General features: G+C 42.9%; 2 protein-coding genes across 3 annotated transcripts; one reads left to right on the forward strand and one right to left on the reverse strand.

Annotated features, from left to right (window-relative positions):
- Positions 1 to 3,494: 3,494 nt before the first annotated feature.
- LOC144604684 (aurora kinase C-like) lies at positions 3,495 to 25,828 on the forward strand. The gene is made up of 8 exons (XM_078419329.1): positions 3,495 to 3,618; positions 10,695 to 11,007; positions 14,022 to 14,076; positions 18,070 to 18,261; positions 20,459 to 20,597; positions 22,356 to 22,504; positions 23,582 to 23,756; positions 25,023 to 25,828. Exons 1-8 carry the CDS (start codon positions 3,595 to 3,597, stop codon positions 25,209 to 25,211), a joined length of 1,236 nt encoding a protein of 411 aa, XP_078275455.1. The 5' UTR covers positions 3,495 to 3,594; the 3' UTR covers positions 25,212 to 25,828.
- A 1,917-nt stretch (positions 25,829 to 27,745) lies between these two features.
- On the reverse strand, positions 27,746 to 75,536 carry fam210b (family with sequence similarity 210 member B). Of its 2 annotated transcripts, XM_078418980.1 has the most exons (3): positions 74,811 to 75,536; positions 37,525 to 37,706; positions 27,746 to 30,899 (listed from the first exon to the last, which is right to left on the reverse strand). In XM_078418980.1, exons 1-3 carry the CDS (start codon positions 75,216 to 75,218, stop codon positions 30,683 to 30,685), a joined length of 807 nt encoding a protein of 268 aa, XP_078275106.1. In that variant the 5' UTR covers positions 75,219 to 75,536; the 3' UTR covers positions 27,746 to 30,682. The 2 variants fall into 2 exon arrangements, with proteins under 2 accessions (XP_078275106.1, XP_078275105.1); XM_078418979.1 differs by lacking the exons at positions 27,746 to 30,899; positions 37,525 to 37,706 and adding an exon at positions 65,935 to 66,887.
- Positions 75,537 to 144,179: the final 68,643 nt, after the last annotated feature.

Genomic DNA, 144,179 nt, shown 5'->3' on the forward strand with positions numbered 1-144,179 from the left:
TTTAAGAAATTCTCCCTTGAATTTTACTCAAAGGAACGCGGTGTCATTAATACATGGTCAAAACACAATTACATTTACTGAGGAATGTGGATCGATGTATTGATGACACATTGTATAACTACTACCTGTTAACTACTGGCTGTTAACAAGTGCTAACAGTGGCAGTTAACAAATCGTTTTCGTCTGAGTTGAATAAAGTGATAAACGACTCAAATCTTTCTGCAGTACTCATTAAACCCGAGCTGGAAATTGAAAACTAGGGGTACGCCATCCCCCTGCAAACCCCCCCCCCCCCCCCCGTTTCCTTCACTGCCTTCCAAACAAAAATAAATGCAGCAAAATCCATTATTGTATTAAAAGAGAAAAAGAGAAATACAACGATTGAGGAAAGTGCGATAACACAAAAGATAGACCCACAATGCTGGAGTAACTCAGCGGGACAGGCAGCAGCTCATTAAGTGGACACACAAACAAAAAATGCTGAAAACCTCCAGCACTTTGGGCAACATCAGCCGAAAGAGAATCAGCTAACGTTCAAGGTCATGAAATGCTGTGAGTTACCAGTATTTCTCATCTCATTTCTCACCTCCATCACAGTGAGGGGGTGTTTGGAGTCACTGATGGACGTTTGTGTTGTGGTCATGTGTCTTGTGTTCTTTTTTTGTGTGTGACTGCTATCTAGTTAAAGCTCTGTTGAACTGTTGTTGAACTAAGAGTACAGCTCATTCAAACTTAAGCAGAGGCAGGTTGGCCTTTAACGAGAGTTGATTTACAGCCTCTTCGCTTCAACTGTCTGTACTTCCTGCCGACATTTTAGTTTCCTTTCCGTGAAAAGTGCCCATCGTTTGAAACTTGGACAGTGCACTAACAGGAAAACTAGTGGGGCAGCTTTAAAACCTAGTGCCATCTTGACTGGCATCTTGACTGGCACATGCTCCAATTTTTTGTGCAGGAAACAAAATAACAATATTTTGCTATATTCTATTTTGTTTTTTTCTTTTTATTTATTGCTATTTGTAATGGCAGTTTCTATACCATCTCGAAATCCCACTTCGATAGCCATTACTTCTCGGAGATGATATGTAGTTATAGCTTACGCACACGTCGCACCCTGATATGACAAAACAAATCTTCCAAACTCCTTTTCTTCATTAATTGGTTTTATTAAAGTAGCACAAATCATAGAGTAACTCATCAGTTTCCGTACTTTATCAACTGTTTCTTCTTCAAACAATATCTAGAAATTCTTGCAGTTATTACCGTATGGTTCTTACAAATATAGCTGGTACGAGCGTGTGGTAAAGAACTGTATGCTCACCATCCTCCGAGTCTAAACTGACCCACAACCTCTGTCGACACACTAGCCTCCTCCCATCTAGACACTCCCCATTACGCATTAAGTCACACCTACAAGCAGGCAAAAAAGACATAAACTAGAAATATTAAAACATAGCCATAACACAATGACAATAACTGAATTAAGCATAAATGGCTCCTACAGCTATTATTTTACATTTTTGTTATTTTCTATTCCTTCACTGGTGCAAGAAGGAAATGCAGCCGCAGGTTTACAAGGAAAATAGACACAAAAAGCAGGGATAACTCAGCAGGACAGACAGCACTCCTGGAGATGAATATTAATTTCTCTAACATCAAGTAACCTTTGCATCCCCCCTCTCTCTCTATCTCTCTCTCTCTATCTCTCTCTCTCTTTCTCTCTCTCTGTAAGTCCCCCAACCAAGTCGTTGTACGAGTTTCACTGTCGTCCTGGTGAGTTTCATTGTCTAACTCGTTTTCATCTAGCCCACAGCCAACAATGGCCTGTTTCCTCTATCATCGTTACTTTTTTCCATATATTTCATTCATTTATTCTGCATATCTCTCTATATCAGATATCTCTTGTTTCCTTTTCCCCTGACTCTCAGTCTGAAGAAGGGTCACAGCCCAAAATGTCACCTATTATTTCTCTCCAGAGATGCTGCCTGACCCACTGGGCTACTCGAGCATTTTGTGTCTATCTAGGATTCCAATGTCTCCAAGTCTGCAGATGACACAAAACTGGCTGGCAGTGTGAGCTGCGAGGAGGATGCTATGAGGTTGCAGGGTGACTTGGATAGGTTGGGTGAGTGGACAGATGCATGGCAGATGCAGTATAATATGGATGAATGTGATGTTATCCACTTTGGTGGCAAGAACAAGAAGGCAATTATCTGAATGGTGTCAGATTAGGAAAAGGGGAGATGTAGCGAGACCTGAATGTCCTTGTACATCAGTCACTGAAAGTAACCATGCAGGTACAGCAGGCAGTGAAGAAAGCTAATGGCATGTTGGCTTTCATAACGAGAGGATTTGAGTATTGGAACAAGGAGGTCTTCCTGCAGATAGACACAAAAGCTGAAGTAACTCAGCGGGACAGGCAGCATCTCTGGAGAGAAGGAATGGGTGACGTTTCGGGTCGAGGCCCTTCTTCAGTAGTACAGGGCCCTGGTGAGACCGCACTTGGAGTATCGAGTACAATTTTGGACTCCTAATTTGAGGAAGAACATTCTTGCTATTGAGGGAGTGCAGCATCGGTTCACCAGGTTAATTCCTAGGATGGCGGAACTGACATATGATGAGAGAATCGATCTACTGGCTTTATATTCACTGGAATTTAGAAGTTTGAATGGGGATCTTATAGAAACATATAAAATTCTTAAAAGGATTGGACAGGCTAGATGCAGGAAAAATGTTTCTGATATTGGGGGAGTCCAGAACTAGGGGGTCACAGTTTAAGAATAAGGGGTAGGCCATTTAGGAATAAGATGAGAAAAAACATTTTCACCCAGAGAGTTGCGAATCTGTGGAATTCTCTGCCACACAAGGCAGTGGAGGTCAATTCACTGGATGTTTTCAAGAGAGTTAGATGAGAGCTCTTAGGCCTAACGGAATCAAGGGATATGGGGGTAAATAAGCAGGGACTGCATACTGATTCTGGATGATTTAGCCATGATCAGATCGAATGGCCTACTCCTGCACCTATTTTCTGATGCAACCACTGGGCTTGTTGCTTTGTTCCTTGTTCCTTTGCCCCGCCCCCCTGACAAAAAATATGAACATTGACTTCTCCAACTTTAGATAGTTCCTCTGTCCCTCCCTTCCCCTCCCCCTCCCCCTTCCCAGTTCTCCCTCTGTCTTCCTGCCTCCACCTATAATCCTTCCTTTGTCCCGCCCCCCTGACCTCAGTCTGAAGAAGGGGGTTTCGACTCGAAACGTCACCCATTCCTTCTCTCCTGAGATGCTGCCCGACCCGCTGAGTTACTCCAGCATTTTTGTGAATAAATACCTTCGATTTGTACCAGCATCTGCAGTTATTGTCTTACCCTGGGGCTTGTTGCAGTGGGAGAGCTACACGCGTCACGTGTGTGGGGGGGGGGGACCCTCATTTACATACGGCGCTGCGTGCTTGCGTATGTACGCTCATTGCAGCTCAGCCAATAGCGGCCGGGCCCGGCCCGGCGGCGGCACCCGTCCAATGGGAGCGCGAGGCGGGTTAAAGAGCGGCGGATTTGAAATTAAACGGCAGACGGAGGGCGTCGCAGGAACGGACGGTTGATGCTGGTCGGGCTTGGTTTGTCGGTGAGTTGGGCTGCCGGCTGCACCAGGCCCCAGTGCGAGGGCTTCTCCCTCTGCACAATGTGTGCTGCTGGGCCTGCGGGTGTCTCCCGTCTGCAGTTTCGTCCCGTGTGGGCCGCCACTGCTCTTTCCCCGGAGCAGGGGGCGGCTGGCCTGAGTTTGGCCCAGGCCTCTAGTCTAGTGACATGGGCCGCACTCAGCCGGACCGCAGCAACCAACGCACCGGGACCATCACCCCCCCACCCCCCCCCCCCCCCCACCCATCTGAGCCGGCCCCTGCCCCAACCCCGACTCCCCGGGCCGCCCCGACCTCCAGTCCCATAGATGGGGCCCCACAGCAGGGCGGCGACCGACGCTCCTCTTTCTCTCTCCCCTGAGTGGACCACTCCTCTTGCCCCGACCCCCATCATGTACTGTCCCTGGCCTGAGACGCCACCTTCACGCTTCACCGCTGTCGAAGCCGGTTGAGGGTTTTAAACGTTCAAAGCCAGACCCTGTCCAGGCCTCGTCTCGTCGTGCAATTGCTCGTCATTCTCCGGGGTGCTCGACTTTACTCTGACACAGGATGAAGCGCGCACCTTGCTGACCGGTGGATCCTCCTGGGCGGCACAATTCTTTACATACAATGGCTATTCTTCCGCCTCCCCCCCCCCCAGTGTTTGTTTCTCACCTTCTACAGCCATCATTGCCCATGCATGTTACATAGAAAATAGGTGCAGGACTAGACCGTCCGGCCCAGCGAGCCAGCACCGCCATTCAATATGACCATGGCTGGTCATCCAAATTCAGTACCCCGTTCCTGCTCTCTCACCGTATCCCTTGATTCCGTTAGCCCTAAGGGCTAGATCTAACGCTTGGAAACATCCAGTGAATTGCCCTCCATTGCCTTCTGTGGCAGAGAATTTCACAGATTCACAATTCTCTGGGTGAAAAGGGTTTTCCTCATCTCAGTTTGAAATGCCCTACTGACCCCTGGTTCTGGACTCCCCCAACACGGGGAACATTTCTCCTGCATTGAGCTTATCCAATTTTATATGTTTCTATAAGATCCCCTCTCATCCTTCTAAATTCCAGTGAATATAAGACATTATAGAGACATTTTGTGTTTATTTTTGGTTTAAACCAGCATCTGCAGTTCCTTCCTATACATGGATGGGTGGTTCTGGTTGATTACTGTGCAAACACCTCATGTGGTTATCTTGTGCAGGTCGGAGTGAGTAGAGTAGTGATTAAATTTTGAAGTGGGCCTTTTTGACCAAGTTGAGGAGACTAGTTACTCAATGCCCTTTTTAAATGACTGAACATTGGGAGAGACATGTGTGTTGGGTGGTAACATATTCCATTCCCTTATTGTCCTAGGGTAAAGGGAATATTGGTAGCAACGTTTATTGAAATTCAGTGAGTTTCGTGCTCTGGGATGACGGAAGATTGGATGGTGTGAATTGTGTGTTTTGGGCTGGGACTCTTCCTCTGTTGCCTTTGATGGCCCGAGTTGGGTAGAGAGCGAGTGAAACCAGAACAACCTATTTCCTCATTCTCAAGGTTCACATGCATTTTGCCAGATAGAATCTGAATAGCATCCAGGGACCTATATCTTTATATAAGATTGTGCCTTGAGGAGAAAGCTGGTGGACAAAATTAGTGCAGGATTTGTAGCTGAAAACTAAGTACACAGCTGTGATTATTCAATAGCGTGTGCTCGGAAGCCAAAAATAAAAACCATTTGAATGATCCCAACCCAATTAAAAACCCCAAATGATCCCAACCTCTTTGTTATATTACTCAACCAAAAATAAACAACAATTTCCCCTTTAAGACAAAACACACACTAAATCTGCTGGAGCAAAATGGGAAATTATTAAATGGCTTAAGTATTTCCACATCCCAGTTGGGGGAATGTACTATAAGGCCAACAAATCCTTAGACATTTATGTTGTTAATGCATTTCAATTAAATATTCATTATTGCTTGTAATTTCAATTGAGTGTAAGAATGCCCATGATTTTTTCTTGTTAATAGCTTTCTCCTTTCTATATCAGAAAGCTCCGTTTAGAATTTTTGTTTTGAGATATAGCATGGAAATTAGCCCTTCAGGCCAACCGAGTCCACGCCAACCATCAATCACTCATGCACACTAGTTCTATGTCATCCCACTTTTGCATCTGACACACTATTTATTGTAGAGAGGAATGAAATGTATCCTATTCCAATATTTATGGCAATAGTTCCGATCCCTCCTCAGATGCTGCCTGATATGCTGCGTTCCTTCAGCATTTTGTGCTTTGCTAAAAAAATCCAGCATCTGCAGTTTATTCTAATGTAAAAGCCATGAATGTCAAATCTTTAGCTTTATTAAATCCAGTTCCATTTCATAACACTCCTGTTCAAATAACCTGAGCCATTTTGTTTATTCCAACTCCAGGGGATTGCTCATACGTTCTAGGGGCTGAATATGGCCATTCGGCCCATTGTCTACTTCTCCATTCAATCATGGCTGATCTATTGATCCTTCTCAACCCCATTCTCCTGCCTTTGCCCCATATCCTCTGACATCCTTTCTAATCAAGAATCTATCAATCTCTCAATCTCTGCCTTGAAAATATCCATTGACGGCTTCCACAACCGGATTGGATTCAATAGAACCATGTCAGCAGTTATTCCAAAGTATAACCAAATGTTTTTTTTAAACTAATAAACTGTTGGAAGAACTTGTTGGGGCAGGCAGCATCTATGGAGGGAATGGACAGATACAGTTGGAGGTTGGGAGCCTTGTGGAGATATTTAATTCCCCTTCTTTCCTTATCTGACACCCTTTTGCCTTTTCACTTAGTCTTTGTCATGTACTCCACCCATCTATTAAGTCAAGCAGTTTCCAGGGTTTGTCCATCCTGACCTCTTTTCCAGCTTTCTCCTTCCACTCCCATCACTTTTAAATAATATCTACACGTGAAATATTGTCTGCCATTCCACCCTCAGATGTTGCCTGACCACTGTTCCTCCAGCAATTTGTTTTTTTTTGCTCAAGATTTTCAATTGCCTATTGAAAAGACAGTCGGGTGGCAAAGGGAGTGGGTTGGCTCTGTTGACAAAGAATGATATCCAATCCTTGGCAAGAAACAACATGGGATCAGAAGATGTAAATCCTTGTGGGTAAAGTTATGAATTTGCACGTGTAAAAACTTCCTAATCGGAATTATATGCAGGCCTCTGAATAGCAGACAGGATGTAGGGTACAAATTACATCAGGAGGTAGAAAAGGCATGCAAGGAAGGCAGTGTTACAGTGGTCATGGAGGATTTCAATATGCAGTACACTGGGGAAATTAGGGTGGTACTGGAGAAGGAATTTGTAGAATGCCTGCACAATTGGTTTTGGGAGTAGTTTGTGGTTGACCCAGCAGTTTAAAGGCAATTCTGGATTTGGTGTGTAATTAACCTGATTTGATTAGGGAGCTTAAGATGAAAGTACTCCAGGAAGCAGTGATCTTTAAATGGCAGAACCGAGAAGTTTGCGAGAGAAGCTAAAAACAGATATCAGCATTAGTGTTGAGTAAAGGTAAATACAAAGGCATGAAAGAGTAGCAGGCTAAAGTTGGCCACATTTGGAATCTTGTGCGCAGTTTTGGACTCTATATCTGAGGCTTAATGGGCTGGCATTCAACAGAGTCCAGAGGAGGTTCACTAGAATGATCCCAGGGATGATTTTGGTTAATATTTGTTGAGTCTTTGACGGCACTGGGCCTGTACTTGCTGGAGTTTAGAAGGATGAGGGCGGATTTCATTGAAACCTACTGAATAATGAAAGGACTAGACAGATTGGATGTTGAGGATGTCTACAGTAGTGGGAGAGTCTAGGACCAGATGGCACAGTCTCAGAATAAAGGGACATATCTTTAGACAGGATATGAGGAGGAATATCTTTAGCCAGAGCATGGTGAATATGTGCAATTCATTGCTTTAGATAACAATGGAGGCACAGTCATTGTGTATTTTTAAAGCAGAGGTGAATAGGTTCTTGATTAGTTAGGACATCAATAGTTTTGGGAAGAAGACAGGAGAATCGGGTTGAGGGGAAAAACAGGTCAGTCATGATTGAATGGTGGAGCAGATTCGATGGGCTGAATGGCCTAATTCTGTTCCTATGGCTTATGGTCTGACATTTGTTTTGATCTGTCATAAATCTACAGAATTGCACTCATCCAATGGAAATTGCATTCTTATTTATTTTATGATCTTTAAATTCAATCATATTCGTGAGCAAAATGCACTGCACTTTGGAAAAGTGCATAGCACAAAAAGTAAGGAAATTTGTGTTTGGTAGATTATTTCTTTGTTGTAACAATGCTTCTTGGCAATAAACCTTGTACCGTTGGAAAGTCTGTTTATTCCCCTTTTAAATGGTGCCACATTAGTAAGGAACATGCATTTGTGGGATGAGCAGCAGAGCTGAGTATATGGGTTGCGCCCATGAAAAAATTGCCAAATCTCTGCCAATGCCAAACAGCTTATTCTGCTGTTGCTATTGACTCTTGTTTTGAGCTTCTGGTACCACCAGGTGCTGACAATCAGGTGCCTGATTGGCACCTGATTGGCAGCATCTGTGAGCATGGGCCCTGCTACAGTGGTCAGTAGGTGTCTGCTCCAAGAATCGGCATGCCAAGTTTGACTGATCTGGATAGAGCCCGTGCGATAGGGCAACTTCAAGCTGGTGTTCCGCAAAACCAAGTTGCGGCATTATTTGGAGTGAGCCCTAGTACCATCTCCAAAGTGAAGGCCAAGTTCCATATAACGGGGGATGTCAGAGACAGGCCGCGAAGTGGGCATCCCAAGAAGACGACACCCGAACAAGACCGTTTCCTCACCCTGTCAGCACTTGGAAACCGTAGGCTGTCTTCTACAGATATGCAGTCAAGGTTTGCAGGACGATATGGCCGACGGCTCTCTGCCCAGACAATTCGGAACAGACTGCACGCAGCCGATCTCCGGTCTCATAGGGCTGCCAGGAGGCCTGCCATGACTGCCCTTCACCATCAGGCCCGTTTGCGCTGGTGTCGGCAACACGTGCACTAGAATTTGAACATGTGGAGGAACGTTATGTTAAGCGATGAGTCCAGATTCTGCCTACGGCAGTTGGATCATAGGGTCAAAGTGTGGAGAAGACGCGGAGAACGCTATGCTGATTTCTGCACCAATAGAGTAACATCTTTTGGTGGAGGCAGTGTGATGGTGTGGGGCAGCATCTCCCTCACTGGAAAAACGAGGTGTATCATCATTGGAGGCAATCTCAATGCAGAGAGATATCGAGATGAGATTCTGCAACCAGTGGCAATCCCATATCTCCACAGTCTGGGACCGAACTCTATCCTCCAAGATGACAATGCTCGCCCCCACAGAGCAGGGTTTCTCAGAGACTACCTCCAGAATTTGGGAGTTGAGAGGATGGAATGGCCTGCCAGCAGTCCTGACCTCAACCCCATTGAACACTTGTGGGATCAGCTTGGGCATGCTGTTCGTGCCAGAGTGACCAACACAACCACGTTGGCTGACTTGCGACAAATGCTGGTTGAAGAATGGGATGCCATCCCACAACAGTGTGTGACCAGGCTGGTGACCAGCATGAGGAGGAGGTGCCAGGCTATTATGGCTGTGTATGGTTCTTCCACACGCTACTGAGGCTCCTGTTTATTAAATGAATAAATTGTTAAATTGCCAATATGTCTTGTTTCTTCAGACTTCAATCATCCAATCCACCAAACAACACCGAACAAGAGTCAATGGCAGAATAAGCTGTTTGGCATTGGCAGAGAAGATGTGGCAGATTTTTCATGGGTGCAACCCACATACTCAGCTCTGCTGCTCATCCCACAAATGCATGTTCCTTACAAATGTGGCACCATTTAAAAGGGAAATAAACAGGCTTTCCAACGGTATAAGATTTATTGTCAAGAAGCATTGTTACAACAAAGAAATAATCTACCTAACACAAATTTCCTTACTTTTTGTGCTATGTTTAGATGGCCTGCATTGCAATCTGTATGTTTCACATTGTTGCATGAACACTCCTTGTTCTTGCTGCATGTTGGAGGAGTTTAATAGCAAATACTTCAATTTGCTAGTGTATTCTTGTTTTGTCTCTTTCCAATTGTTTTTGCAAGTTCCATATTTCAGTGTTTCTATTGCTGAGAACCTGGCATATTTGGGAAACTAAATCTGTGTCTTGGGCTTGCAATTGGTTACACCAATAGAAACAGATGTACATGTTGGGGAAAGCTGCATGAAGGTTTTCCACCTGAGATAGACACACAAAAAATCTTGAGTAACTCAGCGGGACAGGCAGCATCTCTGGAGAGAAGGAATGGTTGACGTTTCAGGTCGAGACCCTTTTTCAACCTGAGACGATGGCTGCCCATTTCCCTCCAGAGATGCTGCTTGACCTCTTGAGTTCCTCTAGCAGATCAGGCAACTGTTCTCTTTACAACCTTAATGCATGATCTGTTAATGATTTGCTTTTCAAGAATTTTCTAATTTGCCTTTTGGGGTGCATTATTGGTCGTTTTTGTGTGTCTCGCATCTGCATTGGTGTTGGCTGACATCTGCATTGTGGGATGCTGAATGCCAATTTTGTACACAAATTTGGGCTGAAATTTGAAGTCCCCGATTGAACTAATAATTGAGTAAAAGCAGATCTGTGGAAAATCTAATTTTGGGGGATTTTCAGAACATTGTGACATAAATGAGGACACAAATTGCTGGAGTAACTCATTAGGTCTTATGGCATTTTTGGAGAACATGGATAGGTGATGTTTCGAGTCAGGAACCTTCTTACTCTGAATCTGATTCTGAAGAAGGGTCCTGACATAAAATGACACCTATCCATGTTCTCCAGAGATGCTGCTGACCTGCTGAATTACTCCAGCAATTTGTCTTATTGTTAGCCAGCATCTGCAGCGTCATTTATTTTTGGCCAGCGCATTTGGGTCACTTAAGTAGAGGGAGAGAATAATAATTGGTGAGTAAAGCTTGTTGCATTTGCTTGTGCATAAAAGTACTTCTGTTGCCTTAAAATTATTATTTTGAAAGGTGGCAGCCTTGGATCGTGGAAATTGTGTTATGGAATCTCAGCGAAATTTGCAGAATCACCCACCTCCAAGAAGAATGCCAGCTCTGCGAATGGCAACTACTTGTAATGTAGGCCAGCAACGTCCACCTCTTCAAGTGCGGGTTCTGTCTGATAATTCAGTTCCATCCATGAGTCAAGTGCCATCTGGTCAAGTAAAACAGGCAATGCAAGTGCCTCCACTTTCAAAGCAGGCTTGCCAAAAAGATGCCCAGCAAATTGGTGAACCTGCTAGAAATCCAACTACCCCACAGCCTGCTGAAGTGCCAAATAATGGTAAGTATTCTTGTGCAATATTCAGTTCAATGTAGCATAAGATGCTCAACATTTAATCATAAACTATTATAAATGATCCTCTTGGATATTAATCAAGCTGAGCATTTTACAATCTTTACAGCTAATTAATTATCTGTGCTCTAACATTTTCTTCATTCTGTTCTGTGATGTTCTCTCAATTGATGTATGTGACCATTTTTTAGCATGAGTAAGTGTGTAGCAAATTTGTCGAATTATTTGAATTAAATGAATGCATTTTCAGTAGGTCTAGCAATAAAAATTCTGTACTATTTTTTAAAGTCTGGTTCAAAATTTTCCTGCTCTTTAACTGGTGGACAAAAGATACAAAGAATTATAGAATTAGTAGATGAGACAGAATGGTCTCCTTTGTGCGTTGCCATTTTTGCTGCCATGTCTTTGCCAAGTCACCTGCATTAGTGAATCTGCTGGATAATTTAATACTACAGATAGTAAAAATCAGTAGTCCTACATTTTTTAAAATCAGATATTAAATTGTTTTTTTTAAACCAGAATTTAAAATAAAATGCCACTCTATGGTATCTAACGTATCTGGATAGAATTACCTAGATTAACTGCTAAATTGGACAAGTATCATTGTCTATATCTCTCATTTTCCTTTCCCCTGACTCACTGTCTGAAGAAAGATCTCTACCCGAAACGTCTATTTATTTTCCCCAGAGATGCTGTATGACCTGCTGAGTTTTTGTCTATCAGATTACAAATATTTGGAGGGCTTTGGGAGGTTGACTAGTGAGTGATTTATTTTTTGCTTTTTGTCAGTCTGGGACAAGATCAGAAAGGATAAGGGAGGGAAAAGGTACTGGTATTAAATAATATTTTGCTGGAGAGAATGATGCAACTGGCCAGACTGAATTGGCTATAGAACAGTAAAGAGAACTTTACATTGTGTATTCCATCAGCCACCAACAAGTGGGAGAGATATAGAGGATTAACACTTCAGGAGAAAGTATGGTATTTATAATTTGGGAGAGTGGAGGGAGAAATGCTGGGGAATTAGCTATCCTAGTTTACATTAAAATATAAGTCACTGAGTGTAAAGAGCTTCTAAAATGTACTGACGATAATCTAGGGCAGTATGCTTCTGGTCAAACAAGGAAAGACTCTTTGCCTGATCTGTTTGTGAAGAATGAGGTGGGTCAAGGCCACTGACTTTCAGCAGGGGGTGGTTATCATAAATGAGAATTAGATTCTCTATTAAAATGCAATCCAGTGCAAACATGAACTGGAGAAATGCCAATTTCAATGGGATGAGAGTAAGTTTGAACCAAACAATGACAGACATGACTGCAGCAAAACATTGGGCGGCCTTTATCGATGGTTCAGGCTCAGTTGTGGCATATTCTCATGATTAGTAAAAGAAAAACAGAACTCCCTGGACGATAACCGATGTCAACAAAGGAAAATAAAATCCTCCACATCAAGCGCAACATGCCTGTGAGTGAAGCAATTGCAAAAGTCAGGAGAATGAAAAAAATGAAGCGAGGGGTTAAGTGCCAATTTAAATGTGAATCCAAAGGAGGAAGGGTGTAGAATATGTGGAATCCAATCCATTAGAATAATAATGTGAATTTGTAAAATAATGTTTATAGTGGTGTGAAGGAGTTGGTGTACATCTGTCTTCATTGGGGAAGCTGTTTCGAAAGGTGGCAGTCAAGATGCTGGATGCATGGAGATATATTTTTTTTAAATGGTTGAACGAAGTCATTTAAAACTTGTGAAAGTTACAAACCGACATCAAAGTAGTGCTGTGAAGTCTTGAGTTTTTAAATACCCCAAGTACTGATAGACTAACCTATGTTTGATGTGCCAAGTACCAAAATTAGTCTGGTCTGGACATTTCCTTCATCACTCTCTCAATGGTATGAAATAACTTAAGATGAAGATTTCTGGTGTGACATAGGCTGATTAACATAATCCATTGTCTTGTGTTCGGATGATGCATACGGAAAGTCTCATGATCATGTTGGTAGATGACAGTTGGTTTGCACAGCTGTCTTTTTAAATATCAAATTGATTACTGCTTCCAATATGCTTTAGTAAATGTATTCTGAAGACTCATTCTTGTTTGAATTAATGCGTGCTATAGCCACAATGTTAGAACTCCTAAATGATCATAGAAACATAGAAAATAGGTGCAGGAGTAGGCCATTCAGCCCTTCGAGGCAGCACCACCATTCAATATGATCATGGCTGATCATCCAAAATCAGTACCCCGTTCTGGCTTTTGCCCCATATCCCTTGATTCCCTGAGCCCAAAGAGCTAAATCTCATTCATAAATGGCCTACCCCTAGTTCTTAAATTGTGACCCCTGGTTCTGGACTCCCCCAAATCGGGAACATTTTTCTAGCCTGTCCAATCCTTTAAGAATTTTATATGTTTCTATAAGATCCCCTCTCATCCTTCTAAATTCCAGCAAATGCAAACCAGTTGACCCATTCATACATCAGTCCAGCGATCCTGGGAATGAATTTGGTGAACCTATGCTGCACTCCCTCAATAGCAATAATGTCCTTCCTCAAATTAGGAGACCAAAATTGCTTAACAATCTTGATATGTACTTATGAAAGGAGAGCAAAGTGTCTACATGCTGTGTCCCTGAGGAATTTTAGATTTAGAGATACAGTGCAGAAACAGGCCCTTCGGCCCACCGGGTCTGAGCCGCCCAGCGATCCCCGCACACTAACACTATCTTACATCCACTAGGGACAATTTTTATTAACATTTTCCCAGCCAATTAACCTACGTCTTTGGAGTGTGGGAGGAAACCGAAGATCTCGGAGAAAATCCTCGCAGGTCACGGGGAGATCGTACAAACTCCGTATAGACGGCGCCCGTAGTCAGGATCGAACCTGTCTCCAGCGTTGCATTCGCTGTAAGGCAGCAACTCTACCGCTGCGCCACCGTGCTGCCATGTTTGTGAGTTACTTGTATGAACAACAACCTCTCATTGGCATATTTTCTCTTTAATTAGGAAAAACTGCAGAAAATAAAACTGTCGATTGCCAGAACACACATGAAAAGAAAAAGTGAGTTATAAATGCAATGTTTCAATAGACTATGCCTTCTATTGATTATTTTTCTGCAAATAAACTCTTCTACTTTAATTCATGGCTATTAACTTTGTCAAATGATTTCGCTCTATTTGTCTTCCCATCTGGTAAATCATGTCAAATGTCATATTTTTCCAGAATAACAAGTGGTGGTGAAAGAATATTACGTACTTGATCCTTCAGATGTCATTTTACATAAGCTCTTACAAATTCTTAGCATTCGAGCCTTTGGTACTCATTCCACAACTTTTTAGAGCCAAAGTTGAGTCCCAACCACAGCATAATATTTGTAATATTCCTCTGAACATTAGAAATTATTCTTACCTTGGATGCCATTAATGCTTTTCCTCTTCCAAAAATCATTCTTGCTGTTGGTTTTACTACAGTAATGATCCTCCTTTCCACTTTGTGTCTCAGGGGTGTAGACTTGAATGTTTATGGTAAGTAAATAGTTCAGCCTTTGTTTGCTGGATCTGGCTCAACTGCCTTTTATGTTTGATTCACCTGGGTCAAAACCACTTGCTATTGCAGAATCATCCAGTCGAAGCTAAGTCTTTTGGGGTCATCTTTCTCTTTGTCAATGTAACAACTCCTTCAAACATTTATCCAGCTCTTTCCTCCGTTCCATCTGCCTGCTCCTCTGAACATGCATGCAGACCCAAGCCCTTTATTGAGAATAATTTCCTCATGCCTTCTGGCCCCTTTGCCATTAGCCTCAATCTATGTTCCTTGGTTCCTGACCCTCCCTCAATAATAGGATCATTTTTTCTCCAGTTTATACCTTTGATTTTAATGACCTCTGTCATATCAGACAATCTCTCATCGCAAGGTGAACGGCAACCAGTTTATTTGCATAACAAAAGGTTATAATTTAGCAAACCTCTTCAGTGACTTATCTTTCCCAAATTGAGCGATATTCCGGATATTCCAATATTGGACAATATTCCAGTGGTCAAGCAAATGTTTGGCACTGTTTTAATTTACTCATATAATCTAGTACATTAATAAAACCCAGAAAATGCAGTAAAAACTCAGCAAGTAGTGCAGCATCTAAATACATGGTTTATGCTTTGAGTCCAAAAAGAAGCAAAATGTAGTCAAGAATGAACCCGAGTCTCTGGTGCTGTCAGGCAGCAACTCTACTGCCACTGTATCGCCCATGGTGCTCTTGTATGGTATGTAAGTGATCTCTTTGTCACTGTAGGATTCCCCCAGGTGTTCCTGTTTTCACCCATATATCAAGGATTTGTTAGTTGGTAGGTTAATTGGCCGCTGTAAATTATCCCTAGCCGTGGGTGCAGTGGATTTACGAAGGGGGAGGGTTGAGAGCAGCATGCAAAATAGGTTATGCAGAAGCCTGTCAGTATGCTCTTCTCTTGTACATTGACAAAGGGAAAGAAACTTCATAAAGACTGCTTTAGAGCAAACAGATGACTATAAACAACAGGAAAAGGAAAAAAACTGCAGATGCGGGTTAAAATCGAAGGTAGGCACAAAATGCTGGAGTAACTCAGCAGGTCAGGCAGCATCTTGGGAGATTCCTTCTCTCCCGAGATGCTGCCTGACCCACTGAGTTACTCCAGCATTTTGTGTCTATACACAATAGGTGACCCTGTAATAAATATTTTTGGTCCAGATGAACCAAACTGCAGTTGAGCCAGATCCAGCAAGCAATGGCTGGACTATTTGCCATAAACATTCAAGTCTCAAACATTCAACATCCCTCGGAAACATAGTGGAAATGAGGATCATTACCACAGTAAAACCTGAGGCACGAATAATTTTTGGAAGAACAAAAGCATTAGAAAGTTGTGACTCTGGATGCATGAGATTGATGGAATGGCTTGGAAGCCAGTGTGAATGATGGCTCTAGCAGTCATGTGTTGTAAGAGATGAGAGAAATGGTTTGGCACAGCTCTCGGAATACAGTCCAAACAGATGATAAGCCAGATACCAGCTGCAGAACTCACAAATCACTGTTCCTTGGGGCTTGTAATAACAAGGAACTGCAGAAGCTGGTTTATACCAGAGAAAGACATGTATGCCAGAATAATTCAGCAGGTCAGGTAGCATCCCTAAAGAACATGGATAGGCGACGTTTCGGGTTGGAACCCTTCTTCAGACTGATCTGAAGAAGGGTCCCGGCTCAAAAAATCACCTGTCCATGTTCTCCTGGTTTCTGCTGAATTACTCCAGCACTTTGTGTCTTTCCTTGGGGCTTAATGAAAAAGAGCTTACTTATATTTTACAGTTCCTTTTTCTTGCTTTGGTACACGGGAGACCAGTTGCAGTGGCTCTGGTTAGATTTCAAAAGATATTCCTGCAAAGCCTTTAAGGTTATGGATACCAGTGTGCAGGAGGCTTGCTTGTCCTCCAGAATACTTGAGCAACTCTGTGCGTCACACCCTTTGATCTTTTGATCTACTGTGCAAGGGCCCTATTCCTGTAGGCTTGTCTTGTTAATGCATCTCCTTTTCAATTCTATATTTGCTGCATGTCACTCTCCTGTGCTTAAAACTTGCCCTCCATTAATTTATAGTAATATTGTTCCTCTTTCCCCAACTCTAAAATTTGAACCCCTCAATCAGATTTGCTCCATAGCCACAGCAATGACATAGCACGTGAAACTTGTGCAATAGCTGTGATGGGTAATGTTATCTTGTCCCTCTCGTATAGATGAGGCATCTTTGCTGGTTCAATAATGTACCCTGTTCTAATCATGGGATTATCACTAGTTTCACTTCCTTCCCTTGAATTATACATTATCCTCTTTGGATCAGCTCTCTGCTGTCTCATGTATTTTGGGATCTTTAAGATATCTGGAATGCATTGCATGATGCAAGTATAATTTGCTACCTTCTCATGTCCTTTACTCTCCTGATTTGCCATGTACCATATTTGACATCAGCTGTGAGCTATAATTTTGTTTGGATAATATTGAGTGGCTGGAGGCCTTATAATGCATTCTGTTCTATCTGTATTAAGACTAAAATAGACCGCGCACACCTTTTAACTTGTTTTTACCAAAGGTGAGATTTCAATCATATGTCAATATCCAGACTAGTTAGATTTTCCAGTAATCTTATCACTATCCTTGCTTCATTTCACCAGCTGCTTGATTCTCGTGCTTCTGATTGCTTCAATCTTGCATAATTTTTTATCTGAAATTATTTGCTCTTGCTGAAATCCTTTTGCCCTCTTCCTCCCCAACCCCTGTTTGACAATGACAGGCCATTCTTTCCCCCCAAGTTTGGAACTTTTTGACATATGTTCACTGACTTGAAATCAGTGAGTGATTGATTGTTAGATTTTATTTTTGGTCAAACTTCAAAGCTTCTGTGAATCAATTGTCTGTGAATCAAGTGACACCGAGTCCCATGCATTCAGTTTATAAGTTGAAAGTAATTTGCAGTAGTATTAATTTGGGTTGTGTTTTCAAAAAGTAAAAAAGCTTGTGTATAGTTAGGCATCAAAATATTTAAGGAAAGATTATTGATCTTGCTGAAATTGTCTTTAAAACTGAGACTTAATGATGCTTTCTCAAAATTGAAAGCTGCAGTAAATTTTGATAACCTAATGGAATTAGTTTTGGTTTGACCAATTGATTTAAACTATGTTAACAGGAGAATAAATATTTGGTGTCCTTGGATTAAGTACAAATCAGTGAAATGTATGTTCTGATGCTGCACATGATTTAATAATTCTTCAGCCTTTGAACGGGTGTTTAAAATGGACTGTATTCATACAAGTGAGATACAACAAAAATGAATCCTATTGTTAATGAGGATGTGGATGTTTTATTGAATTATCCCATGGGTTTTTCTTTTGATACTTGGAAAACCTCTGGAATGTGGATACTCAATGGATTGGGTGTCAATTTGCTAAAATAATAAAACTAGTGTTCAGTAAAATAATTTTAAACAATGTTGCAGAATTCCAATTCATGATCACTCAAATTGTTGTTTTCAGAAAACAGTGGTGTTTGGATGATTTCGAAATTGGCCGTCCACTGGGAAAGGGTAAATTTGGAAATGTGTACTTGGCCCGTGAACGACAGACCAAATTTATCTTGGCATTAAAAGTACTATTCAAATCTCAACTTGAGAAAGCTGCTGTGGAACACCAACTCAGAAGGGAGGTTGAAATTCAGTCACATCTCAGGTACAGTTCCGAAGATGCATGATTTAAAAAAATATATGTGAACTGACAAACCTATTTATGAACTTCCTGCCCTTGTGGAAACATTGGTGACATGCCTCCACAAATGGATGAAAAATATTCAATTTGTATTTTGATTGGTTTCAAATTTGATCTTGGGTTTTCCCTGAACATTTCACCGGGGGGGGGGGGGGGGGGGGCGCAAGAGAGGGGAATTAAACAGTATCAGATAAAAATACTTGGAGCATGTGAATTTCTTCTTCTTTGTCACTGTTAATAATCAAATTGGTGCTAATTTAACTTCCTGATACTCAAACAGCTCCTGTTAATGGGTCTGTCATGAATTCCGCAAAATTTTAACCCTTCTACTTGATAGAGTTCTGCAGGAGTAGTTCTTTATCCTTGAAAGTAATGAATGAGTAAACATTTCCTAATCTCTAGCCAATTAGAAATGATAATACGCATAATTCTTGATCTAGAGGAGCAATAAAGTAGAGTTGCATCACCTGCCGCTCATAGCTTCAAGTTTCTGTTCTGCTAGTTTGTGTGTCTGAGGAAATGTTAATTTCAGTACAGGCTTGTGCATGTTCAGAAACATTCTTGTGTAATGCAACACCCTGTGGTTGAATAAAGTACTGCAATTAGATTGTGTCATAAGGCATTGGAACATAATTAGTCCATTCAGCCTATTAAGTCTGGTCTGCCATTTGATCATGGCTGATCTATTTTGCCTCAATTCCATTCTCCTGCCTTCTCTCCATTACTATTGATGCACTTACTAATCAAGAACCTATCAATCTCTGCTTTTTAAAAATAAAAATAAAAACTTTACCTGCATTGTTATCTGTGGCAATGAATTCCCCAGATTCACCTCCCTCTAGCTAAAGAAATTCCTCCATCTCCATTCTAAAGGTGATACTTTTTATTCTGAAGCTGGACCCTGTGGTACTAGACACTCCCACTACTGGAAACATCCCCTCCACATCCATTCTATCTTGTTGGCTTTTCATTAAAAGGTAGGTTTCATTAAGATCAACCTCATCTTTCTAAACTCCAGCAAGTACAAGCCCAAACCCATCAAACACTGTTAATGTAATCACCCCAAGGATCATTCTTGTAAACCTCTGGACCCTGTCCAACACCAGTATATCATTCCCTGGATATGGGGCCCCAATATTAATTGCTAGAGATCAGACCTTTAGCAGTTAATTGGTGAAGGGCAAAGATACCTTTGTGAATTACCTGGATGTTAAAAAAAACAGATGTCATGATGAATATTAGCCATTTTATGTTTCATTGATTTGCAATTCGATAAAGAAATCCAGCATACAGTAATAGCCAGTTGGTAAGATTAGTTTGTCCCTCTTTAAACTTGTTTCTTCATTTGGCTAAACTATTAATTGCTAGAGTTTTGTCCCTTTTTACTGGGTTCGCAAAAAGCAGTGGGAACTAAAGAAAATGCAAGACAACCAACATGTTCCAATGTTAAACAGTCTGATTGGTTACATGCTATTGTCTTGGTTTGGATGTATCAGATCCTTTGTCTTGAAGCTTTGGGGAATTCTTGGTTATACTGGTTAGTATTTGCCTTAGAATGCCATGATTGCTGCTGTAGTTATTGGTGTACCTGGGAGACTGGTGATTTGAAGCAATTGCACTAATTGCATCTCCAGATTGAAACAGCAATAACTGCGATTTTTTGGTTAATTCCTTGGAGTTGAGAGAAAATGATAGTCTCTGCATACATTGGTAGAATTAAATTATGGAGAAATCCATGATGAAATGTAATACCATTATTTTACCAAATGTCACAATTAATTCTCATGAAACCCGTGTTCATCTATTTGTTTAAGGAATATATTATTGTTTAATGAATATCTTCAATTTGGTAGCACTGTTTCAAAAATGCTATATTTCTAAGCTAAATTTCCCATTCAAAAAGTGTTGAGATTTGCTGTTCAAAATTGAGGTCCGTGTGTGCAAATACTAATATCCTTTGGAAGCTGTGCATGTTTTTCCTTGGAACCGGACAGTATGTGAATGGCTGTGCTAACCATGATGCCAATGTAACTGATCTCATCTATCAGCACATGGCCTATATCCCTCTAGCCCTGCCTGTTCATATCTGCTTAAATAGCTCTTAAACATTGCTATTGTTTCTATCTCTTTGAATGGATAACTTTTTCTTTTCTTTCCACAGACATACCAATATTTTGAGGCTATTTGGTTACTTCCATGATACTTCCAGAGTTTATTTGATATTGGAGTATGCTCCTCGTGGTGAACTTTACAAAGAGCTGCAGAAATGTGGGAAGTTTGATGATGGGCGAAGTGCTACAGTATGAGATGACTACTTGTCCTTATGCAATTTTGTATTTTGGGCTGAATGATATGGTGCTTGCTTTCAAAACATACGCAAGTCTAGTTGTGTTTTTCGTGTTTTGCATTTTTCTAGTATCCGATGTTTTTGCCTTGATTATTCTACAAGTAGGCTAAAATATCATTCCCTGAGAAGTATCCTAATCCCTGACCTTCTGCGTAGCTGATTTGCAGTTGGCACTGACTGGCTGACCGGCATTTTGATGGTTTGTTCCTTTGTTCAGTAAATGTTAGCTCGTGGCACGTCTTTTTTTGTGTTTTTAACTCTGCGCTAGTCATGGCACAAAGTGAAACTTGCTGTAATACAAATAGTCACCAGTTAATGGTAGTGTTTGCTTCACTATCATGATATGCTGTGCTTCAATATACACAGCTTTCAGATATCCCATATCCTTTCTTTTCAATAGTCAGAAATGAGAATTTTGAACGCTATCATTAAATCTCTAGAATTTGTTCCGCTGAGCTGGAGAATTCTGAAGATTTGTCAACCCCTTTCACCCTATTTCATTCCTGTATGTCCTACCCATTATTCAGAATGGCCCTAACTTCTAGAGTTCGCCAAGGTAAATATCCTTCTGGTATCTGTCAACCACTCATTGAGTTTAGAACAATGGACAACTTCATTCAAATTCAGAGGCCAAGACAACTTGGTCTCTTATAACAGACTGTTATCACACACTGTTTAAATTGTCACTGCAATCCATCTGTAACAAGTAATCTTCATTGTGTACAATGGTGAGTTTACTTGCTCATGCACCCAGTGCGATGTCACAAGGGCCTTGTATAATTGTATGGCATCTTTAATCTTGCAATAAAATCCACTTACAGTAGAGGCCATTATACCATTTGCATATCTGTATGTTAACTATTGGTGACCTTTGGATGGGGACTTCCAAACTCCTTTAGACACTTTCAATCTTTCAACATTTATGCAATTATGATCAAATGTTTAGTTTTGGAGTGGAGGAAGGTGGATGATTCTCAAAATCACCATTGGACTTTTGCTTTTTCAGGTTGTGTACATTAATAGCTTCAGGTGCACAATGGACAGTTTACAGTATACAAATGAGAACTAGAGTATATGATATACTGAAAGGGCATTAGCTCGTGGGATGGAGTTTAAATGGCAGGAAGAATAATGTGGTACAAAGGGCTGATATCAAGAGATGCATGGACAGTCGTACATCCCCTTGACTCAAACTCAGGGGGTATAGGGTTTAGATTGCAAAATTGAGGAAATTAGAAACTTGCCTGTAATCTGGTTTGTCCATTTCTGGTTGGCATACTTCAAGGACATGAAAGCTTTTGAGGTGACAGGATTTATTGAAATGACTCTAGGATTGAGGAAGTTAGAGGGGGGTTGTTGAAGCTGGGAGTAGTCTCCTTTGGGGGAACTCCAATAAAGGAAATGCAGGTTGTTTCCATTGAAGGAAAGTAGAGCTATTTGTTTTGGCCAAAGTCATGCATTAGGTGCTCTGCTTATTGTTTACACTCCATGTGCTGTCTTTTTACTACCTGTTTTGGATTTATATCTATCCAGCAAAGTTTGCTTTTTAATTGGCCCCACAAACCTGCACCAAAAGGTTACACTTTAGTCATAATGAACCAAATGACTTTTTCCCTTGTTCTTGATTTTTTTCAAATGACCATTTATAAATGTTTGTGGTTATTTGTGTATTGCTCAGTTAATAACTTGGTACTCTGATTTTTCTTTGTAGTATATGTCTGAGCTGGCTGATGCACTTGTATATTGCCATTCAAAGAAAGTGATTCATAGAGATATTAAGCCAGAAAATCTACTGCTCGGGGCAAATGGAGAATTGAAGATTGCTGATTTTGGATGGTCTGTGCATGCTCCTGCATCCAGGTGCTATATTTTATTTCCATTCAAGTAGGAAAGACTTGTGTACTTCACTTTTTTAATCTGCCTAATCTTTCCTGAGGAAACTTGGCTTTTTAATAAATAACGGTATTTAAATTGGACCAAAGCATGTTCAGGTCATTATGAGCTTGTTTTTGTGTACTAATTATGAAATTTCTTAAACTGGTTTATAAATTTATGAGTTAACTGTTTACAGCAATAGGTTGTTAAACTCTGAGCCATTGTGTTGTGAATTTGTGGTCAACATTTGTTGGGGAGATTCCATGTTTTTTTGCCATGGCTCCAGGAAGCCTCTTACTTATCCAACCACTTTGTAGTGATTTGATATTGTGGTGTCTGTGGGTGTGATTTTATTTATTTCATATCTGCTCCATTATTATTACACCTTGCCAAAGGGGAATGAATGTTCCCGTAGTTTCCTTTTGCCCAGAAAAGGCAACCAATAATTAAGGGGAACTTCCCAAATCCATGCAGGGAGTTTCTAAATGTATGTGATTTCATTCCTTGGATATTCCATGCAATAAATTGCAGTGATTGTTTCAGTTGATGGCTTTCTTCCCACTAATTTCCAACGGTGTCCTTGTGTAACAGACTTCCATAGACACTTTTACCTAGACCACTATTGCCATGGCTAATCGGCACTTTAAAAACCATACATTTAACAGGACAATCGTATAAAGGATACTTTTCTGCATAGATGGTATATTGAATCAAACAGCTGTCACCTGCTCTGCTGCTATTGTGCATGTACCAATTTAAGTATTAGACCTGTGCTTTCTTAAAAAAAATTGCTTCATGTGCTGCATCAATAAAATCAGCTGAAAGTTAGGAGGGGGGGGGAAGGGTGGATATTTTTTCAGCCCATGCCTTTGGTTTTTGTACTAATGCTGATTTGGAAAGCAAAATTAGTTTGTGTGGATTATTTGCTTACATTCAAGATATGAGGCAAATGAGGGATATTACACTTGCCTATCTTTTTTTTGTCATATAGTTATGCATTTTGAAACTGCTAAAAATTATTGATGCATGAAATATATTAAAATATACATATGCTACTTTTAGGAGAGCAACACTATGTGGAACCTTGGACTACCTGCCACCAGAGATGATCGAGGGAAAAATGCATGATGAGAATGTTGACCTTTGGAGCCTTGGTGTTCTGTGTTATGAATTTTTAGTAGGCCGTCCTCCATTTGAAGCAGCTGATCGCCAAGACACCTTTAGGAGAATATCTAAAGTAAGTAAATGGGGTAAACCAGTTACAAGCAGTGACCAGTTGTTTTTCTAATTGCTTCAAGGTCCTGTTCAGTTTTCAGATGGGAATTTTGTGATCTGTGTAGCATAAGTGGCATTCCTAATTAAAGATTATGATTATGATTCTTAATTGTGGAATTTCAGTTTACTCACCAGTTATTGTCCCTTGATTTCACTTGGGTGTTGCAATTAACTTTATCCATATCTTTATATTCACCATGTTACTTCAATAAGTGATTGTGTGCTCCTTTCCAGTTCAGGAATTGAATCAGAAACTTTGAACTCTAGCTGATTGGTAAATGTTTTTGTAGGAAAATAACTGCAGATGCTGGTACAAATCGAAGGTATTTATTCACAAAATGCTGGAGTAACTCAGCAGGTCAGGCAGCATCTCGGGAGAGAAGGAATGGGTATATTAATGGGTAAATGTTTTTATATTCCTGGATTAGGAAGGAGAAAAATCGACTTGATTTGCTATCTGGATTTGCGTTTGGGTAGTGCAGACACTCCAGTACACCTTGCGCAAGTCCGAATCACTTTAAAATTAGGTGCTGACGGCGTTGGTCTGCGCAAGCAAGCCCTTCACCAGCTGTTGTGCTGTCTAGTTGACTTGGCTGTTGTTGTGGCTCATGTTGTAGCCCCTGGCTGACAGCACTTTCAGGCTGCTGCCACCAACAGGACGCACTCTTTCACAATAGGGCTCCCTCCCCAGCCGCTGTTACTTCCTGTCGGCAATCATTTCGTCCACTGCCTCCTCCCATTGCTTTGCCCACTCTGCTGCTCCACTGCCACCTCCCCAGAGTCCAAGGTGACTATACAATATCTGATTGCTGTATTATCCTGATCCAGGATACAATCAATCCCCCATGGTCCCACAACTCCTCCGTAGTGCCAGTGAACATTGCTTGCTCTTTTTTCGAGGGACTCCCGGGCACAGACATAACCCCAGTAAAGGGGCACTCAGTCAGCCTGTGCAGAGTCCATGTCACTATGGCACCTTCTGACCCACGTGGAAGGACTCACTGGTGCACCTTGTGGAAGAGGTCAGCCTGTAGTCCAATGCTATTTGCAATCTCTTTCCATATCCAAGCTTAAACGGTAGTTGGAAATAACCAATTTTTTAACTTTAGAAGGTGTTAAAGGAAGAATTGTGGTAAAATGTTTTTACTGGGCAAAATGTGAAATTCTCAATGCTGCAGAATTTTTTTGTTTTCAATGATTGCTAATTGTAGTTAACATTTTTTTTCAGGTTGACCTTAAATTTCCATCCTTCGTATCAGAGGGTGCAAAGGATCTAATTAGTAGATTGCTTAAGCATAACCCCAAACAACGGCTGCCACTGAAGGGTGTACTTGAACATTCATGGGTGGTTAACAATTCCACTAAACCAAGCACTCAGAAAAAAGGCCCTTTGTCGTCATCTAATCCCAATCCTTAAACCAGGAAGGTATGGTAAAGATGCTGGGAGTGGGACTTTGCAGTGCAATGACCAATTTTCTTACTGCCTGCAGCCACTATTTAGTCTGGTTTGGGAGGTTTGGAAATTACCATTGCTATTTCCACAGACAAATCTGGCTTGAAGAGAATTGGTGAATTTCTGAATTTGCCCATTACAATGTAAAATGTGGGATTAAGTAGAATTCTCTTCAACCCTACTGTGATGTTTTATATGGCATTCTGTTTACTGTAAATATCTATACACGTGACTGTAATAACTCCAAATTGATCTTGAATCCCCAAAACGACATTGCTGTTCAAAAGGTGTGTATGATTGCATCAGTTCTGGTTTGTGTTAAGCCTGTTGAGTTTAATGAAATAAATGCAGGGTTGAATTCTGACTTGGACTGGTTGTTAAAATGGGGGAAATCTGTGCGCTGATGTATGGTGAGTGAGTTTGTATGTTTCAGTCTCCCTTTTCCCACTAATTTATTTTGCTTGTTGCCTGAAGTCAGTTTTTTGGATTGTTTAGTTTATGTTAATCTCTCAGGTTACACAAATACAATTAGGATCATCATTATTGAGCATGGTATTTGTTAAACATGGATTCTTTTAAACTGAACACCTTGTGCATCTTGAAACAATTGCACATTGAACTCTGTAAATGGAAAAAATTGATCTATCAAAAGATTGCAGTTTCAAGACTAGTATTGATTTTCTTGTAATTTCTTGATCCATGTAGAAGCTTATTTTAGTAATGTGTACAATGAATCGCTGGATATTGAAATCATAGCTGTAAAATAAAGACTTGCCTTTTTGAAATTAACTTTCTTTACTGTTTTCGTTTACCATTTCACCTTTCGGACTTGAACACTCATTTCCCTTTAGATGTCTTTACTGACTTGTTTTATATGTATGGCTAAAATGGGAAAACCTACTCTGGAATAGATGTGAGACAGGCAGTTTAACTGCCATCCACCAAACATTGTGTACAATCTTAATATACTAAAACTCAGAAGAGTATATATGTTTGTAACAGTGATTTCGGCTGATTACGGCAAAACGGTAAACCGTAGCGCCACGATTTTTGCACCGCCTAATCACACCGCTGGACGGTTGCCGAAAATGATGTTTTTATTTAATTCGGTCCTATATTTTTTACGTTAGAGGTTTAAAAGTCAAAACTTTTGTTCTCAGTTATTTCGTTTCGGCTGATTTCGGCAAAAACGGTGAACCGTAGCGCCACGTTTTTTGTACCGCCTTAATCACCACGCTGAACGCTGCTGGAAAATGATATTTTTATTTGATTCGGTCGTGTATTTTTTAAGTTAGAGGTTTTAGTAAATAAATAAAAAATCCAGCCGTTTTTTCCATGGCCTTCAGCGTGTGACGTCAAAATGCCCATGTGACAAGAGCTCGTGCAACCCCCCTCCTGCTGATTTATTGAAGGCTTTCAGCGTGGTGCGTATGGGCTCCCCTCTCCTCTCTCCCTTTGCTTCTCTCCTCTCTCCCACACTCAGGAGACCCTCTTCCCGCTATCCCCCCCCCCGGACCCTTCACTGATGCGCTTCCCCCCCCCCCCCCCCCCCGGACCTTTCACTGATGCGCACCCCCGCCCTCCACCACCCCCGGACCTTTCACTAATGCGCTTCCCCCCCCCCCCCCTGGGAGCTTTCACTGATGCCCTCCCCCCCCCCCCCCCCCCGGACCTGTTGGTGCTGGGGGAAAGAGAGAATAGGGGAAAGGGGTGTGCTGGGGAAAGGGGGGGTGGGGGAGAGAGAATGGTGGCGGGGTCTGAGAATGGGGACTGGGGAGGGGGACAACAGGGGTCGTCCGGAGGGGGCTTGGTGGTGGGGGAAAGAGGGGTACTGGGAAAAGGGGAGGTTGTGGGGAAAGGGGGTGTGGGGAGAGTAAGATTGGGGTTGGGGGAGGAGAGAATGGGGGTGTGGGAATGGCTAGTGTTAACTAAAATGGAACTGTCTGTAGGCAGGAGCTGAAGATGATGGTTTACACCAAAGACAGTCACGAAATGCTGGAGTAACTCAGCGAGACAGGCAGCACCTGTGGAAATAAGGAACGGGTGATGTTTTGGGTCGAGCTTGAAGGGTCTTGACCCCAAACCACCCCTTCCTTCTCGAGTGAGAGGTGCTGCATGTCCCGATGAGTCATTCCAGCATTTTGTGTCTATCTTTGGAACTCTATCTTATCACATCCAGGCTGGGTAATTTGTAAACATAAATATATCAAATTAAAACTCACTGGCTTTCACAGTGAAATTTCATGAAAAGGTACATGAAGGGTCATTAAATCATAAATTGAGTCTTAAAACTCAACAATGTATTATTGACATTGCATGGTACTATTGCACTTAAAGCAATGTAAATGGGTGTCTGTGGTCTATAAATTGGCCTAAACCTGTCTTTTGCATTTGATCTGCAGCAAAACCTTTGTACAAATATGAAGGAAATCAATTTCAAAATTATGGCCAAACACTATTTCAATAAAAAGAGAACAACTTTTATTTACAGATGCCCAACTTGTTTACACTTTCAAATTTATACAGTTCACATATAAATTTACTGTACAGGTAGTTTCATTTGTATTTCAAACCAGTCAACTTTTGAAAATAATGCTATCTTGACATTAATAACAAGTACATGATTTTTTTGATTTTGTGTAAACAATCCAAACAGCAAAGTTTGATAAGATACCAATTCACCAAAGTGGATATAAATAAAACATTGTACAACAAACTTGATTCGACCATTGCTTAAGCATTTGCCATGCCAAAATTATTGAACTGTCGAGAAGTCAACTACTTTAATTTTAAAGTCCAACCACCAGCTTTATTTAAAATGCATAGTAAAACCCTTGTTTTTCATGAGCTGGTTAGATGCTATTGGGCCATTATTTAATGACTTGGAGATTATTGCTAGTACAGCATGCTGTTTGACACTTATTGGTGTGCTAGGCTTATAATCCCTTAATACAAATGCCTTATTGTGCATGGTTGTTTTCGTTGTGCTGTCTGAAAATTATTCTTTGTTAATGGCAATGATAAAACAATCCTGACCATATGGATCCTGGAGAAGATAGGAAGAAAAAATTATATCTGATTTTAATGCAATAAAACTTCACATCTAGTGAAGCATTGGGTAAACTGGTTAGTTAATTAAATAATTCTTTCTGAAATGAAGGCAGGTTTTTTTATGGTTGACTCTTCTATTTTTTGAGATGCAAAGAAATCTTAAACTGCCCACTGTCCTCTTAAGGGTTATAATTTCCATGACACCTCAGCAGTGATGTGCCTTTATAAGCTCCCACTAAAGATTGAAGCTAGAACACTTCCAGTGTGACCATTCAGGATTTTGGTGCTGGTTGTTTAAAATAGCTGAGTAAAGTGGCATGGAATTGAGTTAGCCATCACCCAAGTTGTTGAATCAGATGGATCAACCTGTCAAATTTCTCCATTTACTTTGGAAATGGCTTTTTTTTGCTCATTCTGTTTTAATGTTTAGTGGTACAGCATGGAAACTAGCCCTTCAGCCCAGAGTCCACTGATCATCAATCACCCTTTACACGAATTCTGTTAACCTACCTTCTCATCTACTCCCTACACATTAAGGATAATTGTAAAGACAAATTAACGTACAAGCCTGTATGACTTTGGAATGTGGGAAGAAATTTGTGCATTCACAGGGAGAACATACGAACTCTGCACTGACCGCACTTGAGGTCAGGATTGAACCCAGGCCTCTGGCATTGAGGCAGCAACTGTGCCGCCCTCTAGATTAGTGTCAGCAGCAGCTAAATGTTAAGGCTGACTAAAGTTTTGCTTGGTAGTACATTTTCTGAAAAGGTCAATTATTTGAATTTAGGAATTGGTGTTTAATATTACTAAAGTTTAAATGGGGCCACATTTTGTTCATGGGTTGTGGATGTTGCATTTATTGTCCATCCCTAATTGCCACTGAACTGAGGCAGATTAACAAAGCAAACAAATGGGTGGTTTTGGAGTTGCATTTAGGCCAGATCAGGTAAGGATGGTATTTTCCTTGAGTATTGGTGAACAAGATCGGGTGGCGCCAGCAATGGCTGCCCTGCGGGGAATTGGGAGAAACTTTTTCTAATCTCTTACCTCGATGGAGATGCGATTTAAATATTACTTTTTTTTCCCGTATTGTATCTCCATCCGCACTGCGGCCTAACATCGAGGAGTTGGCGGCCTGTGCTGGAAACTGATTTTGATTGCTCCACCGTGGTCGCCTGCAGACTTACCATCGCGGACCTCGCCATCCCTTTGCTGGGGTCGACCTTGGAGCTCCAACTGTGGGTGCTTGCGGACTTAACATCACGGAGCCCGCGGTCTCTGGTTGAAGACCAACTTCGGGAACTCCAAGCCACGGGACAATAAAGAGGAAGAAGATGGGACTTTTTTGCCTTCCATCACAGTGAGGACTGTGGTGGATGTTTATGTTAATTTTTATGTAGTTGTCTGTCTTGTTGCTTTTTCCCCCCTATGGCTATATGGTAATTTGCATATCACTCTACCTTAATTGGCACATGTGACAATAAACGATCTTTGAGAGGAGAGCTTGATCTTTTCAGGAATGTTCTCAAGCATTTAAGGAACACCAGCTGGGGCATTATGGAACTGAGCAACTACCTGCAATGTGGGATAGGCACAAAGTTTGCACATGCTGGTGGTGTCAAACTTTCCTGATCAATTATCTAGATTTTCAGGATCAAAGCAGTATTTTAAATTTAATTAAACTGACTATTTCTAGTACCTTATTTGAGAGAGAAAATTAAAGTTGTATTTTCATCAATGCCCTCTATTACTTTGACACATTTTCTCATTTTGCCTGAAAACAATAGGCACAAATTTCCATGGGCTAAATGAGAAATTCAAACAGCCTCCTGTCATGTCTGCCTTGCATTTAAGTTGAGCGTTGAGAAAATTAGCAAGAGGGCTGTTCAAGTAGATCATCAGGGAACGGCTAGCTATAGGAATGAGTAATATGGTGTTCTTAAAACAGCCAGATTATTGCATTTATGAATAAACCTATGAAAGCCATTTAAAAAAATACCATTTATAATAAATATGCCCAACAAAATGGAGTTTCCTTTTAGTCTTCAAGAATCATGGCAAAGCAAGCAATTCTGTTCCCTCCATTCAGATTATCCATTTGTCATTATTATGGTGCCTTGTGTAACTTATAAATATAGTCACAAGCACCATAAATTGCAGGTAAGCCGCATGGAATTTGTCACCAGGATTAATTTTACCCAGCAGCTGCTGTTGTCCTGCATGGTGCTCAAGTTAAGGCAGAATTTCAGCATTTAGTGCCAATAAATTTCAAACAGTGAACATGCCTGAGGCTTGGAGGGTGACAGAGTAGGTTTCACTGTATTACACTCATACTTCACATCTATCCTTGTGTCCTTAGAACGGGATTCCTCAGTAGTTCTTCATGGTTTGGAAGGAGAAGCTTTAAAAAGTCCCATCTTGCGAAAGTACCTCACTAATAGTGGCACAGAAATCAAGGTAATGCTCATTCGTACTGGGGCAAAGACCTTGTGAACGGCGTAGGCTATTACAAAGGCACTGGTTCCAGCTGCCATCCTGGACTGCACCACTGTTTCATTAAATCCCATCTTGTAAAGGATTGAAGTTACATCCACACCACTGAGGGGGAAAAAAAAAAAACGCATCATGTAACGCAGGAGGATAATTAAATGGTAAAGAATAAAAAATGCTTATTACTCAGAGGGCAGACAGCGTCTCCGACAATTGAAACATTTTCCAGTGTCTTGTCTTATGATTAGAAATCTTTAAAAGATTTGGACTTGAACCATAAGAGCAGAATTAGGCCATTCAGCCCATCAAGTCTACACCATTCCATCATGGCTGATCTATTTTCCCCCTCTCTTTCCTCTTCTTCTGCCCTCTCCCCATAACCTTATATGAATTTACTAATCGAGAACTTATCAATCTCAGCTTTAAATATACCCAATGTCGGCCTCCACAGATTCACCAACCTCTGGCTAAATAAATTCCTCCTCATCTCCATTATAAAAGGTATATAAACTTGGAGCTAATTTAATTTATTTTGATCACAAAGTACTGGACAAGACAGATTACGTTTTGAGTCAGGACCTTCCTTCAGGCTGATTTCGTGGAGGGGAGAAAACTAGGAAAAGCAGGAGAGGAAAGGGAAATGTAAGAGCTTGCACGTGGGAATTGGCGGGTATGTGGAGATTGTAACACAAGTCTGGAGGTGAAGTGGAGATGGAATTGCAGATGAGGACGATGGGGAGTGAAGTTCTAGAACCATTGGGAGGGATAGTGGTGGAAGGGGGGGAATTTGGAATTGAAAGGCAAGGAAACATGAGTAGATGGAGTATGGGAAAGGAACTGGTTGATGGGCAGGGGAGCAGAAAGAAAAATTTGCAGCTGCCCACAATCTATTTTGATGTACTGATATTTATTATCCAGATTTGTGAACCTTTTCTTTGGCAATAATTGAAATGTGACAGGAACATTTAAAACCCTATAAAAATCACATATTTCCATGACTAATTAATGCAGTAAGCACTTGAAACGTTAAGCGTTACTGTCAAACCTCCCTATTTGCAAAAAGTGAAGATACTTGGCTCTAGTACAGTGTTTCACTCATTATTGGCCCCATTTCGATGATTAAGGACCTACATTTTACCTTCCTCAAAACCTCAAATACAAATTGGGCTTTATTTCCTCAGTAAGGAAATTACACCATAGATGTAAATGGATGAATTTGGATTCCTTCAAATTTGGCACTCAAAACAAGGACTAAACCAATCTAAATGTATCACTTTATATTGATAAGCAATAAGATGTCTCTGGTTTCTTTCATCTAACTGCTTAGACTTTAAGTACAATGTCACTTTTCACTACTGACTTGCAATAGATCCTTGTACAATCTCCCTCTACCAAATATAAAATTTCTAAGTTATAGTGCTTATTTTATATCCAACTCACATATTTTTGGTTTATCGGTTTTGTATTCAAGTAGTAATAGAATATTTCTCATTTCCACCACTGTGTCAACACACAATTCCAGCTCAGGCCAAAATGCACAACAAACTTTAACTAGAGCCCTGCTATTTTTCTCTGTCTCAATGTTAAATTTATTACGCAGTCAGTTCTATGGTCTTTCAAACTGAAGATTCCAGAACTTGGAGTCAGCTGCTTTTATTCACATAAAGGATAAATTGCAACCAAAAGACAGTTTAATTTGTTGACAAGCTAGAGTGGGAATAGAACAGTGAAAGCGAAGTTAATTAATGTGAAAGAATTTTGCCGAGGAAGTCCCAGGAAAGGAAGTTAGATTGAAAGAACAGTGCTCCCAAGTTAATGAAACCAGCTCAGATTTACTTCTACAATATTCAAACACAATGTTATAAAACACATGATATAATTTGCACTGTGATTGTAGCGCTGGGAGTTCTGCTACAATGCAATAGTTGTGTTTTTAAGGAACACAACTTGTTGTTATAGAAAATCATGCTGGAAAACAATTGTGTCATTGGCAAAATGGGGATTAGTGCAAGAGCATTTCAAACTCGTAATGACAGTTTCTTTCCCCACTGGATTTTCACAAATAAGAAGCATTTTTAATAGCTTTGTGTATTTTTGTTACTGGAAACAAAAAGTACTGAAGGCTGTGTGTTACATTGTTTATAGAGTATCATTGCACAAGTATAATTGCCAGTGTGGATTGCTTGTCCGTTTCAGTGACTGTCAGTTTCTGTGCTCTAAGAGATAATGGTGTCTGATCACTGGGGGGGGGGGGGTTAAATGGAAACATTTTCTCCCTTTAACTTCTTTTTTCAGCGAGAGCTTTTTTCTGCTGACCAATCTCCAAAGTAACTTGACAGCAGTTTTATCCAATCTGTGGTATGGAAACACGCATTATAGCAGAACTACCTATTTGTAACTTGGTTGCGCTTAAATTAATAGCTCATTCAGAGTTGGCACATAGGCACTTTAGACTGAAGGGGCACCTACTGCATGCTATGATATGGACGTAGGCAGAAATACATGAATACAATTAAAGGTATACCAGTCATGATCAAAGATACTTTCAATTCAAATGGTACTCTCTCACTGGATGAATTTAAAAGAGAGTTAGATAGAGCTCTAGCGGAATCAATGGATATGGGGAGAAGGCAGGCACGGGTTACTGATTGTGGATGATAAGCCATGATCACAATGAATGGCAGTGCTGGCTCGAAGGGACAAATGGCCTCCTGCACCTATTTTCTATGTTTCTGGTGTTAATTATAATATCCATTACAGTGACTGAGAATCCTATTTTATATTATTCCTGACATTTTGAACAGAATATAGAGCAGGCTATTGACTTGTTATTACATCTCATTGCTGCATGTGAGATCTTATGGACATTTTCTTCTGTAGCAGTTAATCCATTCCACCTCATACTAATTAATCATACAAACCACTTTGAAAATATTGTGATGACTAAATGCAATAGAATTTAGTCACTTAATATTTCTTAGAAGCATTCATAAATTTGCATTACTTCATAAAAAAAGGACAATAATTGATTTAAAACAGACATGCAAAATAAGTTTGCATATTTTATCAGCATTTGAATAACAATTTTCTTTAATAAGCTATTTTCTTAATGTTTTAAGTTTAGCCATTGGTATATATTGTTGTGATTGGTTCAATTTTAAATGTTATTAATTATTGCTAAATCAGCTGATTTCCACAAGGTGTTTAGAGATACAGCACGGAAACTGGCTCTTCGGCCCTTCGTGTCCTCACTGACCAGTGATTCCTACACACTAGGGACAATTTACAATTTTACCAAGCCAATTAGCCCACAAATCTGTACATCTTTGGAGTGTGGGAGGAAATCAGTGCACCCGGAGAAAACCCATGCAGGTCACAGGGAGAATGTACAAACTCCGTACACACAGAACCCATAGTCAGGATTGAACCCGGTCCCTGGCGTTGTAAGGCAGCCACCGTGCCGCCTGTGCTCTGAAACACCTGATCAAGGAAGTGGAAGTTTGTTTAATTTTTGGATAGAATGGGAGAAGAAGAGAATGGATGCACTAAATTAAATGACAGCTCAATAGTCTAACAATCTGGTAGAATAACTTAGAAAATGCTCATTTTTTTCACCGACAATGGCACAAGCATCTTTTATTCCAACTCTGACGAGATGCAGTCACTGATAAAAGAGCTTAAAAAGAAATCATGGACTTAGGGTAACATGAGATTCAGGACTCGACCTTATGATTATTTAGTTTTTAGTCTTTAACCCACTCAAACCAGTGTGAATTGGGTTGGAAATGTAGGGGAAGTTGTTATAACTTTGTTATTCTTTCCAGAGCAGTTGATAAAGATTCTCAAGCACCACCCCTTTGGTGGCTGGGAACAGATTGAGAACAAAGCATAGAATTGACAGAAATGTCCTCAAGCAGAAAGAAGCTGAATATAAGCAACTGCAGTGTCCCATTAAATTATCTTTAATCTATTAAGAGCTAAAGTCTGTAAAAAGTGCCAGATAAAATGTGTTGAAGTTTTAGTTATCACCAAGAGCAATATAGATCCTCCCATCATGATTAAAATTAGGCGACTTCCAAACTAGCAATATGTGTAGTTTCACATATCTTGTGATGCAGTCCACATGCCTTCCTACCAGAACAGACATTTTATTTAGCAGGAGTGAATGGATTGTAGCAAAACAACCAAGGCATGCCAAATGGAAGATATTATCATATCAAAGTTAAAACTGTCACGACAAGTCTAAAATGCAAAAATAGAAATTCAGAAATGATGGACGAACTGCTCTAAATAAATTATGCTGCAAGACACATAAGGTACAATCAATGAAGGAGACAAATTCTATCCTGTTACAACATTGAGTTAGAATAAAAATATGCAGTATTATTATCTCACCCTTCTGAAAATGGCTACCAGATTCCTGGAAATCAGCTCAGCCAAATTGTGCTGATAGAATCGGGATGGAAACTGGAAAATAGATTTGTATTCCCCAGATTCCTTTGAATAGCAACTAAATTTTGCACCTATTCAACCTAACCCGCCCATCATTACGTAGATTTTTACATCTGTGTTTTAAATCTAGTACTGTATTTTAAAACTGTTTAAAGCTAGTTTTACATCTGCACTGTTAATCCATTTATAAGATTTTATTAGAGGAAGAAAGTACTAGTATTTTAAACAGTACAAATAAAAATATTTTTAAAGCAAGCTCATCTGAAGGAGGGTCTCGATCTAAAACATCACCCATTCCTTCTCTCCAGAGATGCTGCCTGTCCCGCTGAGTAACTCCAGCTTGTGTCATCTTCAAGAACATTTATTCCACAGAGTTACTAACGATGTACTAGTTTTGAAATCACAATTATGCTCTGTAGTCGAAAATGGCAGCTAACTTCGTTCACAGGCTACCATACAACTAAATTAAATGAATATCCAGATTTTATAACGTTAATTATAGTCAAAGACTCAATTAGTAGAATACTGGTCAAGACATGAAGATAAATATTTGGGCTAAAATAAAACTACCATTTGGTGCAATGTTTCTATGTGCTACACAATCAAATTTAATCACAGAATGATCACTGGAAGCCTTTGCGTTTTTGCTCTGTCAGTAACTCACTTCCATATCTGGGATAGGGGGAAGCAAACGCCGTGAGGAAACCCACGCTGTCAGGGAGAACGTGCAAACACCACACAGACCACCAAAGGTCAGGATTGAACCCAAATCACTGGAGCGGCGGTGAGGCAGCCGATCATTGTGCTGCTCTTAATAGTATGTTTATGTATATTTTCTCACCGTCCCACCATGTCCTTGCATTTTCAACGCCACTATGTCCCAAGCTCTTGTTGACATTTGGAAATAAAGTGGCATCCCCTCTCCCCCATATACCTCGTTGACACAAATTCCCTCATCTCTCCGCCACATTTGACAGATCCTGGACCACAACCCCTACATTGCCTATCCAACAAATTCTTATTCTCACTGGGTTATCTCTCTGAACCTCACCCCGACAGCTTCTCTGACTTTGCAAACCCCTACTCCATCACTTCACAGACTGAATCTCACCCCACCCTGCCCCAAGTATCTACTCATCACTTCACATCCCACCCCTTCAAATAAGAGTTCTAGTCTCTGCAACAAACCTGAACCAGCTGCTGGCTTTTCCTTACGTGTGCGTTTTAAGTGTGCAGATGCTGTCAGCAGCTTGTGATACAATACTTGCTGAAACAAGACACTCACCTAGGCTACGTTAGCTAAACACAGCTGGGGATAACTGGCTAGTGTCTCCTGCCATTTCAACACGAGAATGAGGGGTGGCTCAGTTTCAGTTCCAACATACACAGCATTCAACAGGCAGCCAGCTAGAGTTTCTACATGATTACCCAAGCCATTTGGCATAAAAACATCATAGTAAATCAGTGCTTATTAGGAGAGGGCAGCAAAAGGGAATATTTGGAAAGTTATCACACTGGGCAATTCCAGAATTTATTCCATAGTGGTGCAGCAGATAGTTGCTACCTCACAGTTCCACGAAGCTCACAATAAACTATTCCATTGCACCACCACAACTCATATACATCATGTGTACATTAAAGTGATATATTAAAGAGGACATAGAATGCATCTGATATCAAATACCCAAATCCCAGTTCCCTTAATTGCTGTACGGCTTAAGCACAAGGTGGCAATTTATAAGCTAAACTTTAAACTGAAGCTTTTAACCAGAGTCTAAGCACATCAGGACAGAAGTTTAAAAAAATATATATAGTAGACCAACGTGTAGTGCACAGAGAAGAATGACCCACATATCCTTACACAATTCTGATATGTTAACTGTGGTGGGCAACAGAACCATCCATCTGACACATACTATTAAGGGCAGCATAATGGTGTAGCTGGTGGAACTCCAGCCTCATAGGTCCAATGATCTACGTTCAATCCTGACATCTGGTGCTGTTAGTATGCAGCTTGGGTGTTTTCTCTGTGATTGCGTGAGTTTCCCCCGGTTCTTCTGTATTCCTACATCCCAAAGACGTGTTGGCCGATGTAACGTGTAGTGGGGTGGTGTGGAGGGATAGATGGGAAATGGGGAGAGGGGTGAAAAATAAAATTAGATCAGTGTAGAGTTAGTGTAGTTGGGCGCTTGATGTCTACACTGAATAGGGCCACAGTAAGGAAATCGATGCTGTACAATTTTAACTCTTTACGAATATGAGGGTCTTTTGCCAGACTCGCCTTGAAACGGCCAGATAGAAGATTCCAAGTGAAGTCAGTGATATCCCGATGTGAAACACCACACCCACAGCTCCGTATTCTTTGAAGACTTGTTTCAGCTGCTGGGATTTGTTGAGCTTTTTATCCGCGCCATCCTCCGATCTCTTGGCTTCATTCCCTGTGGGACCATTTCTGCGAGCTGCCTGGGGGAGGGACAGAGTGAGGAAGAAGATTATTGCAGGAACACAATGAGAAAGAAACATCTCTGAATGAATTAAATTGGATTCCTTGAGATAATTTAAGCAGTGGTTACATAAGCATAAAATAAGTTGACTTGTCTCGTGTAGGCAAGAAAAACATGTGGAATCAGATCCTGATTTCCAAATGGTTCATACATTATTAATGAAATTCCGTACAGAAACTAGAAATAAACCTTATGCAGATCCTGTCCATGTGAATATAATACTTCAATTGGTCAAAAACCTCGATCTCAGTACATTTTGGTCCTGAGGATACTAGCTAGGGGTCTGCTTCGTTGGTGCAGATTTTAGTCATTGGTCAAAAAGGCGAGAAAATGATTAATAAGAAAGGTAGGTAGAAATATGACGCGTAATGAGCGGCAGAGAAGTGCCACAGTTAATGCTGCTGCCTCACTGCTCCTGGAGCTCGGGCTCAATTACGACAAATGGGATTGCACTCCCGGAGGGCCGGTCTGGGCTGAATGGCCTGCTTCTATTACAAAAAATGGGAAGTAGAAAGTGATGGAAGCACCCAGCAGGGTCATTTATGCCCGTGCAAGGAAACATTTTGAGCTGGTCCTGAGAAAGACCCTTCTGCAAACCTGGTGACTTGCCTCTTCTCTGTATGGACATAGGCTGGCTGGCCACATATCTCAATACTGGTATTATTACTGGTATTCTTGGGTTTACATTTGGTTTACATGCATTGACAAGTGAGTGGATCTGTTTGAAGAGCTGATCAGACAGTCAAAGGTTTGGAAACGTGTCACTTCATACACAACTTTCTTTCAGTCCAGTCTTCCTATTTGCCTGTACACCAACTCAAACCACAGTACCACACCTTGCCACTTGGAGCGAAACAAATATTGAGAATCTTGAGGACATTCATAAGCAGCAGAGGCCCACTGTAGCTGTAGCAGGAGTGCACCACCACACAAACTACCCACTCACTCACCCCATCTACACAGCAGCCTGAGGTTCCCACCGAGATTTCATTAACCACCTCAGAATCCTCAAAACAGAAGTCAACCTCAATCTCAAGAGTGTAGGAAGGAAATGCAGATGCCGGTTTAAACAGAAGGCAGACACAAAAAGCTGGAGTAACTCAGCGGGACAGGTAGCATCTCTGGAGAGAAGGAATTGGTGACGTTTGAGGTCGAGACCCTTCAGTCTGCAACATCGCCCATTCCTTCTCTCCAGAGATGCTGCCTGTCCCGCTGAATTACTCCAGCTTTTTGTGTCTATCCTCAATCTCAAGAGGCTCTCTAAGAAGAACATAGGGAATGGCAGAGCACCCAGAGAAGAAACAACAATGGCTGGAATTGTAATAATACATCACTCAGTGTCTCGCCTGAAGACCATGCCTGAAAATTAATGATAACATGATGGACTGGGCAGTGTTCACCACTTTTTGTAATCTTCTTCATTCCTAAGCTTTTGAGCTGTCGAACCAGGCCGTGATGCAATTAATCAATACACTCTACTGTATACGTTTAGAAGTTCAAGACAATATTCATCAACATTTCAAATCTTCTAAGTAAAGCAGGATCATTGTTGGGCTTTCTTTATGATTGCATCAAGGTGCTGGGTCTAGAACAGATCTCCAGATATATACACATTCAGGAACTTGAACTCTCTCCACCATCGTCCCATCAATGAAGACAGGTTTGTGAATCCTTGGCCTTCCTCGCCTAAAGTCAACAATCAGTTCCTTGGTTTTACTGATGCTGAAAGCAAGGTTGTTGTTTTGGCAACATTCAATCAGACGATCGATCTCCCTCCTGTACTCTGACTCATTGTTATCTGTAATTCATTTAACAACAGAGGGGTCTTCAGGGAATTTAAGGGCGGAGGTGGAACTGTGTTCGGCTACACAGTCGTGGGTATAGAGTGAGCAGAGCAGGAGGCTGAGCACACAGTCTTGAGGTTCCCTTGTGCTGATGGTTATCGAGCAGCAAGGGCTGTTGCCAATTCATACCGATGCGTTCTGTTGATGAGGAAGTCGAGGATCCAAATACAAAAGGGATGCACAAAGACCCAGTTCCCAGAGCTTTTCAACACATTTGGAGGGGATAATGGTGTTGAACACCGACCTGTAGTCTAAGAACACCAGCCTGATGTCTGTGCTTTTATTGTCCGAGTGGTCAATTGCAGAATAGAGAGCCAGAGAGATCGCATCCCCATTGATCTATTGAGGTGGTAGGCAGTAGTGGAATTGTAGTAGGTCCAGGTTCTTGCTGAGGTAGGGGTTGATATGCACCATAACCAAACTCTCAAAGCACTTCATCATCATGAACATTAGTGCCATTAGTCAGTAGTCATTGAGGAATGTCACCTTACTTTTCTTGGGTACTGGTATTATTTGTGCCCTTTTAAAGCAATTGAGAACCTCAGACCTCAGTAATGAGAGGTTAACGATGTCCACAAAGATTCCAGACAGTTGTCCTGTGCAAGTTTTGAGAACGTAACCAGCAAGACCCATTTGAGTGTTATTCTGTTTTGTCGACAGTTGCACAAATTGAAACCTTCACGGACCAGTTCCTGATAGTGAACTAGACAGGCAGTGTGCTGACAAATGGGAATAACTGGCGGTCAGCCAGGAAGGTATCTGTTCCTTGAGGGATGATCCCCGACCTACCCTCTGAATGTTGGCCTGCTTTTTCTAATATTTAAAATGCCTCTCTGTTCCCCTTCCTTCAGCAGCAGCCTCCCGAGTACTTTGTAATTGTAGATCTGCCAGAAGATCTCAAACGCTTCAGAGACAAAACTGCTGCTGAAGAAAAATTATATACATTTAAATATTTTCCCTAGCGTTAGAATCAAAGGAGTGGTATTTTTAAAGGCAGGCAATTTTTTTCTTTCAGCTCGAAAAGCAGGTCCTTATAATACAACAAAGCAACCATCTGCAGAAATTTTGGAAGTCCACCGCATTTGCTTTTAAATATGGTGTTTGTGAATCATTTTAAAATCTTTTTTTTTTTTTTAAGAACAGAAACCGGGACTTTAAACAACTTGCATGGCATTGTACATTCAATGTATCAAATATCCCGATGCATTCCAGAATTAAACATGGGCAATGAACAGCAGCAAAAGTGTCAGATCACTGGCAGGGTCAAAAAGCTAGGCTCACACCATCAGTACATGTTTTTACGTAGGAAATGTACAATTGACAGCAGGGAAGTTCTAACCAAACTATACAAAGCTGTTCCTAACTAGTATTGCCACAACAGGTCACGAGTAGGTACGCCACACATCAATCACTGTCTAGGCTCTCAATAAAGCAACTATTGAAAATAAACTGTGTGCATGGAATCTTGTACACCAAAGGAGACTATTTGGAGCACATATCCTCTCCTGCACTGACATGGCAATAAACAAACACAGAGAAAGCAAACAATTTAACTGCCGATAAAGAAAATGACCATGAATCTAATGTAGAACTTAGATTAGTGAGAGTAAAGAAATCAGGTCACACGCAAAACCAGGGAGAAAAGCAAAATGCTGAACAATTTCTATTAGACTGGGTTAATACAGTGGATGCACAATACTGATTCAATCTGAACTCGCCAGCCTTGGGCATTGAATGAACACGTAGATTGATTCCACAATCAAATGAAAGTAGTCAAGCAAACACTACAAATAGCCTCGAGAAGTTAGCTGCCTTTTAGAAAAAGCACAGTGGGTGATAGCAACGCCATTACTGGAGGAGGGCAGGAGGAGAAAGGGACCATTACACAGGGTTCGAACATCTCCACGGTGTCAAATTGCCTGTGTGAATGACCCAGAGAGTTACAACAATTTAACTTTTCAAATCCACAAGAGCTTGGCATCCACTGCCCCAAAACAATTACTGAAAGACTGGAAGAAATCAGTCTTTAAATGAGTAGGATTAACACAAGTTGACTTTGGCTAGTAGTAGGGTAAGACGTTCAGTGCTGGCACAGCCCCTGGAAACACAACATTTCTGCAACTTAGTGATAATTTCAGAACAAAAATGTATGATTGTGAGGATTCTTTATCACAGAGGTTTAGTGGGTACTCATTATTTCCCTCAGAGAGGCCAACTGGCAGGTTAACCAGCATCTGCAGTTCCTTCCACGTAATGCATTTTGTTGCATGCGCTGGTGCAATAGATGCCGATGCTTTTTATAGTACTTTAAGAATTGCAGCTTTAACTCTTACATCAGTCAGGTTAATTTGTACAGGAGATTAAGGGGTCACTGTAATTTTGCCAGCAGGAATGGCTGGGTGGGCCTTTCCACATTTGATTCCGATCCATCCTTCACGCTCTGAGGTACAACGTTGTTCAGACTTACCAAAGCACAGCCTGCAGGATCCCCGTTGCTGCAAAAGCTTAAATTTCAGGTCCTCAAACTCAAGACACCTCAAAACTCAACAGCCAAAATAGACTCAACAGCCAAACATCAGTCCGAAGAAGTGCTTCGACCCAAAACGTCACCCGTTCCTTACCTCCAGAGATGCTGCCTGTCCCGCTGAGTTACTCCAGCATTTTGTGTCTATCTTCAGTCAAAATAGACCACAGATGCTGGAATCCAGAACAAAAACAAAACAAAACACTGGAAGAGTTCAGAAGGAGTGATGCAGCATCTTGACCTGAAACTTCAACGCACCTTTTGCCTCCACTGCTGCTGCCTGAGCTGCTGAATTTGTCCAATGATCTGCTTTTTGTTCTAGGCAACTCAGACTGCTTTGCATTAATGGTTTCTCGGTACTGTATTGATTCAATCAATACAGTGGGCCTGGAGGTTTGAGAGGGGACAACTGCCTCGTCAACAGACCAAAGGTACATTACAAAACCCATCATCTATTAGAACATCGTTCTGAGATTTTAATAGCATGGATGTAAATTGTATTTGTAATAAAGGAGTGCAATCAACAAATTTCACTACTCATTCACCAGATGTTGGCAAGGCTTTACACCACAGGAAACTGGTAACGGTTAGGATTGCTTTAACTTCCGCACAGTAGCAGTGCATTTCAAGTTCTGGTGAGAGTGTCGACAGACAGAATAAACGAGGCAACGAGTTGGTAATACTCCACAGGTCCCACAAAAAAACAACCCCCCACCCAATTAGAATGTAAAACCATATACGGGTCATCCATAATGTGGTCTTGCATTCCCTATCTCAGAGACAAAACCAATTCACAAAATGAAAAACAAAAGGAATTTGGAAATTTGCAGCAAAAATAAGGAAATATTATTGAAAGTTCTTTGTCAAAACGTTTTTCTCTCCACAAGTCTCACCTCATTTACTTAATATTTCCCGCATTTCCTGTATTCATAACACCAGCAGAAAAAAAATAGAATGAATGCCGTAATTGCTCACCCGTGCCAAAATATGCCCCCTCCCATACACAACAACAGACGTCTCGGAGTGTACATTCAGTGTAGAGCCGATCCCGGGATACCTGGGGACAGAACAAACAAAATCCATGCGCCCTTACAGTTATTCCCCTCTATTTTATTTCCTGCAAGCACCTCACTTAATCTGTTCAACAAGGGACTAAGAAGGCCAGAGGTAGCCCCAGGGAAATCCCACCCATTGACAAAAGCTCTCTTCGAGCTGATATAACTCTGTGTGTGAGTGCAGTTATTAGCTGCCTGCAGTAGCAGCCCTACGGCCAGTCTGTGGAGCAGTGGAGCAGAACTAGCTGAATCATTAACAAACAAGAGACCTCTTGTTCTTGCTGGGATGTCATGCTCATTTGGATTTTCCTCCTTTAGGGCAAAAATCAGACTTCGGAAAATGCCCCGTACTATGTTAACAACGGCCTTGACCAGATTTCGATGAAGATGAACGGCCAAACTGAACTTGGTCTACTTGAAGATTTTGTTCTCTATTTGGCTATGAAGGACAGCCAAATGGTTTTGAGTTCAATCCCGAGGGAATGCCATCCTATTGGAGATGTCCTCTTTCAGATGAGGCATCAACCAAAATTCTGTCTTCCCCTCATGTAATGTTGAAAGATAGATTGGCATTATTTAAAGAGCTGAGTGCTTCATAATGCATCCGTATGTACACTATATTCTGATTTCTCCTTTTGCACTACCTATTGTACTTCTGGGTTGATTGTACTCGTTATGCATGGTATGATTTGCCTGGATAGCATCCAAAACAAAGTTTTGTTACACTGTATCTCAGTGCATTTGACAATAATAAACCAAAATAAATACTAGTCAGTAGACCTAACAATAGCGGCTGCACATTGTACACCACATCCAAATGGGCCAGGACTCAAGGGTCTGAGCTATAGGGAGAGATTGAGCAGACAAGGATCTACTCCTTGGAGCGCAGGAGGATGAAGGGTGATCTTATAGGGGTGTACAAAATCATGAGAGCAATAGATCGGGTAAAAGCACAGAGTCTCTTCCCCAGAGTACGGGAATAGAGAACCAGATATAGGTTTAATAGGTACCTGAGGGGTAACTTTTTTTTAAACAAAAATGCTAGTGGGTGTATGGAACGAGTTGCCGGATGAGGTAGTTGAGGCAGGTACTATCGTGACATTTAAGAAACATTCAGACAGGTGCATGGATAGGATAACTTTAGAGAGATAGGGGTAGGTCGGACTTGTGTCGATGGGACATGTTGGTCGGTGGGGGTGAGTTGGGACGAAGGGCCAGTTTCCATACTGTTAGACTCTATTAAGTCAAAAGGGACTGAATTTTGGGAGGGAAGCAGAGGCTGTTACTACTATATTATGTGTGTAGCACTAGCAACCAAGGATATCTTTCTAAATAGAAAAGTCTTGTCGATTTCTAGCCGATTTTAATTCATCAACCAAATCTTAAAATGAAATAAAAAACACAAAATTGTTGGAAACACTCAGGAAGTCTGGCAGCATCTGCACAGCAGCAGACACAATTGATGTTTCAGGTTGATAATCTGTCATCAGGTTGTACAGATAGGTCATTGGCCTGAAACATTGTCTGTTTCTCTCTCCACAGATGCTGCCCAACCCACAGAAAGTGCTTGAAACACAGTTTTTAATTTGGATTTCCAGCATCTGCAGTTTTTATGCTTTTCAACCATTGAAACAAGTTTACATTGGTGTGTGTGTGTGTGTGTGTGTGTGTGTGTCCGTTGGAGCAAATACAGCAGAATATTACAGGTATGTAGGTTAATTGGCTGGGTAAATGTAAAAATTGTCCCTAGTGGGTGTAGGATAGTGTTAATGTACGGGGATCACTGGGCGGCACGGACTTGGTGGGCCGAAAAGGCCTGTTTCCGGCTATATATGATATGATATGATAATATCTCCAGTCAAAACTCTCTGGATTGAGCAGCATTGGACTAATTCGGAATACAGGATTCTGACGTGTGGCGTTTTTAACAGTTGTGTTTCAGTGTTCCCAACAGCAGTGAGGTGTATTTGGATCACAACAGCAAGAACATAGTAGCAGGGAGCACCATCAGGAATGGTAGCAGCTGGTTAGGAAGCAGGGTCAGAATTCATGTGGTCAAGGCCCCTCTCAAAGTAAGGATCGTCATGCAGAAACTGCTGGGGAATGAATCTCATTGAGCACAATCCATTGTTTACCTCTGCGGGATATTTCCCAGCAATTTAGATCTGCAAGAAAAGCTGGAGCAGAACTTCTTCCTTCCATCATCCAGTTTCCTAACTGCAGTGAATCCATCCTCCAATGTTGTGGCATGATTTCGAATACATGTTGCATGGTGACTAACACCATTGGTGTTGAGTCCAGTGAACTCCACGTGTCGGCGCATTAAATCTGACTGGCCCTTGCGACTCAACCTACTATGATCTGTAGTCCATGCTGGCAAACATTGATCATTTCAGAGACCCATGTTTAACTTTAATTAAGTTGCACACTGTATTAGAGATTCATTTCCTTATTGAATTGTTAGATCAGGGAGCTTGGTGCAAGGAGTTAATTATCCATTTTGCACATCCAGGTAATTGGAGACAGCTCTCAGCATCAACTTTCCAGAGTATCAGTTTCATGCATTGGGCCAAAATATAGATTTCCTGTGTGCATTAAGCTTAATTATTCATCGACAGCGAATAACAACTCAAAAGGAGCTGGCACAAATCAACACTGTGTCTGGCCGACTGTACAAAGCACAATGTGCATTTATAAAAGTATCTCCAATGTGAACAATAATAATGACACAATAGGTTCTTCATGAAGGAAAATGTCAATTCAAAGTGATACCAAAACTAGAGGATATCTTGAGATAATCAAAGACATGGTCAATAAGGGAGCTTATAGCAATGCTCAAAAGATTAAAGGTTGGAAGAACAGAAAGTGGTAGGGTTAGCAGAAGTTAGAGGGGGAGGAAGACGAGGCCATGGTAAGATTTGAACACAACAAATTTCAAACTCGAGTCTAGGGTGGACCAGCCATGGTGATATTGAACGGTGGAGCAGGCTTTGGAGGCCAAGGCATGTCCACCCCAGGCTCCTTGTGTCAATTCCTTGAACTTTCAAATAATTATCTCCACCTTAAAAATATTTTTACTATACAGGCGCTCCTGTTTTATGACTTATGATGTTTCGACGTGATAGTTCGACTTTGCGATGGTGCAAACGGCAGAGACTCGCCACTCGCTTCCGGCCACGTGATCGCGAGTATTACAATGCATTTCAACTTACAATACTTTTGGTTTCCGATGGGTTTCTCGGAACGGAACCCCATCGGAAGTTAAGGAGAACCTGTATTGTTAATGCTAACAAAAATATCACCAGAGATGAACATTCTGTAGCAGCAAGAATTATGCAGATTACCAATGGAGAAGAGACGACACAATTTCCTCCAAAGACATACAGGTTTGGAGATTAATTGGCTTGGCGTATGTGTAAAAACATTGTCCCTAGTATGTGTAGGATAGTGTTAATGTGCGGGGATCGCTGGTCGGCGCAGACCCCGTGGGCCGAGGGGCCTGTTTCCGTGCTGTATCTCTAAACTAAACTAAGATCTAAAGCGTGGGTTTTAAAGGTTGGCTGGTAACTATTACTGCTAAAGAGTGTGTTTTGCCTCTCTTGCCAATTTACACTGGGGTCAAGAAGTGGTGCCAGCACCATTAGTAATGGACAGCAAGTGCTTCAGCTGCCCATGTGCCTCCACTCCATATCCAGACAGGTTACCATGACAATAGCTACTAGGCCAAAGTCACCCCTCAGGCCTCCCTCCACCTGCCAGAAGCAGGTGGATACAGCAATCCGCCTGCTGATGGGGTAGAACAGGATTAAACAAAGGGTTTCATTATCTCCACGTAATCTGAGAATTGGCACGGCATCCGAGTCTCGCCTCCACAAAAGGCAGACAACACTGTTCCCTGCCGTAAAGCTGGTACATAATCTACCTTGAAACGGTATTCATAATCAAATGAACCGGCACGTTATTCAAACTGAACACCTTCCTCTGCACCAGGGCAGGCAATAGAAATTGCAGATTGCGATTTCTTGACGAGATCCTCGATATCACAGAATCTTGGAGTAACGCAGCCAGGAGGAGGCTGTTTGGCCCATCATGGCTCTAAATATGTACCTTTAAAGAAAAATGATTTATTGCATTTGCTAGTCAAAAAATCCATTAAAAAATCAATATTTTAGGAATTCTTTAGGAACGGAACTGGAATAGATAGGTGTTCAATACTAAGTTATTAATAAATAACATTTAAAGATTACTTTATTGCAAAAAGCGCAGGAGAAGGCTGATCAGCTTATCAGGTTCATGCTAACTTCCAGCAGAGCAATCCCATCAGACTTATTTTCCTCTCTTTTTTCCCCATCACTTCATCAGCCATTTACTTACCCGAAAAGTGTATTTTGGTGTAAACAGTTAATTTACCATCAGATCTTCAGAGTGTGGGAGGAAACCATGCCAGGCAGTGGAACCTCACATAGTCACAGGGAGAACATGCAAACTGCACAAGGGCAACAACAGTTTTAACCCAAGTCGCTGGAACTGAGACAACAGCACTAACTGCTGCTTGTGTTGCACATATTTAAGTAAAATAAATAATGAACTCATTCACAGCTTTCGGCTCTTCAAATGTTGGACTTTGATAGCCTTCATATTTTAAGAGTTTGGTTTCCCATTGCCCAAACATCTCATGGAGAAAAAAACAGACTTTATTTCCTATTAGCTAGGCACTCATGGAAATTTGTCTCACTCTTTTCCCCAGTTTCCAAACTAAGCAGACTTCCAAAATCTAGAATGTAAACACAAGGAACTGCGGACGCAGTTTTTGCCGAGTCATTCTAGCAAAACTGCTAGAATGACTCAGCAGCATCTCTGAATAGGTGATGTTTTGAGTCGGGACCCTTCTTCAGACTAGCTGTAGTAGGGAGAAGTAAGATGGAAAAGAGGTGGAACAGGACAAGGTCTGGCAAGTGATAGGTAGATAGAGGAAGAGAACTTCTTCAAAGTCATAATACCTCAAGGAGATTTTGCAGTGGAGCAGTAAAATGTAGACACAAGGAATTGCAGATTGCATTGTGCTGGAGTAATTCAGTGGGCACCATGGCTGGAAGATATAGATAGGCAACGTTTCGAGTTGGGATCCTTGACACCTATTATAAATGGACAATTTTTAGGATATGGAGACAGACTCTTCAGAACAACTGTCCAGAATATAACTGCTTAATATCAAAAGCTATCATGAAACTATATTTTAAATGAATTATACAGAAAACTTCTCATTAACCTAGCATGTCTAATAATTTATTTACTTTAATAAAAATAGATCAGTTGTATAGAAGCACAATTTCATGCCATTTCCTTGAAATTAGTTGAATGCAACTTCTAGCCTTCCTCGCCAATTGTGCTCACTCACATCACTCTCAGAGGCTGGGTTGTAGCAACAAGGTACTGTATTGCTTTAGAGTTAACATCTTGTTCTCTTATCTTGTTGCACTCTTGCGCAGGAAAGCAGCAAACATCCTTATCTACTGTCACCGCCTTCAAACAAACTGCCTGGAACAGATATACTGGTAACACTGAATCATCAAAATTCATCGGAAAAAAAACACAGCTAAACTATTTTGGAAAACTCAAATTCAAAACTCATGGAGGTAAATTCTTCATGACACACACTTGCCTTTCAAAATTGGCCGCAACATGAAGACTCTCAACTGAAGATCAATAAGACTCCTCCAAGTTACCTTAAGTTTACATGTATACCGGCTAGTGACACTTGCAGAAATGTGCTTATGTCTCTCTGGAGCCAAGCAAGGACTCCTTCATTTGCTGAGCTCACCAATGTTACAGCACCTCAGCTTGGTGGGAGAACAATGCTGGACATATCTTGTCACAATTTCAGAAAAGGTCAGCATGTATGAAAATTACTTGTTTTAGACTTCACTTAGACCTAAGAGATACAGAGTGGAAACAGACCCTTCAGTACACCTGGTCCACGCCAACCAGCGATCACACCGTACACTAGTTCTATCCTACACACAAGGGACAATTTACAATTTTTACCAAAGTCAATTAACCTACAAACTTGTACGTCTTTGGAGCATGGGAGGAGACTGGAGCACCGGGAGCAAACCCACACGGTTACAGGCAGCACCCGCAGGCAGGTTCGAACCCGGGTCTCGGGCGCTGTAAGGCAGCAACTCTGCCGCTGTGCAGACTCGTTGCACGTAAGCTTTGGCCTGTTCTAAATGTGCTCATCGGGAGTCATTGTCAGCAAACTAGTCGAGATTGGCAGAATGAAATGAGCATTTCATGATGGCATTAAGATGGCATTAAGATGGCATATCCCCACAGGAGAAAGCTCTGGTTGAACTGTCACGATGGCATAATGGCCCCTCTCTGTGCGACAGGATTCCACAAATGTTATCCAAGCCTGACCCTGCAACTTTGTGACCAGCAAACAGGGCAAGAAACAAAGCTGATGGTGGAGGTGTTGGAAACAAACTGGAAAGGCAGGGTACGGGAGTTGGGGGAGAAGGAACAGACGATGAAGCAACAACATGCGTCAGTACACTTCTTTCAATGTAGTTGTGCTGATTACATCAGGACAGTTGTGTCATATTACTAAAAAACTGACCATAAATATAACTGCTGGCAAAATGCATGATTGAAGGCAGAGCACTGTATTCAAAGAAGAAAAACCAGATACTACAGATGCCAAAGGTAGTTCCAAGTAAACAAACCAGATACGTTTTGCCACACACCAGCACAAAGTCTAGACATACTGCAAGAGGGAGAGAATATGGAATACAATAGCAGGTTGTAAACCACATTTGATGCGTTATGCTAAGGAGCTGTTGGTGGGTTGGTCACCTGTACAGGGGTGAGGCTCAGAAATGGGCGAATTTGTGCATAATCGTGGTGTTGAGTAACATTCTGCACTCAAACAAATGTTGACATTTGAATGGAACTTGGAGAGTTTGATCTATTCTCAGTCAGACGTTTCGGGTACGCAGAGAGGTGAAGGTGGTGCTGGGTTGAAGGGGATCCACAGACTGAAAGCTGCCCGAACTGGATCCCTGATGGTCGATCGACAAGAGATTTGTTTGTTAAAAGTGATGGTGCAGAACATTTGCAACCTATAAACTTTCAAAGCACGAGTTAGGACAAATCTAGAGGCAGAATTGTCCATAGAGGAGGCTGCTTCTTTGACTTCTTGATCATTTATTGAAAAGATTCATAGGTCAGTGAGAAACGGCAGTCGGCAGCGTCATAAAGTCATAAGGAATAGTAGAATGAGGCCACTGGGCCCCATCAAGTCTACTCCGCCATTTCAATCATGGCTGATCTATCTCTCCCTCCTAACTCCATTCTCCTGCCTTCTCCACGTAACGTCTGTGGTGTCGGGAAACCATGGATGAAAATGCAACTGTTGTTTATTAGCTGCTAAAGGAGCTCTCAGGAGGCACTATGTGAATGGCTGGCGCAATCACTAAATAAATAAGGAGCTTTGAACATTTGTGTTAATATTGAACAGGAGGTTAATAATCTCTTGCATGAAATGGCCATGGTTGGACAATAAGCTGATCATGTGAAAGTTGCATTGAGAGCCTGGCAACAGGCAGAGTAATGATTGGTAGCACGTTGCAAGCAGCTGCGGTGGAAGTCTAAAGCTTTAGAGACTAAGCTGCAGGCACGGGGAACGATAATGACGACACACCGTTTGCACTGTGACTTCAACACATGTGCCAGGGAGCTGATGGGACACACTGGGAGGAAGGGTCATTTGGGGAGGTTGAAGCAGGTGGTATTATAGTAATGAGGGCTAAAAAGTGGGAAGATCAAACTCACACAACATTGGACGTCATTTGCTACATGGCAAACTACAGAAGAGGATCCCAGGCCCATTCACTAGAGGTAAAACAGATATGGGGGGGAGAAAAATTAAGCAATCAGAAGAAAGGGCATGAACATTAAGTTTGAACATGGTACTGTGTCAGTATAATCTACTTGAGTATATTGTACTTGTACAATTGTGCCTATGTGTTGTAAGATTTTTTTTTACTGAATTGTAAGCAAAAAAGGAATTTCACTGCACATGTGACAATAAAGTATCATTGAAGTTTGCAAGATTACCAAAAAACATGAAGACAGCTAACCTTGTGACAAAGACGAATGGCGAAAAGGTGGCAAAAACGGTGTCAGTCAAAGAGAATAGTAGAAATTAAATGTGACACTGGAGGGAGGGGTGCGGATGGAAGAGGACAGGAGGGAGGGGAAAGAAGGGGGAAAAAAAATAGGGAAATGTGGGATTGGGATGAAAGATGACATATGGAGATGGGGAAAGGAACAAGGTGGTTAACTGGCTGGAGGGAGAAAACCCCCCCCAATCATTGTAGGTATTAGACAATAGGTGCAGGAGTAGGCCATTCGGCCCTTCGAGCCAGCACTACCATTCAATGTGATCATGGCTGATCATTCACAATCAGTACCCCGTTCCTGCCTTCTCCCCATACCCCCCGACTCCGCTATCTTTAAGAGCTCTATCTAGCTCTCTCTTGAATGCATTCAGAGAATTGGCCTCCACTGCCTTCTGAGGCAGAGAATTCCACAGGTTTACAACTCTCTGACTGAAAAAGTTTTTCCTCATCTCCGTTCTAAATGGCCTACCCCTTATTCTTAAACTGTGGCCTCTGGTTCTGGACTTTAATTGTATTAAATAATCTGCTATTTTCTTTGATCTTAAGAGTCTAAATGTAAAATGCACTTTGGGTTTCGGGGATTCTACTGAGTCGGGGAGAGGCATATAGGCCAGTTATAGGCAGACTTTATTCATTGAGAGGGTGGTGAAATTATGGAATTCTGTACCACTGAACAGGGTGGAGCCCATGTCACTGAATATTTAAAATATAGGTAGATATCTCGGCATGAAAGGATGTGGGTATAGAGTGGGAATACGGTGTCAACTGCGATTGTACTGAACGCCAGAAAAAGCTTAAAAGCTTTTAATTGTCGGTGTTTCTTTTATAATCATCATTAGGCGCTTTAAAATATTATGGAATACTTTATTGTCACATGCGACGAGGCACAGTGAAATTCTTTGCTTGCATACCCAAGGTATACAAATAGCAGTTACCTACGGCTAAGACAAAGTTATAAAGCACGCTGGCTCCTCCTTTTGTTCTCTCTCCCCCCCACCCCCCCCCCCCCCCACCCCCACCACATATTGTGTCAGGCTGTCAAAAAATGATGGATTATTCAGCTAAATTACTGCGTCGGTAAGTCCATTGGTGCAGTACATAACTGAAAAACAGGACATTGCAAGCAAGAACCAAACACCATAGATGCCAGAGAGAGAACTGGTTAGATACTTGTCACACCCACAGCAATGTGTGGGCAGGCCAGGATTCCAGATACATAACACAGTGGGTTGTAAATCACCTTAGGTAAATCTTTTACAAACAGGTTGACCATTCCTTTGGAAGCATAACTCATGATCATGGGACCGGTAAGTTTACACAGAAGTATTGTGCTGGGTCGTACTCTGCAAGAAATTGAGTGTTGACATTTGAAGTGAACTTTGCTCGTACAATGTGTTCACAATCAACCTCTAAACAAGAAATACTAAGATACCTAGGGGGAACAGAGGTTGTCATGTTGATGGCCAACTACACAATGAAAACATTTGCGTGAAGCACTCTAGAAGTTAAGAAAATCCAAAAATGTGTCAAAAACAGAGACACAAGGACACTTCACCAATGTTTGATAAGAGGTAGATTTTAAAGGAGCATCTTCGACCTAAATAAATATGCCACTGCCGTCACAGACTTCATTCGTGTGTCAAAGAAGACAATATACATTTTCCCCAACCAGAAACCACAGATGCACCTTGACGTCCATTCCCCAGGTGAAGTCCTGGTCTGGAGGGTTCAAGTCAAATAATCCTGAGCAGTACATTAAATCTATTTGCAGGCTTCGCAAAGCCATCAAGGGTGCCAAGAGGGAATTCTGGACCAGGCTAGAGTCACGGAATAATCAATTGGACACCCAGCGATTGTGGCAAAGCTTGCACGCTAAAATGGGCTACAAAGTTAAGTCGGGCAGTATCGCTGGCAACACCACATCCCTCCTTGATGAGCATCCTATACTCACTTTGAAGATTTGCCAAGATTGGTCGAATTACATCATCCACCTTGACAGCCTCGGGTGTTCATGTAACTATGGTAACCATCACAGATGTCAGATCAGCCTTCCCCAAGAGTGAACAGGCAGAAAACAACTGGCCTGGATGGAGTCTCGACCACATCCCAAGGACCTGCAAAGACCAACTGGCATGAGTACTCACGGTCATCTGTAAACTCTCCCTACTCCATGCTAAGATTCCCGCCAGTTCTTAGAAGGCCACTGTCATACCAGTGCCAAAGACAAGTAAGACAGCATGCCTTATTGACCAATGCCCAATGGCCAGGATATTCAGCATCTTGAATTGTTTCAAGAGGCTGGTCGTGGCTCACATTAACTACATCCTCCCAGACAGTCTTGATTCACTGCAATTCGACTATCATTGGAAAAGGTCCATGGCAGACGTCATCTCCCAGGTCCTGTACTCATCCCCGGAACATCTACATAACAAGGACACCAATGTCATATTCCTATTTATTAATGATAGACCCGCCCTCACCACCCTAATCCCAACCAAATGCTTCTTCATACACCTGCATCTAGGAGTTAGCACTCTGTTCAGCCACCAGAACAGTGACTTCCTGACACATAGACCAAAGTCAGTGAGGATAGGTGACAAAACATCCTCCACAATAATTCTCAACACTAGTGTCCTGGTGTCCCACAAGGATGCATTCTCAGCAACATATTATACACCCTATATTCTCATGACTACATGGGAAAATTCTGCATTTACTCCATTTAGAGGTTTGCAAATGACGACACTCTAGTGGGTCGGATCTCAAACAAGGAGCACAGAAAGGACACAGAGAGCTTAGTAATATGGTGGAAGACAACAACCTCTTCCTCAATGGCAGCAAGACAAGGAGCCAGTTGCTAACTCAGGAAGCATCAATGGTGCCAAGTTGGAGATGGCCAAGAGCTTCAGTTCCGAGGCATAAATTTCAACAGCAATTTATCCAGGGCCATCCATATTGAAGATACTGCTAAGAAACCACACCAATGCCTCTACTTCATCCAAGGACGAAGGAAGTTCAGCATGTATCCAACGACTCTTACTAACTTCTACAGATGCACTGTAGAAAGCATCCTATCCTATCACAGCTTGTTTGGCAACTGTTCTGGCCTATGGCAAAATATATATATATATATTTTAAATCAGGGGCTGCAAAATGCAAGATTAAGAAGCCTCCAGAAATTCAGCAAAATGACCACTGGAAAGGCAAGCCTGGAAAATCAATGACGAAGGTAGAGCCAGAGATTAAGAACATTTATTTGCATATAGTGGAAGTTGTTATGGTTACTCGATGGACAATCTTTAAAAATATGCAATTCTTAAAATAAACACGTTTGCTGGAACATGCTTATAACCCTGCCCTCGAAGGTTTTACATGTGTTTTAGCAATCACGTTGGAATGTAATATTGGTGAGGAAGAGAAAACAAGGGCGTTCACGAGCTCTGTATCTATTCCACTGCAGCTGTGGAGCCGACCACACACCACTCTCATATTGCACAGCTCCTGTAATCATCCCCCTCCATAGCCCGGCTCCGTGTATTTGTCTCCACACCCTATTTGTTGCCTTCCGAACTGTACATGCTTGAACCAATTAGCATTTTCAAAGACTCCAGAACCGATAATGCAAGGAGCCTGTTATCAGACCACAAACTGAGATCTGGTCAGCATCAGTCCAAAGTCTGGACTCAGCCCCACTGTAGAACTAAACACAGCTTGCTTGGTGCTTTAAACTTTTTTTAAAAGTTTGACTGTTTAATACAATTCTAGCTTTGATCCACACTTACAAATTTTGAGCACGGCAGATGAGGAAGGAAGGGGATGGATGGTGGCAGCGACATGAAAGTTCCTTTGAAGATTCAGAATTATTATTTTAGCTTTCCTCCTGCACGCCGCGGGGTGGGAAATATCAGCAAGGTGGCGCAGTTCCAGAGATCTGGATTCAATCCTCACCTCCAATGCTGTTATGCAAGTGGTATTTGCATATTCTTCCTTTGACTGCATGGATATTTCCTTCAATGCAGTTTCCGCCCACATCCCAAAGAAGTGCACACAGTGGCGCAGCCGTAGATTTGCTGCCTTACAGCGCCAGTGACACAGTTTTGATCCTGCCAATGGGTGCCGTCTGTATGGAGTTTGTACATTCTCCCCGTGACCGCGTGGGTTTTCTCTGGGTGCTCCAGTTTCCTCCCACACTTCAAAGACATACAGATTTGTAGGTGTGTGTTGTAAATTGTCTCTTGTGCGTAGGATAATACTAGTGTACAGGAATCACTGGTCGGTGCGGACTCAGTAGGCCGAAGGGCCTGATTCAGCACTATATCTCTAAACTAAACATGCAGGTAGGTAGATTGATTGGCCTTTGTAATTTACCTTCTGGGTATAGGTAATAGTATCTGTTGATGGGAATATGCAGAGAATAATTGGTATAGGTTTAATATTGCCTCATGCACCAACATTCAGCGAAAAGCACGCAACAAAAGCTTTTCACTGTAACTTAGTACAGGTGACAATAAACTAAATTCAAAATCTTTGATTTGCGTGCGATCCAGGCAAATCATACCAAAAATTACTAGTATGGGTAGTGCAAAGAAGGCAATAAAATGGAGTGCAGAATACAACGTTACAGTTACAAAGAAAGTGCAGATAATAAAATGCTTTCAAATAACTATGTGCCTGCCCTCCTAGATCCTTCTACTCTACAACACTCCCCTGAGCCCTACCATTCACTGTGAAGGTCCTGACCTGATTTGACTTCCCAAAATACAATACCTCACACTTATCTGCCCAACTGAGGACCCAGCGTGGGGGGACCGCCGTGAGAGACAGTGGGAGAACAAAGGGGGACACGGTGTGGGGGAGGGGGGGGGCACTCTAGTTTTAGTATTCTCTGCCCAGGAGATAAGCCTGCACTCGTTTGTTTCTTTGTTCGTTCGTTCCGGTTAAGGCGCTGTGTACATGGCAGCCAGCCAACAGTCACTTGTCTTTTCCTTTTCTTCACTTTTAATTTAATTTTAATTTCAACTTTTTCGTGTACCTTGTTGTGTATTGTAGGAAAATAGCTGCAGATGCTGGTACAAATCGAAGGTATCACAAAGGGTATTACGAAGGTATCACAAAGGTATCTGAAGAAGGGTCTCGACCCGAAACGTCACCCATTCCTTCTCTCCTGAGATGCTGCCTGACCCGCTGAGTTACCCCAGCATTTTGTGATACCTTCTTGTTGTTTATTGCAACTGTTGGCAGACCAATTTCCCTCCGGGGATGAATAGTTTTATTGTTTCGTATTGTAATAACCATTCTTCAGACCACTTGCCCAACTGAACAAGATCCTGCTGTAATTATTGATGACCATCTTCACGATCTACGATACGACCCACTTTAGTGTCATCTGCAAACTTATTGATCATGCCTTGTACACTTTCATCCAAATTGTTAATATAAACCACAAACACCACTCCCTGGGACACACCACTGGTCACAGAATTCCAAATAAACAACCCTCCATCATCACCCTCTGCGTCCTTCCATGAAGCCAATTTTCTATCCAATCGGCTAGCGATCGGCTGGATCTCATGCAATCTAACCTTCTGGAGCAGCCTACTAAGCAGAACCTTTTCAAATGCCTTGCTTGAAATCCAGGTAGTCAACATCTGCAGCTCTGCCTTCATCAACCTTTTTGTTCACTTCTTCAAAAAACTCAAGATTCATGAGACACGATCCATTGTCGTTTCTAAAGTCTCCATACTGTATGTGTCTGGTCAGTAGTAGACAATGCAAAATGCATTATTTCACACTTGTTTGGATTAAGTTTTATCTGCACGGTTCCGTCCAGCTCTCCAGCGGATCATTACACAGCCACCCTCACGATCTATAACCGCACCAATCTTGGTGTGGTCAGCAACTTATCGGACCACGGTCATTCTAATTCAAGTCATTGATATACATGACAAATAACAGAAGGTCCCATCACTGAACCCCATCAGCGATCAAGTGAAAAACAAATTGCTTACACATATACTGTAATACAAGGAACTGCAGATACTGGTGTACCAAAAAAAGCCAAAGTGCTGGAGTAACTCCGCAGGTCAGGTAGCACCTTTGGAGAACAGGGACAGTCGACATTTTGGATTGGGGCCCATCTGACAGTGTGCAAAAAAAGGCACGCTGTGTCTTATTTTTGCTTACACACACTGTAATGTAGCCTCCTGAATTTCGGTTACTGTTTGCTTTCCGGTTAGGGCTTTCTCAAACCAGCTGGAAAGAAATAGTACCAACAAGCAGAGATAATCAGCACTGTGACTTTCAGATTAACAGACTCACAGGCTTCAGAGAGGAATCACTTTGTTATATTATCACGATCTCAATCCTAAAAGACAGGCAGGCAGATTTAGCAATAACCACAAGACAAAGCAACAACCAAGACTTTGGTAAAATACAGCTGTGCAGTCCGTTCACCACAGAAATGCAGCTGGAGCCGGACTGTTTTTAATTTGTGTCTTTAAAACTGTAAATTAGTTTCCTACTCCAGCATATAATTTTTCTGAGTAGCTTTACTGCTCCCATCATTCAACGTCATCTTTACCAATGACTGACCATCAGCCTCCGTTATAATGCAGGATCGACGAGATGATCTGTTGTGTCACACCTTCCCCCTCCCAACCCCCACCCCCGTCCACGCCCGTCCACGCCTACATACATAATCCCCAGCCATAACATGCACACCTGCCTTACACTGCCACACCCCCGCGGAAACTTACCACACATTTCCAATGCCCACGCACATTCCCCACATCATTCCCACCCCACCTTCTGAAGAGAAGGGCAAAATGCTCCCCTGACATTAAAACAAGCTTCCACCCACACAGATGAGCGCTGAAGTCAGATGACGCCCATTCACCCCCGACTCCTGTTGGCAGGCTCGGTAGTTCTCATCTCAGAGGGACTCCTTACTTAGAAGATGGAACCTGTAATGTGGTGATCCATCAGCTGCTGCACTACGTTTAAATAAAACTGTGGCCCCCGCACTCTGAAACAGATCTCATACTGTCCTGTACCCACCAGTCCTCCTTGGGAATTAAATAGAGATTTCAGTTCATCTCAGCAAAGCAACAAATTCTAAATCTGACTCACCGAGGTTTTAGTTGTACACATTTTTAATTGGTTCAACAACCGGTTCAGCAAACCCTCCTTTCTCCAGTAATTCAGTTATGTTGTCTTCTGAATCCATTTATATTGTCACCTTTATTGACCTTCCTTGGCAAACAAAAGGCCCATAAATGGGTTCCTTTTAAGGTGAAAACCTGATCTTTGGCACAGTGGCACAGCTGGTAGAGCTGCATGCAGCCTCACAGCGCCAGAGACCCGGGTTCGATCCTCACTTTGGATGCTGTCTGTGTGGAGTTTGCACGTTCGGATGGCAGTGGAGGCCAATTCTCTGAATGCATTCAAGAGAGAGCTAGATAGAGCTCTTAAGGATAGCGGAGTCAGGGGGTATAGGGAGAAGGCAGGAACGGGGTATTGATTGAGAATGATCAGCCATGATCACATTGAATGGCGGTGCTGGCTCGAAGGGCCGAATGGCCTCCTCCTGCACCTATTGTCTATTGTTCTCCGTGACCTTGTGGGTTTCCTCTGGGTGCTCCAGTATCTTCCCATATCCTAAAGATGTACGAGTTTGTAGGCTTTAATTGTCCTCTGTAAATTACACCCAGTACGCTAGGAATGGAAGTGATAACTTGGAATAGTGTGAATCGGTGATCGATGTTCAGTGTGGACTAAGTGAGCTGGAGGTCCTGTTTCCATGCTGTAGTTTGCAATCAATTCAAACTGTTCTTGATTTGAAACTTAGTGTTTCAGTCCGTGCTCAAATCAATCATCCCTTTAGTACAGCAAACCCTTCTGTCATCTATCTGCAAGACCTTGGAGACTACAATGAGGTCACTTCAAAGTCTTCATTTTCTAAGGAGGAGCAAGACATTCCTTGCCACTGACACTCCTGTTGCAAATTTTACTTTTGGTCTTGATATTTCTTCATCAACTAAGAAATCTTTCAGCAGTTTCTGAGACATTTAACAAGGGTACAAACAGTGAATCTACTCTGTACATATATATTTCATCTATTCCATTTGATTAATGCTCATGCAACCAATGAATCACAAAGGCAGTCTAATTTGGCTTTCAATTAAAGATAAACAATGAAGGCCCCCGACTAAATTAAAAAAACGTTTTCAATGGAAGATTTCTTAAATTCTAGAAATGTTCTATCCTCTGAAGACAGAATTATTCAGTTATTAAAATAGTACACAATGCACTGTACAGTTTTAAAAATCAGATAAAGCATTAACTCCTGGAAATTATTTGTTCATTACATTTAAGCTGTGACAGAGTATTACTGATTGTACCATCATACATTCCTCTGTTTGGAAACCCATAGAGATCCCTACAGCGTGAAACATTGAACCTTCACTAATGACAGCCGTGAGACAAGCAGTAATAGTCAATGCATGCAGATTGCGCTCAGAATCTAAATGCAGGATGAGTCAGTCTCCAGGGTATGTCGTACCAATCTCTGCAAATAGATCCACTAAATTTTGTAGGTGTTGTAATGTAGCTACATTCAAGCTTATTCAATTAACAGCCTCTACTGGTCTCCAGAGTGACTCACAAATTGACCTCTGCATTCAGGAAAACACAGTGCCATGCCTTCACTTTCCCAGGAGTAAATAATCCAAGCACACTTCTTTACTGTGCCAATGCAACTCAGAATTGTTTCATTCATTAGAAATTGACTTTGAAATTTAAAAAAAAAACATGTTCAGTCGGCACTAAATGTTTATTTTCCACATTAGACGTTTAGTTTCTATCAAAGCCATTCCAGCACTATCCAGCAGTTTGATAGCTTTGAGCTAAACTTCTATTTCTCAAAGGAGAGGGCCTTAATTCCATTTCAGAAATACAAGCTCACAAACTAGGCACATTTTTCCTCAGGGAACTCTGCACTGTCACAGGCGAGATCTTTCAGACAAGACTTTGAACTAAAGCCCAGCCTGCCTCTCAGTAAGGTGTAAAAACAGCCCGTTGTAACATTGAAGACAGAAAAATAGTAGCTAGGCCATTGGGCCCTTTCAGCCCATTCCACCATTCAATGCAGTCACGGCTGATCCCATATCTCATACCCACACTTGGCCCTAACTACTTTACCCCATTTTCTAAGAGCGCAATCACAGGTACCGACCCCCACGTCAGCAAAAAACAAAAACCTCCTTGCATCCAGCCTGTCAAGCTGTGCAAGAACTTTATGCATTACAATGAGATCTACTCACAAGACCCTCAACAGCATTGATATGCAGAGGGATCTTGCAGTCCAAGTTCATAGCTCACTATGGGTGATAGGGTGGTACAGAAGGCAAGTGCTATGCTTGCCTTCATTGCTATGGACATTGAATATAAAAGTCAGGAAGTCTTGATACAGCTCTAGAGGACTTTGGTTAGGCCGCATTTGGAGTATTGCGCACAGTTCTGGTCGCCCCGTTACAGGAATGATGGTGTTGGAGAGGGTGTTGAGGAGGTTAACCCGAATGCTGCCTGGTTTAGAGGGTTTCAGCTACAGGGAGTAGTTGGACAGACTTAGATTGTTTTCTCTCGCACATCAGAGTTTGAGGGGAGGCGATGCAAGTATATAAAATGATGAGAGGCATAGACAAGGTAGACAGTCAGAACCTTTTTCCCCAGGGTGGAAATGTCCAACACTAGAGACACAGTTATAAGGTGAGAGGGGGAAAGTTTAAAACAGATGTGCGTGGCATTTTGTTTTTACACAGAGGTTGGTGGGGGCCCAGAAAGCATTGCCAGAGTCAGATACCAAAGTTGTTTTTAAGAGAGTTTTCATAGGCACAGGGAAGCGCAGGGAACAGAGGGATGTGGATCCTGTGCAGGCAGATGAGATCAGTTTAATTAGGCATCATGTTCGACACGAACATTGTGGGCCGAAGGGCCCGTTCCTGTGCTGTTCTATGTTCTAAATCCATGAACAGCAGCATAATCTATCCAATCTCTCCTCATAATACAATCTTGTCATCTTCAGACTGGTTAGGGATAAGGGAAACTATTGTTTATTGCTTTAGAGCTATATATACTTCACCAAAGATGAAATTGTACCAGCTAAGGCCCATAAAATTGATGGTCAATGCAGAGTTTTTAAAGAAGGTATCAACCTGCTAAACCTTTGTTGCTGAAAGTATATCCTATCTATGGGAAGAGGTCTAAAACTACACACAATTCTGCAAGTGTGGAATTAATAAGAACGTATATAATGCTACTATTGAAAGAATAAAAACAGGAGTTTTGGTCAATATTTGTTCCTTAATCAATATCATATTACGTATCTCTCAAGTCTAAAATAAAGTCTAATATAGTCATAAACTAAAAACATGTTTGTTGTGCTTAAAAACCTTGACTGCGTGAAAGGTTGGTAGCCACTAGGAACTGCAGACGCTGGAATCATGCATAAAACACAAAGTGCTGGAGTAACTCAGCTAGTCAGGCAGTATCACTAGAGGACATGGAGAGGCAACATTTCAGATTTCACATTCAGTCTTTTTCAGACTCAAATATGCTGCCTGACCCGCCGAGTTACTCCAGCATTTTGTGTTCTATGAAAGGTTGCCATTTCTTTCTTTATACACAAGACCCACCAATCCCTACATTGAATGGGATAAGGGTTAAGATAGTGCATTAATCTCATGCTAAACACTACCCTGCACAGCAAACACGGTCAAGCACTGAAAGGGTAAAATTCTCCACCGAAATGCAGGGCGAGGAACAGTTACAAACTACTAACAACGTGCAAACACTTAATGGTGTGTTGCCAAGTTTGATTTACAGTAGAATGATGATTGGTTCCACTCCAAGTGGTGACGACCTTGTCGCTATGCAGAACTTACTTTCAGGCTAACACACTTTGGATAAACGACCAGGCAGACTAATCAGTGAGCGGTTTGCCAAATTCTCTGGGGGAAAATCCGCCCACATTAATCACCCCAAGAATTCCTGGTCCTCTTCGATAGCACTTAATTTGGAAAACATCTCTTTGCCATTTGTTTTCTGGTATGGAATAAGTATGCTCAATCTCTGTTCAAGCACTGGATACAAATTTACGACACACATTCCTGGGATAATTAAATTGACATGAGTGGGAGGGTGGGGAAAAGAGGAAGGATGTTACAAGGATATCACAGAACAAAGTGCTTTATATTGTAAAACAAAATCAAGTTGTACATTTCAGGCCTTATTCATCAATGTAGCTTTATCCTACGTAAGTTGCTTGCAAATACCGAATCACTACAGTAATCGTGACATGGCATTTTTTAAACCATAATAGATTAATGTATCTGATAAGATTTATTGCCATTAGAGTAACCTTCAATGCTTCTGCAGGCAGTTTGTTAGTCCCAATTATGATCAGTCTCACAAAACAGGTTTTAGTAATTTTAACACAAAGCCTCCTTGAAATGCTGGTCTATTACCACGTTCATAGTGTATGCACACCCAGGTTTACATTGACAAATGCGATGCTACATGTTTAAGTCTCAACGTTCACAAGAAACATTCATTGTTGGCACAGATTTTAATATAGCTTTTTGATCCCATACAGTTCCTGAACAACCTTCTTTAAAAACTCTGAATTGATCATCAATTTAATGGGCCTTGGCTGGTACAATTTCATCTTTGGTTAAGTATATATAGCTCTAAAGCAATAAACATGAATAGTTTCCCTTATCTCTAACCAGTCTGAAGAAGAGTCTCGATCTGAAACGTCACCCATTCCTTCTCTCCAGAGGCGCTGCCTGTCCCACTGAGTTACTCCATCTTTTTGTGTCTATCTTCAACATGAATAGTTTCTTCAGTTACTGCCACCATCCTCGATTTAAATAGATGTAAATATTAAAGAATCACTTTTTTATTCCCTCTGGATATTTCTAGGCCTCTGATCATATCACAATGAAGCAAAGTCCTACTTACATTGCCTACTTAGCAAATAGGTAATTCTACTATTTTGGCAGTCAAGTGTTAAGAGGCCAGCCATCAGTTTGCCCGATCTCCTAGTCCAACAAAGCTTTGAACTTTGTATGATTTTTAAGTCATCCTTGACTGATTAATTGTTGTACAGCAATATAGTAAAAAAGTGGACTTTATAAAACAGAATTCTCACAGTGAACGCATGATTAGACCATACTGCGAACTGCTGACATTGTTCCTTTATGCCATCACCACTTCCAAACATCCCTTGTTGCTATCATTAAGTGTACATTAAACTGATCAATCGGCTACGAGATGAAATGCAATATCAAATCTCAAACCCCAGTTCCCTTAACAATTACTAATGATATTAAATACATGAAGGCAATTTATAATATGGACTTTAAAATTACTTCTTGAACCATATTCATACGCGGCTGTAACTTGCCATGATAGATTGAGGTGCAGTGTGCAGGAAAACCCGAGGGTATCCTTATACCATCCGGAAATGTTGACTGCAGAGGGAGGGCTGCCATCAGGTGCAGTAATAATGGCAGAACAATGGTGCAGCTGGCAGACCTGCTACCTCATAGCTCCAATGACCAGAGTTCAATCTGATCTCCAGTCTTCGCCAGCCCCGGATCGCGGGGCTTGGGTCGGCCCGCTGCGGACCTTTCACCGTCCGGCGCGGCCTGGGACGTGGCAACTTCAGCAGCCTGACCGCGGGTGAAGACGGCAGGGGAAGAGAAAAGACATTCTGGCCTTCCATCACAGTGAGGAGGTGACTGGAGGAGAGTGATGGATGTTTCTCTTTTTTTTTGTGTTTTGTGTTGGTTTGTGATTATGTGTGTAATTGCTTATTTTTATTGCTTTTATTGTTGGACTGTGGGTGACAAAATCTCGTCCAATAAAGACTTGTTTCTTTGGATGACAATAAAGGTTATTCTGATTCTGATTCAGTGCAACTACTGTAGAGTTTACATGTTCTCCCTGTGACTATATAGGTTTCTGCTGGGTGCTCCAGTTTCCTCTCGCATCCCAAAGACATGTGGGTTGGTCGGCTAACTGTAAATTGCCCCCAGTATAGATGACTGGTGAAATATGTGGGGAATTGATGGGAATGCTCGGAGCATATAAAATGGGGTTCGAGCAGATGGGTGCTTGCTGGTTGGCGCAGACCTATTGTGCCAAAGGGTTTCCCTTCTGTTTTTAAACATAATAATAGAAAGCACCAGTTTAGTGTAGATGTGTGTATGCCATTGATGTCTGTATTTGACTTCATACTGTGATCCAACAAGTCAAAACATTTAAGCAGCAGATGTGGATAGCAAATGAAATGGTCTCCTTTTTACACCAAACACGTCAAAATCCAGTGAAATAAAAACGTGGAGACCTCTCCTCGTGGGAACGAAACAACGTAATGTTAGCTGGACAAACAGCGATGCTTCCTACATGTGCCTAAAAATCAAACTGTGTGGTCATCTGAAGAATTTGCTCAACTGGAAACAAGTTTAAGCTGCGTGCTTGACCCCTGTAGACACAGCTGCAAGAAGCAAGGGAAGGGAGACATCAAGCAACAAAAATACATGTTGAGAAAAGCAAAGCCCCGAAGGTACCATCACCAATGACCATGATCGGCCTTCGGCCAGTGTGATGAAAGTGATGGTCCTTTTGTTTTCCTATACAGCCCTAGTTTCTTATTCAAACAATTAAGAGTCATAGAGTCATACAGTGTGTAAACAGGCCCTTTGGCCCAACTTGTCCACACCGACCAACATATTCCATCTATACAAGTCCCACCTGCCTGCATTTGGCCAATATCCCTCTAAACCTGTCCTATCCATGTACATGTCCAAATGTTCTTAAACGTTGCCATAGTACCTGCCTCAACTACCTCCTCCGGCGGCTCGTACCATACACCCACCACCCTTTGTGTGAAAAAGTTACCTCTCATGTTCCTATTAAATCTTTCCCCCCTCACCTTAAGCCAATGCCCTCCGGTTCTCGAATCCCCTACTCTGGGCAAGAGACTCTGTGCGTCTACACGATCTATTCCTCTCATGATTTGAATCTTTAATCTATGGCGGAGGGCAGTCCCAGGATCAAAAGCATTTATCTCCTTTACTCTCAGGCACCTCCTCCTACTTATCCTTGGACCACGACCCCACCGACGAACACCAGACCTTAATCATCAACACCATCACGGACCTCACCATTTCCGGCACTCTACCCTCTAATGCCTACAAACTTATCGTTCCCCAGCCCCGTAAGGCCCGATTTTACCTTCAATCTAAAATCCATAAACAGAACTGTCCCGGCAGACCCATTGTTTCTGCCTGTTCATGTCCCACCGAACTTATTTCCACCTACCGCGACTCCATCCTATCCCCCCTGGTCAAATCCCTCCCCACCTACGTCCAAGACACCTCACATGCTCTCCGTCTCCTCGATAACTTCCGGTTCCCAGGCCCCCACTCCCTCATCTTAACCATGGATGTCCAGTCACTCTACACTTCCATCCCCCACAAGTCAAGTCAAGTCAAGTCAATTTATTTGTATAGCACATTTAAAAACAACCCACGTTGACCAAAGTGCTGCACATCTGACCAGGAAAAAAAAAGAAACATACAGTGGCAGGCAGCCAAACACAACGGCGCGGCCATCTTGAACAAAATGTTAATTCAATCACCCACAGTCCAACAATAAAAGCACTAAACAGGCACCCAAAATTACCCAACCCCAAAAACCCCCCAAAACACAGTCCAACAATAAAAGCATTAAATAGGCATTCAAATCACACACCCCAAAACCCCCCAAAACACAGTCCAACAATAAAAGCATCAAACAGGCACTCAAACCACCCAACCCCAAAAACACACAAAAAAAGAAACATCCATCAAAGAAACATCCATCACAGTGAGTCTCCTCCAGTCCTCTCTCTCCTCACTGTGATGGAAGGCCACAATGTCTTTCCCTTCTCCCGCTGTGCCTCGCCCGCAGTCAGGCTGTTGTGGTTGCAGGCCGCACCGGACGGTCCACAGCGGGCCGAGCCCAAGGCGCGTCGCGTCGCAGCCGCTCCCGCAGCCTCCGAAGACGGCCGGCTCCGCCGATGATAAGTCCGATCCGGGGCGGGCGAACACGCTGCTGCCGCTGTTGTTGCACGTCGGGGCGGTCGTGGCTCCCGACATTGAAGCCCCCGCCCAGCAGAGAAATATCCCGCGGCCATCCTAGGCCGCGCCGGACGGTGAAATGTCCGCGCCCCATGCCCCGCGATCCGGGGCGGGCGAACACGCTGCCGCTGCCGGAGCTCCCGATGTCGGCATCCACGCGGCCTGAGCCTAAGGCGAGTCGCAGCTGCTCCCGCAGCCTCCGAAGACGGCCGGCTCCGGTGGTGGTAAGTCCGATCCGCGGGCTCTGCGAACCAGAGCCCTGGAGGCCGACAGCTCCAGGAGTTGGGCCGATGGTAGGCCGCAGCAGGAACGGAGACACGGCCCAGAAAACAAAGGTCGGGTCTCCGTTCTGAAGGGACACATATTTACAGTGTTAGTTTCCCCCTCCCCCCCACATACACACATAGTACACAAACACAAAAACACCACATCACAACTACAATTAAGACAACAAAAAAAAACCAACAAAAACACAAAGACAAATGGACCGCAGGTGAGCGGCAGCTGCTAGGGCAGTGCCGCCATTTTGTTACAAGGATGGTCTCAAAGCCCTCCATTTCTTCCTCAACCGTAGAACCAGCCAATCCCTATCTACTAACACTCTCCTCCGCCTAGCAGTGCTGGTTCTTAGCCTTAACAACTTCTCCTTTGACTCCTCCCACTTCCTCCAAACCAGAGGCGTAGCTATGGGCACTCGCATGGGCCCTAGCTACGCCTGCCTCTTTGTCGGGTACGTCGAACAATCCCTGTTCCGGACATACACTAGCCCCATCCCCGAACTCTACCTCCGCTACATCGACGACTGCATTGGTGCTACCTCTTGTACCCATGCAGAACTCACTGACTTCATACACTTCACTACCAATTTCTATCCTGCTCTTAAATATACTTGGACTATCTCCGACATCTCCCTACCATTTCTGGACCTCACCATCTCCATCACAGGAGACAGACTAGTGACTGACATCTACTATAAACCCACTGACTCGCACAGCTATCTGGACTACACTTCTTCCCACCCTGTCTACTGCAAAAAGTCTATCCCCTACTCCCAATTCCACCGTCTACGCCGCTTCTGCGCCGGGGATGAGGTGTTTCACACTAGGGCATCAGAGATGTCCTCATTCTTCTGGAAACAGGGCTTCCCCTCTTCCATCATAGATGAGGCTCTCACTAGGGCCTCTTCTATATCCCGCAGCTCAGCTCTTGCTCCCCCTCCCCCCATTCGTAACAAGGCCAGAATCCTCCTCGTTCTCACCTTCCACCCCATCAGCCAGCGTATCCAACAAATCATCCTCCAACATTTCCGTCACCTACAATGGGACCCCACTACTGGCCATATCTTCCCATCTCCGCCCCTTTCTGCGTTCCGCAGAGACCATTCCCTCCATCACTCCCTGATCCACTCGTCCCTTCCTACCCAAACCACCCCATCCCTGGGCACTTTCCCCTGCAACCGCAGGAGATGCAACACCTGTCCCTTTACCTCCCCCCTCAACTCCATCCAAGGACCCAAACAGTCTTTCCAGGTGAGACAGAGGTTCACCTGCACCTCCTCCAACCTCATCTATTGTATCCGCTGCTCTAGATGTCAAATCCTACACTACCTATCTCCTTTACTGATCATTTCCTTGTACTGCAGATACTACACAATCTCTTAAGGTATTATATCGCTGTTGGGATAAATTAGAATGATTCTTCACTTTAATGCAGACATTTATCTTAAAATGGATTTACACATTTGTTAAAAAGGCAGACGAGGCCTGGTCACGTCAATGCATGAAACATTGCTGGCACTGTCACGAAACGTAAGCTGCAGCAACATATTGCAAACTGTACCCCAGCCCAAGTTTTCTAACCCCTCTTAATCCTGTCATCAGATCAATTCATCCAAATGCTGTGCCTCAACAAGCAGCTCTCTGTCTAAATCCAAAGCAGGCTCATTCGCAAACTTATTCCTCGACCTTTTCAGATGATCCCAGTGGTATGAATCAGGTCACACACACAACAGCTTCACTTGCTGAATGCATAAATCCTCTTCTTGTTTGTCTTTTCATCTTCACCACCCAGACACAGTTTTTTTGTTCCTTGGGAGTAAAAAGTGGTAATTCTGTCTTGATTGCCAAATGTATACATTTTATTACTGCATTCCCATGATGACTCATCATCATTCCATTATTTTATGAACAATCATGGTGATGAAAGCTGTCATGCAACAACTCTGGAATGGACCCGTTTGCAGAAAAAAAAACATTTCAACTGATGTGATTAGTTCCCATGAGACACCCCAGACTTTGCCCATTTTTCTGATATTCCATTCCAAGATGCACATTTAAGGGAAAAACTGGCATGCACCTTGCATGCCCTGCTCCCACCTTTTTTCCAGCTTTCATTTCCCACTCCCCCCCCCCTTCAATCAGTCTGAAGAAGGGTTCCAACAAAAAATGTCATCTGCCCATTCCTCCACCGATGTTGCCTGATCTGCCGAGTTCCTCCAGCACTTTATGAGTTCCAGCATTTACAGTTCCTTGCATCTCCACCTTTCATGTCCTCAGGCTTCCAAAGCCATTCATGAGAATGAAGAGCAGGTGAAGGCCAATCAGTCCCACCTCAAGCCTTCTCTGCTAATCTTCTAGCTCAATGCCATTTTCTTGTCCTAACGCCATATCGCTTGATTCTTTTAATATCCAGAAATCAGTTCACTCTTAAATAATCCACTTCTTTTGAATTCCCCAGCCCGGGGAAAGATCCTTCTTGCATCTACCCTGTTAACTCCAGTGAGAATTCTCCACCTTTCGACAAAGTCACCTGCACATTACAAAATAGGAGGTCAGACCGGCTCAATTCCCCCCCAAATGTACCATTTTGGGAATATGTCTGGTGAATCTTCACTCACAATCTTCACTACATCTTTTTGAAATGTAATTACTTTGTAATAGGAAATGCAAAACCCCTTGAGCTGCGTGACAACAGCCAGTTAATCTGTAATTTGTTTTTAAATTAAGTTGGTTGAGAGATGAAAAGTGGCCGGGACCCTGCTTTTTAGAAAGATGCTGCAGGGCTTCTTGCTTCTTGTGCCCAGCTGAGGGGACAGATTTGATTTGCGATCTCGCCTGCAAATTGGTTGTGAAGAAATAACGAGAATTGCCGCAGAGATCATAAAGCGAGCTTTTGTCCATTCACTTCACATGCAGCTAAAAATGAATCAGACCAGCCATCCCTCCTCGCTGTGGACCTTTTTAAAATTCAAAGAACCTTCTCTCCACGTTTACCCAAAGCTAATTGTCGTACTATTACTCGGGGCTCCAGCTATATTATGCAAGAAACATATTTTCAGTGCAATTTAATCCTCACGGCAGTGTCTGCACACGTTTCTTCCTGACAGTAAAACATTTCCATTCATACAGTTCACTTCACAGGATATCCCAGAGCACTTTATAGCCAATAAAGCCTCCACCCACCATGTAAAGTCACAGCTGTAATGTGGCAGAACAGCCAACTTGCCTCTAACAAGCTTTGACAAAAAACAATATTATGCTAACCTCCTGCCGATATTTGAGAGGCCGAGCAAATCTCCCAGAATTTCCCCTTTCTTTGAGCTGTGCTGTGGGGTCTACCCAAATCAGACGAGGCACTGATTTTAACGTCTTGTCTAGAAGAAAATAGTTTAGTTTAGAGATACAACACAGAAACAGGCCCTTCGACCCACCGAGTCCACACCGACCAGCAATCCCCGTACACTACCACAATCCTACACACTCGGGACAATGTACAATTTTACCAAGCCAAGTAGCCTACAAACCTATAGGTCTTAGGAGTGTGGAAGGAAACCAGAGCACCCGGAGAAAACCCACACAGGTCACCCGTACAAACTCCGTACTGACAGCACCCGTAGTCAGGAGTGAACCTGGGCCTCTGGTGCTGTAAGGCAGCAACTCTACCACTGTGCTACCGTGCCACCCTTGTACTTGACTACCAGGTCAGGTTAGGTTTTTAGTGTTCTGAGCTGACCCACATCACCTCTGAATCTGACAAAAGTGCTACAGTTGAGTTATGGCGAACACCTTGTGATACAGCTCTAACATCAAGCTTAGAGCCAGTGTCCATTCCCGCTATAGTCAGGGAACATACAAAGCACTTTTCCACTACAGGGAAGCAGGGGGGTGAACACACAAGAACAAGGACTTCTAATCCACTTTATTACTTCAATGTGACTCCAATGAGAGGGGCAGCTGGATATACAGAAACAAAAATGAATGCGAGTCAAGAATATGTAAGAAAATAACCGCAGATGCTGGTACAAATCGAATGTATTTATTCACAAAATGCTGGAGTAACTCAGCAGGTCAGGCAGCATCTCAGGAGAGAAGGAATGGGCGACGTTTTGGGTCGAGACCCTTCTTCAGACAGTTCCACGAAGAAGGGTCTCGACCCGAAACGTCGCCCATTCCTTCTCTCCTGAGATGCTGCCTGACCTGCTGAGTTACTCCAGCATTTTGTGAATAAATGAGTCAAGAATATTATTCCCACTATAATTTGAGTAAAATAGGTCTTTCCCCTCAGCTAGAACATCAAAACCGAAGCTTTGATGCAAGAATGTATTATTTGTTAAACAGCAAATTTCACAAAGCAATTCTAAACTTTCCAAAATATCTTCCAAAGTTTTATCTTTGAGTCCTCTCATTAAGGTATTTACTTAACAGCTCTGATCTCCAAAAGTTGAAGCCAGCAAAACACAACTTTCCTCAGCAAGCCCTTGCAGGAAATGCTGTACAGCTGTCAGCACTGTTTATAAAAAAGTGTTTTCCTACCCTTACAGTGTGCAATGCCGTGGGGATCTGCAGCCTTTAATAAAACTGTAAACAAACAAATTCTGCCAAGCAACTTATGGTTTCTGCTTCGGCACATGATAGGGACCTTGCTCCCAAACAAAACCTTCCCCAATACACCATGCCTGCCTGGCGAGAAAGATAATGTGAATACATGGAACTACTCGAGCCTCTGACAGGATGTGGGGAAAAAATGCCCGCATGTGTAGCGATCAACTTTTCGATCAGTCATGTCAAAATAAAGGTGGACAGATGCAACAGCTGAAACCTGCATTATCGCTGTCAGATCTTTTGGAAAATAGAGCTGCATCTGCACTCCTCCAAAGTCCCCATCAGTGTAAGTGAATTGCAGGGGTACTGTCTCTTTGTCATCAGGATCTCACCGATATCTTGCTCAATGCTGCCATTATTTGGGAAACATGTCATGCTGTTTGGCTTGCCCTGATCTGTCGTCTAAGCATGCCCTGTATTCACCCACCAGACCAGAACCAGACCATATCAATGCAGCACAGATCCAGTGACCCGGGCTCAATCCTTTCGACATAGGTCATTCAGCCTGGAAAACAGGCCCTTCCACCCCCTCGCCTACCCACCCACCAAGTTTGTGCCAACCAGCAATCACCCCGTACACCAGCACCATCCTACACATGAGGGACCATTTACAGAAGCCAACTAACCTACAAACCTGCACGTCTTTGGAGGCTGGGAGGACACCGAAGCACCAAGAGAAAGCCCATGCAGTCACAGGGAGAACGTACAAACTCTGTATGGACCAGGATTGTAGTTCACAGTCAGGATTGAACCGGGTCTCTGGCATTATAAGGCAGCAACTCTACTGCTGTGCCACTGGGCCACACTGTCGTCCAGTGCTGCCTGTGTGGAGTTTCCATGTTCTTCCTGTGTGGGCTTGCTCCTGGTGTTCCAGACAGGCTAATCGGCCTCTGAAAACTGCCCCTATTGTGCAGGCGAATGGTAAAATCTCAGGGCAGTTGATGGCAATGCCGGGGAGAGTAAAACAAAATTATTGTTGGAATAGTGTTTCCATGTTATCTGACTCTGAGACTACAGTAGGGGCCATGACCAAACGGTGACCTGAAAACAGGACCAGCTTTGAATTTTCACTCTGCCCCAGCCCTACGTGACAATGGCGCCAACTGCAGCACTCCCACAATACAATGTGGTGCAGTCTGCAGGGGTAATCCAAGCTTCCACTTTGCTAATGTGCACATGCCGTACTTAGCCTCCAGAGCCCTGCAGGCATTAGGCTTTAAAGAACCTAATTCATCCCAAGCTCCAGAAGGATTTGACCCAGAATACTCCTCTCAGCTTTGTCCTACAAAACCTGGGTCACTGTGATATAGCATGCCACAGCTGACTAATTGTTTCTGTTTAAACTCGGTCCCTGACCATAATTTTCATGTGACAAGGAGATCAATTTCACGGGCCACAAGTTTCATGTGGATTTCCCTGTCCTTGGTTAAATGATTTCATTCCTAATTCTCAATGGAAAAAAACTCCCTGAAAATCTGGGACAGCGAGATGAATGAGCAGGTAAGTAACGTAAATAGGAGCAATAAGCCATCGTTGGATGAAAGGAAGGAAGAACTCATTACATTACTTTATCAGTGGAGCTCAGAATTTCCTTGAAGTAATGACATGACAGATTGTGAAGTCCCTTGTGTACTATGTTATGTGGAATTATAACTGCCACTGTCAAGATACTGTTTAAATTACATATGAACTTATGATATCACGTCTGTTATTACATCTATGAAAACAGAAAGCCTATTTAATTTCAATAATTTGCAGATTACTTGATAGCACATGATGAAAGAATAATATTAACATCTAAATTATTGGATTATTCTCCCAAGAAAAAAAAAATACAGTTCCATAAATTGCTCATCCTCAGATCAAAATGAATAAAAAGCATAAATTCTCATTTGATTCAAATGTGAATCATATCATCTGCAGAAAACTAAATTGTAATATGCTTTAATCTCAATAATCTTCATAGTTTTCGCCCTGCAGCTTTTACACAGGGATAAGTAAGTTTTATTGGTTTGCACGTGTCTGATCTGCCATTCTTCAGTATCAAAATAAGGGCACTACCATTTTATTCGGCGCATTTTTCTTTCCCCATTGCATCATCTGTAAACTTTGGAATCTTAAAATGTTTCAGATAACCCCTATGCCAAAAGTACCATACTTCGCTATTTGCTCTATTTTTTTAAAATACCACTGCGCTCGACTGGGAATGTTTCCCCATAATCAGTGGTTTACAAGGAAATACCCCTCATTTTCGTAAATAATGAATCCGAAGAATATGATTTTCACGTGCTGTTGGGACTACATACCCTTTAGTCGTCGACAGCTGATATTGATTTCAGAAGATCTTAAGTTTAAAACAATCTGAAATCCAAGATGCAAAATATAATACAAAAAAAATGTTTTTTCCAAAATATTCTATAAATACTTTTGCAATTATTTGGAGGGATTTGTTGGATTATTCCCCTGCCTAAACAGTTTGGTTCTATTTAAAAACAGTGAACTAAACCACACCGTAATATGCCAACAGTCACTCCTCTGAGCAGCTACAACTCCCATTCACCCTTTACTTTTCAGGCGACTGAACTGACGGACTGTGGAGGGAGTATAAGAAAATAACTGCAAATGCTGGTACAAATGGAAGGTATTTATTCACAAAAATGCTGGAGTAACTCAGCAGGTCAGGCAGCATCTCAGGAGAGAAGACTCTGCTGAGATGTTGCCTGATTTGCTGAGTTACTCCAGCATTTTGTGAATAAATACCTTCGACTGTGGAGGGAGGATTAGAGAGATGTCCTCAGACTTGTCGGTGCGCTTCTTGCAACCCGCTGAGAACACAAATGCAACTGACCTTGGATCAATCAGCTAATGTGCTACATTTGACAACTAATAGACACCACAGAGAACTCAGGTCTGAAGGAGGGTCTCGACCCGAAACGTCACCCATTCCTTCTCTCCTGAGATGCTGCCTGACCTGCTGAGTTACTCCAGCATTTTGTGAATAAATACCTTCCATTTGTACCAGCATCTGCAGTTATTTTCTTATATTAGACACCACAGAGAACTCAGTTCCTATGTTTTCCTTTTTTGTTGTTGTCTTCTGTCGCTTTAACATTATTTTCACAACAGCCCGAAGGCGAGGAACTAGCTGGAAGCGATATGGAGATTGTTGGAAACACATGTCCGACTTTCTGCTCAAAGATCGGTTGTACCAAAACAAACAAACAACTTTCCAGCCCTTGCGTTAAACAAACAGCCAAAGAGTTTGAACCAAAAGATGCAATGCCTGGTGGCCAGACGTGCCTGAGATCAGAGGCAGGCGGCGGAGTTGTTCCAGCCAGAGCTTTGCAAGGATTATGATGGGGAGGTTACAAAGCCGACGCCGCTTCTCTCACCGTGTACAGTCCTCTGCCTGCAGCGGGTGGCCAATGTAGCGGTGCAGCCCCCGGCCAATGTAGCGGTGCAGCCCCCGGCCAATGTAGCGGTGCAGCCCCCGGCCAATGTAGCGGTGCAGCGGGTCGGTGTAGCGGTGCAGCGGGTGGTCGGTGTAGCGGTGCAGCCCCCGGCCAATGTAGCGGTGCAGCGGGTGGTCGGTGTAGAGGTGCAGCCCCCGGCCAATGTAGCGGTGCAGCGGGTGGTCGGTGTAGAGGTGCAGCCCCCAGTGGGTGACTGTGGTCTCGCCGGCTGGTGGGACACGCTCCCGTCCTGACAGCTGCGCCGATCCAGGGGACTCGGACTCCTCTCCCCAAACACTTATGCAACGTCAGGCTCTGCCTGGACTGCAGGAGAAAGTGTGGGAGCATCGTTGCCCCGTCTGTCCACAAGTTGTGTTCCTTCCTGCCCGGCGCCCGTCCTCAGGCGAAGCGGACACGGGAACAGTGTAAGTGTCGGTCCCGGCCCCGGACAGCGATCTGTGTGTGTGTGTGTGTGTGTCTCTGTGTGTGTGTGTGTGTGTGTGTGTGTGTATGTGTGTGTATGTGTATGTCTGTATGTGTCTCTCAATGTCAGTGTGTGTGTGTGTGTCTCTGTGTGTGTGTATGTGTGTGTGTGTGTGTGTCTCTCTGTCTGTGTCTGTTCGCCGCCGCCGCTCACTGTTGCGCTCTCTGTGCGATGCCACCGCTCCGCGTGATTCAGCTGTTGTCAGTTTCACACCAGTCCCGCCTCTCCCTTCTCTCTCCTCCCTCCCCTCCTCTTCTCTCCTCCCTCTCTCCACTATCCCCTCCCACCCCACTCTCTTCACTCTCCCTCTCCTCACTCCCCTCTATCCCTCTTCATCTCCCTCTCCTCCACCGTTCCACCCTCTCTTCTATCCCCTTCAGCCCTTCTCTTTCCCTCCCTCTCCTCCCCTCTCTCTCCTCCCCCTCCCTCTCCTCCCCTCTCTCTCCTCCCCCTCTCTCTCCTCCCCTCTCTCTCTCCTCCCCCCCCCCCTCCCTCCCTCCCTCCCTCTCCTCCCCCCTCTCTCTCCTCCCCCCTCTCTCTCCTCCCCCCCTCCTCCCCCTCCCTCTCTCCTCCCCCTCCCTCCCTCTCTCCTCCCCCTCCCTCCCTCTCTCCTCCCCCTCCCTCCCTCTCTCCTCCCCCTCCCCCTCCCTCCTCTCCTCCCCCTCCCTCCCTCCTCTCCTCCCCTCCCTCCCTCTCTCTCTCTCCTCCTCCCATACACCACAGGGAAGCCGGAGCCAACATTGACTGTCCTCTCTGCTGATTGACGCGGGCATGTTTCATTGCAAACCTCGCACCAAGGCACCGACAGTCGGTAACAAAAGTACAAGTCAGCCTTTGCATTGACATTCTGTGCATCCGATCCACATTAAAAGCTTATTTCCTCCCCAGACCGACTTTGTAAGTGAAGGGGGGGGGGGGGGGGGGGGGTGGGGGGGGCTGTGCACAGTAAGCGAATGGGAATGCAAAGCTGCAATTAACACAGTGTTTATACAACAGCGCGATATTTACCTCGGAAATAAAGGACAATTGTCCCGTCGCGGCCCAGATTAAAGTGCAACAAAAGTTATCTTGCAGAACACTACATCACAGGTCAGGAACCCCTTGCACGGAATATATAATGGTCATTGGGAATGAAATCTTGTTACATTTTTTTTCCCGCCTCGCCTTTGTCGCTACTTTGTTACGTGTGAATAGTGTGGGTATTAACACCGTCCAATAGGTCACCTGTGCGGGTAGTTAATCCGGTTTATCGAACATATACAACACTGCTTCTAGTGCACCAGAGCAGGTGACTGAAGAAAAGCACAGTGGGAGTCCCAGCCTTAGTTTAGCTTGTCATTATAGGGGAGCACGCCAGATCTTTCCTCAACTCAGCGTCTGTCCTTGACATCATGACCAAGAAGAATATGTTCTCTTGAATATTTTGCTTCCTTCTGAGCCTGAAAGCTTCTGTTATTGAAGTTGAAACTTGCAATCAAGGCTGTTAGGCATTGTAGGATAACATAGATCCAGATTGAATCGATTTCATTGTGGGTTTTTTTTAGCATCGTTGATAAGCCAAACAACTTTTCCCTCCTCAATCAAAGGAACATTCCTATTCATCTCAAAAGAATAAAGTCCATTTTGTGGTTTACTCCGTCATTGTAGCAGCCTTTTGTTCATTGATTATCTCTTCCATTTACTTACAAATTAAATCATTTTAGAAATGTGGATTACATTTGTGCAAGTTAATCAATTTTTCCAGGAGTGTAAAATTGAAATTTCAGTGATTTGTTTCAAAATACTGGCTGCACCAATACTTCGAAACATAGAAAATAGCTGCAGGAGTAGGCCATTCGGCCCTTCGAGCCAGCACAGCCATTCAATATGATCATGGCTGATCATCCAAAATCAGTACCCCATTCCTGCTTTCTCCCCATATCCCTTGATTCCATATGCCTAAGAGCTATATCTAACTCTCTTGAAAACATCCAGTGAATTGGCCTCCACTGCCTTCTGTGGCAGAGAATTTCACAACTCTCTGGGTGAAAAGGTTTTTCCTCATCTCAGTCCCGAATGGCCTACCCCTTATTCTTAAAATGTTATTTATTTAATGTTACTAACTTGTACCTAAACACTATTTTAATAGTGTCTGAGATCAGTAGCAGAGCTGTGAGAGGAATGGCATGTGGCTCATGAAGTGCATCCCTGATGTACATTCACTGTGAAAATACACATCTATAGCACAGGTCAAGGGTTGAAATTAAGCTTGTATGTTCTGGATGAGGTAAAATAAACAGGAAAAATTTATCTGGTTTGACAGGAATATAAATCGGTACAGGGAAATAACTGTTGCCTTGAATTATTATGGAAATTTTCATTGGCGTGGGAAGATAAAGTTTGCATTCAGGCATTCTAAAACTTGTTCAGTCTTCAACCATAAAGCCTTTGCATATTGAATTATTTTGCCACATACCAATGTTATTATTCAACAGTGATGCCATTTTTGCTGCAGTCTTCGTTTTGGTGACTGGTTTCATATGAGTGCAAAACATTGAATCCCTGACGATACAGGCAGCAGATGGCCAGGGGATGAATTGCAGATGTGTTTTATGGGGAAAGTTGCCATTCTCCCTAGAATTGGCCTAAAACTATATTTGTACTTCATTCTTATCTACAAGATTTTTGTACTTTGAGTTGAATTGCATGGTGTACTCAATGTCTTTTGGCAAGATCCCCCTCACCTAATGTAGCATCAAATGATTTCTTAAAGCAGGGAACGAAAGTGTTTTCTAAAGAATAAATTTGGTGCCTGAATAGACTTAGAAATACATTTGTTCATACTGGAAAGCCAGTTAATACAATTATAGAATGATGCAGAACAAATTGAGGACATTCCAACCATTATGTCTTCATTAGCTTTTTCCTCACAACTCTAAAAATCCCCCTTTCATGTATCCATCCAATTTTCTTTTGAAAGATGTTACTGAATCGGTTTGTATCACCCCTTCAGGCAATGCATCCCAGTTCATTTAAACTAGTAAAAATGTGGATCCCCTGTGATCTCTAGCTCTCGGTCACTGCAGGTAGCTTCTCATTTAATCTATCAAAAGTCTCAGGATCATGACCAGGCAACAAACTATAATCCCCGGGCTAAGACCAACCACCTCAGTTTCTCTATATAAAGTACTGTACCACTCTTTCAGAAATCTTGCCACTACTTCCTCTACGACCGTGACATACTTTTGCCCAAAGTGCAGTGTTCAACTTTGGAACTGGGGTCTAAACAGTGTTTTTAAATTGGTTAGCATATCTATTTAGTTTTTGTGCTCACTGCCTTAATTTACAGTGCAGGGAATCAAAAATGCCTTTTTAACAGCCCACTTACAGTAAATGGTTCTACAACTGTTCGATATTTACATATCTACACCCTCCCATCTCCTTACCTGCTTCCTTTATAAAAATGAACAATTTAATAACAATTTAATACACCGTCCCTCATTCTTCATACCATTATTGTTCTCTTCGGAATTCCTTTATTACATTTCATCTGCTATATTGTAGTTTTGCTTCAGGCAACTTATAGTTGTAAAGCAATAAATCACTTGTTATTTTTGACAAAGCAAAATTCTTGTAAAAATGTCTAGCATATCTATAAAGACCCAACCAATACCTTGGACTAAAATATGTTATTTAACTATAGCAATTATATGCAACTATTTGTTTTGCGATTCATCTTTTCCAGAAAAACCTGATCCAGTGACATCACCCACAGTCAAGATGTTTACATAATTAGCCTGTCAGTCGAACTTGATAAACTTTTGCAGTTTAGTTTATTGTCATGTGTACAGTGAAAAGCTTTTGTTGCATGCTATCCAGTCAGCGAAAAGACTATATATGATTGCAATCGAGCCGACCACAGTGTACAGATACATGTTAAAGGGAACAATATTTAGTGGAGGATAAAGTCCAGTGAAGTCCGATTAATGATAATCTGAGGGTCTCCATTGAGGCAGATGGTGGTTCAGGACCACTTTCTAGTTGTTGATAGGATGGTTCAGTTGCTTGATAAGAGCTGGGAAGAAAATGTCCCTGAATCTGGAGGTATGCGTTTTCACACTTCTGTAACTGCCTGATGTGAGAGGGGAGAAGAGGGAGTGAGAAGGGTGAGACTCATGTGCAGGAAAGAACAGCAGATGCTGGCTTAAATCAGAGGTAGACACAAAATGCTGGAGTAACTCAGCGGGCCAGGCAGTTTCTCTGGAGAGAAGGAATGGGTGATGTTTCAGGTTGAGACCCTTCTTCAGACTCATCCTTGATAATGCGGGTGGCCCTGCTGAGGCAGCGCGAAGTGTAGATGACTGATTTTATGCACTAACTCACTACACTTTTCTGGAAGAAATTGTCAGAAGGTTCTATAGTTTCTACTCCCTTCATACTTGTTTTCTGAGTGCATTAGGTTTATGGCATCAAAAGTTATGATTATGTTCTTGATAACTGTATTTTTGTGGTATTATGGTGACCGTGCTAATCGACGGCCATGTTATGTACAATTGCCATTACTTAAGCATCATTTATTGCTGGCTGTATGACACTGTTATTCACTTACACCATCGCAGATGCTTCTTTTCCATTTTCACAAGGTTCACAATAAATATTTTCAGGGAGACTTTAGGAACATTGTTGAAGCATTGCCTCTGCCCTCCTAGCATCCTGTTGACATGATGGAATAGAGTAAAATGCTTGCTAAGAGAGTATGGTTTGCAGCTTAGACACAGAATGCTGGAGTAACTCAGTGGGTCAGGCAGCATCTCTGGAATAGAGGAATAGTTGATGTTTTGGGTCGGACCCTTAATGAAGACTTATGAAGCAGTCTGTAGAAGGGTTCCGACCGAAACGTCACTTATACTCTTCTCCAAATATGCTGCCTCACCTGCTGAGTTGCTCCAGAATTTTGTGTCTATCTTCGGTATAAACCAGCATCTGCAGTTCCTTCCTGCACACATGGTTCTAGCTTTGCTTATTACAGCCTCTCTGCTGGAGCTGGCTGAGTAGCTGATAACCTGAATGCTAGGGATGGTGGCCTGACAGTAGTCTGTTTTTCATAAACTTGGAATCTTTTGCAGAGACATGATTGATGGTCCATTTCCATTGCTTGCATGAGGTGCTTGCTGCAGATAGTTAAAATCTCTGGGGCATACAGCAGGGCGAGAATCACTGCCACATGGCAGACTATGTTTTATGTTGGGATTAGGGAATTTTATGCAGATGTCTGAAGACTGTGCTGGTGCACTGGGCGTGGTGACGTATTTCTTCATTGATGTTGTGTCTTGACTGAGAAGTGGCTCCCATGCCATCCAATGTGGTCCATGTATAATATTTAGTTGTGAGCGATTATTGTAGGTTAGCCTAATGTTCAGCAGTGCAACAAGTTACCGTGTGCCTCCTGTATCTGTGAAATGCAATTTAATGTACTTAAAAGATTAGTTCATGTTACACAGAGCCATACTAAATTGTCCCTATATCCCCCTTAATATTGTTACCGTTTCTCTCTCTTCAGGTAATGTTCTCTTCCCAACACAATCTGTTGTTATTAACTCCTCCTTGTAAAACCCACCTGTCCCTAAAAAACAACACTTCATCTCCAATTTTCCTCTCCCCAAGTACTGATGTGCTCTACCTCTTCAAATTTGTATTAATTTTTCCCAGAGAACCTGTTACATTTTCTCCATTCAGGTTCCTGCCACAATAATAAAACAATTAACCCAAATTACAAATAAAACTATATATGGCTTTGGAAAAGTCATCCGTCCCTCCCCATCTTTCTCGTGTGTTGCTTTGACACTACTGACAGTACCATTACCCTCCAACACCTTTCCACCATCTTGCTGCTGTGTGGGACCACTGCAGCTGGGTTTCATTGTTAGTTGCAGACTACGTAACCCTGGAATATCTCTTCTTATCGCCAAGGTGCTACACCTCTGGTGTTGCCTCAGGATCTACTCCTGATCTTTCCTACTTCTCAGAGTCAACGTCCAAAAATCTAGTTTCACTTTCCATGTAATTGCTGATAGTTCCCATTACTACTTCAAATACTTTGACTCTAAATTTGCCAAAGAATAATAAGGAAGGGGACGTCAGCTATTTTCATTCACAAACACAAAATAGGTTACTTAGCCACAGACTCCACACTCCCCAGTGTATTATTCTGATATTGAAATGGACCCATCATAATTGATCCAAAGCTATTGTTTGGATCTCATATCCATGCCTTCATTAAGACCCCTGTAATGTTGTCCAATTCTAACTCTGAGTCTGATCACCTGATGTGAAATACTGAACCATGAATTTGTCTCCTTCTAATCTTGCCTATTCCAGTGCACTTTGATGCGTTGCTATAAATGAGAGGCTATCAGAACCCTTCTGATAATGCCATAACTTGCATAAAGTCCCATTTACTCACTACCCTCTGTGATCGCTCCTGATTAAGCAAAGTTTACATATAAAAATTCTCATTCTCATTTTTAACTCACCCCATGGCCTTGCACACCCTTACCCCAAATATATGTAATTTTCAACCTCCCACAGACTTACAGGATATAAATCCATGTTCTATGAATTCTGACCTCTTGGTCATCCCTAAATTTAATCACCTCACCCATTTCAAACTCTGGAATTTCTTCCTTAAAGGCCATTGCTTCTTTACATGTCTGTTTTTTTTTTTAAGGCATTACATAAAAAAAAACTATTTTGTCAACCAAAGTATTAGTTACTGGCCTTAATAAATTCACATGTAGTTCAATGTCAAGTCTTGTCAGATAATGATATAAAACTCTCTGGGAGGCTTTGCTAAGTTAAAAGCTCCAGCTAAATATAAATTGTGATTAGATAATAGCTGGTTAAGTTTTGGTTAATACATTTATATTCTTAGTCTGCCCAACTTTTAAGGGCTAAGTACAGAAAAGTAGGATCTAACTCAAGTCTGATTGTTTTATCATGTTATTTATCACCAAATATCAATTGTCAGGGATGGAAATGCAAAGCATCCCTTTAGATAAATTGCAAAGCTGTAAAGCGTTTTCATGGTCAACGATTTGTTAAGGTATCAAAGAAAGGAGGACATTTAAGAAGGACTGTCAATGTAATTAATTGCAATCCATGAACTGCCCAAGTAGCTGATAAGAATAATGTTTTTATTTGAATTAGTATCATTAGGATAAGAAAGTCTAAAATTCATTTAGTAGTTTGCAAAGTTTCTTCACATTTTGAACACTGAGTGGTTTGATGAACCCAATCTCTTTAAATCCTATGCCAACATTGACAGAATATTCAGCCAAATATATACATTTTATTTTAACTCTGTTAATTCTCTCTCAATGGTGCACATATTGAATGCACTTGAAATTCCAGTTTGTGACTGAACAAAGAGGCCTTTATGCCACATTATGATTGTATTAATGACCAAGCAGACCTTACTTCCTTGTATGATGGACTTTGGCCTCCAGATTTGGATAAATTCTGCTTGTGCAGTCGATGGAATTGCACAATTAAACATTACTTTGATAGATGCTAGTTGGAGGTAACTGTAATGAATTCCCTCATCATACCAAAGAGAACTGTATTTTCTTTTTTGTGTTAAATAATTTTACAAGGAGAATATCATTCCTCCCATGATTGATCATGAACCTGATATGTTTCAATGAATATATTAGCATGTTAATTCCTTTTAAAGTGTGCTCCCTTTACATCTCACCCTTACAATGGATGGCTTTGATTTCATGTGAAGTGCAATTATTTCTGAGGCGTTATTTCCATACCATACATCACAATGAATTAATTTCTAACTGCTGTGAACTTTACTTATGAATATTGGCATGAATAACTAGTGAGAAAGCATATAACTGGGAGTAATGCCAGTTTTATGTGATGGGTAAATCTATTATAATTTCTTTGTTTAACCAATTGAACTTGTTTCCTGAATTCCAACCCTATTTTAGTGCTAAAGTTGTGATTTCAAAATAGAGGATGTATATTTTTGTGATGCAGTGCCATTTTATATTAAATACAAGTATTATTCTTCCCATTCACAAAGGATATTTAGTTTTCAACATTTGATTTATACCAAACTGAAACGAAACCCTGATAGAGAATATTTTAGCTACCTGACGCTTATTGTTGTAATTAGGCTTAAATTCTTAAACCATCTTGTGCTGTTGTAAAGTGTAAGAAGGAACTGCGGATGCTGGTTTAAACTAATGATAGACACAAAAATCTGGAGTAACAGCGGGTTAGGCAGTATCTCTGGAGAAAAGGAATAGGTGACGTTTTGGGTCGAGAACCTTCTTCAGACTCATCTGTCTATTATGCTGTTATAAATGCAGACTGCACAACTGTAGCAACAAGATTTCAGAGAACTTGGCTGGCTTTAAATTCAAGTAACTGAAGCTGCTTTTAAAATTTTAGTCTACATTTTTATTGCACCTTTAAGGTAGCAAAATGTAAAGATTGGGACATGCCAGATTGGAATTGGAATTGGGTTGATTTGTGCATTTAATTTGGTTCAATTTGTATTTCAGATTGGATCAAATAGTGTGTTGGATTTGGGACAGATTGTTAGTTAATGCTGTAAGCTTCAATGAATGGAGTGGTGTGAGGTAGTTGTATGAAACGCCAAACAGAGGGGTCATATTTTCATTTAACGTTGTCTTTGCAGGCTCAGAGAAGTTATGTCCAGGTGCTGCCTCGAAGGGCCGAATGGCCTACTCCTGCACCTATTGTCTATTGTCTATTGTAAAGACTAGCAACAAGAAGCACCTTATTTTGTACATTGTACAATACTGGGAGAGTTAGGGAGAGATTGTTCTTAGTCTTCTCCTAACACAAGCCAGTCTTCAGCCAGTTCAATTTACATTACATGATATCAAGAAATTGATGAGCTCAGTAGTTTAGCCAAAGGTTAAGGGTCCCTAAAATAGACTGGTGGAGTGCTAAAAAAAAGTTTGTGCTTCTAGCCAAGCTGTTCCAATAGATCTACAACACTGCCAGTAACCCAACAAATGTAGAAAATTACCCAGAGACTTATAACCCATGTACCATATCGATGTACCACCAGAGGAAGAATCCAGTTTGCTCAGGTTTTAACCTATCCACCTACTCTCAAGCATGTAAACTGACAATAAGTAATCAGTTACTGATAATCACTCCATGAGAAGTTTTGGTTTGAATATGAGCACAGATAGTTTGTCTGTTTGTTTTTATGTTATGACTGTTTTTGTAAAGCGCTTTGAGCACCTGGTAAAGCGCTATATAAAATAAATGCTTATTATTATTATTATTATTATTAACTTCAAACCTCTTTAGGATCTTAATCCGTTTTTGAAATTCAGAGGTAAGTGGGTGTTGGCTGTACATTTCCCTCCACAAATGCTGCTTGACCCGCTGAGTTCCTCCAGCACATTGTTTTTTTGGTAAGAATCAAACTAGCATTCTATGGCGAGTCCGAGACTTGTAGTTGTAGATGAAGTTTATTGCAACCGCAATACACGAATACAGAATCAAAACAACAAGTCGCAGGACAACCAATATAAACTTACTGTCTTCCTTGAAGACTCAGACGAACTAACTAAATCGGGCGCCAAACGCACCCATGACATCGCTGACCAATCAGCGATGTCCTTCCCTGGACCAATCCCCATGGTCGCGTTCCCACGTGACCTCGCTGGCCAATCCGAGGGTTCGACGACCTAGACCATTCTCCATGGTCGCTACATGACCCCCCCCAGAACCCGAGGTGCGGAACCTAGCTGGGAGCCTGATTTCGCGACCACAACGAGTACGGAGAGGGACAGCCTGAACCACAGGAGCCGGAGGTTCCGGACTTGGTGGAACAGCCGGAACGAGAGGTTCTGGAGGAACTACCGGCACGGGGGGCTCTGGAGGAACTGCCGAAACGGGAGGTCCTGAAGGAACTGTCAGAACGGGGGTTTCTGGACTGGGCGGAACTAACGGAGGTCGGCCTCTCCGAGGGGTTTGACCGACCAAAACTGGTTGATCCGGGTCCAAATGGGCAGGTTTGAGCCGGGACACCGAGACTAGTTCGCTCTTGCCGCCCATGTCTAAGGTGAAAGTAGCCGTTCCCTTACGTAACACCCGGAACGGCCCTTGATAGACCCTCTGCAACGGGGCGCGATGGGCATCCTTACGCAGAAAAACAAACTCACAGTCTTTCAGGGCAGCCGGTTCATGCACCATGGAACACCCATGGCGTGAAGTCGGCACTGGAGCCAGGGAGCCCACCCGTTCCCGGAGAGATGCTAACGCTGATGGGACCGAAGGGAGCAGGGCTGAAGGGTCCGAAAAAAGGTCTCCGGGTACTCGAAGTGTCGAGCCATATACTAGCTCTGCAGACGACGCACCGAGATCTGGCTTAGGAGCAGTCCGGATGCCCAAAAGAACCCAAGGGAGTTGGTCCACCCAGTCCGGGCCTTCAAGCCTTGCACTGAGGGACGCCTTAAGTTGGCGGTGGAACCTTTCTACGAGTCCATTTGCCTGGGGGTGATATGCAGTTGTGGGTTGTAACTTGGACCCGTACAGTTCCGCCAGCGCGGCCCAGAGGGACGAAGTGAACTGTGGCCCTCTGTCAGTGGTAATAACTGCCGGGACCCCAAAACGAGCTACCCAATGGAGGGCCAAAGTCCTAGCACAAGACGCTGACGAGATATCAAACAATGGGAAAGCCTCTGGCCACCGGGTGAACCGATCCACCACCGTGAGGAGGTGGGTGTAGCCCTGGGAGGAAGGCAAAGGTCCGACCAAATCCACGTGGATGTGAAAAAAACGAAAGGCCGGGACCTCGAAATCCTGTACGGGGGGCTGGACGTGGCGCTGGACTTTAGCGGTCTGACAGGGCACGCAGGAACGTGCCCACCCCGCTACCTGTTTTCTCAGGCCATGCCAGACAAACCTCGCTGCTACCAAGGCAGAGGTGGAGCGGATGGACGGGTGCGCCAACCCATGAATGGCATCGAAAACTCGGCGCTGAAGGGAAGGCGGCACTACCGGCCTGGGACGAGGAAGAGAAATATCGCACCAGACTTTCGTGCCCTCCGACCCACAAGCCACCTGGGCCAACTTTAATCCCGAAGTGGTGGACCGGTAAGCCGAAACGGTATCCGCCAGAAGCTGCGCCTCCGCGAGCTCCTGGGGATCCACCTCGCAGTCCACCGCCGAAATAGGGGGAAAAGCAGGTCTAGACAGGGCGTCAGCAACGGCATTAAGCTTACCCGCGATATGACGGACATCTGTTGTAAATTCGGAGATAGCAGTCAGGTGCCGCTGCTGGCGGGCCGACCATGGGTCAGACAATTTCAAAAACGCAAATGTTAATGGCTTGTGGTCCGTAAATGCCACAAATGGGCGGCCCTCGAGGAAATACCTAAAATGACGGACAGCTAAATAGAGAGCTAGAAGCTCTCGGTCAAATGCACTATATTTCAGCTCGGCCGAATTTAGTTGCCGGCTGAAAAAGGCTAAAGGCTGCCAATGGCCACCAACCTGCTGCTCCAGAACCCCACCCACCGCCACGTCAGAGGCGTCAACCGTCAGGGCCGTGGGGGCGGAGGGGCTCGGATGGACCAACATGGTGGCGTCTGCCAGGGCTGCCTTAGCTGCCGTAAAAGCCGACTCTGCGGCCGGGGACCACAACAACTCTACCGGGTTCCCTGCAAGGCATTGGAAAAGCGGGCGCAGGACTCGCGCCGCTGCCGGAACGAATCTATGGTAGAAATTAACCATACCGACGAACTCCTGCAGCCCTTTTACAGTGGTGGGCCTGGGAAAGGCCCGGATGGCTTCCACCTTCTCGGGTAAAGGGGCGGCACCGGCAGGAGTAATTCTGTGCCCTAGAAAATCAAGGGCAGGCAGGCCGAATTGACATTTGGAGGGTTGGATAATGAGCCCGTGGTCTTGGAGCCGCTGGAACACGGTCCTCAAATGGGCCTGGTGTTCCAGCACGGAGGGGCTGGCTATCAGGATGTCGTCTAGATAAATAAACAAAAAGGGTAAACCCCGGCCCACGCGGTCCATCAGTCGCTGGAAAGCCTGTGCCGCGTTCTTTAAACCGAAAGGCATACGCAACCATTCAAACAACCCGAACGGAGTTATAGTTGCAGTTTTTTGTATGTCCTCCGGTCGCACCGGAATCTGATGATATCCTCGCACCAAATCGATTTTGGAAAACACTACCGCACCTTCCAGCCCAGATGAAAAGTCCTGTAGGTGCGGTATGGGGTAGCGATCAGCCGTGGTGACAGCATTGAGACGCCGATAATCGCCACATGGCCTCCACCCCCCAGATGCCTTGGAGACCATGTGTAACGGCGAGGCCCACGGGCTGTCAGACTGACGGACAATTCCCATTTCCTCCATCTTCCTGAACTCCTCCTTTGCCACCACCAGTTTGTCTGGCGGCAGTCTCCTGGCCCGAGCGAAAACGGGAGGGCCTTCGGTGCGGATATGATGGACCACACCGTGTTTAGCCGAAGGTGCGTCGAAACGTTGAACGAGCAGCTCTGGGAACTCGGCCAGAATCGCAGCATACGAGTCGGGGGCCGCGACGACGGCCTGGACAGTAGGGCTGAGCGAGGAGGCGATTGTCGGAGCGACGTGCTCGTCTTCGGCGGAAGGTCGGAGGTCGTTACCGCGGACATCAGGAACCAGTGAAAAAGCCCAGAGAAAATCTGCGCCCAGGATCGCTTGTTTGACGTCGGCTATGATGAATGGCCATTCGTACGTGCGGAGGCCTAAACCCAGGGACATTTTCCGTGTACCGAAAGTGCGAATTGGGCTGCCGTTCACCGCGATGAGGGTGGGACCTGTCTTACCCGATCTGGTTTCGAGGTCGGTCGGCGGCACTATGCTGACGATGGCTCCCGTGTCTACCAAAAATTCTGTGTCCGTGAATCGATCATGGACATAGAGGCGCCGGTTCTGGCCAATCGTAACTGCCCCTATGTACGATCGGCCGAGGCATTTCCCGCGAAGGTACAAGGCAAACGGCAGTTGCGGGATTCGTTACCCCATCGTAGGTGATAATAGCACCAGCCGCGCTTGTGCGGATCTTTTTGGCGGGCTTTCGGAGAATTGGCGGGAGACGTGGCGCCATCTTGCCGTCGCTGTGGCGTGGTCACCGATGTCGAGACTTTGTTGATGGAATCCCCTGCCTTGTTTTTTCCCGCTATGAGCGCGTCCGCTTTCGCTGCATATGCTTCGGGGTCCTTAAAAGAACAATCCGTAAGCAGCAATCGGACATCCTCGGGGAGTTTTTCGCGGAATGCCTGCTCAAACATCGGGCAATCCGTATGCTCACCGGCTAGCACCATCATTTCGGCCATGAGGACGGAAGGCAGTTTGTCTCCAAGCTCCGGTAGGTGCAGAAGTTTTGCCGCACCACCATGCTTTTTTAACCCGAAGGTCCGCAGTAATACCTTCTTCATGGTTTCATACTTGTCTTCCGCAGGTGAATTTATTATGAACCGCATCACGCGCTTGGTTGTGTCCGGCGATAGCGCGCTGACGAGGTAGAAATACTTCGTGGAATCATCCGACACCTTCTTTATATGGAATTGGGCCTCGGCGTGGATAAACCAAGCTTGCGGTGCGTACGTCCAAAATAACGGAAGATGAACGTCCGCCGCGCTTGACTCCGGTGTGCCCTGCTCAGTCATCGTCAACGAGGCGTCGGGTTTTTCTCAGTCGGTGATCGTCCAGATCACGTTCGGGGTCACCAATATGGCGAGTCCGAGACTTGTAGTTGTAGATGAAGTTTATTGCAACCGCAATACACGAATACAGAATCAAAACAACAAGTCGCAGGACAACCAATATAAACTTACTGTCTTCCTTGAAGACTCAGACGAACTAACTAAATCGGGCGCCAAACGCACCCATGACATCGCTGACCAATCAGCGATGTCCTTCCCTGGACCAATCCCCATGGTCGCGTTCCCACGTGACCTCGCTGGCCAATCCGAGGGTTCGACGACCTAGACCATTCTCCATGGTCGCTACAATTCGATCAATTATAATTTTGAGGTATGCAATATTATGGAAGTTAATGGAATTCAGGAAGAAATCTCAACACTGACTGGAATCGTATAGAGCTGAGAAAGGTGGCCATGGCTCTCAGAGACTTCACCTCAATCCAGCAAGAGTTATAGTCATCTCAGCCATTTTAATAACCTTTCTATCATCGTGCAATCGGAAATTGCTTTAAAAATAGAAAACTGGAAATGCTCAACACCTCAAAGAAATGGCACTGTAGCGCAGCTTGTAGAGCTGTTCGATCCTTACCTCAGATGCTCTCTGTGTGGAGTTTAGACGTCCTCCCAGTGACCACATGATGCTTTGATTTCCTCCCTTAGCCCAAAGACGTGCGGGTTAATTGGCCTCTGTAAATTGGCCTAGCATGTAAAGAGTGCATGTGAAAGTGGGGATGGCATTGAACTAATGTGATCAACGTGGACTCAGGAGTCTGACATTGGAGGAAAAAGCTGTGTTCAAGTCAAGTCAAGTTTATTTGTCACATACACATACACGATGTGCAGTGAAATGAAAGTGGCAATGCCTGTGGATTATGCAAAAAAATAATTACAGTTAGAGCATATAAATTAAAGTGAATTCAGAGAAGACAAAATTTAGTCCCTGGAGTTATAATAGTTATCAGTCCTGATGGCCTGTGGGAAGAAACTCCGTCTCATCCTCTCCGTTTTCACAGCATGACAGCGGAGGCGTTTGCCTGACCGTAGCATCTGGAACAGGCCATTGCTGGGGTGGCAGGGGTCCCTCATATTCTTGCTTGCTCTGGATCTGCACCTCCTGATGTATAGGTCCTGCAGGGGGGCGAGTGTAGTTCCCATGGTGCGTTCTGCCGAACGCACTACTCTCTGCAGGGCCTTCCTGTCCTGGGCAGAGCTGTTCCCAAACCAGACTGTGATGTTGCCGGACAGGATGCTCTCTACAGCCCCAGAGTAGAAGCATTGAAGGATCCTCAGAGACACTCTGAATTTCCTCAGCTGTCTAAGGTGGTAAAGGCGCTGCTTTGCCTTACCCGCCAGTGCGGCAATGTGTGTTGTCCATGTTTGATCTTCTTTGATGTGGACTCCCAGGTATTTAAAACTGCTCACCCTATCCACAGTAGACCCATTTATTTCCAGTGGCGTGTACGTCCTTGGATGTTGAGCCCTTCTAAAGTCCACAATCAGCTCCTTAGTTTTTTTGACATTCAAGAGGAGGCTATTGTTCTGACACCAGAGTGCCAGATCAGCCACCTCCTCCCAGTAGGTAGGCGTTCTCTTGCTATTATTTGGACAGTGAACCAGAGCATTGTAGAGGGAACAGTACTTTTGGAATGCAGAAACAGAGGGCGGGGATAAAGTGCCTGTCAGGGTCAGAAATCATGGTGGGTGATACATTGAATGTGTAGAGTGGAAGGTGAGAACAGAGGGAACCCTACTGCAGTACTATGGTGATTAGGTCCAAATGTAGATGACCCACCAGTGTCTCTTCTTGAGCAGGTGGGGTATAAAGAATATAGAAAGAGGCAAAATAATGGAATAACTTAGCGGATCGGGCAGCATCCCTGGACAACATAGATAGGTGAACCAAATTGTCAGCTATCCATGTTCTCCAGGGATGCTACCTGACTTGCTGAGTTACTCCAGCATTTTGCGTCTTTCTATATTCTTTGTACCCTAGCTGCTCGCGAGGAGACACTGGTGGCTCACCTACATTTGGACCTAATCACCGTAGCACCACAGTAAACCGGCATCTGGAGTTCCTTGTTTCTACATATGAAAAAACAATTCTGGCTTAGCCAGCTACTTCCACATTCCACAAATAAATAAAGTTGTGGGCTAATAACTGGGAAGTTCACATTTGCAATATTGCCGGGGTAGTGCAGAGACAAGAGTTTGGGCAACCTTGTTAAATTCACAGTAATCAGATGAACCCATTGAATCAGCTGAGAATAACCAACTTCCTTCTTCCTGTTCTCTATCATTCCTTGTCAAACCAGTTTCTGTGCTGTGCAAGCAGATTCAATTTTACATCGATACCCCATGCTGACTATGAGACAATGGTAGGCACGTGACATGTCCTCTGGCTTGAAATCTGATACGGAGGTGATGAAGGGTGTAAACAAACTTGTTACCATTCCTTGGCAACTGTAGGTGGGGCTCCACAGCCCCACCAATATATTGGCCTTGGTTACTGTTCAGTGCAAGGTGAGAACATTTTCAACCTGCTCTGTAACCTATGAACCGACACACACCAGTTAGTGTAAGAAAATAACTGCAGATGCTGGTCCAAATCGAAGGTATTTATTCACAAAATGCTGGAGTAACTCAGCAGGTCAGGCAGCATCTCACGAGAGAAGGAATGGGCGACGTTTTGGGTCGAGACCCTTCTTCAGACAGTTCCATGAAGAAGGGTCTCGACCCGAAACGTCGCCCATTCCTTCTCTCCTGAGATGCTGCCTAACCTGCTGAGTTACTCCAGCATTTTGTGAATAGACACACACCAGTTGTTCATATCAACCCATCATTATTATTACTTTTATTTTTGATCTAACGCAATGATTCACAACAGCAATTTGCTTTTATGTGGTAGAACAACTTCTGAGGGATTAGGCAAACAAATTAACATTGATCAGGAGGAGATCGTGTGCCATGAAGCAGTCACTAGTGCCCCCAAGAGGCAAGTCACCGTGCCCTGCATGTACCTGAGGGCCAGAGAGGAGGGTGAGGAGAGGAGGGCGGCCGGTGCCGGATTTCTGGAGCTGGTCAACTACGAATGTTGAGATTCAAGATGGCGGATGCGGGGTAAACTAAGGTGTCGGTAAACGGATCGGGGTCTTTCCTAGGAGGTCGGCTGCAGGAGGCAACCCACGGGACACGAAGGCTGAATGGTGGCGAGTGAGGTGAGGGACGACGGTTTGCGGGTTGATATATCCGTTCGAGGAGATTGCGGAGTGGGTTGTTGGAGGCCCTGCAGCTGCCTGGGGCTCGATTGGATCAGGCGCCGCTTCAAGAAGCTGAGCACGTGGATCGGACGCAGCCTGCAGTGGTATGGAGAGGTGGAGCAGCGGTGGAGGTCACCCAACAACCTCACTTCGCCAGGCTTCTTCTTCTTCTTTCGTGTCCATCATCCATGTTTCAAATGTTACATCACTGTCATGGTTCCTCCTGAAAAGGACTCAAGCTTCCGGCGACAATCAGTGGGAGCCACCACTTGTACGATAGATGGTGGTGGTAGCAGAATTAGCTCAGGACACTTCCAGTTTCCAACCCCGCGATGTGGACGCTTCTGCTATGGGGCCTTCGCCAGGCTGACTCTGCAACACTACCAGGACAACATTTTTTTTATGGCCAAGTCAAGAAGTCTACATTGAATCCTGAAAAATTGTGCCACAACATGGCGGCTCTTGTATGCGGCTCAGTGTACTATTCCTATACACTTGTACTTAACTAAGATGGTGCTTATGTATAATAGTACTTTTACTGACCTGTATGATGAAAAGGAATGTCACTGTACCCTCGGTACATGTGACGATACAGACCTATTGAACCATTGTAATCAAAAGCTTGATCAAAGAGATAGGTTGTTATAAGAAATATCAAAAGAAGGGATTGAGGCAGGAAGGTTTTGGAAGACTTGCAGAGGACAGGACCTGGACAGCTGATGGAATGGCCTTCAGTGGAGGGCCAAAGTAAATCAGATGCCAAGAAGTCAACATGAGAGGAAAGCAATTCTTGGAACTGATCTTGATAGCGAGATGAGGGGGAGTGAGGCCATCGAGTGCTATTCCTAACTAAAGGTTCCAACCTTCCCAAATTTGTAATATATTCGTACGGCTTAAGGTTTTTGGCTTTAACATAAAACATTCTCGGAGGCCTACCGAAAACAGTACGATTTTATTCATGGCTACAGCTCTGAGATGAGAATGAATGGCAACCTTGCAGTTTTAACATTTTAGTTCAAGATGCTACATGTAGATTTATTCTTCATTCTGAAAAAGGCTCTTGACCCAAAACGTCACCTATCCATGTTCTCCAGGGATGCTGCCTGACCCACCGAGTTACTCCTGCACTTTGTATCCTTTTGTGCCACATGTGAATTACTTACGGAGTTACATGTTACAACACAGAAAGGGGCCATGTCCGTGGCACCTCTGAACATAAGTCCCATTTCTTCTCCTTACTTCTGTGTAGCCCTGAAACCTATTTCCTTTCACATGCCCATCAATTTATGTTTATGTAGAAACACTTTTCTATCACTTAAAAAAATTATTTTGCAACTTAACTGCACTGAACTGCAGCTAATTAACTTATGATCACATCTTGAGGATAGGGGTATGTAGACAATGAAGCAATCTGATCTGTTCATGGATTGCTCTGGTCAATAGTCCAACATTGGTGAAACGTGGATGCTAATACATTTAAGATTTATGCAAGTTTTAATGTGCATGTATCGATATTATTCCCAATTTCAATGTATTGAAATTTGTGCTATATGGAGACTGCATATTGATACACTTTTTGACAGAAGTATTAAAAAAAGCCCAGATATTACTTGAAAGTGAAGATAGACATAAAAAGCTGGAGTAACTCAGCGGGACAGGCAGCATCGCTGGAAAGAAGGAATGGGTAACGATACGGATCGAGACCCTCCAGACAGTGAAAGTGAGCTGAATACAGTAAATGGGAAAACATCTCAAACTGAAGCAGAAGAAGCTGAAAGATTCAAGCCCAATTCTCCATATCTATATGTTCTTGTCAATAAAGTGCAAGTTGCTACAGTGTAACACTAATCATGTTATTCTAACAGAAGGAAGCCCTTTGGCCCATTCTTCTTGCCCCATTTCTTAGAGAAAATTGACTAGTGACAACCCTTAGCTGTTTTCCATTATCCTTCTATGATGCACTAGGGATCCAAGTTAATGTAGTGATAGATGCTCAAATCAGACTGATATGCACCTTGGAGGAAAACAGAACAGAGAACAGTGCAGCATGTGATACATATACATCAATTCCTTGCATATCCATGTGTAAATTCACTTTAATGCCTTCGAACACCACCACCTTCTTGATCTAAAACTGTCCTAGCATATTAGTATACCCTGCATTGATCTCACTATGCTCCATGACCTTCTCCTTGGTGAATCCAGATTCAAAGTCAGACACAAAATGCTGAAGTAACTCAGCGGAACAGGCAGCATCTCTGGAGAGAAGGAATGGGTGATGTTTCGAGACCCTTCTTCAGACTGAACCAGCATCTGATGTTCTTTCCTACACAGATTCTAAGTACCTGTTTCATACCTTGTCCACATCCTCTGACTCTGCATAAATCCCCTATTTTATCCTTGAGTGGCCCTGCCTTCTCCCTTGTTACCCACTTGTTTTGTAATGTTTTTATAAAAAGCATATTATATTAAAATCCAACTTGTCAAAGATATTTCATGGCCAATTTAGACCCTTCTAATTGCTTGCATGAGTTATTTCCTGTCCGCCTTATATTCCTTTCAGACCCTGTCTGATTTCATCTTCCTAAACATAGAAACAGAAACATAGAAAATAGGTGCAGGAGGAGGCCATTTGGCCCTTCGAGCCAGCACCACCATTCATTGTGATCATGGCTGATCATCCACAATCAGTAACCTGTGCCTGCCTTCTCCCCATATCCATTGATTCCGCTAGCCACTAGAGCTCTATCTAACTATCTTTTAAATTCATCCAGTGAATTAGCCTCTACTGCCTTCTGTGGCAGAGAATTCCACAAATTTACAACTCTCTGGGTGGAAAGGTTTTTTTCTCATCTCAGTTTTAAATGGCCTCCCCTTTATTCTTAGGCTGTGGCCTCCTGGTTCTGGACTCCCCCAACATTGGGAACATTTTTCCTGCATCTAGCTTGTCCATTGCTTTTATAATTTTATACGTTTCTAGAAGATCCCCTCTCATCCTTCTAAATTCCAGTGAGCCCAGTCTTTCCAATCTTTCCTCATATGACAGTCCCGCCATCCCAGGGATTAACCTCGTGAACCTACGCTGCACTGCCTCAATAGCAAGGATGTCCTTCCTCAAATTAGGGGACCAAAACTGCACACAATACTCCAGATGTAGTCTCACCAAGTCCCTGTACAACTGCAGAAGGACCTCTTTACTCCTGTACTCAAATCCTCTCTTTATGAAGGCCAACATGCCATTAGCTTTCTTCACTATCTGCCTGATCAGCATGTTTACTTTCAGTGACTGGTGTACAAGGACACCCAGGTCACGTTGCACTTCCCTTTTTCCTAATCTGACACCATTGAGATAATTATCTGCCTCCTTGTTCTTGCCGTCAAAGTGGATAACCTCACATTATATTACATTACACTGCATTTGCCATGCATCTACCCACTCAACCTGTCCAAGTTACCCTGCAACCTCCAAGCATCCTCTTCGCAGTTCACACTGCCACCCAGCTTTGTGTCATCTGCAAACTTGCTAGTGTTACTTTTAATTCCATTATCTAAATCATTAATATATATTGTAAATAGTTGCGGCCTCAGCACCGAGCCTTGCGGCACTCCACTCGCCACTGCTTGCCATTCTGACAGGAACCTGTTTATTCCCAATCTGTTTCCTGTCTGCCAACCAATTATCTATCCATGTCAATACCCTACCCCCAATACCATGTGCTCTAACTTTGCCCACTAATTTCCCGTGTGGGATCTTATCAAAGGCTTTCTGAAAGTCCAGATACACTACTTCCACTAGCTCCCCTTCATCCATTTTACTTGTCACAGCCTCAAAGAATTCCAGAAGATTAGTCAAGCAGGATTTTCCCTTCATAAATCCATGCTGACTTGGACCAATCCTTTTACTGCTATCCAAATGCGCCGTTATTACCTCTTTAATAATTGAAGATGTCAAGCTAACTGGTCTATAATTTTCCGTTTTCTCTCTCTCGCTCCTTTCTTGAAAAGTGGGATAAATTAGCTACCCTCCAATCCACAGGAACTGATCCTGAATCTATAGAACGTTGGAAAATGATCAATGCATCCACGATTTCTAGAGCTACCTCCTTGAGTACCCTGGGATGCAGACCATCGGGCCCTGGGGATTTATCAGCCTTCAGTCCCATCAGTCTACCCAATACTTTTTCTCGCCTAATGCACATTTCTTTCAGTTCCTGTCTCCCTAGATCCTCTGTCCTCTAGTACATCTGGGAGATTGTTTGTGTCTTCCTTAGTGTAGGCTTCCTTTTTCTCTTTGACTCTTTGGTGTTCGATTTCTTACAATCTCTGCCTATCTACTCCATGGGAGCACCTTCACTTCACAGCCTACTGATGTTTAGGGCTACTCTCCAATGCTTTTGCAAATGCCACTATGGCTGTGCAGTAAACACTGAGTTTATTTGCACTAAACATGATCCATGAATGAATGAAACAAAAAAAATTCCGATTGAATTTATTGGTCTAGGAAGCTCTGTTGCCAGCCATCCTTGGTAACATAAATAATCAGTCTATTTATTTATTAGAGGAAGGCACCAAATGCTAGAGAATTGGAATGTAAGGATCGGAAGGCAGTCGTAAAGACCTCAAGTTTTTATTTTCTCTAATACACTCTCTGATAGAACAGCTTTAAATAAAACTGCGTAGTTAACTTAAAAACAATATTGGACATAGACTCATGAAGAATATATTTAGTACAGGCTAAATAGTCTTCCACCTTGTGGGTTGCATGATCCTATGTGAAAGAGACCAAAAAAGTATTGCTTAAGAGTGGAATTTGTGGCCATATTTTTTTGTTATGACATAAAGGATAGCCTTGATGATGTAATATCCAATTATTATTCATGTCTGCCGGCTCTGATTTGTTCTGTACCTATTCATGCCTCTAGTTTCCCTCTCCCCTGATTCTCAGTCTGAAGAAGTATCCCGACCTGAAATGTCACCTATTCCTTTTCTCCAGAGATGCTGCCTGACCCTTTGAGTTACTCCAGCATTTTGTATCTATCCTCAGTGTAAGCCAGCATCTGCAGTTCCTTCCTATCTATTATCCACGTAATGTCATTGAAGAAAGCTCGTCTCATTTAGCCTTGGAGGCAGCTGTCAAGATCAATTCCTACATTATTGTCCACAACCAAGAATTATTCTTGTCCCTTTTAAATGGGAGATATTGTAATTTGTAATTAATTTATTAGCCAGGTATGTAAACATACAAGGAATTTGTGTGGATAGCATTCATTCTGGAGGCCATTGCCATGCAAATCATTTCCTACTAATCTGATGTGGCCTTTATGGATAGAAAATGAAGGTTTATTATAAAATCAAGCTCTCCCTTTCTGACTCTGGCTTGATACCATCTGCCAGAGGGTTAGTCGTACTCCTCCTGTGATTTCCCTTTTGATTTCATGGAGGACGCTTTGTATTAATGAACATGCATCTGGGCCTGTAGGTTATTAGCATGTGAGACACATTAACTGAATGAGGGATGAGGTTAGACAACAATGAACAATACTGAGATGGATTGTGCTGAACTAAAATGAAAAACATTGCATTGGAAACATTTCTTCATGTCTGGATAAAATTATGTCTTTGTTCAATATATTAGTTGCACATGCAATACTGTAAATTACTTTCATTCTCACCAAAATCATTAAATGCGTAGAGTGATTTCCCAGTATAAATCCCAGCTCAGAAAGAACACACTGTAAGAACCGTAAATGTATAGCACTGATGAATGCCTGTGACTCATCTTGTGTTTGATAGTTCAAGAATAAATAGGCAGCTTTTTATCCCACAAAGGAAAATGTAAAAGATCCCTAATTTAAAAAAATAATTGCAAAGCCGTCCATATTCTGTAAAGGAACAAACGTAACTTCTTAAAGCATTCGGCAAAGAGACAAGACTTTCCAATTGGTGTACATTTTAATCGAGGTCTAAAGGCCTGCAAATGTGGACCTGTTCTATTCATGAGGATTTTGTAAAGTGGTTGGGGTTCTCCACCATTAATCTCCACACAGAGAGCCAAGATAGACAGCAGGGGTCACTGGGTTTTTGTTTGCATGAACTCAAGTTTAGCAGGTGGGATGCCAGCTGAAAAAGCATTGGAATTGGAAGGTTATAAGTGCAAGGGTGAGGGTTTCAGCAGCAGATGAGTTGAAGTCGGTGCAGAAAGTAGCTATGTTAGAGTTGGAAGGAGGCATGGTGTTCAAAGGTAGAGGTGCTGCCTTACAACGCTTGCAATGCCGGAGACCCAGGTTCATTCCTGACTACAGGAGCTGTCTGTGCGGAGTTTGTACGTTCTCCCTGTGACCGCTTGGGTTTGCTCCGAGATCTTCGGTTTCCTCCCATACTCCAAAGACGTACAGGTTTCTAGGTTAATTGGCTTGGAAGTGTAAATTGCTGGGGATTGCAGATTGATGCAGACTCGGTGGGCCAAAGGGCCTGATGGACGCTGTATCTCTAAACTACACTAAACTAAACTAAATTAAACTAAATGTTCAAGAGAAAAGACCATTTGTTGTGTAGGTTCCTACCTTTTTGTTTGTGGGTTCCTACCTATTTCAAAATATCATTGTTTCTGGGTCCCAGATGCTTGTTTAAATGTTTTCATGTAAAGTCTGGATCATTCTTCCAAAGTATTTTTGCATAACCTTTTTGCATAACCTCCTGTCAACAATTCCCATTGTGGCTTTCTCTCTTTCACATTAGCTTTGTTCCACCAACGTTACCTTTTCTTTCCACTCTATTCCTTCTTTGTGTTTATTTTTATTTATGCTGCCGCAGAGAATTCAGATTCAGAGGAATATTCTAATTAGGGACATTTGACCAGGAACACATAGCATTTGTCTGCTATCTTTCAATGTCTTGTTGAATGAAGTACTGACCTTCTCAAGAGCATTTTTGCGTGTGTAATGATAGCAGACACACGAGCTTTGCCAGTGAACGCTAATGATTGATGTTCCTATCCCAGAAAGACATTGATAAATAAAAGTGTTTTTAAAAAATAGAGCACCACATCAGAATGGAGAAATGGAGTGGAGAATTTCAGAAAACATGTAGCAGGTGAGAAAAACGTGAAGGGCAATAACATTGACTTCCATCATGGCAGATTGAATCCAATGGATCAACGCATTTCACATCCTCCTCACCACTGGGCTGAGCAATATTGTGGGTAGTACCTGGTTTATACAGCAAGCCCTTGTTGAATCCCAATCAGAGGTCAACGTAGATTCAGAGCTGGATGTACCACCTTCTATGCACAGTAAACTTCCCTTCAAATTCCATTTTGTGTTTGTTAGCAAGTATCTCATACCTGTGACCTCTACCATTTCCCATTGGAGAGAATGACCTTTCAATTGGATAGTCAACCCAAGTACTCAGTCACTTTCCAGTGATATCAGTGATCTGATTACAGATGATGCCACATTATTCTGCATTGTGGCAAAATAATTGAAGAGTTAAAAGGAAATTAATTTTCCTGATTAGTAAGGGTGTCAAAGGTTATGGGGAGAAGAGAGGAGAATGGGGAAAAATAGATCGAATGGTGGAGCAGACACTATGGGCTGGATGGCCCATGTTTCATTCCACTTGTGAACTTATTAAATAACAAGTGAACACGCTGCAAAATAAAGCAGACATTTACCAGTTCTCAAAATCTGTTTATGCTGCTGTGAAGAAGTTTGTACTGAGAGGCAAATGCTTAAAAAGACAACAAAAACAAATCTGTGTAAGAGACACTTGAAACCTTGCTGTGTGACTCCAGTTGGGCAGTCCAACATTAACGTGGGCTGGATCATACAGGGAAATAATCATGTGTCAGAAAGAACTGCAGATGCTGGTTTAAACTGAAGATAGACACAAAATGCTGGAGTAACTCAGCGGGACAGGCAGCCTGAAGTCTGAAGAATGGTCTCGTCCCGAAATGTCACCCATTCCTTCTATCCAGAGATGCTGCCTGTCCTGCTGAGTTACTCCAGCATTTTGTGTCTTTCTAGGGAAATTATCATCTTCTGATTCCATCTAGAAATGATACAAGGAGACCCAACAAACACTATGCAAAATCACATCTAAAATAAGCGAGCATACACAAGTACAGCAGGAGGTATGTAGAAAACGTCTTAAAGAGTCTGGATAAATAGGCAAGGTTTGACTTTTGATTGCAGGAACTTGAACCAGACTCAGTGTAAGCCACATTGAACACTAATTTTAAATTATATTCATTTAAAAATAATTTGTGATGGCTTTGTCAGCAGTTTGTGGTTTGTATGCTGTAGATCCAATGTGTGCTGTTGGTGTGGGTACAAAGTGAAAGTGCAACCTAGCTTTCTGTACCCCCAACTTAACTGAGCGGCATTTTCTTCATTCTACAGAGGCATTAAGTAAGGCTGCACTGGGAAAATGACTTTCCTATCAATCAGTGTAGATTTGCAATGGGGCAAAATCACTCTCAGGGGCGGCTCATTGGCGCAGCGGTAGAGCTGCTGCCTTACAGCGCCAGAGAACCGGGTTCAATCCTGACCGCGGGTGCTGTCTGTACGGAGTTTGCCTGTTCTCTCTGCGACCACGTGAGTTTTCTCCAGGTGCTCTGGTTTCCTCCCACATTCCAAATACGTGCAGATTTGTAGGTTAATAGGCTTCTGTAATTTGTCCCAGTGTGTAGGTTAGACAGGGGTGATCATTGGTCGGTGCGTTCTTGGTCGGTGTAAGGGCCTGTTTCCACACTGCATCTCTAAACTAAACTAAGCCGTTAGTGAACATCCCCTTATAAATAACCTTCAATGTTCCTTATAATTAGTTTCATTTCATTGAAATTTGATTAGAATATTACATCATACCTTATTGAACATTATTACAATGAAATATGTTGGCTCTCATGATAACAGTGATCATCAACATTTACGATAAATGGAATAATACAAAGTACATCATCAAACCTCCAGACTTGGAACATGATTTGCACTGTTAGTTGGTCTTAGCTCTGGAAGTAGATTGGGGGATGGGAAGGTGAACAGAGATTTTAATTTTTCCCTATGGCCCCAAGCAAGTGATAGAGAAGAAAAAAATATGACAGGATTTATACTCCTTGTTATTAACCAGTGTACACAGGCATGACCTTGGTGCCTACGGTTAAATAGACTACTAATGCTCAGAATCCAGGCTCACAGATGACGGATAGCTGTTCAGACAAGATACTGGAGAGAGGCAGGTGCAAGCAGAAAGAATGAAATTAAGAATTGGCATTAATATGCCACATTTCATGACTTCAGGGATGATTTAATTGATACTTTTGAAATATGGCTGTTAGTTATATGAAAGGAAACATGCTCAAACTTAACAGAGGTGAGTTGCTCTGAGAGATTGTAGATGCTGGAATCTAGAGCAAAATCCAAATTACTGGAGGAACTCAGCATCTGTGAAACAAAATGGACGGTTGAGATTTCGGGTTGGGAGTTTCCTTCAGACTGAAGGAGAGTCCCAGTCAGAAAGGTTGTCTGCCAATTTCCCTTCTCGGCTGCTGCGTTCTTCCACCAATTAGTTTTCTTTTAGACCTCAGACAGATATTGTAACATTATATTTGTTTCTTTAATGCCTATTTTGCAATAGTTGAGGCTATATTGGGATAGCTCATCCTGGATCTGATCCATTGACTAAAATCACCACCTGCAGTAGTCCACCCTACCCCGACCCCTCACCTCCACTAATCTGCTCCAGGTAAATTAAAGTTCCCATAATCTGGCATGCATGGGACATTGGTGATGCTAAATCAACAGATTTTTCCAGTTGATATGATGTTAATCCTTTTGATGCACGAACATATTTTTATTCTTTTTTGGATAATACCTTGTATTATGTTGTTGAACAAAGCTGGTAGAGCTGCTGCCACACAGCGCCAGAGACCCAGGTTCAATCCTGACCTTGGGTGCTGTCTATGTGAAGTTTGCATGTTCTCCCTGTGACCATGTTTCCTCCAAGTGCTCCAGTTTCCCTTCGACGACGGGGGTCGGGGAGGAACGGAGAGAGAGAGGATGCAAGGGTTACTTGGTTAGAGAAATCAATATTCATACCACTGGGTTGTAAGCTGCCCAAGCAAAATATGAGGAAATATCACTCCTTTGTGAGGTTATTTTACTGAGAGCCTGGTGTGTTGAAACTGTTTGAGTTTCGGCCACAAACATCACTATTCTGATGAGCAACAACACAATGACCTCTGCAGCAATCTTCTCATTTGTCATGTGCTTGTTTTTCATTAGTCTTGATCTCTACTTCTCATGGGTGCATTTCTTTAATGCTAAAAGATTAATGGACCGTGGAACAGACGACAGAGAGCTAATGTGAAACTTAGTGTTTCGGTCTGGTGTGTCCCTTTTCTTGGCTAAAATGACTATACATCAGTTGCCATTGGGTCATATGACAAATTTTATTCAAGATGTGTCATTTTTAAACCTCCACTGATACTGAACTCGTGATGTATTTTAATAATTTATTTCATTTGGGAATTTTAGAAATATTTATAAAACTTGATGTTAGTACAATTTTACCAAGTATTTGTATCTGTCAACAGATTAGAATATTGGTCTATATTTGTGCACCATCAAATGTTTTGAATCTTTTATTTTTATTGCATCAAGTAAGAATGCACATTTGTAGTACAAAGGTTACACGGCTGCACAAACTTTCTCTTGTGGCTTGAACTGTGCAGCTTCAATGGTGTTTTTCTCATGAGCTGTTCCATGCTGCTTACCTGCTTGACAACTGCACTAAAATGTAGTGAAACATAGAAACATAGAAAATAGGTGCAGGAGTAGGCCATTCGGCCCTTTGAGCCTGCACCGCCATTCAATATGACCATGGCTGATCATCCAGCTCAGTAACCCGGACCTGCCTTCTCTCCATACCACCTGATCCCCTTAGCCACAAGGGCCACATCTAACTCCCTCTTAAATATAGCCAATGAACTGGCCTCAACTACCTTCTGTGGCAGAGAATTCCACAGACTCACCACTCTGTGTGAAGAAATGTTTTCTCATCTCGGTCCTAAAAGACTTCCCCCTTATCCTTAAGCTGTGACCCCTAGTTCTGGACTTCCCCAACATCGGGAACAATCTTCCCGCATCTAGCCTCTCCAACCCCTTAAGAATTTTATATGTTTCTATAAGATCCCCCCTCAGTCTTCTAAATTCCAGCGAGTACAAGCCTAGTCTATCCAGTCTTTCTTCATATGAAAGTCCTGCAATCCCAGGACTTCAAGGGTCTCGACCCGAAACATCACCCATTCCTTCTCTCCAGAGATGCTGCCTGTCCCGCTGATTTACTCCAGCATTTTGTATTTATTTTCAGTTTAAACCAGCATCTGCAGTTCCTTCCTCCACTAAAATGTAGTGGTAGTTCCCTTTTTTGCGAGAATTCATGTATACTTTCTTGCTGATTGTGCTCCATATTAAGGGAGACATGATTGTTGAAAAGTCAGAGTTGATTGACTTAAACTGCAGAGCCCATGAAGAATCTGCCACACTTCTGCTTATTATGCCATTTCAATTGTTCTTTACATAACATTCTAATTATCCAATATCCAAACCTCGAGCTATGGAAACAGAGACACCACTGCAGCCGTATGATGCAGCCTATAATTATCCTTGCTGGTTATTGATACAAAGGGAACAATGAACTGCTTTTATAAAAATACTTCTCTTTATCCATGTTTCTGATTTAGAAGATCAGTTTTTGTGAGCCTCTAGAATATGATCTGGGAATAGATAGGAACTGGGAATCTTTGGGACTTGGTGAACAACTTGAGGCATCATAATCATTGGAATAGGAGCTCTGAATAATTTATCACTCCTCTACATTGTAACGGTACAATGATACAGCCAGACAACTCCTCCCTCCCATGACCCAGGTTCAATCCTGACCTCTGGCGTTCTCTCTGTGACAGTGTGGGTTTCTCTCAAGTGGATGGGGTCCCTTCTCGATCCCAAAGACGTGCATATTGGTAAGTTCATTGAGGGGCTCCAAGCCTCTCTAGAATAAAGGACTTCCCCAAGCTCGGGCCTCTTCCAACCAGGCTTTCAATGAAGGGCGTGTAAACCTTGGAGCCAGCTGTTTCACTTGTCTTTTTTGTTTTACGGTTGCAAGATCACATTCACGTCCTTGTGGATTTTTTGTCACTACGACCAGCAATACACTTTCCGTCAGGCAGTGCTGGCTGGCTTTAACAGGCATTAACAGTTGTGACATTAGACTCTTATGGAAGTGTTGAACTAATTAACTGCATAGTTAGGGCACGCTACAGTCAATAAAGAGGCAGATTGATGTTGGTGCGATCTGAATTGTGATTGTTAGGCAATGGTTAAAGCCACTCCATAATCCTCATACTTGTACTCAGGAGATTTACAAGTTATTTCCTATAAGTATTACTTTATAATGTTTTTTTCTCACTATTATTTACTACATTTCTAGATCAAATTTTGCATGAGGAAAGATCATAAGGTCATAAAGTCAAGTGAAAAGAGCAGAATTAGGCCTTTCGGCCCTTCAGGTCTACTCCGCCATGCAATCATGTCTGATTTATTTCTCCCTCTGCACCCCATTCTCCTGCCTTCTCCCCATAACCCCTGACACCCGTACTAATCAAGAATTTATCTATCTCCGCCTTAAAATTATCCATTAACTTGGCCTCCCCAGCCTTCTGTGGCAAAAAAGTCCACAGATTCACCAACCTCTGACTAAGGAAATTCCTCCTCATCTCCTTCCTAAAGGAACATCCTCATCTCCTTCCTAAAGGAATGTCCTTTCTGAGGCTATGACCCCTAGTCTCAGACTCTTCCACTAGTGGAAACATCCTCTCCACGTCCACTCTATCCAAGCCTTTAACTATTTGGTACGTTTCAATGAGGTCCCCTCTTATTCTTCTAAACTCCAACGAGTACAGGCCCAGTGCCGTCAAATGCTCATCATATGTTAACCCATTCATTCCTGGGATCATTCTTGTAAACCTCCTGTGGACGCTCTCCAGGGCCAGCACATCTTTCCTCAGATATGGTGCCCACAATTGCCCACAATACTCCAAATGTGGCCTGACCAGCGCCTCAGCATTACGTCCCTGTTTTTGTATTCTAGCCCTCTCAAAATAAATGCTAGCTAAGATATTTACTATTTCTGAATATTTTTTAATGTTTCCTGAATAGAATCACTATTCCCAGTGTTCTTAATCTTAAGAAAAATTTACCAGAATTACATTCCCTTATTTCCCAGAGACATTCTTTTATAAATATTTGAGACCTTGTATTCCCCCATGTACTAAGATGCAAGGAAAGGAGGAGTGAGACCACAATACTGAAAGATTATTTGCAAAATGTTTAAATTCAAAAGCCGCTGATGCAGAATTAACTATTTATTGAACAGGATGATGAGTTGTTCTTCCATATGTACTGGGATTTATTCAAAGGCTACGGGACTGGAAACAGTCTTTTTCACTGAGCCATCTCTTATGTGTATGTCAGATTTCACTGAAGGCTAATTATTCCAAGTGGATCATGTCCAAAGGAGAATAGAGCCATTAATGAAAAGCAGCAGACAATAAGGACTTCCATTGAAATGAGGTTAAGTCACACACTAAGAATTTAAGCAGTTATTTGCAACTGAATGCCATGCCTTAAGTAGAAGTGAGAGACCACTGCAATTTAAGATCTAAGTTTTGCTTCAAACACTGACACAAAGAAGTAACCATTTTCAATGTGTTAACTCCATAAATGCAAGCATTCTGTCAGTGCATTACCCAGCGCTATTTAGCTGCTGTGTTGCTTGGATGTATTTAGCAACAACAATAATAATTTGCATTCAAATAATACATTTCAACATATCCCAAGTTGCTTCAAAGAAAAAGTTTTCAGGTGATAAAACCATGTTGAAAAGTTAGAATGGGTGACTATCAACAGGAAAAAAGTGGAATGTACAAGGTTTAGGAAGGAAATTCAATGGCATTGGACAAAAAGAGTTGGAGGAATAAACCTCTGTCTTATTTATCTGCAGTAGTTTGAATATTTATTGAAATATCTACGTGAATTTGGTATGATACTTAAGATTAACTTCTATGGCAAGTCCAACTGGCAATTGGCCAACACAATTTCAAATAACAGTTGCTGTTTCAAGATGCATGGATTTTTGAATGTTGAAGACAATGATTATCCTATCAGTTCTTCTAACCATTCAAAGGCTTCTACAAATATATTTCGGGTTCACATGGATAAATGCACAATCATTCTGAATGTTTCTGTGTTTGGACTTTTTTACCACTGAATAACTCGTGCACCATTATTTATTTAGGTTTAGGTTTATTCTTGTCACATGTACCTTGATACAGTGAAAGGCTTTGTTTCCACTATGCAGTACGGCCACTGTGAACATTCCTTGTATGCCATTGCTATAAACTGTCAACAGCAATGCCCTTTCTTCTTTCTGATGGCTGATTTGAATGGCATGAGTAAATCTAGCTGGAGGTTTGTTAACCGCCTCAAAGAGGGAGAGTTTATCTTCGTGGTGACCTTGTCAGATTTATGCAGATAACAGAGTGTTGTTATATGAGGCATGGCTTGATTAGGGTTTCCATGCCACATCCTACAGAATTTCTCACATGTCACTTCATCAACTGCGCACAGCCACAATCTTGATTAGATCTGCTTCAGAGCCTTTCCCATTTTTTTTGTTGTCAGGTTAATTCGAAATTAGTAGGAAGGAAATGCAGACGCTGGTTTAAACCGAAGATAGACACAAAATGCTGGAGTAACTCAGCACGACAGGCAGCATCTCTGGAGAGAAGGCCACCCATTCCTTCTATCCAGAGATGCTGCCTGTCCCGCTGAGTTACTCCAGCATTTTGTGTCTATCTTTAGTTCGAAATTAAATGTTTATTCCAGAGCATGTTTCTATTTCACACCTTCATCCAGAGTTTCTATATGGTTAATTGCGATAATCAGTAAAACTCTGATAATTTGTTAGAAGGAACTGCAGATACTGGTTTACACCGAAGATAGACACAAAATGCTGGAGTAACTCAGCGGGACAGGCAGCATCTCTGGAGAGAAGGAATGGGTGACATTTCGAATCGAGGCCCTTCTTCAGGCTCAAACAGAATTTGTTCTCCGATTATTTGGAAATACTGATGATGTGGCATCTGGCTCACTGCTTGCAGATTCCTGTGCCTCCTTAAACTCACCAGGGCTTAGTTACAAGCACTCCTTTTAAAATCACCAGGCTCCAATCTGGGATGTGGGAAGAAATTCACAAGGAGAATGTGCAAACTCCAGACCGATAGAACTCGGGGTCAGCATCGCTGGAGCTGTGAGGCAAACATGTTGGAGAGAAGGTGAATTTTGTTTTCACTGTGACTTTGCTACAATCTGGAAAGTTCTTCCTGAGTTTGTGATGGAATAATACATCTCAAAAGGGAATTGGCCTTATATTTTAACGCTCTGATGAGGATTTGGGACCAATTCAGGAAATTCATATAAAGAATGATTTCAAGCATGACTGACCTCCTCTTTTGCTTTACGATCCCATGACAGATTAAATTTAAATTCAGTTAACATGTCTCATCAGAATGAATGTTTCCCCCCAAATTCTCTAGTGGTCGATGAAGTCAGATAATTACGGCCTCACTATACTACGTTCCATTTAGTGTAATCCATGTAAGGCATGTTAAGATGTTATCAGGCAACTGAACCATCCTATCAACAACTAGTGAAAGGTCTGGAGCCAGCATCTACCTCATTGGAGACACACGGACTGACTACCTTTAATCGGACTTTACTGGACTAAACTTTGTTCCCTTTGTCCTGTATCTGTATACTGTGGGCAGCTCAATTGTAATCATGTATAGTCTTTCCACTGATTGGACAGCTCACAACAAAAAGCTTTTCACTGTACCTCGGTAACTAAGTGTTATTGAAGAACACATTCACGTAAGGGAAGGCTCCATGGATTCAAGCAGTTTAACACAAAAGTGTGATTATACTGTAAAGCCAGTGGAGACAGGAAATGGTGTATGTAACAAGGATGTGTAAAGTGAAGATTCATGTGAGGCAGTGTGATCTCAATAGCATGCTGGGCGCTTTGTAAAGGACAGTGATGCAACGTATTTGGCAGGAGGTTATAGCGGAGCATTTCTGCATACTATTATGTTAATAAATTGTGTGATCAAAGGAAGGAGTGATGTCACTTTGGAATACCACCAGTCACACTTACAGTAAGCTGGACTTACTGAGGTTTGAAGTCAAATTAAGTCAAGGAAGTTGGTGTAAAATTGATGGAGAAAATTGAGAATAAAAGTATAACCTCAGGATGTTTGATCAGTGTAGGACTACTTGGGGAGGAAAAGGATGTAAATTATGACCCATGCACTGAGAATGTAGTTTAGCTTAGTTTTGTTGAGTTTAGTTCAGTTTAGAGATACAGTGCAGAACCAGGCCCTTTGGCCCACCGAGTCCATGCCGACCAGCGATCCCCACATACAAACACTATCTGACACACAAAGGACAATTTACAATTTTACCAAGCCAATTAGCCTGCAAACCTGTACTTCTTTGGAGTGTGGGAGGAAACTGGTGATCTTGGAGAAAACCCACACAGGCCTTGGGGAGAGAGTACAAACTCTGTACAGGTAGAATCAAACCTGGGTCTCTGGTTCTGTAAGGCAGCAACTCTATTGCTGCGCCAACAAGAAGAGTTTTGTACAGAATGTGTTTGTGTATATTTTTTATTATGCGTAAAGTTTATTTTTGGAGTATGTAGAAAGAAAACATGACCCAAATACAAGCTGGCTTCCTAGGGTCTCGACCCGAAACGTCACCCATTCCTTCTCTCCTGAGATACTGCCTGACCCGCTGAGTTACTCCAGCATTTTGTGATAGCCTAGGTATCCTAGAATATATACCAAGGGATGTGAGTCTCTCACATCTCTCATTGGGATGATGGAAGGTTCTTTAATAGCTAATCATATTTCTGACCTGAAAGGCCATGCTGAGAATTTACAAGTATTAATGCTGAAAGGAGGGAAGGTAAGAGAGCCACATTATTTATGGAATCAGGCCCAAAGTGTGACTCACGCTCACATACTTAGTAGTAAGTGTCCATAAAAAAGCTAATTCCGCCTTAACTCTATATGTAGTTCAGTTGTTGAGAGAATATTTCAACTCAATGCCGTTTGAGATAGCAGAAAGATGTACATTCAGCATGCAAAGCTAAACCATGAGTGACTACAATGTCATACTCAATGACTTTGCTAGTAGTGTAGCTGTGAGGACCTTTGGACTGTGTACTTGGAGACAGATGTGTGGTACTCTGGGAGATAAGTGGGTTCAGTAGAAGTTGGCAGGCAAAAAGTTGGCAAGTAAGGTTGTTATTTCCATAAATATTCCAGTCAAGAATGCCAGGGTATTCTGTGCTTTTCCAGCCATAAATGTAACAGTTGTCTATAATCATAGGATAACTCCCAGAAACAATGACAGCATTATGGGACAACAATGGCACAAGTCACTGTTATAGTTGCCAGCAGTCATTCGCTCAACAACTGTTCTTTCAAAGAGTTTAAGTGCTAATGTCAGAAGAAAGGGCATATAGCAACAGCTTGTAAAACAGAATGCGAGGCAGATAGAAACAGGATCAAATGGAACATCAGCATGGAGGGAGTGTATTTTTGCTTTGGAAGTCACAAATATTGAATTTACAATATATTGTAGTATTAAGCCCCCCTCTGTCATGGGCGACCATGGATGATGCATCCTAGTTGTTGACTGCTTGCTCCACACCTCGGCTAGAGCAGCGTCGCTTGTGGCTGAAGAGACCAATGCGGGAGTGACAGTCTCTGTCGCAAAGGTCACATTTGTGTGCGGTCTCTAGTCTGTTGAAGTTGCTGCACTCCTTTCTGCGTGCCCGCTTGTCTGCCGCTGCGTTCATCAGTTTCTCTTCCCCCGTTTTGAGATGTTGGTTCAGGGTACCTCTCCACCTCGTATGGTCAGCTGCAAGGCTCTCCCAGGACCCCACATCGATGTCGAGCGCCTTCAAATCTCTCTTGCAGACATCCTTGTAACGTAGCTGGGGGCGGCCGATGGTTCTCCTCTCAGATGTCAGCTCTCCATAGAGGATGTCTTTTGGAATATGGCCATCCTCCATGCGGTGGACATGGCCCAGCCACTGCAGTCTGCGCTGCCTGAGTAGAGCGTACATACTGGGAAGGCCAGCGCAAGACAGAATCGCGGTCTTGCCAGGATATACCCAGGATATGGCGGATGCTTCTAAGGTGGAAGGTGTTGAGTCTTCTCTCCAGTCTGGCATATGTAGTCCATGTCTCACTGTCATACAGCAGCATGCTGTTGACACAGGCGTTGTAGACTGCTATCTTCGTCTTCACTGTCAGCTTTGGGTTGGTCCACACTCGAGTTGTGAGGCGAGTGAGAGTTGTGGCAATACAATATATTGTATCGCATCTACAATATAGTGCAACCACTGTTGTAAACACAGAGTTTACTTTGGTCAGTGGAAAGATGGCTCTTACCTCAACAGCCTCGGGAGCACCTGTACCCAACGTCACTGTCGAAGATAGACACAAAAAGCTGGAGTAACTCAGCAGGACAGGCAGCATCTCTGGAGAGAAGGAATGGGAGACTTTTCGGTTCGAGACCCTTCTTCACCAGTCTGAAGGAGGGTCTCAACCCGAAATGTCACCCATTCCTTCTCTTCAGAGATGCTGCCTGTCCCGCTGAGTTACTCCAGCTTTTTGTGTCTATCTTTAAACCAGCACCTGCAGTTCCTAACTACACGTCACTGTCGATGTTAGATTGGACTTCCTCAGAGTGAACCAGTGAAAGGCAACCACTGGATCGAGTCCCCATCCGTGTTCTCAGAACCTGTGCTGACCAGGTACTGGCAGAAGTACTCATTGACGTCTTTAACCTTTCAGTACTCCATTCGAAGGTTTCCACCTGCTTTCAGGGGACCAATAACATCACGGTGCCGTAGGCAAACAAGGTCTGTTTAGACTTATTCTGGACGTTTGGAGACTTTTGTGAGAGATGCACTCGACCAGATGCAACGGTGACATGTGTCATGAATTGCTCATTGTTGTTTAGACGGTGGCGAAGTGACATTGCTACAGAACAGCTGCTTCTCAGCTCTAGTGACCAGAGTTCAATCCTGACCTCTGGCACTGTCTGTGTGGAGTTTGCACATCCTTTCTGTGACCGTGTGGATTTGCTATGTGTGTGCGGTTTTCCTCCTTCATTCCAAAAATGTGTGGATAGGTAGGTTGGCCACTGTGAATTGCCATTGGTGTGCAGATGAGTGATAGATAACGGGGAGAGTTAGAGTTATAGTGTTGTACAACACAGGCCCAACATGTCCATGGTGACCTTTTTGCCAATCTACATTCATCCCATTTGCCCAAGTTGCAACCATATCTATCTATATCTTGCCTATTTTAGTGTTTGTTTAAATGTCTCTTAAAAATGGTAATTGTATCTGATCCCACAACCTTCTCTGGCACAGCCTTCCAGTAATCAACCACTGTATAAAAAAACATACTTCTCAGATCACCTTTCAAGTTCCTTGCTGTCACCCTGAATTGTTGCTGTCTTTCTTTTGATACACGTACTGTGAGAAATAGATTTTGCCTATCTGACCTATCTACACCTCTCATAACATTATACAGACTCTTCGTGGGTTACAAACGCAATTTATATATGAGCAAGCTTACATTATGTTATTAAATTCAAAGTTCCAACTCGTGTATATACGTTCATTCCTACAAAGGCCAGAGCTAGCTCCTCTTTCTATCCATTTTTAGTCATTGTTTTTTTCAAATCAGCTGTATCATCCTTGATCATCCTTTATCTCCATTCTAAAGGTGTGTGCTTTTGGAGGTACAGTTCCAAATCGAGTGGCATGTGGACAAAATCAAGTTCTAGACATCTGTAAAATTTTTATTAATTCCTCAAAAAACTTCAAGTTGGTGAGACTGGATGTTCCCTGCAAAAAAATGTACTGACTATCTATAATCAGTCCCTTCCCTTCCTAGTGTAAGATCATAAGATCATAAGATCATGTGATATTGGGACAGAATTAGGCATTCGGCCAATCAAGTCTGCATCATGGCTGTTCTGTTTTTCCCTTTCCTTACCATTCTCCAGCCTTCTCCCTGTCATCTTTGACACCTTTACTAATCAAGAACCTTTCGATATCCACTTTAAAAATACCCAATGACTGGCCACCATCATCTGTGGCAATGAATTCCACAGATCTACCACCCTCTGGCTAACAAAAGTCCTCCTCATCCTCGTTCTAAAGGTACGTCCATAAAAATAACAATATTCCCTTTATCTTGTATCGGTACACTGTGGACGGCTCGATTGCAATCATGTGTTGTCTTTCCACTGACTGGTTAGACTGCAACAAAAGCTTTTCACTGTACCTCGGTACAGGTGACAATAAACTAAACTAAACTAAACTAAACAAAATACCCTTTTATTCTAAGGCTATGCCCTCTGGTCCTAGACTTGAGTATAGGAGCAGGAATTTGAGTATAGGAGCAGGGAGGTTCTGCTGCAGTTGTACAGGGCATTGGTGAGACCACACCTGGAGTATTGCGTACAGTTTTGGTCTCCTAATCTGAGGAAAGACATTCTTGCCATAGAGGGAGTACAGAGAAGGTTCACCAGATTGATTCCTGGGATGGCAGGACTTTCATATGAAGAAAGACTGGATAGACTCGGCTTGTACTCGCTGGAATTTAGAAGATTGAGAGGGGATCTTATAGAAACTTACAAATTTCTTAAGGGATTGGACAGGCTAGATGCAGGAAGATTGTTCCTGAAGTTGGGGAAGTCCAGAACAAGGGGTCACAGTTTAAGGATAAGGGGGATGTCTTTTAGGACCGAGATGAGAAAGTTTTTTTCACACAGAGAGTGGTGAATCTGTGGAATTCTCTGCCACAGAAGGTAGTTGAGGCCAGTTCATTGGCTATATTTAAGAGGGAGTTAGATGTGGCCCTTGTGGCTAAAGGGATCAGGGGGTATGGAGAGAAGGCAGGTACTGGATACTGAGTTGGATGATCAGCCATTATCATATTGAATGGCGGTGCAGGCTCGAAGGGCCGAATGGCCTACTCCTGCACCTATTTTCTATGTTTCTATGTTTCTAGACTCTCCCATCAACTTTGTACAAACTTTGTTCTTTTGAATTTTCTTCAATATTTCCCTACCATTGGCACTGGGCTCACCAGTTGTAGTTCTGTGGCTTATCTACACTGCCCTTCTTAATTAAAGGAACAACTTTAATTATTCTCCAATCTTCTGGTACTGTTCTTACGGCGAATGAAGAAGAAAAGACCTCCATCAAGGATCTGGCAATCTCCTCCCTTACTTTCCACTGGGGAGCTATCCATTCATATCTTCCAGCTTCCAAATACTGACATGCTCCAGAACATTAACTTATCTCTCCCTGAACCAGCTATCCTCCAAATTCTTCTCCTTAGTGAATACAGACGAAAAAAATAATAATTTGGCTCCTCACATGGATTCGCCTTTAGTGTCCCTCAGAATGTACCCCCCCCTTTATTTCCCTAGTTACAAATTTGCTCCTAATATAATTAAAAAGATATCTAAAAAAAGGACTATTGCTCCTTAATTCTATCTGCCAAAGATAGTTTATGACATTTTTATTTCCTCATGATTTATTTCTTAAATTCTCTCCTACACACTTTATATTCCCCAAGGGACTCATTAGATCTGAAACAGTAACAGTATATTGAGCACTCTGTTTATTTTCTCATTGGTACTAATTGTTATAACCATATAGAGTATGATTTGCTTGGATAGCGCACAAAACTGTCTTGGTATGTCTTGGTACACCTGACAATTAAAAAAACCCAATACCAACAAACTTAATCATCTGATTTTGGGAGTGAAAGTTCAGACTTTATTGTTTGTAGCCGGTTATTTTGGGGTTACCCAATGAAGTTTATGACATTGCGTCTTTCTCACTTGAGTTAAGACCCAATATATTTGGCGGAGTGGATAAGCACTGAGAAAACATCAATCCTGCCTTACAAAACAACATTGTAACTGCTCTGTTTGCTAAGGTTCATTCCAAGTGTAGATTTCATTCCACAGAACCAGAAAGTTGCGTTAAACATTCAGCAGTCTGTACACAAGCAGCCTGCTGAGACTGGGTAATGTGTCACTTTCTTGGCAGCGCTGACCCAGTGGAATCAAGGGGTGGATTATCTTTGTATGACACATGATACATTTTTATCATGCAGCATTGTCTGGCATTTTGCTAAGCTGAAGATGTTGTGATAATCAAGCTCATTGTTATTACCCACCCAAACATACTCCTTTATATGCATTTGTCACTCCTTCTTTGTGCCAGCAGTTTTCAAAACTACAAGTGATTCGCTTTAACATGAAAAGATCCTTCTACTTAAAAAAATTTTTTTTTTTTTGCTCGGTGTAATTTATGACATAAATGTTTCACACTTTAAAATTCATAGGGCTCCAGTTAATGTTATATTTTGTTCTAAACTGGAGGAAGGTCAATGATAAGAGAACCAACTAACAGAAAATTAACGACGAGGGTATTTTTTTGTTTGATATTGATGATTTAACAGTTTGTTAAATGACACACAGTGCATTTTTAGCATCCATTTACAACAATAAAATTGTTGTAAAGTCATCATATCCTTGCTGGTCACAGTACCAACAAGCATATGATAACTTTATAACAATTTTCCTGCAGTCAATTATCATGTACATGATTGCCAAACACCCACAGCGTAGCCCACCTCTTCCACCTCCCACCTCTTCCACTGAAAACAATCAGCCACAATGCAGAAACAAAAGGTTCTGGAAACAGTCAGTCAGCATTTTTAGCAAATGCAGACCACTAAATCTTTCAGGTAAAAGTCCTCAGTTCAACTGGAAAATATTACCAAGGACCAGTATTTCAACTGTAATAAAGACCCCCCAAAAAACGTCCTTTGCTATAATTTTTACATGGTTGCAATAAATGGGGTTAATCTGAAGAATAATTTGTTAGTTTAAATGTTTTCTTCTGTCTAACTTTGCGGTTTATCTAGTCTGTTTGGAATCTCATCTTCTTTTAGTACAAACATCAATATGCATGTTTTTCTTTATTATTGCTAATTTATAATTTTGTTTTAGAGTCAGAGAGTCATTGAGCCACACAGTGTGGAAAGGCCCTTCGGCCTAACTGGCCCACGCCGTCCAACATGCCCCATAGACACTCATCCCACCTGCCTGCTTTTGTCCACGATCCCTCTAAACCTAACCTATCCATGTACCTGTCTAAATGTTTTTTAAACATTGTGATAGTACCTGCGTCAACTACCTCATCTGGCAGCTTGTTCCACATACCTACCACCTCGTGTGTAAAACAAAGTTGCCCCCCTGGTTCCTATTACATCTCTCCCCTCTCACCTTAAACCTCATCTCAGCCATGATCACATTGAATGGCGGTGCTGGCTCGAGGGGCCGAATGGCCTACTCCTGCACCTATTGTCTATTGTCTATTGTCTAAACCTCTGGTTCTTGATTCCCCTACTCTGGGTAAAAGACTCTGTGCATTTCCCGCTGGGCGCCACGGTGGCGCAGCGGTAGAGTTGCTGCCTTACAGCGCTTGCAGCGCCAGAGACCCGGTTCGATCCTGACCACGAGTACTGTCTGTACGGACTTTGTACATTCTCTCTGTGACCGCGTGGGTTTTCTCTGGGTGCTCCAGTTTCCTCCCACATTCCAGAGACGTGCAGGTTTGTAGGTTAATTGGCTTTGGTAAAGACTGTAAATTGTCCCTAGTGTGTACGATTGTGCTAGTGTACGGGGATCGCTGCTCAACGCGGACTCGGTGGGCCAAAGGGCCTGTTTCCGCACTGCATCTCTAAACTAAACAATGGCATTTTCCATTCAAAAACCATAGTGTTCTTGACAAAAAGCTAATTGTTCAAAGCACCAAAAGTAATTAAAGACAGATTGTGGGTTGGCTCACCTTTACAGAGAGCACATAATCTACATTGGCGTTTACAGGTTGTGCAACCTTACTGTACAACCAACGTCTACATCTTAAAGTTCAACGGCAGATTTGCATTTCCTGAGAGAAAATAACGTTCAAAAGAATTGCTTGTTCATGGTATAATGATTAAATATCAATGATCGGTAAAATGGAGACATTATCTTGCCTATTGTGCAAGCTCACAACATATGTAAAATGTGCATAGAAGGAAAATACATTATGTTCTTAAAACAGATACAATACTGTAACAATGATATCATTGTGGGGAATTAGTTTTGCAAGGAAATGCCATGAGGTTAGAAAAGAGCAAGGATTTTTTTGCTATCTGAATTATGAGGGGCTCAGATGGGGTAGAACTTCTTCTGCAGAGGTGTCTATAACCAGAGAGCATAGGTTTAAGGCACTTTAGTTTAGTTTAGAGTGCGGAAACAGGCCCTCTGAATCTGCACCGGCCAGTGATCCCTGCACATTAACACAACCCTACACACACTAGGGACATTTTAACATTTTATACCAAGCCACGTCTTTGGAGTGAGGGAGGTAACAAAAGAAAACCCACGCAGGTCACGGGGAGAACGTACAAACTCCGTACAGACAAGCACCCATAGATAGGATCAGCAGTAGCCCTACCACTAAGCCAAGCAAGGTGTAGGATCTGAGTTTGTTCCAACTCTTCAGGAGACCTGTGTAAAGAGCCTACTCCCCTGCTCTTTATTGCCCTTCATTTGTTCTCCAATGAGTGTAATCTGTGCTTTATTAGACAAGATTTTCTTGAATTCCATCCACGGGCTATTTTAATTTAGAGATACAGTGCAGAAATAGGCCCTCAGGCCCATCGAGTCCGCGTTGACCAGTGATTATCTCATACACTAGCACTATCCTACACACGAGGAACAATTTACAAATTCTTACCGAAGCCAATTTGAAACAGTGTGTAGTTAATTGTAATGGAAAAGTGAGAGTAATGAATCTAATCTTTGGGAATGGAAAGGTTGATGCATCAAATGTGGAGCATTTTGGAGACAGTGACCACAACACTATAATTACAAGGTAATTATGAAAAAGGATGAAGATTGCCTAGAAATTGTTCAGCTTTGGAGAAAGGCCAATTTGAATATCATAAATAGGATCTTGAAAAGTAGACTTGCTTGTGGGCAAGTCTACATTTTACATGTGTAAGTCATTAAAAGTGAGATAATAAGTGTTCTGGACTAACTTGTCACTATAAAAGTTAAAGGCAATAGATATCAAGGGCTGGATAAAATAACATGGAAGCCTGTGGCAGTTATGGAGAACTGAATATAGGGAAGTCCTTTAAGGAGTACAGAAATTGTAAGGAGGCGCTTAATAAATAACTTAGAAAGACAAAGAATGGCATGAATTATCACCGGAAGACGAGATGAAAGATAATCCCAAAGTACTTAATAAGAACATTAGGGACAAGACTGTAAACGAGGAAAAGAATGAGGCCCAAGAATCAAATAAACTGCTTGAAATCTGAAGTAAAACTAGAAAATGCTGGAAACACTCAATGGACCATTTAATTTAATTTAATTTCATTCTCAACCTTCTCCACCCCAGGCTGATCATCCCTTCCCCATCCACAATCCCTATCCTCTCTTTCCGCGCAATGGGATTTCCTCTCTGAGCAACTTCCATTGGTTAATCCTGTAGTCGAGAGGTCTTTGTGTGCATGTAAACATACATTGACTCCAATCTATTGCAAGCTGGAGCCTTTACGAAATGGTGTAGATCAACAATGCAACAATATTTTAGTTTGCTTTCTCAGCTGAGTGTTAATGACAGTGTCTGATGCCAATGGCGTCTCTGCAAGTACGTCTCTGCAAGTACAAGGGCGGCACGGTAGCGCAGCGGTAGAGTTGCTGCTTTACAGCGAATGCAGCGCTGGAGACTCAGGTTCGATCCTGACTACGGGTGCTGTACTGCAAGGAGTTTGTACGTTCTCCCCGTGACCTGCGTGGGTTTTCTCCGAGATCTTCGGTTTCCTCTCACACTCCAAAGACGTACAGGTATGTAGGTTAATTGACTGGGTAAATGTAAAAATTGTCCCTAGTGTGTGTAGGATAGTGTTAGTGTGCGGGGATCACTGGGCGGTGCGGACTTGGTGGGCCGAAAAGGCCTGTTTCCGCGCTGTATCTGAAATATGAAAAAAAAAAAAAAAAAAGTAGCATAGAGAATCTCCATCAAAAATCCATGATGTACGGCTGTACGGTGGCCCAGAGGTAGAGTTGCCGCCTTACAACGCTTGCAGCGCCCGAGACCCGGGTTTGATTCTGACTATGGGTGCTGTCTGTACGGAATTTGTACGTTCTCCCCGTGACCGCGCGGGTTTTCTCCGGGGGCTCCAGTTTCCTCTCACACTCCAAAAACGTACAGGTTTGTAGGTTAATTGGCTGGTGTAAGTGTAAACTGTAAATTGTCCCGAGTGTGTGTGTAGGATAGTGTTAATGTGCGGGGATCACTGGTCGGTGCGTACTCAGTGGGCCGAAGGGCTTATTTCCATGCTGTATCTCTAAACAAAACTTTTAAAATATATAGTTTTATTAGTTGGATTTTTCAGTAAATTTAAAGGCATACTGCAATGCTTTGCTGGGGAAAAAAAATTGTTTAATAATAATAATATATTCCTTTATTCGCCCCACACCGGGGAAATCTACTGGTTTATTACTAGTTAAAGATTTCTTATTTCAACTTGGACACAATTTTCAGTGAATGTTTATAAGGACTTTGAGCATAACGTGTTCCATACTATGGAAGCCACCAGATAGAATTTGTCTTTGACCAACTGCTGAAATAATTGGTTCAATGCTCAGTTCAAAAATTTGGTTTGTTTGAAGTTAATGGAACTGAAATAAAAACAGAAAGTGCTTGGCAAGTCAGGCAACATAATCGGACAAAGAGTTAACATTTCACGTTGCTAAAATGTCAGATCTGGGAAAGTAAAAAAAAAACCCGATTGAAGTGGGGCTGGGGGACGGTGAGCAGGCTGGGTAGAACAAAGGAAATAGGCTAAGACCAAAAGAAGATGGATGACACCGATCAGTGTCAACTGCAAAGGGGTGAGAACGGCTTGTTCCTGGCAACTATTCTGTCTGGAAGAGGCGCGGATTACCAGAGAATGGAGGAGAAAGGAAACAGGAAAATGGAACTGATAGATACTAAACGTAGAAGCATAGAAAATAGGTGCAGGAGTAGGCCATTCGGCCCTTCGAGCCAACAGCTCCATTCGATATGATCGTGGCAGAACATCCAAAATCAGTACCCCATTCCTGCTTTCTCCCCATATCCCTTGATTCTATTAGCCCTGAGCTCCATCTAACTCTCTCTTGAATGCATCCAGTGAATTGGCCTCCACTGCCTTCTGTGCCAGAGAATTCCACAGATTCACAACTCTCTGGGTGAAAAATGTTTTCCTCATCTCAGTCCTAAATAGCCTATTCTTAAACTGTGACCCCTGGTTCTGGACTCCCCCAACATGGGGAACATTTTTCCTGCATCTAGCCCGTCCAATCCCTAAGAATTTTGTGTGTTTCTATAAGATCCCCTCTCATCCTCCTAAATCCCAGTGAATATAAGCCCAGTCGATCCATTCTTTCATCACATGTCAGTCCCGCCATCCCTGGAATTAGAGACAAGAAATCTGAACTACATTGGAACACCAGGAAAGCCCGTCAGTGAAGTGCGTAAAAGTGGATTACATTGGCACTGTCATGGTGTGAAAAAACAAAACACTGCAGATAATGGAAAATCTGAAGCAAAGACAGAAACTGCTGGGAACACATAACAGGTCAGGAAGTATCTGTGGTGAAAAATATAGTGCAACTACTCCAGGTCGATGATCTCTGATCACAAAAGATTATCAGCTCAGAATATCAATCGTGCTTCCTCCCCACAGAAGCAGCTGAACCCACTGAATACCCCCAGATTTTCCTTCTTTTACACGAGAACTCACCAGCTTCAACAAAGGCAGCAAAGATTATCTGAAGTCGTTGAGTCAGCAGGATTCCAGTGTGTCAAGACCAAAAAAATGTGATTCCTGTACTTGTTCCTGGAATTGTTCCTGTAGCTACACTGGGCTTCCTTGGAACAGCGAAAGATAACAAAGTAGAGAGGCCAGTGTGGGGGTGCTAGTGACAGGCAAGTGGAAACTGTGTCATTCTTGGCAACCGAATGGATGTGTTCCGCACATGATGCATGATATTTCATGGATAGATTTCTATCACTTTTGTTTATCTTTCACTTGATAATCTTACTTTAATTCGTGGCCGATGGATTATAAAATATAGTTTGGGTTTATTCTCGGATTATTCAAATCCAACCAGCTGCTCATCAATAGACAATAGACAATAGACAATAGGTGCAGGAGGAGGCCATTCGGCCCTTCGATCCAGCAACGCCATTCAATGTGATCATGGCTGATCATTCTCAATCAGTACCCCGTTCCTGCCTTCTCCCCATACCCCCTGACTCCGCTATCCTTAAGAGCTCTATCTAGCTCTCTCTTGAATGCATTCAGAGAATTGGCCTCTACTGCCTTCTGAGGCAGAGAATTCCACAGATTCACAACTCTGACTGAAAAAGTTTTTCCTCATCTCCGTTCTAAATGGCCTACCCCTTATTCTTAAACTGTGGCCCCGGGTTCTGGAATACCAGTACCATCACAGTATTAATCCGATGGCTTCTATGAAACAACTTGATTTGATGTTGGTGATGTCTGTCATACTGTCGAGACTGAAGAAGAGTCTCAACCTGAAACGCCACCCATTCCTTCTCTCCAGAGATGCTGCCTGTCCCGCTTAGTTACTCCAGCTTTTTGTGTCTATCGTCTGTTTAAGCCAGCTTCTGCAGTTCCTTCCCTAAACATACTTTCATTTCTGCTCTATTCTAAGTTTATGTCATCCAGAACAGCGTACATATCAGTTTTTGAGATATTTCAATGCACATTTTGGAGTGAAATTATCTTGTAACCATCTCAACATTTTGTTGTACCATCAGCAAAGTCACTGATCCTCAGCAAAAAACAAACAAACTGCCAGAGGAACTCAATGAGTCAAGCAATGGGTCAAGGGTGGCATAGTGGTGCAGTGGTAGAGCTGCTGCCTTACAGCCCCAGAGACCCGGGTTCGATCCTGACTACAGGTGCTGTCTGTACAGACTTTGTGCGTTCTCCCTGTGACCATATGGGTTTTCTCCAGGTGCTAATGTTTTCCCCCACATTCCAAAGACATACAGGTTTGTAGGTTAACTGGGTTCTGTAAATTGTCCCTAGTGTGTAGGATATAACTGGTATTTGAGTTATATCCTACACACTAGGGACAATTTACAGACCCCCACAAGGATGGTCTCGAAGCCCTCCGTTAAAAATGTCCAGTCACTCTACACTTCCATCCCCCACAAGGATGGTCTCGAAGCCCTCCGTTAAATTTCTCCTCACTGGTATTTGAGTGATCGCTGATCGGTGCGGACTCGGTGAGCCAAAGGGCCTGTTTCCACATTGTATCTCTAAACTAAACTAAACTAAACTAAACTAAACTAAACTAAACTAAACTAAACTAAACTAAACTAAACTAAACTAAACTAAACTAAACTAAACTAAACTAAACTAAACTAAACTAAACTAAACTAAACTAAACTAAACTAAACTAAACTAAACTAAACTAAACTAAACTAAACTAAACTAAAGATAGACACAAAAAGCTGGAGTAACTCAGCGGGACAGCCAGCATCTCTGGAGAAAAGGAATACTGTAGGTGACATTTCGGATCAAGACCCTTCTTCCCCAAGACAGAAGAAGGGTCTCGACCCGAAACGTCACCTATTCCTTTTCTCAAGTGATACTGTTAGTCTCGCTGAGTTACTCCAGCTTTTTGTGTCTATCTTCGGTTTAAGCCAGCATCTGCAATTCCTTCCTGACCTAAACTAAATAACTACAAGGGCAAAGGGATGGTTGACATTTTGGATCGAGATGCTGCATCAGATTGACCCTCAGGTTGTTTAAGTAGTTATGAAACTGGTCAAAAAACGAGTAATGGTTTCACTTAAGGTAAACATGTTGCTGGAAAATGTTCTGATGGGAGTTTGGACTATTTGCCTGAGGGGCATAATTATTATGTAAATTCATTTCTGTCAATACAATCGAGCAATCTCGTTCTGTGACCTGGGCTGCATCATGATAAGCTAAAATATTTTATTACTCCAGGAGGAATTTTAATGGGCTATTTGCACCTCCAACTGCTTGTCAGCAAATAGATTATGCTGCCCAGTTGGTCATCGGGTTATGCTGCTCACTTGACAAGTCACTAAATAATGCTGTAATTGTAGGTTGCAATACTTATGTTAGTGGTAACACACTGCAAGGAAATTATACATTTGTACTGTTTCCATTACTTTAGCTGTTAAAAAGGTCAACAGTTGAATCATTGGATATCTGGAGGCGAGCGAGTGGGTGGAAGTGTTGGTCGAGTCAACACAATGGATGTTAACATTAGTTTAGTTTAGAGATACAGTGCGGAAACAGACGCTTCAGCCCACCAAGTCCGTGTCGACCAGTGATCCCCGCACACTAACACCATCGTACACACACTACACACACTAGGCCACACACAATTTTTTTACCAAGCCAATTAACCTACAAATCTGTATGTATTTGGAGTGTGGGAGGAATCCTGAGCTCCCAGAGAAAACCCACACAGGTCACGGGGAGAACGTACAAACTCTGTACAGACAGCACCCGTAGTCAGGATCGAACCCGGGTGTCTGGCGCTGCAAGGCAGCAACCCGACAGCTGTGCCACAGAGCCGCCCACAATGACAACAAGAAGCAAAAGTTTATGGGGAAAGAATTGTCTGAGTCCACTCATGAGCGGTAGAAATCATATGAGAATGAGCTATTAAAGAATGTCAGCCAGGAAGCAATGACGAATGCACTGCTGCTGTGTGGTGGCTGACTTCCTTTCACTCGGGGGAATAAACTTAAAGTAAATAATTCTTGACTTTATTTAGGCAACGCACTTCTTTTTTTTTGTTTTTAACATTTTGTCCAGAAATGTCCATGGATTACAATACTTGCGCTGACGGCAAAACTATTCACTTGCGTTCTGGGCTTGCTTTGATCAACCCACGCAATTATAGATAAGAAACGCTTCCTTTGCAAACGATTGACTTCACTCCTATCATTTACAGTGTGTGGTGTATTTTCATAGAGTGCCGCAGTAAGGAATTGCAGTGTACCGAAAGGCAAACTGTGAAGTAAAACCCTGTAAATTAAATTTACAGTACAAAATGGCACACTTACAATCAAAATCCATGACAGTGTGGTGACCATAATTTTGAAATGCTCTTCCAGTTATGTACAGAAAATTAACATGTCTGGTACTTAAGTCTCAGAGTATGGCCATTAATTTGACTCGCAATACTCTTTTGCAGAAGCTGATTCTAAGATTGTAGATAATGTATAACTAAACATCACTAAATATTAGCAACGTGGCCTGAAGAGTATTCTATGGCCAATCACTCCTGTCACGATATACACTTCAAATATTCAATCTCTTCGTTATTTAAACTTTCCATTTGATGAAGTATTGATTAACGTCTTAAGACTTACAATTTTTTTCATTTCCCCTGTAAAGTATTCAAATGTAAGTGTATTCTACAGTCCACAGTGAAGTGATTGAGGAAAGATTAAAAATTGGTGATTGAAAGACAAATCACAAAATCATTAAAACCAGCAAGGTGATGAGCTCTGTTTGTACACATTCTTAACATTTCTTTTCATCAGTGGCAAACCAGTGATGTATTGCACATCTGAGCTGATATTTAAAATGTACATTTCTGAGAATCTTTTATAGTGTTTCCAGTGGTTTCCATTAGTAAAAAAACACTTATTTCTTGAAGACTTGGGGATAAGAATTCAACCTTGTTCACAAGCACTAAGGCGAAATAATAACACACCATCTGGTTCTGAAATTCAGTTTCATTAACTTTAATGAAATCTATTCGTGGAAGTAGAGCACAATCCACAGCTACCACTTCTGTGTTCATTTTGAGCTACTGATAGAGGATGACATCAATGCCTATTATTATGTTTGCACAATTATTGTCCCACTCCACTGCAAGTTTCCTTTCTGAGAAAACTGAGGGAAACCTTTGAATCATGTATAATTAAAGTGGGATTTAACTCCGTAGGCCATGTTAATCCAGCATTTTTGTTTTCTTTGGGTATATTGAGTCATTAGTTGTGAGTCATATCAGTGCTTTTGAAGGTCTATGGAAATATTCCCATTTTGATATGTGTGAAGAAGCTTTTGTTAATTTTGATGCTAAGAAAAAATAGAAGAAATGTGGTGACAACATTCACAGCTAAGGAGGAATTTAAGAAACATAGAAAACAGGAACAGGAGTCGACAAATTGGCCCATTGAGGATGCTTAACTATTGATTGAGATCATGGCTAATCCTTAACACGCTTTCCCATTCATTCCCCATGGATAATTATGTGTTTTATGTGATCCTAGTTGCTTTTATATTATGTGCAAACGAACACAGTAAATTTGAAATCAAATCAGTATGGTAAGTTTGCAGCTGTAATAAATCTGATCATTTCAATTAGAAACGCAATTTAAAAAAAAAGAAAATTAATAAGATTAATATATTCTACCTGAGATATGATGCTCAGATATGAACTCTGCTATGTGGTCATTTTCTTAAACCTCCATTCTTCCACCCAATGAGCAGGTGTCAGTGTAATCACATCATTGAGAAAACCACTACAAGCTGTATCTGATAACTACTTCCTCTTGTCCAACTGTTCAGTTCCTCATTCTGTAATTGCGTTGACTGCTGTGAATCATCTAATGTCTTTCTGCATTAAACGAGGCCTTAAAAATGTGGTCACAGCCAAGAGAAACCCAAAGGTTTCCCAGATGGAAAATAGATGGAACCTGACAAGGAAATTGCGAGAAAATTGACAAGTGAACCAAGGAAAAATACCATCACCAGCAGCCACATTTCTGGTCTCCAATTACCTGTCCTTCCCTTACATCTGATCACAATGCTCCTGATAAGCCTAACCAGCAAATGCAATTATTATTTTTTAATTAAGGATCCTGTTCATGAGTCAAGAGCCAAGAGTGATTAATTGTCATATGCTTTGGCAACAGAACAATGTAATTCTCATTTGCTGCAGCATAATAGGCCCATTAACACAATCACACAACAAATAAATATACAATAATCAATATTACAATAAATTATCAGTGATACTAGATAACCGTAACCATTAGAGAAATCATTTTTAATGTCATAATCATGGATTCATGCAGTATTGAAATAGGCCCCTTGATCCACCAAGTCCACACTGAACATCAAGCGCCCATTTGACAAATTCATTATTTATTCCCCATTCATTCCTCCCAGATTCTGTCACTCAACATGTCAGCGGCTATTTACACTGGCCAATTAATCTACCAACTTGTACTTTTTTTGGGATATGTGAGGAAGCAAGAATACCAGGGGTTACAGAGGCATAGAGTCAGAAGATCATAGAGTCAGACAACTATACAACTCCTCCCCCTTCTGTCATGGGGTAGACTGACTCCCCTCCACCCCTCCACCCCTCCACCCCTCCCCCCCTCCACCCCTCCACCCCTCCCCCCCTCCCCCCCTCCCCCCCTCCCCAATCTTTGCAAATCCCCAATCCTTTCCACTTGTCACATTAATTTCATAAATTTGGTGTTTTATAACTGTTGGCAGATCAATTTCCCTCCCGGGATAAAGTTCTATCATATCGTATCATATCGTATCGCATGCAAACAGTCCCTTCAGCCCAACTTGTCCATGCTGACTAAAATGCCATCAAGGCCAATCCCCAATGCACACGTTTGACCCATATCCCTCTAAGTCTTTCCTATCCGTGTAACTATCCAAATGGCTTTTAAATGTATTTCTGCCCCAACCATTTCCTCTGGCAGCTGGTTCCATATCATACCACCCTACTATTGACACCATCTACACTTCACGCTGCCTCGGAGAAGCAGCCAACATAATCAAAGTCCCCTGCCGTCCCCTCTTCTCCCTCCAGGAGCTTCTGCCGTGTGCAGCACTCTGGGTTATAAAGGTAAAGGATAGGCACTTGAGAGCAATAATAGTACAGGGCTACAGTCCCATCCTTGGGTTAAGGAATGGGACTGAATGGATTGTGCCAGAGACAGCTGGTTGCATTCAGTGGATAAATGGCCACCTTCTGTGCTGCAGTAGTTTTATGACTCTAGGTCGGAGATGGGGGTTATGTAATTCGAGTGGATATTACAACATGTAACATTTATGGGGGTCACCAGGTGGTAAAATCAATGAGATTAAAATTAGTTAGTACCAGTGAAAGCCAATGAATTGCAACCAAGAAGATAGACACAAAAGGCTGGAGTAACTCAGTGGGCCAGACTGCATCTCTGAAGAAAAGGAAAAGGTGACGTTTCGGGTCGAGGTGCTTCTTCAGACCCAGAGTCAGGGGAGAGAGAACCGAGAGACATGAAAAGGTACACAGAACAAATGAATGGGAGATGTGCAAAAAGACAGATCAAAGCTAGCAATAATGACCAAGAAAAGGCAGAGCCCACAAAGGTCCATTGTTGGCTGTGGGATAGGTGATAACGAGTGATACAAACAGAAAAACTCAGCAGGATGACAGTGAAACTAGTACGATGACTAGGGTGAGGAAGGGACGGAGAGGGAGTGAACAAGTTCTTCCATTCGAAACACTGACAGCAGATCCAACTTCTCAATTCAGGGCCCCCGCCTCTGAGTAAATTTGATACGAACAATCTTTCTTGATGTAGTATACCTAAGGATTTTGAGAACCAAGATCTATGTTTGATGGAACTTTCAATCCATTAATGTGAATTGCAGCCAGAAACAGTTCTTATCCATCAAAGTTTCTTCAGAATTTACCTTTCTTTATTGACCAGTAATGTTTTATTGTGCCTGAATTCATTGATGGTTTCTTACCAGGAGGAGAAAAGAAGTGAGGAACAACGGCAGAAGCAACCTATTTTAAGTAGTTACTTTAATGTCTGACCTCAGCTAAGGGAAAGAATGGGAAGCACGTTTCTCACCCTGCTGGGGAAGGTCGTTCAAGCTTGATTGTTCAGCAATCTGGTGCATTTAGACCTGAGAAAAGGCAGATTATAAGATTTTAAATATACACATTGGCACATGTAACTTTAAAACCACACCTACCACCATGATGGCAACTTTCTTCCTGAAGCTGTTTATTTCTAAAATGAAATAATTTAATTGTTTTCTTTTAATGGTGGCGTTGAAATGACTGTGCATCTAATTTCCCTATTGTATAATGTGCCAACATATTTTTGCTTTGGATTTTATCTATTTAACAATGCAATAATACTCCATGCCATAAGGATGGCTAGCTATTGGTCATATTCCTTGGTTTTGACTATTCCTCTTTTATTGGCTTTGGGCTGAATGTCTTGGACAAATTTATTATACAGCAGCATAAATAGTTTTTATTCATTTTAATTTTTAAAAGCAGCACTCTGAGATGATAATAATAATAATAATAATAATAATAATAATAATATTCATTTATTGTCATTGCAACGAGTACAACGAAATTAAAAAACAGCCAATCCTGACGGTGCGTACAAACATATATGCAATAAATGCAAAAACAAATAAATACATAAATACAATTAAATTAAGTACAAGATTTTTTAACGGTTTTGCCTAGTGCACAGGTAGTGTTCAGTTCTCGTATGGCCCTGGGGTAAAAACTGTTCTTAAGTCTGTTTGTTCGGGATTTGATTGACCTGAAACGTCGACCAGAGGGCAGATGAACAAACAGACGGTGGCCGGGGTGGGATGGATCTTTTATTATTTTGCCTGCTCTACTGAGGCAGCGCAGGCTGAACAGGTGCTCCAGGGAGGGCAGTGAGCAGCCGATGATTTTCTGGGCCGTCGTGATGACCCTCTGAAGGGCCTTCCTGTCCTTTTCTGAGCAGCTGGCATACCATGTGGTTATACAGTATGCCAGCACACTCTCGATGGAGCAGCGATAGAAGGACAACATGAGCTTCTCCTGCAGGTTGGTTTTCCTGAGGATCCTCAGGAAGTGGAGTCTCTGCTGTGCCTTCTTTACTGTGGTGATGGTGTTGGTAGACCAGGTGAGATCCTCTGCGATGTGCGTACCCAGGAACCTGAAAGCTGGTACCCTTTCCACGCAGACCCCATTGATGTAGAGTGGGTCGTAATCTCCACTGGTTTTTCTAAAGTCAATTATAAGTTCCTTTGTTTTGGAGGAGTTCAGGACCAGATTGTTCACTGAACACCATGCTGCCAGCCTTTGGATTTCATCCCTATAGGCTGTCTCATCTCCTTCTGAGATAAGTCCAACCACAGTCGTGTCATCCGCGAACTTGATGATGGTGTTGGTGGGATGGGTGGGGGCGCAGTCGTGAGTGTAGAGGGAGTAAAGGATGGGGCTCAACACACAGCCCTGTGGTGAGCCGGTGCTCAGTGTAATGGTGGAGGAGAGGTGAGGGCCTATTTTGACTGTCTGGGGGCGGTTGGTCAGGAAGTCCTTGATCCATTTGCAGATGGTTAGGGAAAATCCAAGGTCGGAAAGTTTGGTGACCAGTCTGCTCGGGATGACCGTGTTAAAGGCAGAGCTGAAGTCGAGAAAGAGCATCCTCACATAGCTCCCCTGGTGTTCAAGGTGGGTCAGTGCAGTGTGAAGAGCAGTGTCGATGGCATCCCCTGTAGACCTATTTGCTCTGTAGGCAAACTGGTATGGGTCGAAGGTGGGTGGGAGGCTGGCTTTGATGTGCTGCAGGACCAGTCTCTCGAAGCACTTTGTGATGACCGGTGTGAGTGCTACCGGACGGTAGTCGTTAAGACCGCTGATGACAGGCTTTTTCGGCAGTGGGATGATTATGGCGGACTTCAGGCAGGGAGGGATGGTGGATTTTAAAAGGGACAGGTTGAAGATTTTTGTGAAGACCTCAGATAATTGGTCTGCACATTCCCTCAGCACTCTGCCCGTCACACCATCGGGGCCTGCAGCTTTCCTGGGATTCACTGCTCTGAGCACTCGCTTAACGTCATACTCCTGCACAGTGAAGGTGTTGCTCTCAGGTGCTGGAGAGGGTGTAATGTCTGCCACTGTAGCTTTCACCTCGAAACGAGCAAAGAAACAGTTAAGTTCCTCAGCCAACGAGGCGTCGCCGTCGGCAGTCGTGCGGTTGCTGGTCTTGTAATTGGTGATGTGCTGGATGCCTTGCCATACCCGCCGTGGGTCATTGTTGGAAAAGTGGTCCTCAATCTTCCTCTTGTAGGACGCTTTGGCATCCTTGATGCCTCTCTTCAGGTTGGTTCTAGCAGCACTGTATAGAGCTCTGTCACTAGACCTGAAGGCGGTGTTACGGTCCTTGAGGAGAGACCTGACATCCTTTGTCATCCAGGGTTTTTGATTGGGGTACAACCGGATGCGTTTGTCGACGGTGACATTGTCAACGCAGTTTTTGATGTAGCAAAGTACAGTTGATGTGTACTCCTCCAAGTCCTGATCCTCAAAAATATCCCAGTTGGTCCTTTCGAAGCAATCCTGCAGCTGCGAGGAAGCTCCTTCAGGCCATGTCTTCACAGTCTTTATGGTGACTGGAGCTTTCCTCCTGAGTGGGGTGTATGCTGGGGTTAGGAATATGGACAGGTGATCTGACTGCCCCAGGTGTGGTAGTGGTGCTGACCTGAACCCCTTCTTAATATTTGAGTAAACCTTGTCTAGTGTGTTTTTCCCCCTGGTAGCACATCTTATGTGTTGTTCAAGTTTCGGGAGAACTGACTTTAGGTCTGCATGGTTGAAGTCCCCGGCTATGATGTGGGCTGCTTCTGGATATGTGCTCTGTTGTACAGGAAGGCAATCACTCTAAATGCCACCGGTAGATTTTCTACTTTGGTAAGTAGCCAACACGGTGGGCATCATTCCAGTCAAAAGTCTCTACTGTAGATTAGAACATTCATCATTATTTCACTGGACCTTTGTGTAATGCTTAATGCTCCATTAAGCTTTGCATCACATGATTGCCCCATCAATAAAAGTACATGCTTTGTTGCTGCAATGCTGCTAGGCCTGCCTCAGTTCAAGTGTTGCTTAAAATATCATGTTTCTCAGCTAACTCCAGACATGGCAATCCCAGTCTGGCAATTCAAGCTCTTTTTACCTGGCAAAAATCCAAGGTTATACTCTCACAGTCATATTGTAAATTGGTTCATCTTCCACCACCAATACCTCATCCGTCTGCCCATCATTCATGCATTTACTGACCTACGTTGCCTGGGAAGATGTGTTTTAGTTCTGAGGGGAGATCGGGTAGATTGGATTTGTTTTGCTTGGGGTGTAGAAGGCAAGAGGGTATCTGATAGAGAGATACAAAATTATAAAGTGCTTGGACCAGACAGCAGGAAATCCTATCCTATAGCAGAAGTGTCAAGAACTAAATGGCCGGTTTAGGGCAAGATGAAAAAACTATAGGGGAGATCTGAGGAAGGACTTTTTCATCCAGAAGGCTGGAATCTGGATGACTCTGCCTGAGTGGGTCATCACGGCAAGAATTATCTCAACATTTCAGGGGAGAAGCGCCACGGCTTAGAAATGAATGGACCAAGTCCTAGTTAATGGATGGGTATAGCTGTGTACTTGGTGGTCGGCACACATATAATGGGCTGGCTGGAGGGTCTGTTTCTATGCTGACTAACTCTATAATGGTAAGATATTGGTTCCATTAAGCATTATTCAGATGTTAACTTTCTTATCCATGTTTTCAAATCGGTTCTGTCCTTAGACCACTCTTTACAATCTTCCTGGCTGTGCATCTTCTGTTCTGGTTTCCGAACCATCTTTGGCTTTCATGGTCCTAACACTGCGTGCGTCTCCCACTATCAATACCTTGAATCCGGAATTCCCTCCCCAAACCTCACTGTCTCTTTGCCTCTAAACCTGTGATCTCCATCACCAAGAAGGACAAGGGTAGCAGGTATCTGGAAACACCTGAAGTTTCCCTTTCTGGTCGCAAATAGCCTTGCCTTGGAATGATCACCATTCCTTCATCCTCGCTGGTGCTAAATCCTGGAACTCCCTGCCCAACAGCATTCAGGGAGCTGAAAGTCTGAAATAATGACAGAAAATGCTTGGAATATTCAGCTGGTCAGGTGGCATCTGTGGAGGCAGAAACAGTAGATAGGCACAAAAAGCTGGTTTAACTCAGCGGGCCAGACAGCATCTCTGGTGAAAAGGAATAGGTGACGTTTCGGGTCGAGACCCTTCTTGTTTCAGTTTGTTGAACTTACCACAGAAAACTGGGAAATGTAAGAAAAAAAGCATGTTGCAGAGACAGGGTGATGTTGAGCGAATAGCATGAATTCTGCCAAGATAGAGACCCAGAGAGATTGAGATGCAAATGGTAGTTTTGCCCCCAGAGAGAGTGGTGAAGGCTTGTTAATTACATTTGATCTGTTTGATCATAATGCTGTAATGTTGAGAACTTTTCCTTCACTCTACTTGAATTGTACAGCATGTACAGTACTTGAATTTGTGTGCAGTATTCTGATTTGATTGTACAGCATGCAAACCAAAACTTTTTCACTGCACCTCAGTGCATGTAAATAATAAACCTAAACCTAATCCTAAAAGCGGAAGAGATAAATAAGATTAGAGGAAGAAGCTAAAATGCTGGAATATGAGGTGTAGAACAATGCCGACACCAGAAATCTTAATGTAAAAGAGAATGCTGGAAGTATCATCATATCATATCATATATATACAGCCGGAAACAGGCCTTTTCGGCCCTCCAAGTCCGTGCCGCCCAGCGATCCCCGTACATTAACACTATCCTACACACACTAGGGACAATTTTTACATTTTACCTAGCCAATTAACCTACATACCTGTACGTCTTTGGAGTGTGGGAGGAAACCGAAGATCTCGGAGAAAACCCACGCAGGTCACGGGGAGAACGTACAAACTCCTTACAGTGCAGCACCCGTAGTCAGGATCGAACCTGAGTCTCCGGCGCTGCATTCGCTGTAAAGCAGCAACTCTACCGCTGTAGTCAACATGTCAGGCAGCATCTATGGAGAGAACAGTTGATTTTGGCTTTGTTGGACAAAAAAACTAATGCTGGAGAGTTGTAAGAAAATAACTGCAGATGCTGGTTTAAATCGAAGGTAGTCACAAAATGCTGGAGTAACTCAGCGGGTCAGGCTGCATCTCAGGAGAGAAGGAACGGGTGACGTTTCGGGTCGAGACCCTTCTTCAGTCTGATGAATGGTCTCAACCCGAAACGTCACCCATTCCTTCTCTCCTGAGATGCTGCCTGACCCGCTGCGTTACTCCAGCATTCTGTACCTACCTTCAATGCTAGAGAAGTAATCGCGGGAGTATGGTGGAGAATTACTGTGAAAGGCAACAGTTCAAGATCGCCCTTGAGCATTGTGGGAGTGACTTCACCACTAGCATGGCAGAAATTGAAAAGGGCTTACCAAGGTCAATTAAGGGTGAACTGTGAATTCTGGTTTTGCCAGTTACACCCACATTCTGAAAATAAATACAAATCAAACTTTTCCTTCCTTTCTTAAGATACTCTTTACTTTAGATGTTACACTTTAGAGATAGAGCATGGAAACAGGCCCTTCAGCCCACTGAGTCTGGGCCGAGCAGCGATCACCCTGTACACGAGCACTATCCTTACACTCCAGGGATAATTTACAATTTTTACAGTAGCCGAAATAACTTACAAACCTGTCCGTCTTTGAAGTGTGAGAGGAAACCAGAGCACCGGGAGAAAACCCATGCAGTCATAGGGAGGAGGTACAAACTCTGTACGGACAGCAACCATAATCAGGATCAAACCCAGGTCTCTGGTGCAGCAACTCTACCGCTGTGCCACTGTGCCACTCCACTCCTTAAAACGTAATTAATTGTCAAGTGTTTGACCATCTGAACTGATTCCCGGCAGATATCTTGTTTAATTTTGCTTTTATGCATATTAAAGGAGTTAGAAATTGATCCGCAATATTTTTTTGACCATTGAACAACATTGTGGGCCACCCTGATATTGTTTTGTAAAGGTTGCGTGGTGAGCCAGGACTTCAAAGAAGACCTTTGACCGGTTTCCCTGTGTAACACCCGCTGAAAATTGACGCTGCTAGTTTCAGCCTGAGTTCCCTCCTGGGTTGTTCTCACAGCTTGCCGCACAGAGCAGTGGGTCACGCATGGCTGCCCGTTGGGATTCCTGGATGGCTTGTTTTGAACGCTTGACTGAATTCTGCAAGTCACGTGATTTCCAGGAATAGTTGCCTTTGCAAGGAAAACAAACTCATAGATTGGGCAGCACAGTGGCACAGCGGTAGAGTTGCTGCCTTACAGTGCAGGAGACAATGGGTTCAATCCTGATGGCAGGTGCTGTCTGTCTGTACAGAGTTTGTACGTTCTCCCTGTGATTGCTTGGGTTTTCTCCGGGTGCTCCGGTTTTATCCCACACTCAAAAGACATAAATGCTTGCAGATTAATTGGCTTCAGTAAAATTGTAAATTGACCCTAGTGTGCAGGATCGTACTTGTATACTTGTCGATCGCTGGTCGGCACGAACTCAGTGGTCCGAAGGGCCTGTTTCTGCCCTGTATCTCTTAAACTAAACTAAAATTGATAAGGATTCAAGTCTCTAGAGTATAAAAGTGTTCCAAAAACAGCAATTAGGCTGTGAGTTAAGGGCAGTCCCACTTTAGGCGATTTTAAGGCGAAATTCCCACTCTTACCTGACCGTCAAACTGTTGCCTCCAATCTACCTGTCAAATGTCCTGACGGTAAATAAATTGGTTAAACTCAAGCATTTTATGGTATTTTGAAATGACTTTACTTATTTTAATATAATGTGCTTCTAAATGCATCTAAGAGAACCTAGCAAACCTGGGGGCAGCAGGCGACAGCGCCCGCAATAAGCAACGATACCTGGCGACAAGCCAGCTGTCGCCGAGAAATTTCACTCTGGATGATTTCTCAGCGACGCGCTGAGATCCACTATGATTCTTGGAAGACTCCTCACGATCATGCTCGCGACACCCGGCGAACTGTCGGCAACAGCCTAGTCGCCGGCAGTCGCCTTAAAATCACCTAAAGTGGGACAGGCCCTTTAGGAGATAGAACCAAATCAGGGTCCCAGTCCATTCTGGTGAAGTAGACTCGATGGGCTGAATGGCCTAATTCTGCTCCTAAAACGTATGAATTTGTGAACAACAAGTCACTGCTGAAACAATAACACACTGTGAGAGCAGTGTAAGGCTGTTTGTTGAGGATTACAGTCTTTTAGGTCTTGTTCGCAATCGAGATTTCTATATGGTTAACAGTTCTGTCTGTCCATACCTAATAGTAATTAGGAAACCCTGAAGAAGTAACAAGAATAGTTGATACTTAGTTGTATTGTTTTACTTACAATCCCTTGCACATTTTAGTGATGGAAACTTATTCTAGGAATTTTGACCTGGGTTTTTGGGTCCATGAATCTAGATTCCATAAGGTCTGCCATGTCTTACCTCAGCAGGTATGATCTCTGAAGTCAGCTATTAAAGAGAAATGCTATAACACATAATACTAAATGAATGGCTGCTGAGAAGGTGGGTGGAAGGGAGAGGTGGGTGGAGGTGGGTCAATAGTATGTAAATGGCAGTTAGAGGCACATGCACAGTAGACACACAGGGGCTTGCTTTGTGTGTCTGGGGGCCAAGACATTTATACGTAGCTTCTGAGTACCTGTACTTTGGGGAACTCACAGTGCAGATACTTGCTCGTTCTTGGCAGCAGAAGAAACATTAGATTAAGTCTCCTCTCCTTGAATAAGGTTCTGGGAAGAACCTTCAGCCTCTCCACCCACTCACCATAAGGTCATAAGATCATGTGGTACGAGCAGAATTAGACCATTTGGCCCATCAAGTCTACTCCACCATTCAATCATGGCTGATCTATCTCTCCCTCCTAACCCCATTCTCCTGCCTTCTCCCCATAACCTCTGACACCTATCCACTGACTTGGCTTCCACAGCTTTCTGCAGTAAATAATTCCAAAGATTCACTACCCTGTGACTAAGGAAATCCTCGTCATCTTCCTAAAAGAACGTCCATTAATTTTGAGGCTATGACCTCTGGTCCTAGACTCTCCCACTAGCCCCAGACTCACCACACCCAGTACCCCCCCACTGCCCCTTGCTCAGTGTAGGAGATAGTAGCAGAGTTTGAGATGTAGCAGACATTAGCAGCCCGGAATGAGCCTGAGGCTAAAAAGCTGAGAGTGGACATAACCTTGATCTCCGTGGGCGAAGCATTCCAGTCCAGGTTATATGTGTGATGCTGTATATGAGACCAAAGGATGCCACAAATCCCAGTGAGCTCCTAGTGTACAGTCTGTCGTTTGGGCCTTTAAACGGCTTGGTTTGGCAGTGGATGGGGGAAACGATGGCTTATAAAATCTGACTTTTTTGAATAAATAAGGAAGGTAATTTTATGGAACGTTCCCAAACAAGTAGACAATGGATTTTATGAGCTGAACCGCTATTACATTATTTGGGAGAGTTTCATTCTGGAACGTTTGAACAAACAATATGAGACAGGTTTCCTCAGGGGTGTCAAGACACAGAGAAATGCGTGCAAATTTGCTCTCTTTCAGGTTAACCTGAGTTTTAACCGCACAACGCCATTTTATTTGGGGTTTTATCGTCTCACCAACTCTGGACTGAAGGTCAACTCAGTTTTGATCCCACTTTTCTGCTCTTCCTCACTATCCTGGTACTTATTTTTCTCTCAAGCATTTTCCCTTCAGGAGATTCATAGTGAATAATATGTTTCATCCTTTCCAGATCTCAATAAATGGATGTTAAACTAATGATGATTATGAAGCTCTGAAGACTAGAATGGTATTGAAATCTGGAAAGTACTCAGTTTCAGAAAACGATTTATAGGCATGACATCATCCTCAGCCCCAACTGTTTCAAAGTACTCAGTGCCAATAAAAAAAACATTCCTCTGTGTTGTGGGTGCTCTATAAGAGTGAAACTGCAGAATTTCATAATAAGTCAGACCTGAAATAGCTTATTTAAAAAATTGTGTTAGGAAACTTGACCTTTTGTTTCGAAAGTTCAAGAGCCGAATTTTAGTTTTGATTCTCAGTACTTTTTCCAAGAATGCATTGCAGGCAATTTTTTCAAAAGGAATATATTTCAGTGCAAGTCGCTATGCACTGACGTCTTTAATATTTCCACCCTGTGAAAAAGGATCTGGCCGCCTACCCTATCCATGTTTCTCACACTTTAATGTACTTCCATATGGTCTCCCCTCAACCTCCATGTTATGCTCTGGGGCACACAGGAACTGGACTCAAACGCACGACTCACACACAAGAGTCAATTTGGAGAAAACAAAGGCGTTCTTTAATTTTCACATTAAAGAACACTGCGATTCGAACCAAAAACTCTAAACTTACTCAGCTACAAAAACATTAGTTGCAAAAATTACTTACTAGCTATACTACGACCGAGAGCACATGAATCACAATACGAACTGGCACAGGACAAAGGGAGGTGTGGACTATATATACATGAGGTAAGGGCACACAGGTGGAAACAATCAAGGCGGGGCTGACAATTACAATGGCAGGAAGTCAAGGGACCTGAAATGAGAATCTAAACACAGAACATGACACAAGACTAACAGATCTGACGGGACATTACACTCCAGCATTCCAGAGAAAACATGCAAGTTTGTCCAACAGTCAAGGTGGCCTTGACATCTACCATCATGAAATGCTTTGAGAGGCTAGTTATGGAACGCATTAAATGCAGTCTACCATGCAGCCTTGACCTACTGCAGTTCACCTACCGCCACAACAGGTCCACAGATGATGCCATCTCCCTGACCCTTCACTCATTCCTGGAACACAAGGATAAGAGTGACACCTATGTCAGACTCCTGTTCATAGACTACAGCTCTGCCTTTAACACCATTATTCCATCCAAGCTCATCACCAAACTCGCTGAACTCAGGGTGGTGAATCTGTGCAATTCTTTACCATAGAAGGTTGCAGAGGCAAAGTCAGTGGATATATTTAAGGCAGAGATAGATAGATTCTTGATTAATATGGGTATCAGAAGTTATGGGGAGAAGGCAGGAGAATGGGGTTAGGAGGGAGAGATAGATCAGCCACGATTGAATGGCGGAGTAGACTTGATGGGCCGAATGGTCTAATTCTACTTATATCACTTATGATCTTATGAACTTGGAGTCAGCACTCAAGCTGAAGGGTCTTGACCCAAAACGTCATCTATTCCTTTTCTCCAGAGATGCTGCCTGATCCGCTGAGTTACTCCAGCACTTTGTGTTTATCTTCGGTGTACACCAGCATCTGCAGTTCCTTCCTACACAGAGGGGTGTGGAATTGATTGTCGCTAAGGCTTCATACAAGGACCTCATTCTCCAAGTGGTTCCAGTAGTCCCATGACCATGCCTCATTATTTCATTGTTTTAATCTTAATTTAGGCCTCTGATTATGGTAAAACTTTTACAGTAATATGATGTCTAATTGTTCATAAGTCCCAATGGTTTAACATTTGGCTCATTCAATATTACACTCATTCCCCATGAATTGAAGGCCGTGGTGAATATATCATCGAAGTGGGAAGAGGTGAGAGTCTATTACACCTGCACTTGTAGCCAGATTGTTGCTCACCAGTTGACACACTCACAACCCACAAAGACCCAACTTACCAGCAAGTTCAAACACTTCACTGAATCAAGGGACCCATCTAATTGCGTTTCCTGCCTCGAGTCTGCATTACGGACAAGATGCTTTTTCTGTGGATGTGAAAGATCGGATTTTCCAATTTCAGGTAACCCACTTCCCCTGTATTCCTTCCACACTCCCATTAGTTCGTTCAGGGTCTCTTTCTCTCTTTCTTTCTTTCTCTCTCTCTCTCTCTCTCTCTCTCTCTCTCTCTCTCTCTCTCTCTCTCTCTCTCTCTCTCTCTCTCTCTCTCTCTCTCTCTCTCTCTCTCTCTCTCTCTCTCTCTCTCTCTCTCTCCCTCTCTCCCTCTCTCCCTCCCTCCCTCCCTTCCTTCCTCCCTCCCTCCCTCCCTCCCTCCCTCCCTCCCTCCCTCCCTCCCTCTCTCTCTCTCTCTCTCTCTCTCTCTCTCTCTCTCCTTTTTGTTCACCTTTTCCATGATCCTCACCCCCCTCTTGCTAACTAGGCGCATCACCCTCCCCCATCTGCTTTCATCTGCCCATGACCCACACACCTATGTCTCTGGGTTTCTCTCCCTTTGACTCCTCTATCCTAACCATCACCTGGAAAGAGTGTCGAGAAGATTTATGAGGATGTTGCCAGGGCTTGACCTATCCTGATCTTCCTCGAGCTTTTTGAAAGTGTCAGGTAGACACCGTTGGTACTGCATCAATGGTGAAAAACTGCACCACTGCAGTTTTGATCTATGTCTGTCAGGACTATGGGAGTGAAGACCTGGTCACAGTCACGAAGTAGGCAGAATTGCCAACTAACAGACACTAACGATCTGCCAATGAACAGAAACAGTCCAAAGTAAACTCCTGAATTTCAATATGGGGTACAGAATAAAACAGGTGCCCACCTCCCCTACTCCTGAGATCATTCAAGGGTTCTATTCTTTTTGTGCACGGAGATTCCATCAACAATCATGAAGCACACTTGCAGAAAGAACTCAATGCTGCATGGGCCTTGGAGATGTTTTTTGTTTAACTTTTCCTGCTAATTGGTAAGGGTCCTATTCCTTATGCAAGCGTACAACTTTTTATCCAATATTATTGAACTTGGGTCTTTAAGTAATTCAAATCTTCACAAAAGTGTTTTAGAATATGCTTTTGCACAATACTTCTCATGCACAAGTACAGCAAGCAGATGTCTCTCGACAATGCACAATAATCAGCCTGGCTCATTGCCTTCCAGATTTCAATTAGCAGCTTAGAATGCCACCTAGTGGCTGAAGAACGGTTGCACTCCAGCTTGACTGCGATGAATGGAGCTATTACAATTCTATCAAGCAAAGTCAAGTCAAGTTTATTGTCATTTGCAGAAGTATGGAGAGGTACAGATACAGTGAGAATATTGCTTTCAGCATTACAAGCACATAGACGCAGACATCACACAAACACACAAATCAGACATGAATTATGTGTAAAATCTACAAGACAGTAAGAAAGTGACACTGCAAATGAAGACCAAGAAAACATTAGTGCAAAGCACAATTTTAAAAAAATGGTCAGGGTAGTACAAGAGATGATCTGTTGTGTTCCATTGCTGAGGCAGGATAGGGGTAAAAACCTGATGGTAGAATTAGTGCATCACTTTCATCGTAAAAGGTATATATCACATTAACAACTTCTGTTTGTGTCAGGGAACTCCATTGCTCTTTACTGATAGGCCCATTCACAGTAAAAGAACAATTATATTTATTGGTGTTTAAATACATATTTGTATTCCTTTTAATTATTTTTATTTTACTGGTCAAGACTTCTCCTATGTTGTACAGAACAGTTACAAGGCCATGCAACGTCTAAAGAAGTTCAGTATTCTTGTAGAAGCCGGTGGAGCCCTGTCAACAACTATTTGGTCAGCAGAACTGGGAGATCTGAGATTGCAGGTGCATGATTCCCTAAAAGTGGTAGTTTGGCTGGATAGGAACAGAAAGAGATGTTTAGCACACTTGCCTTCATTGGAGAGTGTATTGAGTAGAGAAGTTGGGACATCGTGTGGCGGCGCCTAACAGCTGCGGCTCGCTGGCAGTCTGTTTGTCCTTTGTCCTTTTTTGTTTGTGTGTTGGTGTTGGGGTGTTTTGTTTTTGGCTGTGTATGTGTGGGGGGTGTGGGTGGGGGGGGGGGAAATCTTTCTTTTTTTAGGTCTCTTCCTCGGGGCGAGGCTCGGCCGCGGGACTTAACAGCGCCCGGTGCGGCTCGGCCACGGGGCCTTCCATCGCCCGGTACGGCCGCGGGACTTTCCAGCGCCCGGTGCGGCTCGGCCGCGGAACTTTCCATCTCCTTGCGGGGGCTGTGCGGGTCGGTCGCCTCGGTAGGGGTCGAGCTGTCTGTCCGTGGGAGGGGCATGGGGGAAGAGAGAGGAAGTTTTTTTGCCTCCATCACAGTGAGGGGGTGTTTGGAGTTGCTGTGATGGATGTTTGTGTTGGGGTTGTGTGTCTTGTGTTTTTTTGTTTTTTTGGTCCTGCTGGCAAATTAATTTCGTTCGGTAAAACGAATGACAATAAAAGCTATTCTGTATTCTATTCTGTATTCTGTATTTTGTATGATACAGCTGTACAAGTTGCTGGTGAGACCCCTCTTGGAATACTCTGCAGTTCTGGTCACCCAGCAAAAGGAAGGATGTCATTAAGTTGGAAAGGGTGCAGCAGAGATTCACTCGGATGTTACCTGCATTTGCGAGAAATAGGGAGAGGCTGGATAGCCCGACACCTTTTATTTGGAATATAGGAAGTTGAAGGGTGACCTTATTGAGGAGTATAAGAACATAAGAGGCATGGTTATAATGAACACCTACAATCTTTTTCAAAGGGCCAGGATCTGTAAATTGAAGAGCTTGTTTCCATGGTTATAACCATTGTCCTGAGTTGTCCTTCTATTGTAACTATCTGCAAAGAAAAACTGCATCTGGCAACATTGGTGTTGCTGAACTAACAGTTTTTTCTAGGCTATTGGATATTACTTCTGTCAATACCCCAACATACTTTCCACTTGCTTTCATTAGATGTTACACAGTAGCATAATGAGTTTTCCAATGATCGTGGTAGGTTTGAAGAGTGTGGGACAAGGATCCTGGTGAGTTTAAAAGGAGCACAGAAAATAGTTTCCGTTCAGTTTAAGGAGTCCAGGGAAAACAAGGGTTCAGTGAGTTTAAAGTGAGGCCAGAGAATTAGGATTTGGCAAGTTTAAAGGGAGCCTGGTGTCGGAGCCGAGGAAGGTTTGAAGAGAGGGCAGGAATTAAACTCGCTGTTCCAAAAGCCATATGTTTGGGATTTCCAAGCAATCAGATAGTGAATTATTGGAGTTTGACTTTATTAAGAAATAGTTCAGTGTATGTTTATTTGACCGAATGCTCAGCTATCTGGAATAATGGGGCATGCATATTTGTGACTGTAAGATGAGACAGTTTATTATGTTTGATCAGTGCTTTACAAGTGCAATAAATGCTTACAGCAAAAGGGCAATTTTGGAGCCATAAATCCAGGCCAACTAAAGTGAACTGGAAAATAAGGGATTGGTCGATTGATATGCAGTAGCAGACATTTAAGGCATCTTTGAGAATGCACAGAATAGATTCCAAAGAGAAAAATAAATCTAAATGGTAGAACTACCATCTGTAGTTAACAACAACTGTTATAGATAACCAAGTTAAAACAGTTGATTGGCATAAATACAGCTGGCAGGGCAGAAGTATGTGCAGAATATTAAAAACAATGATAAGAGTCAAGAGTCAAGTCAAGAGTGTATAATTGTCGTATGTACAGGAATGGAACAACAAAATTCTTACTTGCAACAGGTTTGTAAACCTGACTGAAAGGATGAAAAAAATGGAGCACAATCTAAATATAGGCTGACATCCAAAAACATATAATTTCTATAGATATTTTCAGAAGAAGAGTTAACAAAGTCAGCATTAGTCCAATGAAAAGTGAATCTGGGGTAAATAAGGAGATTGTAGGGGTACAGGGATTGGTCCAGACCATCGAACCCTCTGATTAGTAGAAGAGGTGAGGTGGTGCGCAGGTAAAGGTACCGAGCAGTCTGGTTTAGAACTCCGAGAGAGACAGTAAGATTTATGGTTGTCTGTCGTTTAGTGCGTTGGTTGTCACGGTTGTTAATCTTACAATAAACGTCTACCTCAACGCACATCGCCTACGACTCGCCATAGTGGTGACCCCGACGTGATCACAGATCACCAAGATGTCCCATCGGGAGGCATCGACGCCGAACGCAGTCGGCGTTCATCTGCCCCCGTTCTCGTCACCGACTCGCCAGAAACCGGCAAGTATGCGGGCCTCAAGTCGCTGCTGCTGAAAACCTTCGGGCGGAGCCAACAACAGCGGGCCAGCACACTCCTGCACTTACCTGAGCTCGGGGACCGACCGCCGTCGGTCCTCATGACGGAGATGATGACTCTAGCGGGAGAGCACACCAAATGCCTCATGTTCGAGGAGGCATTCCGCGAGAAGCTGCCAGAGGACGTCCGCTTAGTCCTAGCAGACGTTACTTTCGGGGACCCGATGGATTTCGCAGAAAAGGCGGACGCACTGGTCGCGGCAAAGACGAGGCGCCCCGGCTCAGTAAATCGGGTTTCAACACAGGTGAGCGACCGACTGCGCGGCCAAGATGGCGCCCATCCGCCCGCCACTTTTCAAAAAACCCGCCAAGCTGCTACGTCGACGGCGGCCATTTTGAAACAGGCCCGCGACATAGAAACATGGCGAGTCGTAGGCACGGCTGGTGTTTCTTTCATAGACGGTGGGGAGCAGCGGCACACAACTGTAGAAGCCCCTGCACATTCTCGGGAAATGCCTCGGCCGATCAAATGTAGAGGCAATCTCGATCGGCCAGAACCATCGCCTCTACCTTGCTGAGCAACATACCGGTACCGTTTTCCTCGTGGACACCGGGGCGATCGTCAGCATTGTGCCTCCATCCTGCCAGGAAGCGCGATCAGGTAAGACCGGCCCCCCACTCATTGCGGTGAACGGCAGCCCTGTCCGTACCTACGGAACACGGGACATGTCCCTGTCTTTTGGTTCCAGGACCTACAACTGGACTTTCATCATCGTGGATGTAGGCCAGGCAATCCTGGGAGCAGATTTCCTTTGGGCTTTCTCATTGATCCCTGACGTCCGCGGGAAGAGCCTGCAACCATCGTCCAGTAGCGTTGACCCTCCCGCTCCTTCGGTTTCCGTGTCATCCAGCCCGACCGTCCAGGCCGTCACCATGACCTCCGACCCGTTTGCTGAGATACTCGCTGAATTCCCGGAGCTCCTAGTCCAGCGTTTCGACACACCTGCCGCCAAGCATGGAGTCGTGCACTTCATCCCTACGGAGGGACCGCCTGTTTTCGCCCGAGCCCGACGCCTACCCCCTGATAAGCTGGCAGTCGCTCGCGAAGAGTTCCTCACTTTGGAACGGCTGGGGATCATACGCCCGTCAGACAGCCCGTGGGCCTCACCGTTACACATGGTCCCAAAAGCATCGGGGGGTGGAGACCATGTGGCGATTACCGACGTCTGAACGCCATCACCACGGCTGACCGATACCCAATCCCGCATATTCAGGATTTTTCTGCTAGCCTAGAGGGTGCCACGGTTTTCTCAAAACTGGACATAGTCCGAGGGTATCACCAGATCCCGGTTCACCCTGCAGACATCCCTAAGACCGCCACCATCACCCCGTTCGGGCTTTTTGAGTGGCTGCGGATGCCTTTCGGCCTCAAAAACGCCGCCCAGGCGCTTGTTCCAACGCCTCATGGATCATGTGGGTCGGGGTATGCCTTTTGTGTTCATATATCTGGACGATATTCTCGTGGCAAGTCGGTCGGCTCACGAACACCGGTCCCACCTGCGCTCCATATTCCAAAGGTTA

Source organism: Rhinoraja longicauda, chromosome 22 (genome assembly GCF_053455715.1).
Source record: "Rhinoraja longicauda isolate Sanriku21f chromosome 22, sRhiLon1.1, whole genome shotgun sequence".
Taxonomy (NCBI): Eukaryota; Metazoa; Chordata; class Chondrichthyes; order Rajiformes; family Arhynchobatidae; genus Rhinoraja; species Rhinoraja longicauda.

Bases quoted from the DNA above. Each gene is read 5' to 3' on its own strand.
- LOC144604684 (XM_078419329.1), top strand. From the start codon at position 3,595: ATGCTGGTCGGGCTTGGTTTGTCG. The intron at 11,008-14,021 runs GTAAGTATTCTT...CTCTTTAATTAG, and splicing joins TGCTGAAGTGCCAAATAATG to GAAAAACTGCAGAAAATAAA. The intron at 18,262-20,458 runs GTACAGTTCCGA...TTCTTTCCACAG, and splicing joins GAAATTCAGTCACATCTCAG to ACATACCAATATTTTGAGGC.
- fam210b (XM_078418979.1), bottom strand. From the start codon at position 75,218: ATGCTCCCACACTTTCTCCTGCAGTCCAGGCAGAGCCTGACGTTGCAT. The intron at 66,888-74,810 runs GTGAGAGAAGCG...GTGTCCCTTCAG, and splicing joins CAGGCAGAGGACTGTACACG to AACGGAGACCCGACCTTTGT.